Source organism: Manduca sexta, chromosome 27 (genome assembly GCF_014839805.1).
Source record: "Manduca sexta isolate Smith_Timp_Sample1 chromosome 27, JHU_Msex_v1.0, whole genome shotgun sequence".
NCBI classification, from domain to species: Eukaryota; Metazoa; Arthropoda; class Insecta; order Lepidoptera; family Sphingidae; genus Manduca; species Manduca sexta.
Window position 1 is genome coordinate 16,302,693 of NC_051141.1, and position 121,112 is coordinate 16,423,804.

Genomic DNA, 121,112 nt, shown 5'->3' on the forward strand with positions numbered 1-121,112 from the left:
TTAGAGAAAATTTATAGCGGCTTACTGTGTCGAGATTAAATATACATGTTTATTCTCAGTGCTAGCACCGTGTGAGAATAAACTACTATATATATTCATCAAATGTATATTAGATTATCCCGTGACTTACTATTTATTTCTATAACTAAATTAGAAGTTAGTGTGTCCATAGCTCTATGCTGGACAGATTTGATCAAAACTGCAACACAATCCATAACAAAGTAAACACGTAGCTACGTGTTGTTAGCTAACTAACTGACAAAAATGCAGTACCTTTTTTATTATTATCACAAATAATATTGGAAAATCCGGAAACAGCTAGCCATCGACACCGTCTACACGTTTCAAGACGGACACGACCTTCAGTGATGAAGAATACGATCAAGAAGAAGTATTATTGATATCTAAATTCTGCAAGCCTTGAACTTAGCTTAGCTTGTATCTCAAGACTCTAACAATTATTTAAATATTACCGTTGTTTTCTAGGTTGACATGTTATAGTTATGTGTATGTGTTTGGGTGTATGTGTGCATATGTATAATTATATTTTATTCACATAGTTTTCGGTTTCATGGTAAGACATGAAGAAAGAAGTATTTAGTGTTGAACAATTTTGCGACTTTATTTTATGTGCGTTGATGGGAAAAGGGACGGCTGGGGGGGTGGAAGTAATATTACACCTGGGACCATTGCCGAGAGATTGACGACGCCGACAGTTTCCGTATAACCATCGCGACAACCACGGCCACTGTGTCAAGACTGCCTAAGGATGACCATAGCATCAAAGATGACTATTGTAAATGAATTTTATATTTAACTAGCTGATCTGAGACGTTTTTCTGTCTTAACTATGTATGCGCGCGCGCATTCTGTCGATCGCTGACAGTTATTTCAAACAATTCACAGTTATATAAAATAAATATTTTCGTTAAATTTTCTAATTTTCCACGCATTTCTTTCTTTCATAAAATAAAATAAAATACTTTATTTATCACGTAGGCGAACAAAGTTGCACTTATGATACGTCAAAACAAAGAATAAGAATAATTATTATTTCTAAACAACTATTAAAATCACTTATATAACTATGGAGATTTTAAATTAGGGATAAAGTTTATACAAAAGACTAGGTACAAACCGAAGTAACCAGCTCGGGCTGGCAAGTAGGGGGGAAATAGAAGGGTAACGCGTCGCGATCCTCACCGGCGAGGACATGAGCCCTAACCTAGCTAACCTACCAGCCTTTCACTAGATACCTAAGTGATGACTACCCGAAGAAGAAAGGCAGAAAGAAACTCCGGGCTTTCTTTTTTGTCATCAATTGTTCAGTACTTCTTTTGTATTTTTTTCCAAGTGTTTCTTGTACATAGTCACAATAGTTATATAAGCTAATGCACGCACATCACCGTTAACATGGGATAAGATGAAATCCAATCGACTCAACCTGGGGCGGCATAAAATAAAATTATCGATAGCAAATAAAAGAGAACATAGATTCATACTTAAATAACGGCGTACAGCGTGCATTCGCCTACATTTACAATCATAGTTTTCAATCATGAGAAAAGAAAAAAAAATAGTGATATTGAACAGGCAAACACAACATGATCGGGTGGTCGTCTTTCAAAAATTACATTTCATTAAGATATGATATGATTATGTCAAATTAGAACTATAGAAATGTCATTATTATAAAAAAAAAAGCATGTGAGACATGTAACAAAGACATTTTAGGCAGTTAATTAATTACTAATGTGTGCTAACATGGTGGGTCATTGTGTGCAGGACAAACTTTCCAAACCGTCTTATCATTAAGGTAATCAGATACAGTATAGTATCCTTTACACATTAATTCACGCTTAACATAACACTTGAATTTTTGTTCGGTCAAATTGGTAATTTCGAAGGGAAGTTTATTATAGAACTTAATGCTATTAACTAAGAAAGATTTATTGGTTTTACAGAGCCTATGATTAGGGACAACCAATTTATTTTTATTTCTGGTATTTAGACTATGCAAGTCACTGTTTTTAATAAAAGTACTAAGGTTTTTACGTACGTACATTATATTCTGAAAAATATATTCGGCCGGCAAAGTCAGTATATTCACCTCCTTAAACATTTGCCTAAGGGAATCATGAGAGCGAAGGTTGTAAATAGCTCTAATCGCTCGTTTCTGCAAGATAAAAATGGTCTGCAGATCTGCAGCAGAGCCCCACAGAAGAATACAATAGGACATAATGCTGTGGAAGTATGCAAAATACACTAGCCTTGCCGTAGCCACGTCAGTTAATTGTCTAATCTTTCTAATAGCAAACACGGCAGAGCTCAGTTTACTAGAATTTTTTTGAATATGGGGGCCCCATTGCAATTTACTATCGATTGAAACCCCGAGGAAGACCGTTGAGGGAACTAATTCTAATTTATCCCCATCTAAATCAATATTTAGTTCCTTTTTTTTTATTCAGTAACGAAAATCTGACACATTTCGTTTTTGCGGCATTTAAAAGTAAATTATTAGAAGAGAACCAGTCAGAAATCAAACTAAGTACTTTATGTGGCTCACCGAGATTTTCATCCCTTCTATTTAACTTAAAAATAATCGAAGTGTCGTCAGCGAACAATACTACATCTGCCATATTATCAACCATGTAAGGCAGGTCATTTATGTAAACTAAGAATAGGAATGGACCCAATATGGAACCCTGGGGAACCCCAATTCTAACTGCGGACCCGGCAGAAGAACCTTCTCCTGACAATAACAAACACAACAACCTGACAATAACAAATTTGTGAAATCGGTCCAGCCTTTCAGCGTGATGGCGTGTCCAAGGAAAATAGAGATTCATTTATACACATATATATATATATAGAGATAAATTACCGCGAGAATTATAAGCTTGATTATTTCAAACAGAAATATGAAGCAGTTAATCCAGCGACAAATTACAGATAATATGGAGGCATATTTGCCGTGCACTCTTAATTAAATATCCCCCTGAGATCCGTTCTACTTTCCCAGATAAAATAGTCGTGTGACGATAAAGTTGCAAGTGAGTTTAAATTTAGTGAGGGAGTAAAGGTCTTTGAAATTGAACTAGTCTTTTTCTTACGTGTGCATGGCAATGTGACCCACTGTACTTGATGGTAAATAGAGTGAGGTCTAATAGAATGTCGAGTGACGAGAGGTGATTATCCCTCGACAGTCGGCATAATTGTGTCGGCCTTTTTGAACCGGATATACACAGGCTGATCCCGAAAAGCGACTTACGTGGGCCACTATAACGGGCTTCGACACCTTTTGTACGGTGGTTATATCCTACCACCAGAAAAACTTAATCGCCATTTATCTGAAGTAATATTTAGGAAAAGTAATTGGACCGAGTTATGCCAAAATGTTACATACTTACTACTTTTAAACAACGTTTGTGTTTTGTTATATTTTACAGCAAAATGATTGTACTTATAAAAGTTCGTGGATTGGTGCACACGTACTTTTTGGGATAAAAATAGATCTTGAAGTGTTTTGTTGAACATTGAAGTATCACATTTAGATTAATTGTGTGTTACTATTTTTCGGATAATTTGTGGATTAGTACATTTTAGCATAACTGGGTTCAATTGTTTATATCGAACAATTTAAGAGCCAATATCATTGACAAGATAAGTGGTAAGCCTTGCGACTTAGCCCGTAATTTATGAGACCTGATGATGACTATTTTACTACAGAACAAATATATAGAATGACTAAAGTAGTCCAACAGTAACAATAACGGTATAGTGTAATAAATAATGATGCTCTCACTTCGTATCCGCCGATTAAATATTTGTTAACAATATGTTGACATTTTATAGTACAATATACCGCTATCGCTAATAGTTTGTAAGGCCCTCTCTCGAGCAAACGGCCATGAGAATTCGTTCCATACATTTACGGTGCACGGGCTACGGGTGGGAATATGCAAAAAAATACGAATAACTTGTTAAATCTTTAAAATTAAATTATTTTTCGAATTTTATCACGATTTTAATATTTAGTTTTCTCCCGCTGTTTCGAAGACTGCAGCCTTCGTGGTCAGGGGATCTTTTTGAAAGTTTTGAACTACGCAAATATTTCTTGATATTGTGGGTTGCAAATTAAAATGATGTGTACTTTGGGAAGAGATGCACGGAATCAACAATTTTGTGGTATTTCACTGTGAAATTAATGAAACAATATCGATACTACAAAAAAATAACCAAAATGAAGATTTTATTGTAATTTTTTTTTTCTATGTGATAAACGATAGATAGGTTAGCGCGTCGTTTAGCTGGGGGTAGGGCTTCAAAGCAGCGATAGTTTAGTTAGGAATGGAACTGCGGAGATAAGGGAACGCAGGTTCAAATCCCAAGACACACTGTCTTCCCGAAGAAACCCGTGAACTAATTGGTAATTTTTCGCACCCACACTATATAGTTTATGTGCATCATGCCATTAATACTTAAGTTTTAATTTTTACAAATGTTTTTTTATAGCGAAATCCAGTTGTTATGCTCTTCGCCACATTCCAACGTCTTTTAGCCTTATGCAAGCTAAAATAGTTCATAGAATTTCGATCCAACGATACTAATAATACACAAAATTATTTTTAAAATTCCTGTTAACTAAATAAATTGCTTTAATTACGAAGGTGTCGCCTTGTTAAAACACAAACAACATTACGCATTTATCTCCATTGAGGTGTGCAGAGGCTCAACCAGGACACCCACTTTTCGCCAAGTGTGTTTCGCCCTATTTTGTGATAGGGGCCGAGCCTATAGCCATCATCATTACAGCCGGGAATCGTCCACTGCTGGATATAGGCCTCCTCCATTGAGCGCCATAGGGACCGGTTCTAATCCATCGGATTCCGGCAACCCTCACCAGGTCGCCGTCCATCTTGTGGCGGGCCTGTCTATTGCCATATCGGGCACAAATTAAGTCGCCTGATTATATAATATAATAATATCAGCCCTGTATTATATACTTGCCCACTGCTGAGCACGGGCCTCCTCTACTACTGAGAGGGATTAGGCCTTAGTCCACCACGCTGGCCTAGTGCGGATTGGTAGACTTCACACACCTTCGAAATTCCTATAGAAAACTTCTCAGATGTGCAGGTTTCCTCATGATGTTTTCCTTCGCCGTTGAAGCGAACGATAAATTCACACAGAATACACACATGATTTTTAGAAAAGTCAGAGGTGTGTGCCCTAGGGATCTGAACCTGTGGACATTCGTCTTGGCAGTTCGTTCCACACCCAACTAGGCTATCGCCGCTTGAGTATTGTTAAATCTTACATAATGAATTGATAGTAAAATGATTAATTTCCACCAGGATGCTCTTTATGAATGCGTCTGCCGGAACCTGTCGTAATTACCAGCAGTGAGCGACAACTCAATATGTATTGTGAGTGATGAGCATTGCGATTGTGTCCATACTAAATGGTTGCAATGATATTTTTAATCGGTGAACCTGCATTGATGGGACTGCAGTTTCGTAATGACGTGTAGGTGGTGTGACCGCAGTTTTACCAGAAAATGGTGGAACCTCGGTTTAATATATAGCCTGCTGAAATGTTTAGATCTCATAGGTAGGTTACCTGCTGTCAATTGATCTCCAGCGGCCACGAACAAAATACCCTAAAATCACTAAATACGGCTATGGCGGAAAGGAATACGGGTCTGAGGGGAAGGGGGTTTTCATACAGGACGGCATAATTGTCTCGACTGGCGAGGGGTAATCATCTCTCGTCCCTCGACACTATTTGTATCTTACTCTTCTATCAGATAAAGTGAGGTTAGAATGCCGTGGCCGCATAAAAAAAATTGCGATCTCTCCCACTCGCCAATTCTGAGAAGTGCCATCTATTTTTTATCCATTAAGAATAAAAATCAACACTATTACTACGAAACATTTATTTTAAATAAACATCAAGTGAACTATTTTGTAGTATATAATCGATAATAATTATGATTTATTTATAACGGCTTTACCAAACTAGTGCGCTTACAATACGGCAAAAAAAAATTATTGTGATTGGTTGGGAGTGATCACGTGACTGACGCTTTGTTCTCTCGACCAATCACAAACATCAAAATTACTCATCGGCTTACGAGCTGAACCTGTATGGTGTAATTTTTGCGTCTGTCACATTATTGACAAACGTACTTACAAAATAATGTAAGACACTGATTAACAATGTACTTTGTAAGGGAACACATCACAATTATTGGCTTTATGGCATAAGTCCGAGATAAACCACAGACCGCACATTTCAAACTATAGATTAAAAACAAATACATAAAACTATATAATTACAGACTGGACATCAGGGCCAAACTTTCGGTGCAAAAGTGATTACCAAATGGTAATAAGTAACTGTCTTGTTTAAAATGTCCGTATGATTAGATGTCAGAGCGACCTTAGATATAAATATAAAAATAATATATTTACAGAAATAAAGCTAATATTAACATTAAAAACGTGCAAATCATGATAGGATTTTTTTTTAAGTAAGTTACATTATTGTTTTGCTTTTTCACTGTAGATTGGACCTTACATAAGCGCAAAATTATTGTATATTAATCTTCCCCATGCCTTCTATATAATCTTAGATCTCTTTGAGTAAACTCAATAGAAGTTTCTATGAAAATTATTGCGAGCAACGCGTTTGCAGTAGCCGTGTCATGCACTTTGCGGAGCAGGCCCGCATGTTGCCGATCGCAGCACCAGTAAAATCTTAAATAAAAGTAAGAAAACATATATTTATATAGAGTAACTACAGTTTGTGCAATTGCAGTCCATCTCGGAATAGAAATGCTGGCTACTATGCAGTCGACTGCCGTCTGCAGCTCGTTTCGGATTTATCTCTTACCTTAACTATTTATATAAATATTAATGTACACTGTATAAATACATATATAAATTAGTTAAAGAAACATTGGTTATCTTATTAAATAGTACAGAAATTGTCGATCATTGGGAGTCGAGTATAATCTGTAAATTAATTAAATTAAAATGTCTGTGGCGCCAAAATAATGGTTTTACTTAATTTTACAATATGGACATCTGGTAGTAATCACTACGTAAACACATGATTCATTTAATATTGTCCGGCCACCAGTTTGTATTAGTCTTCAAAAGGACTAAACCGCTTTTAATCAGGATATTCCTTAGGCTACATTTTTAGAACAGGAGTTTAGGCAATTTGAGCTGCTATTGTGAAAAATGTCATATGGTTACATTACATAATAAAAATATAGATACTACACACTAAAAATTAATTTCATAATCTACTATCTATGCCTCCCAACAACAGTAGTTTGGGAGTCTAAATATACCATAATATATCAATATAGAATTATAATTAAGTACTATAAATAATCAATCCAATAAATCGTTCATTCCAAAAATACCGACACATCTCTATATGTACCAGCCGAAAAACATAGCGGCAGAATAAATGGTCACTTTACCACACTTACAACTGCCAAAAATAAAAACTCTTCCAAATTCAAAATATTGTATACCAACCGAAACATATATTTAAAATAAGAATTTCTGTAAATAACATCGCTAAAACATAAACGAACGTTTTTTTAAACATTTTAAAAATGGAACACGTCATCACAATAGTGACGTCACAATATATTACTGATGGAGTCGGATAAATTCGAGTATGATACAATTCCGCTACAGCGATGGGATGCAGTCATCAATTCTACCAATGGCATCGCAGATTACATTACATTGTACACAAATAGCAATGGACGAGATCGGCCGTATCCAATCTACGCGACGTAGACGTGATTTGAGATGAAATTACAATTCCTTACTTTGTCAAGGTTTTATTAGTACTAGACTTGCTAGGGCATTATGTTTGAATAGGAACAGAGTTTTGAATTGAATTTGACTGTTGAAACATTTTTATGCCGTATTAATGTTTGAAAAAGTACAGGTAAATAATATAATTGTATGCTTAACATTGGATTTAATAGACAGATCAATTATTGCAATCAATATTCGTTAGTCTAGAAAATATTTCAAACAAATAACATTAGAGGTGCCACATAAATGACACAGGTGGTATTATTCTCCTAAATTCCTATAGGAATTCCTGAAAATTCCTTCTCAGGTTTGCAGGTTTTCTCACGATGTTTTCCTTCACCGTTAAAGTAAGCGATAATTCACAAAGAATACACATAATTTTTTAGTAAAGTCAGAGGTGTGTGCCCTTCGCATTTGAACCTGCGGACATTCGTCTCGGCAGTCCGTTCCACAACCAACTAGGCTATCGCCGCTTGCATAAAAATTGCATTGCAAAATATTCCATATTTCTGTAAAAGTCTCATACCACGGATTACAATAAAATGGTAACAATCAAAGTTTTATAACTAGTACTGGTTGTAACAGGAAGCCGTATGGGTTTTAACTTTAAATAACTAGAGGTAACTCGTATGTAGTTTTTAATTAACTTTCTAAACGGAAATGTTATAATGAACGCGAACGCACACAATTTTTTTGGCATTCGGCATTCACGGGGCTTTGTGAAAAATAGTTTTAATAATTTCAATTCAAAGTTTAGATTGTAAATTGAATTTCAAACACTGCGGTTTCGGAACGCTTCGCTATGTACCGATTTATTGTGGTTGAATTGTAATTATTGCATTTAATTTACACTTTGTTTATAAATTAATTTAAATATAGTTATATGAAACAATTAATAATGTAAACAGAATGTCAAGTAGAATATACATAAGTACGAAATAATACCATAATTACTCAGCTCGTGATGATCCTTGTGATACTACATCTATACATTTCTAAACTTGTCCTCGGAAGTATATCGACTCCCACCCAAGATAGAGATTAAACTAAGTTCGAAAGCCAAGGGTCCTACCTGTAATGCTCAACATTTTATGTTCATTCTCTATTGTCCTAAAATCTGTAACCGTTGATTTATAATGATTTTTTATGATTACGCGAATGTTAGACATTAAAATTAAAATATTTTTCGGAAGTTTTCGCGGTTTCTATTTTTTAATTTTCTCCTGACGTTGCATCCTTCGTTGTCACGGGGTGGACTGAGTTGTCGATTACCTATTAATTATTAGTATTTTGCAAACTCAGTTACAATATCTACCTACATTTTACAATTTAACCGTTCATTTATATTTCTCTGAAAAAAATTATTAATAATTTTTAACTAATAACTGAATTAACTTTGGTATACACATTAATAAGTACGTTTCATCGTCTGGTACATTTCATCAAACATTCCTATAAAATTAAGTCTAGACTACGTTAAATGGTATACTTGTAAAATATATTAATAAAAATACACATTTAAATGCTAGGACATAAATGCCGATTTGATTAGATGAAGTAATAGTAAATGAAGAGTGAAGCTCTTCATTACTATAATATATTTTTGACTGTTTAAATTCATTGTTAAATTGTCTAGAGACAATTACATTTTACAACAAAAGTCTATCTTTATAAGACTAGAAATAAGTCAATTTCCAACTGACGCCATTTTCGTCATGAAAGTATGTCGTGTCAATATAATTATTCCATAATGAACCATTAAACCTCAGTAATGAAGTTCTTAATTGATCGTCACAGATTACGAAGCAAGAAAAGCGCTGACAGAATTTTTGTCATATCCGTGAATACAGTTTTATTTGCAATCGCCGTGTTTAATTAATTGAATAGTCCAGTAAAAATCGTATTCGTATTTCCTTTGTTTATCGTCAGGAGTTACATCAACTAATTTATTTGGGGTAAATTACTTATTCGATTAAAATAGTATAAAACCGATGTTTATATTTGGGGTAAGTTATTTATTATTAATAGCTGATTTACCCCAAATATAATAGTTTAAACTCGAAGTATCTTATTTGGGGTAAGTTATTTATTTATTAACAACTGATTTACCCCAAATAAAGCTTTTGTCTAAACAATAGCAATAAAATCGAATAATATTTTAGAACTAAATTAATCTATTTATTTTTTTGATTATTTTTTAAACGATTTTTAATACCTTAATTAATACTTAAACATTAAGAGATCTAATAATTTTATGTAAATATTAATAATATTTTAATGAATCTGTTAAAATGATTACTTATTAATATTGTGATATAAACATAATATAAAAATTATTAACTAAATAAATATCTAACCAATTTACTATTTATACTATTGTCAGTGAAATAAATGAAAAAAAAAAACGATTAAACTAATGCAAAGTATAAAAAGAGTTTACAGAGACATCTAGCGTATAACATTTAAATCACTTCCTACGGTGGGTAACAGAAATCTCTAAGTAACAAAATGGACTGTATTCACTTATTTTTCTAATTCTTACGACTAAATACAGACTTTCTAATTATTCATAGTCATACATACATAGTTTATTAATTTAAGGGTTATTTTTTTTTATCTGTATTGATTAATTCGGTATCTTAATAACAAGGGCTTTTAAACAAATATTTTAATAAGTGATTAACTTGTCAATGTCTTGTCTCTTTAAAACCTAATGTTTAAGAAAAAGTGACTAAACAATGACTAGTTAAAGCACTTAAGTATTAAAAACGTTTAGTGATAGATGACTTTAAATGGATTGAGGCTGAATGAATCCGCAACTAATTTAAATAAACGATACTAATGTATTATAGTATGTGCACTAGCCAGTGATATTGGTAATGGTGCTAAAATATAATTCCTTGCTAAGAACCTAGTTGTTACAGAAGAAAAAAAAACATTTTTCTGTTTATAAATAATAAATAATAACAAATAAAATGACGCGCCATGTTGCGCATCAGGTAACCACGAGTGTTAACAATGATCTTGTAAGCCTAGTTTTTATGTGGCTTTCCGTCCGCCGATATAACACTTAAATCAAAGATTCGCACTGAGATACACTGCATAAACACAATTTCTTCAACACACAACATTGTCTAATTATCCCGAGTCCATAGATATTGGGAAAGGAAATAGAAGCAATAAGAACATGAACACCCTTATTATGTACAGGTTTGTTAATGACAAGCAAAATAAAATCAGAATAAATAATTATTGAGATGTTTATGACGCATGGGCTCAGACTATTTAGAAAGGACGCGTCATGCGTATAATAACACGAAAAGAACTATCAGTTTCATTATCACATTGACACAAAGTCAAGATAATAAGGTTACACACAAATTTAAACCGTATTGTGTCGATATAAAATATAAAATATATAAATAAATAATCTTCAACGCTTATCCGTTTTGCACACACTAATATAATTCTATAATCGGGTGCATTGATCTTCTTACACATTTGGCAAAGGGAAAAATCATACAAGTCGCGTCCTTTACATATTGTCTAAGTGCATGGGTGTTCTAGGGAGAGGCGGGGAAGAGGGAATAGTAGATGGGACAGGAGACGAAAGGAAGGGAGAGGGGAGAGGTGAGGATTTTTCGGATGATGACCTTAGACCTGGCAGCAGACACGCGAGATATCTTAAGATCCTATGCAAACGACGATCATAAGCAGATATTATGTAACAATTCAAAATACACCGCAATGTGTTTGTCTTCGCAGATATTTACAGAGGCAGCTATTTAGGTTAGTGATCACTTGAAAGGCCTTCTTTTAGTACCGGGCCAGTGGTGGCAGGCTGATGTTATTACAGAACTAATATAGAAGTAGTACCACGGTTTACATTGCGAGCACTGTTCTTCAGGAAAAAAATGTTCATACCACTTCCTATGCTAACGAGAAATGTGACAGATTTGCACCTCCATAATCTGCTAGGACTGTTAAACTTACACTTCTCATTTACAAAGACCCAACGTTACTCCGATGAAAACACGATCTGCTTAGTAAAGTCGTTTAAATAGGCTCCAAAAAATATTCCCTTAATTGCGTTTTCGGGGATAGATCGAAGTCCCCTGGTACCGCCACGTGTCGGCCTTCCGGTCAAAGGAAAAGCACAGTTAGCCGCCTTTATTGACAGACTGGGCCGTGCGCAGGTTATTGCGTGTGCGGGGAGAGCTCCATCGAGGGACCACACGCGTGTCAGCCAGGGAGACGCCTTCATCAACGTCATCCGCCTCGGTCTTGATCTCCATTTTCTGTGAAAGGACGAAATTATGTTAGTCTTATGATTGTGTCTTAGTTTGACAAAGGCTTATGAAGAAAAATTTATATATTTTTTTTAGAAACGTAAATGTCTTCCACGTGTACACACACCCTCGAAATTCTTATAGACATTTAGACAAATTTTTGACATGCTTACAAATAATTTGTCTTGATTTATTCTTCCAATTAATAGGTACGCTGTAAGTGGATAAAGTTTCTTATAAATTGCCGTTAAAATATCTAAAATAAGTATTAGAAGGTTTGTTTACCTGCACAATCAAGCGCACCAGAGTATGTTGTTGCTCGAGTAATTGCGACATTTCGCGCAGACGACGCTTCTGTTTGTCAAGTTCAGCAGTTATGTAGTCCTCGTTGCTCTCCAGCACCAAGTCCAAGCCAACTGGTAAGTATGTGAATTTCTTAGAAATAATTGTGGACTACAAGTGGTAAACATTGTGCAATGTGCACATTCAGCTGGGGTTGTAAATATTGGTGACTAATTAAAGAAGTAGGTTCAAAATGTTAATCGTTAATTTATTCGCCATTTAGTTTGTTAGTTCAATGACATTTTCTTGTTCTCACACAAAATTTTGTATTAGTAGCTAATTCTGCATTTAGTAAATATTAACTTAACTTCTACTCAACATGTATTTATATACAAAATTATACAACATAGAATTATTACCGTCATCAGAGAATGGGTTGCAGAACCATTTCCTCAGGATTAAGTCGAGGAACCCGAGTTTGCAATTCTTGTTATTAGGGTATTCAATCAGTTCGTTTTTGTCTACTTTCTCGAGGATAAAAGCCGGAAGTTTCCTCTCCAGTTCAGTGTGCAGGACCACCTACAATAACAAATAATATCACAGAATAATTTTAGTAAAAACAAAGAATCAAATAGTTTTATGCTTAATATTTATTAAATGTAAAACAAACCTGCATAGCCAATCGTTTTAGTTGAGCATTTCTTCTCACACTCTCAATATCTCCAACCGCTAAACCGATAAGTAGGTTCATTAGCAGAATCGGCATCAACACCATGAACGTTCCAAGAATAAAGAAGGTTGTCACTGGGAACGGCAAAGTAGTATCGGAATCCGCCTTGTAGTAAGGCTGCACGTAAGTGCCAACGAAGTCCAGCTCTCCAAGCATCATGGCAAAGGTCCGCATTAGAGACAAAGGAATACTATTGAAAGACAAGTGGTAACCCTGGAAACGAGTGCAACAATAAACTTCAGGTTCCGTAAAAAATAATAACAATTCGCAAACGGCCATTCGCGGAGCAGCAATGATGCTTATCTATTATTAGTGCAGTATTATACTTTAGATGAAGGTTCATGACGTCATGACGCAAAGCGACTTCTATTGGTCTCCGTAAGAGTGTTGAAATACGAACATTCGTAAAAAATAAAAATAAGCAGAACATAAACATTGCACATAATGATTATTGATATCGGGTGATATAGACATCAAAGATACAAGCATTTACAAATTGTAGAATGTAATATTCTATACTCTCTAGTAAAATAGTTTTTGTATAATATACTTTACTAGCAAAATTATGAATATCTGTAATCATTATGGATACAAAAGGCTGTTTATTAAAAAAAATGCTTAAAGTATTATGGAGACCACGTCTTTTATCTACTAGTGATTGCAAATGTGTAAGTATACTCGACGTTACATTTTTTTGGGACTTTACTACACCCACTTTAGAAAGCAGAATGTAAAATGCCAGTCCAAATGCTATGATGAGGATGGAGAACACCATCAGCACTTTGATGAGGGTCTGCAGTATCTCCAGGAACATGACCACGTAGATTCCGACTTGGTCGAACCGCTGCAACAGGAGAAGCAGCTCGAACCAAGCCAAGAACACAGTGATAGCTGCAGCCGAGTACTGTAACAAAGGATTTTATTAACAGGTACTTAAAAAAACAATTATAATCAAGTGTAGGTATAGTGGATGTATTAGGGCCGTTGAAGACCGAGATATTTAACACTCACATGGGAAAGTTACATTCACTAGTGACTGATGATTGACTTACAGAACAGAATATTCTCGAAGTGTAAACTGACGGTCTAATTCATATCTTATGATTTGTGGTGACAAATTACAAGGATTCTGATTCCACATCACTACCACCGAGAACAATTTGCGACGCAGTAAGAATTTAAGAAGTGAATTATGCATTAGAAACGTGATTACAAATACAAAAAGTATCGGTATATAAACATATTAGGCAATGTAAGATTTAAATTGTAGTCTTAAAGTCAGTTTGCCATTCATAAAATTTTGCATAGTACTAACTTGGAGGTTGTCGTAGTTTCCGTAAATGGTCGGTAGGACAGTCAGCGTGGAGCTGATGTACAACGTCCAAGAGACGAGGTTGGACGGGTCCACGAGATAGTGCCACTTCTGCTGCTTCAGGTTGTAAGCCTCTCGCATTAGGCACAGCAGATTATAGACCAGTATGGCAACTGTGCTGGTGTACATCGCCACTTTAGATTCAAATTCTAAAATAAGTCATAAATGGATTTGCAGTATTTTTAATACACAAGCAGGATGATAGTATTACAGAAAAGTTGGATTAAACAGCTGAACGGCAGTAAATAGAGACAACATAATAATGTAAACATCCTTTGTCGTCATTATTAACTGTGATTGGTCTGTTAGCGGAGTTACATTTAATTGTTAGGGTAACAATGATACGACCTTTGGTATTTTATCATCACTAAAACTAGTACCTAGAAGAAAGCAAATAATCGTTTCTTACCAACATTCGCGGCAGTTATATTGGCGGTAATATTCCCAATAGATTCGTTAAATTCAGGTCCAAGAGTTGTAGGGTTCAAGTTGTTTTTTTGCTTTTTCGGCGTCATGACGGCTACGTCTACGCTCGTCATCAGCAAATAAGTGTAGACAGTAACGAAGATCAGGAATATGCAGTAGAACAGAAGATTTGCCAAATGGAAGTATTTGCCGTAAGAATTCCATTTCATCTGCAGATATTTTTGGCTAAGTGGATGTGCCAGTAACTCGACTCTGCCGTGTACTACCATAGCCTGTTAAAATTTTACAATTATAGCATGGAGTTTTTATTACTGAGGTAAAGTGCAGTTAATATTGCTGTTAGTGTATTTACAAATAAAAGTTGGACAGTAAGAAGCGGAGATATTATGCCACCACCAGTGAATAAAGCTTTGTTGTTTAATTGTTTTGTAGTGGTAATATTAAACATTGTTATTTATTCATAATTGTTGTTATCAGTCATGATTATTCTTTTACTAGTGTTTGCTCGCAGTTTTACTCGCTGGAATTAGTTTTCCAGGGTAAAAATCACTATATAGTTTCCTGGGATAAAAAGTGGCCTTTTAGTTCTCAAGGCGTCAATACCAAATCTCATCTAAATGCCTTGGGTTGTTTTTGGTTTATTGCGTTCTAACATACAGACAGTTGCGACGGAGGACCTTGTTTTATAATATTTTTTTAAGAGGAAGAATTTTATCGTACGTTTATGTTGCGTCACTTTAACCATTTACGCACTGCAGACAGCGGAAGCTTTCAAAAGCAATATTTTGTCCCGCTTTGCATCATTTTTCATTGATGCTTCGCTTCTATTGGTCATAGCGTGATGTTATATAGCCTATAGCCTTCCTCGATAAATGAGTTATCCTACACTAAAATATTTCTTGAATCGAACCAACAGTTCATGAGATTAGCGTGTTCAAACAAACAAACTCTTCAGCTTTATGTAATAGTAAAGATTAGAGAGAAATTAATATCACACTTTAATTATTAATTTACTTTAGATATTTATATCCAAACCCCATAACGGTACTAAATGATTAAAAGAGGACTAAATTTTAGTTTTCGTAACTTGTTGCTAAAAAAGTCTAAATTCACATCAAGTTTTGGTAACATCTATACTTTGAAGCCTTCCCCAAGCACAAGGTCTTGAGCATTCGTTCTATACTTTTATAAGGTGTCCTACGGGAAGGAATATGCAAACATTTACGGATAATAAAAAAATAATCAATTTTAAGTCATTTTTCAAATCGTATAGTAAAAATATTCTTTACTAGCTTCCGCCCGCAGCTTCGCCCGCGTGGATTTCGGGTTTCAAAAATGGAGAAGGTGCTCAATTTGTCAGGATGTTTTTTTTAATTTATGGTGGTATGCAGGTGGTCCGATTGTCCGGTCAGGGTCTGATGATGGGATCCTGGTGAAATCGAAGGAACTTTTAACCATTAAGGTTGCACACGAAATGACGGAAGCTTAAAAAAATGGAGTAACTTCTCCCGTTTTCCCAACATTTTCCATCACTGCTATGCTCCTATTAATTGTAGCGTGATGAAAAGTATACTATAACCAGCTCAGGAGTATGAAAAATAATTGTACCAAGTTAAGTTAAAATCCGTCGAGTAGTTTTTGTTTCTATAACGGTTATACAGACCGATAGACAAAAATTTTACTAATTGCATTTTTGGCATCAGTATCGATCCCTAATCACCCCCAGTTATTTTGGAAATATATTTCATGTACAGAATTGACCTCTCTACAGATTTATTATAAGTATAGATAGATTAACTAAGAGAAGGAGATTTTCAGTTTCAATTCTAATGTCTGTTTCTCCATTTATTATGTCTTTGCACTTTGCACTCGCACTATCATTCCAAATCTCCATCCAAAAAAAAACAAAAGAAATAATATCGTGAAGCCAACCAAATAACTAATGATATATTAAATTTTGTGACTGTTCAATTTAGTCGGGTCCGCCAGATCACTTTTGTTGAGTTTCAGAACGCGACATTACATTATTATATTCTGTGCTCCAACGCACACTGCTTTGATGTTAGGAACACACCTACATTGCTTAGACAACAGTGAACTTTATACAATAGTAATAAAGCTCAAATTGACTCTACGTATTAGTTAGAAAACGTTTGTATGGGAAATAGAAAAATGCTGTTTTGAGGATTTTCCCGGCAATTATTCGAATTTTTCTCACCTTTTAAACCTTCCCTAGACCTCCACGAATAATTCAAGACCAAGATAAGATAAATCCGTTCAGCCGTTCTCGAGTTTTAGCGAGACTAACGAACAGCAATTCATTTTTATATATATAGATTATATTCCCAATTTATTAGTGTTGGGCAATTTCTTTTTTCTGTTTATTTACAAGACTTTAAGTCATTTTTGACTATGTATACTTAATACAAACTGTATTGAATACTTAATATTTTAACTCTTAAGCAGTCTATGTACATGTACATAAATCAATTTAGCCGCTTCTGATGTTTGTGAAGATAAAATTGTTTGAAAACCACCCACATCAAAAGAGTACATTGAAACGTGCAATTACTTCTTGTCTCACGGGTGCGCTCCATGCACACTCCATTAAAGTTGGGCAATTAAAATAATAATAATGTGTACATTAGGAAAAGATGCACTGAATCAATAATTTTAATGGCTTTTTCATTATGAAATTAAATAAATAATATCTACATTGTAAACAATTATAAAAAATCAAAACTAAAGTAATAACACGTCGTAGAAACATTGCTTATATTTTTTTTCAATAAATTTTGAGTAGAAAAAGATTATAAAATTACAGTTAGAGCGCCGTTTTGCTGGGGTAGGGTATTAAGCTAGTATAAAAATAGCACGAATAAAATGTTAATTTTAAAGTATTTTATCAAGCGTGGCTTTATTTAGCAGTACTCGACTCACGTTGATAACACTCAACGGATCAGGGCGGTACGTGGGATCATTCTGCGCCTGTCTTAGTGCTTCTAGTTCAAGCTTCGAGTACTGGTAGTACATGAATGAGTATTTAATCTGTGGCAGGCAAAAAAAAGAAATTAAATGGGGGAATATAATGCAACTCACGTTCAGAGCTGGCAACGGTATTTTCTGCGATTGTGGAACATTGGCGCCGTCGTCGTCCTTCAATTGAGGACATAACGCGTCGAAGCTGTACTTGATCTAAATTTGGTAAACATGTCAGACATATAACGCATCAAGACTAACAACAATGAAATATAAAAAAGTATAAAGTATTTTAATACGTGAATTCAGCTCTATTGATACAGGAAAATTGAAAAGCAACTTCATATTTATTGTTTGTTTAATGCAAACAATAATATCGTTAAATATTTAACTAGAAAATAATGTGAGTTTATTTACAATAAAAATAGTTACAATATTATTGACTCTAGTTACTTACGTAGAAACTTTTTGAGTCCTTTTTACAGTTGGCCTTGGTGATGCATTTGTCCTGCACCGCTTCAAAGACCCGAGGCATATTGGCTATGAGAGCCAAAGTGACGCATGGGTAGCGGTCTGAACGAAGATTCATTACCTCTTGAGCTCTGAAAGCGGTAATATGAGTTCTAATACATGTACATTAAGTTACTTATTTGCCTGCTTGTCTGTTGGTACATCCAAATCAAATATAGAATTTATGTCTCTAATGAATACTCAATAGGATTTTCATAAACATAATCTCATTTTATTTTTGAAGGCTCATTCGCAACTAATTAATTCTCATTTCTCCGAGCTCACATCCTGATATGATTATTTATCATCATTGCTACTATTACAATGACATAGTTTAGATGTATTGATGATCGTGATAGATATTTTAAACCAAATGCCATCAAGTCATCCTAAATTCCCTTTCTTTCTATTACATCCATACATACATACATACATACATACATACATAACATCACGCATTTATCCCCGAAGGGGTATGCAGAGGCGCAACTAGGGCACCCACTTTTCGCCAAGTATGTTCCGTCCCATGATGTGATAGGGGGCGAGCCTATCGCCATATCGGGCACAAATTCCAGACTCCGGGCTGATACTGAGCAGAAAAACCCAAATATCACTTTGTCCGACCCGGGATTCGAACCCAGGACCTCAGAGCGCTATTGTACCGGACATGCAATACAACTACGCCACCGAGGCAGTCATAGTTATATTACATGACTTACCTTTGCTCATGCGTGACCATAGCCAGAGCTGACTCAGGGAACTTGTAGTAGATGGCATAATCGATCGCGCTCATATCTTGTTTGTTGTAGCGGAGACGGCATCCCATGGAAAGCAATAAAGCGATAGAGCTGGGCTTGTTCTCCATCGTGGCGAGGTGCAATGGTGTGTTCTAGAAAGCAATGATTATTCTGAGATCGGCAAGGCATCGATGATTGCTCTGTTTTGTTAATGATTTGAGTGACAATAATTATTCACAATCAGGTAATAACTTTGTATTTATCGCTTCAATAAAAAAAAATTCATACGTGTGCATTTATCATTGACCTAATGCATTCATTAAGTTAGTTTCTTGAACTTAAAGTTCGGTGTTTCTTTGCTTTGGTTCACGGCTTACATTTTAATTCATTGTTCAACAATTAATTTTCTTTATTAATCGGTGTAAAAACTTAACCTAAGATCATTGCATCCATTGAAAATCTTTTAATAACATTTATAAACCTCTTCTTGGTTACTTACACCATCCTTATCGACCTGGTCAAGCAAGTGTGAGTGCACTGAATGCAGCAGTTCAATGGTCTGAGTGTATCCACTCATAGCAGCAAGGTGCAGCGGGTTGCGTCCATTGTGGTCTCGGTGAAGCAGTGCCCCTCGGTTCAGTAGCAGGTGCACGACCCTTGTATGACCCTCACGAGAGGCAATGTGGAGCGGAGTGAGACCCTCCCCATCACTCTCGTTGATGATGAAAGTTCCTTTGTCCGAGTCCAAGAGTTGGCAGGCGGTGTTGTATCTGCCATACCTAGAAAAAACAAAGTATATGATTTGTCGGAGTGAAACTTTACTTGGTTATTTGTTTTACATGACCGGTAAAGTATCACCGGTCTATATTTATTCAGACAGTTATTGAAACACTTATTTACTTCAATAACAATTTACTGCATAGTAACACTAGCGGAATACACAATGTGCTCGGTTCGAGCGTGAAACAAGACTACTGAAGACTCCAACCAGACTCAACCAACACTCGTACAAGACTGAGCTCTCGTCGCTCGGCCGGTCCTTATATTGACAGCAGTCGACCTCCCTCCTTTTCTAATACTTCCTCGATGTAATAATAGATGGCGCCACTATCGCTCCGAAAATTCACCAGTGCTGCGGCATAGATAGATAGATTTTATACAGAGTGGATTTTCGAGTCGAGGCAGTAGGGCAGCTTTACATATTTTCCAAAATTTCTGAATACTATCTTAATATCTTAAAATATTATAGACATCCACTTGAGTTTTTTTTTAATCTTCTGCGATTAAGGTAGGTGCCCTAACTGATTCATCTCTTACATAAAATTTATACACAATAAAATCAACAAAAATTACTACGGTTTGAAATTTATCGACTTTTACAATCTAGTTCTAGAAAGGAAATAGAAAAAGGCACCAAAAATTAAGTATCATCGAAACAGATTGATCACGATAATTACAACTAAAATATTACAAACCTCGCAGCAAAGTGCAGTGGGCTCTCATTATTATTATTCTTCAGGTTGATGCAAGCGCCAAGCCGGATCAGATTCTCCAGAGATCTGATGTGACCCTCGCGACTCGCGTAGTGTAGTGGAGAGCAGCCGGTGTTATCCTTCTCGTTAAGAAGTTGAGCTAAACTCTTTTCACAGCGGTCCTGTTAATTGTGATAGAATTATTTTTCGTTGGTAAGTGTAATGTAACAAATATCTGAGTACCGAAGTCTTCGTTTTAGTGACGAAAACAGTAAAAAAAGATAAAGGTTCCATCATGCGGGGCAAAGAGTTCTAAAATTGTTAGAACAGACATAAGGACAATGTAATCAGTAAAAAAAGATAAATGGGCAAAGAGTTCTGAGATTATATAGAGCAGACATTGGGAAGCTAGTACAAAAGTTTTGCGCACCTGAGATGGTTACTCAATCTATTGTGAAATAGCAAAACACCAATGTAAAATAAAAAATACTTCATATATTTATTGAATATCATGACTCAATTTTTTAATGCGCATATTAGCATATTTCCTGTATTATTTATTAATATCTAATAACTCTGTGACATCCTATCTCACGCATATTTCAAACTAGAATAATGCCTTATTACAAATTAGTAATAACTTTTGGAGCACAACCTTGGTCCTAATCTTCGGTTTATAACTAACTAAAGGTACTATTTAATTTCTTTAATATAGAGGGCTTCGTTTAAATGATAAAAACATTGGGTGCAGAGGTAAAAGTTGTTTTTCAATATTTGTCAGCTAACCTTGCAGTTAGCGGCGAATTCTTCGAGACGTCCGCCATTTATCACGACCAAGTGCAAAACGTTGCGAGAATTTATGTCCTTAAGTTGTATGTCGGCTCCCAGGCGAATCTAGAAACGGGAAAAATAGATGCTGTTAGCAAAAATGTGTATATGAAGCACGAGCAGACATTTGTGATTTTAAATATTTGGTTTAGTATTTCGATACCTTCATTATAAAATTATTATTGCTTGATTATAAGGTAGAAGAAATTTTATGTAAAAAATGTAATGAATCCGATAATTTTTATTCACGGCAATCCGAATAAATGATTCCAAATGGTTAAGATACTATAACAAGTTAAATGATGAGGAATTCGTCTTTTTGACGACTGGCACATGGCTGGCATAGATAAATGATTAATTATATTATTTATCTTGTAAGTTTAAACTCTATTTTACCTTGAAAACAACTGAGAACACAATGACTATAATTGATGTAAAAAGATTGGTAGAAACATCTTGAGGTATAACTTGGTCGGTACAACATTTGAGTTCAGAATGTGTCCATGACGCAATACAAACTTGAGGCACTCATGTGTCGTCGCTTGACATCTCGGGTCTTAGAGGATGCCTTTCCACAATTGTTTTGACAATAAAAACATTGCAGTATTAATCTCTAACATTTCAAATTTATTTTCTACGCGATCACCCGTAAATTTTACACGTCTAAAAACAGGGTCCGTATCCAAGATGCTATTCTACAATCGTTTACGCCAAAACAAAAAAAAATTATAAGAATAACATATGAGAGCCATAGACTTATCTATCCGATATCACTTTTCAGCGACACGGATTTCTCTATACTTTCCATTCCTGCATAAGGCCTTTCACACCTGGCCATAAATCTATACTTTTCTTTGTCACACTGTTAGCAAGGCACAAGTTGTTTCAGACCTGGTTTCGCACTCAACGTGATACGGCATTCCCATACTTATTTTTGTTTTCTATGAGCATAAACGATTGTAGAAAGATGTCTTGGTTACAGCCCTTGTTTTTACACGTATTAATTTTAAGGGAGGTCGCGTAGAAAATAAAATTGATATGTTTAGGAGTAAATTATTACTACAATGTTTTTCATCATCGCACCCTAATCTAAACACGGTTTTGAAAACTTGAGAGACGTGATCAGTGGTAGACATCGTATCTCCGCTATCACAAAAGTCGTACGGAATTCAAAAGTATCAAAATACTTAGCATCATCATCATCATGAGCCCGTTGCAATCCACTGCTGGATATAGACCTCTCCCAAGGTACGTCACAGTGCCCGGTCTGTTGCTTTATCCCTAGCATATTAAACAAAAAAGATTAAGCTGCGAAGTCATCTGACTAACATTTCATTATTAATTACTAGATTTTGCCTGCTATTCCGCAGGTGAATATGAATTTCAGATTTCAAATATTTTTCGGACTGAAAAGTACCTTATAACACTCTGAAGTAATGTGGCTTCCTATTAGTGAATATTATAATTTCAAAATCCTTTTAATCCTGAGATTAATGCGGTGAAATAAACTGTTGAGATTTATATATTGGTAAAGATAAAGTATAATAATAATATTAGGTAAGTTTCCGCAATATTCCTACACATATGTATTACATATCGATGTTATGACATCTGAGATTTTGCGACTGACCCCGATATCCATTTCACGCATGTTTATCTTTGAATAAGTAAACTTGGGATTTTCCATGCGTACAGATGGATTTCTGTTAATTGACAAAGTTTTGCTTATTGCTGTATGATATTAACAAATTAAACTAAAACTATATGTAAACAAGAACAGATTTGGCAAACAGTAAAGTGTCATTACTAATTTTAACCTATATTATATACATAATTTGAACATAATGTTCAAATTATGTATATAATAATGTTGGGAACTTTTTTTGGAGTGTAAAATTACTATATAGCCAGTTTTTGCTCCATTGCTCAAAGCCTTCATAATTTATAACATATCCAAACATCTACTGTTCACCTGATTGCGGATTCCTGCATGGAATTTTGCCATAACCATACAATACACCTGGTCGCCCATTTCAGTTCGGATATCAGGTTTATTATTTCGTATTACATGGCAAACGAGACCTTAATATCGAAATTAATTAAGTATTTCAATGAATACAAAAAAGAAGGTGGTTCGTTAGTTGGTTCATTTATTTACATAATTTTGTGATGTATTCAGTTTTAGCGATGTTAAGGTTAACGCCACTGTAGAGGAACAGGTGGTTACATTCCTCTATGGAAGGGGAAGATTCCCAGTCCAGCAGATTCTATTCGGAGGTGATATATATGCAACGCGTTGCTCAAATTGTGCAAGCGTAATCCAGGACCGTCTGTCGCCATCTAACGTGATTGCTGTGTGTTATCACTACATTTGTGTCAACGCATCGATCATCTTGCAGTTCCGGCGATGTTGACGAGATGGCGGTGAGTATATTAATTGTACCGCCACAAGTTGTAAGCATGGTTACTTACCAAAGTATGCACTGTACGCCAACCAGCTCTTGACGCTGCTAGAAGCAATGGTGACCGTTTTTCCTTGTCCAGTGGGTTGATGTCAGAACCCTCAGAAATCAGATAGTTTACAATGTCCGGGTGATCAAACATGGCGGCGCAGTGGATAGGGGTCATCTTCTGCACGTCACATGACGTCAGGCACGCCATCTTCTCGCTCGGTTGCATGTTGAACATCAGTTTCACAATGTCCAGGGCACCCTAATGACAATATTAATTTAATATGAACTTGACAACTAAATTCAAAGCATGTTATGAGAAAAGTTTTGAAAAATATACTTTTCGTTTAATAGTAAATAAAAAACAAGACAAAAACTCAGTACCTTTAAGTAGCGGCGTTACTAAGTTAGAGATCCAATTTGGTCTTAGTTAATGTTTTAAAACTTTATATAATAAAAAATACCTAAGTTACCGATCTAGTTTGGAACCGAGATCAAGTTTGGTGGTTCAATTAACGGATTTAGAATGTTAAGTGGAAACTTTTAGGACGTTATTTGAGGTTGCTAATTATTATATAAGAATACTTACTTGAGCACAAGCGAGGTGAACAGGTGTTGACAGGTCATGCTGTTGTTTGGAAATCTTGGCTCCAGATCTGAGGCAAAGCTCGACAGCCTTTATATCCCCTCCATGGACAGCAGAGTGAAGAGGAACATTTCCCTCGTTGTCGTATAGGGAAATCATTGATTCTCTGGTACAACCCTTGGATTCACCCCATTGGAGGAACACCTCCATGGTCCTAGATGAGGCATTTTTGGCAGCCTCGTGGATGGGGTAGTACCCGTTGTTGCATGGTTTCTTCCATTCAGCTCCCAAATCGGTTATCTATGATTTGAAGAGAATGCTTAGCTGTACTAAATCTATTTTAGAATCCAAAATCTCGTCTTCTTTTAAAAATGATAATAATATTATATTTAAGTATCTAACATAACAGAACAAGAGAAAAGACAGTAAGAACGAAACTATACAGCACCTATTTATAGAACTAAACTACCATCATCTTTGACTACACCATCTGTTAGTATACTTGTAGTTGCAGATGTATCAAACAGGGTGGTAACTTTACCACCTTCACTATTAATTTTTAATAATATACATATAATGCTGCTCAATATAGGAAGAAAAGCTGTCCAAAATTTAAACCCGTTCAGCGGTGTTTTTAGCTAAGAAGAAAATAAAAAGAGGGAGCAGTGGCAAAGTATAAAGGTCTGTAACTATAAATTGTAAATGATTATAATAATGATGACTACCAGAATCTTAGCACAGATTTCGTGGTCGTGGATGGCCGCCAAGTGAAGGGCTGTGCGTCCGTGCTCTCCGCCAAGATTTACATTGAAGTCATTCTTGTACTTGGCAAAGATCTGCAGGACTTCCACCTGAATAGAATTATTAATGTACAATAACCCAAATACTTAGTAGTAGCTGAACAAATTCCAAACTTTAAAATCATCATCATCATGAGCCACATAAAGTCTACTGCTGAACATAGACCTTCGCTAAAGATTTTCAAACGGACCTGTTGAAAGCGGGCTGCATCCAGCGTGTAACTTTAAATCGCCTATACACTTTTGTGTTCTTACCAAACCTTTTTTCTTCAGAAATATAACGAAAAGTTAAAATTAAACCCAGGGTATACCGGTAATTTAAAGTTTTAAATTTAATGAGCTACTTATTTGGCTGACTGTACGAACAAATTTACAAGATTTTGATTATAAATACCTTAAAATATAATCTTGTTTCAACGCGTTACTTTTTTTAGAACTTAGAGAATCATAATAAAATCTAATTACAATATTTTCGCGAGACTTGATACAATTTTTATAAAGTTATTTACCTTGTTCAGTTCCGTCGCTAAATGTATAGGAGCTTGAGATTTTTCATTCAATAGGCCAGTTTCCACACGGCTGGAATATAATCATATATTAAATGAAAAAATAAATAAAATATTTGGTTTGCAAAAACAATATTACGTTTCTCTGCTCAGTATCGTAGTCACTTCCATTATTAATATATCCACGGGACCTAACTAAATAGAGAAAGTGACGTAAAATGGTGACTGTGGAACTGGTGGTAGTTGTATCATATCTCACGAGTCCGCCTGGGTAGGTCCTACCGCAATGTCTATTTCTGCCGCCAAACAGCAGTATGTAGTCACTATTGTGTTGAAGGACACTGTAGCTAGTGTAACTACTGAACATGATAAGACTTAACATCTCATGTCTCAGGATGGCGAGCGCAATAGAATATCAAACAATACTTTGTAATTCAAGGTATTGTATGGTGTTTCTGCTGTTTATGGGCGGTCGTATCGCTTACCATCAGGCGAACGGCAAGCTTGTCTCGTCATTTAAAGCAATAAAAAAACCCCTTGATATACTGTGATTTTTGAAAAGCCATTTTCAAAAATAACTTTTTCGATTTAAAACACAGCATGACAAAAGTTTCATCTGACTAAGGAATTAACACCTTCTATTTATTTGATTAGGTATTAAAACAATTTTTATTACTTTTAATATGTACTTGATTAATTTTTTAAGAAGTTGAGAAGTTCAATTTTAACTTTATTAGTTCCTATTACTTATATACTAACCTTTATTACTAATTCTTAAAACTAATTATTGCTGCGAAAGGTTGACTTTACAATGCTACCCAAAGAAGGTGATTATAATTTAACACATGACTGAAATGATTGGCTGATTTTAAGAAAAAAAAAATAATGTGATAGTATATAGCTGTACTGTTTTTATTCCGAAACAAAACGGATAGTATGCCAAATTACATGCATGTTTTATTTTCATTTTATATGTTGATATAATCAGAATGGATTTAATAACATTTGTATATGTTTTTCGTAAAATATACTCAATCTCGCAAGATTTCGTGTTTTACTGGATTCATGGTCTCGCGAAATCGGGGTTAGGTCTGAAATCTCATGAGATTGCATTCCCTAGCCGTAAGTCAAAACCCGCCATCTTGTCTTTTAATAAGTTTTAAACTAGGCAGCTGGTGATGTTTCTGACAGCTATTTAAGCAATTCTTAACCTCCTCTTAACGCTTAAACAAGTTTATAACAAGACCGAATATGCAATGCACGTCGTTATAAATCATGAAAATTGCAACGAAAATAGTGTTTTATTAAAAAATCTCACACACTTTGTACTCACAAAAGCCGACATGCGAATGCATGGGTGTAGTGGTGTAGTGTAACTATGTAGGATTTTATACTCTAAATTTGGTAATTATTTGTTTTTTTTTTATATGCGACTGATCAATTTCCATCGAAAAAACTAAAAATTAGGCAGTGTAGTAAAAAATATTCATAGGTTTTTAGCAATGTACACTGTTTCGGCTGTAGAATAAAATGAACCACATAAAATACATTTGGTCGAAGCAAACAAAACAAAAACAGCATAAAAATAATATAGGTGTGAAGTTCTACCGTAAACGCTTTATGGTGCAAAGCTAAGGCGTTCCTCACAATATTCTAGTAATTTATTAGTGGAAGTGGTGTGTATCTTTGTCAAAAATTTATCAGAAGAGTAAACAATGTTATTAACGCTTGACTGTTCGGGAACATTCTTTCGAATTTATAAACTGCTCTCTTTATAAAATGATCTTGTGCTTTTATGCTAGAAAAATAACCTCTTAATACGATACTCGGCTCTAGGCGATGGAGAGGTAATATCTCTTTCTAGTTCGAGGGTGCTGTTGGGCAAGAGGTTCGAATAAGAATTAAAAGTTTACCTAACGAGATTTGTCGGTATTTTTAGTTTAGTGGTACTACTTGGATTTTTTATACGAGCAAAGTGTAGTGATCCCATTGTACCTGATGATAAACTGGAGTTGGGTCCAGTAGAATGTTGACTGACGAGAGTTGATTACCCCTCGGCAGTCTATACAATTATGCTGGCCTGTTGGAATTTGATATACCCTGGCTGATCCCGCAACGCGACACACTTACGTAGACCACTGTGGTGGGTTTTAACACCTTGTGTACGGTGGTCGATATCCGAGCGGATATAAAACACATCCTACCAACAGCAAAATTTTGCTCGAGGTTTGGTTAATGTGACAAAACTTCAGATAAAGGACGACTAGTCAGACATCAGTAATAAAAAACTACAAACACATTACATGCGTAAAACATTGCAGCTTTGATCCGATTCATCGCCCTCATTTTAGATAATACAATAAGATGATTTTTTAAGTTTACGCACATGAGATATTCAAATAAAACTAGTTTTCGGATTTGATGGCGGTTTTTTATATTTTAATTTTCTCCCGACTTTTCGAAGACCGCTCCCTTCATGATCACGGGTTGGACTGAGGTGATGGTCGTCCAAAAGTCAACATTATGACATCTCCCTCCATGTTTAATTTTTATTAGTTCATTATTTTGAAGCGCGGACAGATTCGGCCAAATTAATTTACACACAACACAACACACATAAATATATATATAGTATGTATTCGAATATAAAATCTTTTCGGTGGGGGTAAAAGAAACTGTCAAATATTATTAAAAAAGAAGAATGACATTACTATTTATTGAAGAAAAAACTACTATCGGAGTCGGCAAAGAGAATTATAATTTATAAATCGGAACAAAAGGGGCTCCCCGGGAGCACATGCATAAAGAAAAGAAATTTGGGGGTGAGTTTATTTAATTATATATTAGTATGTATGTATAAGACCACACAGGATCGAGAAGTCCGCACGTTGGCCGAAGAAAAATTTATGTATTACCATCTATTACATAACATTTGGTCCTTCGAGCCGGATATACTGGTTTTTAGCGGCTTCCGCTGATGTGCGGGGTTCTCTTTCTGTACAAAGAAAACACTATCGGTTCCTTCTCGAAGTATTCTGGCGGTGTATGAATACTTTGATAAGGTAATATTTATTCGTGGTTATGCGGATCATAAACACGAATAATATATATATTGCGGATTTTGCGGATAATATTGTTTAAAGTCATATTTTTGCAGTGATAGCTGCCATTTCTCTTTTCACACTTCACAGAGAAACTCATAATATTGCGGTAGGGCTACACATATATTTATTTCGTTTCCCTTATTATAATATGACATACATTACGTATCCAAAAGATACATTGCACACTCACAACGAAATTGATTTGGTCTAGTCTGTGTACGTTTCTTTGTGGAAGAATTAATATTTGTGTAAGTGGTCTAATATACATATATTTTGTGCGGTTATGCGGTTTTTTTTTTTTTTTTTTTTTTTTTTTTTTTTTTTTTTTTTTTTTTGGTTCACAAAACTGGGTACAATATTAATTTTAAAACATATAAAGTAGTACATGCGATAATAGGGTACGTAGCAATAACATTGTGCCCTTCTAGATGTGAACACTACATGCGAAATGGGCTTGCGTTTACTTAAATAAGTCAGTCAAAATACTGATTAGATTTGTGATTAGTGATAGTATCACTGCTTAGACTCTAAAGTGCATATAATACACGTATTTTTTTAAATGAGGCTAAAGAATCAAGGCGGAACACATCTATATCACCGTGAATATTGTTACATGCAGAGATCATTCGGTAAATAGGGGAATGCTGGCCCAGGTTTGTTCTTGCGACAGGATGATAAAAACTTTTACGATTGCATAGACGACTGTTGGAACGGGGTACAGTAAATTTTATACGTTCTAGGAATTCGGGGAGGTCTACATGGTAATGTATAAGTTTATATAAAAACATTATATCTGCTATTTTTCGACGTGTAACTAAAGATTCCATTTAGTAATACGAAAGACGTTGGTCGTATGATTGAAATTGTGAGCATCTGTTGTCACTATACGCGAGTTGGTACAAAAAGCGTTTCTGTATGCGTTCAATCCTATTAATATGGACTTGATACACTGGATTCCATACATTGCTGCAGTATTCCACAATGCCACGAACTATTGTATTATAAATAAGGATTGTTAGGCTCGGTTGTCTAAAAATTTTCATTTGGCGATTGATAAAACCAGATAATTGAGAGCATTTGGCTGTAATATTATCTACGTGGAATCTAAAGCTCATAGCACTGTCGAGGATAACCCCAAGTCGCGTATAGTTTTTACTTCCAGTTAGTGGGATATTATTTATGTAATAAGTTGTCTGACTAGGATGTTTTTTTCGTGAAAATTTTATATGGTAACATTTATCTAAATTCAGAAACATATGATTTTCAGAACTCCACTTTTGTACATCATTTAAATCGGTTTGAAGAATAAGTTCGTCTGACTGAGTATGTATAGTGCGATATATTTTTAAATCATCAGCGTATAATTTAAATTTCGATCGTATTACATGCTTTATGTCATTTATGTACACAAGAAAAAATAAAGGACCCAGATGAGAGCCCTGAGGAACTCCTGATGGAACTGTACATACCCGAGATTTGAAACCACGTATACAAACCAATTGAGAACGATTACGTATATATGATTCGCACCACCTAAGTAATGACCCGTGAATGCCCATATCAGTTAATTTGCATAAAAGATAGTCATGATTGACTAAATCAAAGGCTTTTCTAAAGTCAGTGTATATCGCGTGTACTTCACCACCACTATCCATTTCATCTAAAATATCCGACACATAATCAACCAGGTTGGTATTAGTAGACCTACGAGGCAAAAAAACCATGTTGATTTGAGTCTAATAATGGCCGGAAGTGAGCAAGTAATTTTTTATTGACAATTGCTTCTAAGACTTTCCCAATTGCAGACAAAATGGATATTGGACGGTAATGGACAATATTATCCAGATTACCTCCTTTATGAATGGGAGTCAAATGTGCTATTTTCCACTGTACAGGAAAAAACTCCGGATCGCAATGAATGATTGAAAATTATCGTTAGAGGCTTACTTAAGTTACATGCACATTTTTTAAGAAAGATAGGTGGAATCGAATCGGGGCCTGGTCCTTTGTTCACATCCAGTTGAAGAAGTTGTTTTAATACCTCGTCTTCTCTAACTATACACATATTGTATGGAGTACCATGGAAGAAATTATTATAATGGGATGTACGATGATTAGTAAAATTTGAACTGCTGACGTTTAAATAAACACTTTGAAAATGCTTTGAAAATAACTCACAAATCCGTTGTCCTCCCTTTGCTTTTTCGTCATGCAAAGTCATTATGTTAGGTAAAGAGGCACTATTCTTAGAATTGTCTTTAAAAATGTTCCAAAAGTATTTGGGTCGAGTTTTTAAGTCACTGACTGCTTTCTTTTAAAATCATTGTAGCAACTTACTATTAATAAATCACAACGTTTTCTGGTAACATCGTATTGTAATTTGTCCATCATATTGCCATATTTTTAAAACGTGCATGATATTTAGCCTTATTTCTTAAAGCTTTCAATAAAGGCCTCGAGAACCAAGCCGGATAGCAATTATTGCGCGGTCTACGGAGTGGAGTATGTTGGTTAATTATAGGATTAAGAATGTCATAGAAACATTTGACATTATGATCAACAGGATGTGTACTGTGAAGTATTGCAGGCCAGTTCACTAATTTTAGGTCATTATTAACAGCCTCATAATTGGTTTTGTAGAAATTAAGTGACATATCTGACGAAGATTTAATTGTAGTATTGCATGAATTTTCAATAGTTATGTCAAGTGGTGGATGATGTAAATCAGGTGTTACAAAAAAGTTATCCGCGCGCTCGACTGTGATGTGAGGAGAGCCTTTGCTTAAAACTAAATCAAGTATTCTGTTATTAATGTTTAATAATAGTTTTAGGGATTATATTAATATAAAACGCAAATAATAATTTATTTTTATGGTGACATTTTTTATTTGCGTGTCTGACAATTGTATGTCAGAAAAGTATTTGAAAAGCGATTTTCTCTTGTCGCTTAGCGGTCTAGCGGTTGGTGCGGTATAATTTCATAGTGTGGTGTGATCTTGGACGCGGGTTCAAATCCACCTGAAGTATTTGTATTCCTTGCTTTTGTATAACAATATAGATATTTTATTGCGGGCCTCAAATTGTCTGAGGGAGTATTCTATTATTTTAATATTTAATAATTTTAAATTTCCTTAAAATGCCTCCTAAAATTCAACTAAGACTTTTGAAAGTGAAGTATGATACAGCGTTATTAAATTTAAACAAGCTTCACGAGATTTCACAGTCAGGGCTAGGTTCGGAGGGGGAAAGAAGTGAATTCAAAATAAGATATGCCGATTTGGAACACATTTACACGGAATTCACTTCTAGTCATATGGAGTACCTAGCTAACTTGGAGGATGAATTTGAAATAGAGGAGTTTACACAAAAATACATGGTATATAACCAAAAATATTATGATGTGAAACGGCAGTTTTTAGATTTATTTCCTGAGGGCAGCTTTCGGTCTTCTGAATATAGCACTGCTGCTTCTTCCACAGATAGGAAGAGGAACGAGCATGCCATTTTACCAAAAGTTCGGTTACAAACCTTTAACGGGAAATTAGAGGAATTTACATCTTTTATGGAATTATTTGAATCATTGGTTGGTAAAGATCCAAAATTGTCTGATACTGAGAAATTATATTACTTACTGGGGTCTCTTGATGACGAACCAAAGAGTCTTACTAAGCATTTGTCCGTCACAGGTGACAATTATTCCATAGCTTTGGATTTGTTGAAAAGACAATATGGTAACAAACGAGCATTAGCCGATAAATTGTTACATAATTTGTGGGCAACGACTAGGGTTATCAATAATTATTCTTCTTTGAAACAATTTCTTAACACTTTGGTTGTGAATACAAAAGGGTTAGAAAAATGAATTTCCCTGTATCGGAGTGGTCTTATCTTTTATTCTATATAAATTTTCAAAAACTTGACTCTAGTTTGAAATAACGTTTTGAAGCGAGGTTATCTAATAAGGAATTGCCTGATTTTTCTGATTTGATTCAGTTTTTGGAGAAGGAAGTTAGAATCTTAGAGTCTAGTGGCGATGGTCAAAGCAGTAAAAGTGGCTCTGTGAATTCTCGGACACACCATGCCACGTTTGTAGGTGAACCAATGATGGTTTGCAAGCTATGTAAGCAAGGAAGTCATCATTTATCAAAATGTGTGAAATTTTTAGCATTGAATCCACACCAGCGGAAGGAGCATGTAAAAGAATTTCGGCTTTGTTTTAGGTGTTTAGGGAAGCACAGTATTGATCTGTGCGTATCGAGTTGGTCATGTTACAAATGCAATTCTAATAAACACCACTACCTTATCCACTTTGATTTGCGGCCGGTGGTTACAGCAGGGGACGTGTCAGGGGTTCCACGATCGGGTGGTGGACCACGTTCACCAAGTGCTAATGAAAATCGGGTAGTTGCACACAAATTGGACACTAGTGGGGAAAAGGCTACTTGTACCACAGCTAGGGTAGGGGGACCTGTTAAGGATCATCATGGGGTAACTGCATCAGCAGTGGATGATGATATAGCTTTAACTGTCTCTAACATAAATAAAAACTATAGGCGGACAGTGCTACTAGCAACAGCTATAGTACGTGTCATGGACAGATATGGGGAGTATCATGAAGTTCGTGCGCTACTAGATGGGGGTAGTCAGACTACATTTATCACCGATACCGTTGTTAAAAGGCTTGGATTAAAACGATTTAAGTCCAATTCTATTTCGGTAACGGGTTTAGGGGGAGGACTTGTGAGTGATTGTAGAGGAGGTGTGAATCTGGTTATGTGTTCTAAATATTCGGAACAGCCTAGATTGGTAACAACGGCAATAGTATTAGGCACTATCACTCATAACCTGCCGACTCAAACTCTGTCTCAAAATTTTGCGGAATGGTATAGAGGTATCTATTTAGCTGATGACCAATTCTTTGTTACTCGACCGGTTGATATTTTAATAGGTGCCGATCTCATGGGTGAAATCATGATTGGTGATTGTGTGAAAGTTAATGATTATTTGCCACGCGCAATGAATACGGTGTTTGGTTACGTATTGATGGGTCCAGTAACCCATAAGATATCTCAATGTAATGAGCGGTCTCAAACATTTTCGCGGCATATGTTACCACAAACCAGATTTTGGAAAAATTCTGGGAAGTGGAAGATATACCGGATTCGGTTTTAGTTAATCCTGAAGATGCGGATTGCGAAAATAGGTTTTGTGAAACGCATCAACGGGATCAAACGGGGAGATATATAGTGCGGTTACCTTTTTTAGAAGATGAACCTGAATTGGGGATTCAATTTCGATAGCCAAGAAACGGTTCATGGCTATGGAAAGGCGGTTAATCTCGAATGAGGCATTGCGGGAAAAGTGTATTGCATTTATGCGAGATTATGAAAGATTAGGGCATACGTCTGTCTGTGATCGGCAACCAGAGGACTATGCAGAAGGTAAAGGGTACGTTATACCTTACCACGGTATTTTTATGACAAATTCGGATAAAATTCGTGTGGCTCGGCATGCCATTCGGAGTCGAATTTTTAAGCATATATCGCGTTTCAGGTATAAGGCTAGGCCGGATGAGCCAGTTATGTCTGCATTACCAAGTGACAGGGTAAACACAACTGGTATATTTCATACAGTGCAAACAGATTTTGCAGGACCTTTTTCAATTAGAGCCTCACGTCTTAGAAATGCAAAAATGTTGAAGGCATATTTGTGTGTTTTTGTCTGCTCTGCAACCAAAGCGGTGCATTTGGAGGTTGTTGGAGACTTGACAACAGAAGCGTTCGGAGCTGCGTTGACGCGTTTCACATCTCGGCGCGGACTCCCGAGTGTGATACGTTCTGATAATGGTACTAATTATGTAGGGACAAACAAACACCTCAACGAGGTTGACAAGTATCTTCGGAATAGGGAAGTTGAGAATAGCCTTAAGAATTTTGCAGCCAAGAGTAGTATTACTTGGTTATTCAATGTGCCTTCGGGACCTCACTTCGGGGGATTGTTTGACGCGGCTGTCAAATCTGCAAAAACCTTATTAAAGCGGATGATCGGGGAGCAGGTTTTGACTTATGAGGAATTGTCGACAGTGTGCACAAGAGTTGAAGCAGTATTCAACTCTCGCCCACTATGTCCTCTATCAAATGATCCTACGGATCTCGAAGTGTTGACCCCAGCACATTTCTTGGTCGGCAAGTCATTGCTTTCTGTGCCTGAGTATAATTTCGAACACGTAGTTAATACGCGGTTGGGACGTTTTAGATTAGTTCAGGCTATAGGTCAACGTTTCTGGAAACAATGGAGTGACCGTTACCTACACTGTCTCCAGAATCGTAACAAATGGACAACGACGGTTTATCCACCTAAAGTAGGGGACCTCGTTTTAATAAAAGAGGAGAATGTCCTTAAATGGAAGAGAGGGAGAGTTTTAGAACTTTTACCTGGGATTGATGGGGTTATCCGAATTGTCAGGTTAAAGACTGCCTCAGGGAATTTATTGAGGCCTGTAGTAAAATTGCGAAGTTGACGCTGGATTAGATTCCAGTGAAAAAGTTTGTTTTTTTTAATTACTTATTATATTTATATTGCGTGCTTATGTTTTAGAATGTTAGTATAACTTTCAATGAAAGGGGCTTGTTGTGTTATTTGATAAAGGCTTTTCACAGCCTTTCTCGGGCGGCGGGATGTTTAATTTTTATTAGTTCATTATTTTGAAGCGCGGACAGATTCGGCCAAATTAATTTACACACAACACAACACACATAAATATATATATAGTATGTATTCGAATATAAAATCTTTTCGGTGGGGGTAAAAGAAACTGTCAAATATTATTAAAAAAGAAGAATGACATTACTATTTATTGAAGAAAAAACTACTATCGGAGTCGGCAAAGAGAATTATAATTTATAAATCGGAACAAAAGGGGCTCCCGGGAGCACATGCATAAAGAAAAGAAATTTGGGGGTGAGTTTATTTAATTATATATTAGTATGTATGTATAAGACCACACAGGATCGAGAAGTCCGCACGTTGGCCGAAGAAAAATTTATGTATTAACTTCTATTACATAACACTCCATTTTACAATTAAGTTTTCCTATTCTGTTTTATTATACAAATATTAATGCAATATGATTGGAGGCCACTGGTCTATGAACATTGCCACTATAAAGAATAGCTCACTAACAAGGATGCCTGTAATAATTATGTTATCGATGGACCCTGCCTTTGAAACCGATGACTGAAACTAATGGAATTTCCTGACAAGGTGCTTGTTTGCATCGTGTAATATGATGAAATACCGGTTATGAAGTATAATAGCTGTCCCAATTATATTAAACGAGTATATGCAAACTTAAAGAGGATGCTTGAATGACCCTCGTCGCGTCATGTTAATACACAATTTTGTTGACAACTTTCATCTTTACACATGACTAGCTTGAAGCTGGTGTCTGAATGGTCTAACAGACATTTTCTAGAATTCTAATACATTCAATCCGAATCTAAGAATGAACCAATCAAACTAGACAAAAAAATACTTTGTTCTGATTGGTCAATTTTTGAGTTGATCGAAAAAAGCGATTCAAATCGTTTATTGAACATGGCGGCAGATATGTCTTCCATTGCCTTTTAATCTATGAAATTATTAAGTTTAGAGATAGCTGTACGTGGGTCACATACTTATTCCTGAAATTCTGTAGATATTTTCAAGAGTAAAGCTTATATTACCGAGATAACAAGTCTTAATCTTAGATATATTTAATTACTACACTAACAATGTACCTTAACTTAATAGTTGATGGTTTTAAAAATGCTTTCACGCACAAGTACTCTAAAACGCAGGTTTAATTTTAGTACACGCATTGTCTATTTCTTCCGGTAAGCAGCAGCGTGCATGCACTGTGTTCCGATTTGGAGGATGTTGCCAGTGGAAACAACCGGTTATTATAAGAATTAACCTCTTAGGTCTAAGGTTGACGAAAATATCGCAGTTCCACACAGTACTTTGTAATTCAAAGTTCTGTGTGGTGTTATTCTGTTCATGGGTGATTGTATCAGCTACCGTCAAGCGAACGGCATGCTTGTGTAGTAATTCAATGGTAATAAAAATAAAACGTAACGCAAAGATCATTGCTTTGTAAAACGGTAATGGTAGGCAAGAGCGACCATTAATGAATAGAGGACGTTCCAAACGCACCGACCTGGACCTAAACGCTCTGTAACAATTTTCGTCAATATTTTACAAAATTGAATGTTTTGTCGTTTCTTATAAACTATTCGGTATAACAGGCCTTTATTAAAAAATCAATATCTAAATCTTATAACTTAAGTAAGACATCGCAATGAAACGGTTTTTAATTTATAATTTATGTGTCCGCCCCGTGACAATGAAGGTTGCAAAGTCTTCGAAACGTCAAGAGAAAAATAAAATATAAAAAACTGCGATAATATCCGAAAAACAGTTTCATTTCGATATTTAACATCTGCGTAAATATAATAAATCATTCTCTCAAGACATTTAATGTATTGAACTATTTAATGAATCTAACTCAAGCTGACATTTAAAAGGTTGTTGGCAGCTTAGTCGGACCTGCTATATAAAAAAAACTCAACTGTCAAAACTCGTAACATACTGTGATTTACGATATTATTTAAGGCCATCGATATATACTACGTAATAGATTTGGCGTTCCGAACACTCATTGTGTTCGACTCAACTGTACTGCAATCCGTACACCTGACTTTAGTATGATTTCAACATTCACAGCGTGTAGTTGTACGGAGTAACACTCATAATATAAAAACTCGAGTATAAGTGTAAACCGGAATGTGAATAAAAAATATTAGTCAAGTAAAATTATTTGTTGTTCAAGTGAATAAATAGATAACTGTGACGTTTTGCTTGTCATTTTAGTTCAGATTTTGAACAAATAGTTTATATGGACGTTGGTGTCTATAGAATATACGTCAATGTTTAAGTCTGATGTTAATATGGGTATTAAACAGGGACTATCTTAACGTGCCGATTATTAAATTAGTTTTATTTAGTTTTGACGAGACGAAAGTTTGTAATTTTGACATGGGACTTGTAGCCTAGTGAGTTTAAAATTAGCATTTAATTTAACTTGTACTTACTTTTGTAACAAAAACTCGATTGCACCCAAAGCTTCATTTTCCACAGCAACGTGTAACGGAGTATTCTTGGAATTGTCTAGAGCATTCAGATCTGGAACAAATTAGCTTATTTAGTCATAATTTCATGAAGTTTATATGGTTTAGAATGAATTAGGTTACAAGTAATTGTTCAAGAATCTGATATCTAAAGGTCAGTTAATAACCATTAAAATGTGCTGTTTCAATAACATTTAAACGTAATAAAAATGTCTAGCTTTATCTAATATTACTGCAGAGTATTAACCTAATAAAAAATAATTATATTTTTATTTATTTGTTATAAAAAACATTACATATTTAATTTGTATTTCTTTCATTAAAACATGGATTTTCGTTAGCCTATAAAGTAATTAATAATTTAAATACATTGTGCCGGCCTAAAGTCGAAATTTCGGAAAATGTCAGAAGTTACCTAATATTGTATATTATCGTACCTAATAATAAAGACAAACATTGAATAAATAACGATTATTTTTGAAATAAACAAATGGTTACAAAAACTATAACCTATAGAAAAAAGCTAACTGAAAAGCGTGAAATAACAAAATATTCCTTTTGAAATCATGACCTAAAATAAGAAGGTTGATGTTCAGGGTACAACTGCAACAATGCAGTTGCATGAAGCTGTATTAAGAAAAACGAATATTAATCCGTTCATGATGTTTTATATGAATAAAGAGGTAGATGATTGAATTGCATGTAATAATACTTTTAATAAATAATCACATTGGTTAGTATATTTTCCATAGTTTGCGATCAGCACGTAAGTATGAAAAACATCTCTAACTGAGCTAAGCTAAATATAAGCATAAAGGTTGACGCTATACTGATAAACTAGAAAACCAATAATTAAATTATTAATATAATTATTAATTTCATTTGAACCGTGAAGATAGTTTCCATAGCAAAATATTTTTACCCAACCCGAATCACGTAATATTAAAGTAATTTAAATATAAATATATTAAACAATACATTTACCAATTACTTAATAAAAATACTTGAAGGACATTTTCTTATTATACTATACCTTGTATAATAAGAAAATGTCTTGTCTATGTCTTGATCTCACCTCCTCCATAATTTTTGATGTAGTGAAGGATATTCGTGTTGTTCTTGGCGGCGGCCTGATGGGTCGCAGTGCGCCCGCGCCCATCCCTCACGCCAAGCCGCCCAGGCTCGCTCAGGTATAGCCGCGTGAAGTCTTCTACATTGCCGGACTCGGCTGCCTGTGTGAAAATATATTTTAATTAAGTTCAGCTTGGCTGACAATGCTGTAATAAATAAAAATAACATTTTATAATAAGTTCCGAACAAATAAATATTCAGGAAAATATTATTTTTATATACTTTAATGACGCTTTTATTACAGGACGAGAATTTGTCGCGGCGCCACCATCATACTTTCAGTGAAGAATACGTATAACCCGTATTCGCAATAAAATACAAAAAATTTCAAAAATGTGAAATGTAAACATGATTTTTTTTACGAAAATATTCTTTAATCGTGGGTGATTATGGCATAATGTTAGCAGAGGTAAAGAAGAATATGTGGTTTCATTTAGTAACGCTATGTCAAACACCCTGTATAATTTATTCTCCCTCTTATTTGGAGGTATTCAGGGCACAGGGCGAAACTAAGTGCAATTAAAAAAATATCGTACAACCTGTTGGTAATACACAGGGTCATTGACATCGCGTTACTAAATAAAACCACATACTTATCTACTTGGAAATAACACTTTACAATAAGTTTCTTGAGCCGTAGATGTAAAATAAAAAAGTGTAAGTTTCGAACAAAATAAATATTAATAAAAAGTGTTTTTTATTTAACGCGCCCTAAAGCCACTACTGCTACTCTCAGAAAATTCGTTGCAGTGGCAAGCCCATACTTTCAGTCAGAAATACACCCACGCACACGCTGTACTCGCATTAAACTACAAAATAGTTAAAAAATCAGAAAACTAAAACCAGGATTTTTCGTGAAAATATTAGTTATTTATGAATAATTTTTGGTACAATGTGTGTTTTCGTTTAGGAACGCAATGTCAAAACGACCCAGGTCGAATATCTTTGGGGGAGGTCCATATTGAGTAGTAGAAATCCTTTGGCTAATGATGATGTTGGTAATGATAAAAATTTTAGTCAATACGGCAAGTGTTTAATATCGTTGTTTTTTTAGACGATTCTATGTTATTATTATCTGAATATAAAAGTATATATTAAAAGATTTTTAGGCTGTTAAAGCTTTAGGACATAATTAATGAAAAACAAAAATATTTTCTTAGACATAACAAACCTAGTCAAAACAAAATATCAATTTTGTTGTTTGATTTATTACGATGACAATAGTGTTTAACGCTGATCGGTTACCGAGTTTATTACCAATATAAAGTTATGCAATTATTATGTTTTCCCGATTTGACCTTGACAAATAAATCATTTTCTACAGTGTTGAACCTAAATACTATATTTTAATCTTAGGTTCCTAAATCGTAAACTAATCGAGGTAACGAAGACAATTAAATGAAGAGTTGAAACCTTTATTACTTTTATGGTTTAGGAGAAAAAAAAAATTAAGTAAAGACAAGACATACAAGCAAAGTTGCAAAACTTTTCCACGGACTCACACTGCAATAAATTTAATTTTGTAAAAATATTTCGCATACCAAAGCATAAATTTATAGACGAACTATATTATAGTATTATATATAACTCAATATGACATCTATCGCATCTTGAATAAAGATCAAAGAAAAGACATTGCAATCCTCGGATTAAAATTATTGCCCATTTGTCTTAAGATGAAAGCTAGCGGAAATCTTAAGCCTTTTATTAACTCAAGGGCCACGATAAGCTGTATCGATTAACGCAAAGATTGCAACGAAATAATATACTGTTGGTACGGACTACGGTTAAAGGGGGTATGGCTGTTAAGCCGATTTAATAATAATAATAATAATATCAGCCCTGTATTATATACTTATCCACTGCTGAGCACGGGCCTCCTGTACTACTGAGAAGGATTAGGCCTTAGTCCACCACGCTGGCCTAGTGCGGATTGGTAGACTTCACACACCTTCGAAATTCCTATAGAGAACTTCTCCGATGTGCAGGTTTCCTCACGATGTTTTCCTTCACCGTTAAAGCGAACGATAAATTCACAAAGAATACACACATGATTTTTTAGAAAAGTCAGAGGTGTGTGCCCTTGGGATTTGAACCTGTGGACATTCGTCTCGGCTGTCCGTTCCATACCCAACTAGGCTATCGCCGCTTAAGTCGATTTACCTATCTCATTATATGAAAAGCAACATCGAAGTGATTTGCCCAGGAAATTATTTACCACGCACTTCATATAACGGTTGATCTTATTCATAAATCTTTATTGGTCTTTGTTTTATTTATTTCACACCAAACAGGTTACAATCCGGTATATAAATCAAAGGCAAATCCGGTTGATATACAATATCAAATTGCTTAAAGTTTTTTGACATAATATTAATAGTATAGATGGTGATACGGTCGAGATATGATATTAAAATAAATATATATATCCTTATTAGTCTTTATTAACGGTGAATAAAGTTTTTTTATAACATTATTTTAAAGTCAATAACAGGAGCGGATATAAAAAAAGGTCGATACAGGGATTTTTATAATTCAATATCAAAGAAATTTATTCGCATCATAAGAAGTCACTGGTATTATGCACACACATCCGAATTTATCTGCGAAACGATAGGCAGAGGTTTCATTAGGGCACCTACCATGGTGATAGGAAACGAGCCTATCGCCACAACGGCTTCAAATTCGAGAGTCTGGGCTGATACTGAGCAGAAATATCGTTTTACCGGACCCTAGATATGAACCCGGGACCTCAGAACGGTTTCGTAACTGTACTGCGCACGCAATGCAATTACGTCACGCGGTATTAATCGCAGGTATTAGAGAAATTAAAATTACAAATAGTAAAGACATTAAACTATTGGGGTAAAGTAAAGGATTAGTATTCAGTAGATGACGAAGAAACCTTTGTTGCTTGGAGCAAGGATCTATAAAGTGGAATTAAGTGGGAACAAATCCAGCAGACATTACGTTACGTGACAGTTGTCGAGTGACACCAAGTAATACTTTGTATTCAATAGTCTAAGGACTTTGAACTACAGATATCACCGCGTTGTGATTGGTTAGAATGATCTTATTAAAGAAGAAAAGAAAATAGATACTCGGTGCTACATGAATACTATTGTATTAAACAAGCAAAAATGGTTTAAGTATCAAAAATGCAAAATTTTAGTGGTCTGATGTTGGTTGATTATCATCGGATTGAACGAGATATAGAAAACGTAACAGCAAACTTATCACTGATGCATAGATTAGTATATTTATGTAAGCACGTAGAATATAAGCGGCGATAGCCTAGTTGGGTGCGGAACGGTCTGCCAAGACGAATGTCCGCAGGTTCAAATCCCAAGGGCACACACCTCTGACTTTTCTAAAAAATCACGTGTGTATTCTTTGTGAATTTATCGTTCGCTTTAACGTTGAAGGAAAACATCGTGAGGAAACCTGCACATCTGAGAAGTTCTCTATAGGAATTTCGAAGGTGTGTGAAGTCTACCAATCCGCACTAGGCCAGCGTGGTGGACTAAAGCCTAATCCCTCTTAGTAGTAGAGGAGGCCCGTGCTCAGCAGTGGGCAAGTATATAATACAGGGCTGATGTTATTATTATTACGTAGAATATAAAACAACATTTCGTATAAACACTAGGTCTATGCTCTCTCAGCTATCTGTCTAAAATGGTTGTAACGTTGTATAAGCCTCAAAATATAGCAGCGATAGGCTAATTGGTTGCGGAACGGACTGCGGAGACGAATGTACGCAGGATCAAAACTCAAGGGCGCACACCTCTGACTTTTCTAAAATTATCTGCGTATTCTTTACCAATTGTCGGTTGCTTTAACAGTGAAAGAAAATCGTGAGGAAACTTGCATACCTGGGAAGTTCTCTATAGGAATTTTGAGGGAGTGTGAAGTCTACCAATCCGCACTAGTCCAGCGTGGTGGACTAAGGCCTAATCCCTCGTAGTAGTAAAGGAGGCCCGTGCCCAGCAATGGGACAGTAAATAATACAGGGGTGATATTATTTTTATATTATTAGCGTCAAAAATAATATCTGAAATGGTTTAAAGCATATCATAAAATAACAAGTGAAAAACATCTTGTTAAACGAATGGCTGCTATCTACCATCTAATTGAGATCGGGCACGAACACCCCCTTATGGCTATTGGGCCTGATGGGCCAATGTCACTCAAATTAATTGCTGACACGTGGTTTTATAAATTGTAATCGTCTGTTATTTGAGTGAATTTGTTAATAAATTGTTTGAAAGATTTTTTGTCTCCGATTTGAATAAACAAAAGTATTAAGAATACGAAATAAAAGTTTCTGTAAATTGGTATTTTGACTAGCCTTAATATAGTCGTATGTTTGTTAACTTTGATAGTTGCCATGGTACTATTTATATGTACTTTGTCTTATATGAAATTGCCTCCAAGTATATAACCGTATAATTAATTTCCAATATTAATTGTTACGTTCTTAAGCCCCGATCTATCTTTACGCTATTAAGTGAAAAATAATATGGTACAGAGCTAAGAAGATTAAAGTATTGGCGTCAAGATGGCTTGGAATGACACAATATATACTTGAAAAGAGTTAACAGACATTAGAGTTTTCAAGTTCCGTACATTTATGTTCAGCGGAAACATATAACTGAGATAAACAAGTATCTCTCGCTAGTCCTCATATTTATTTTAGTTTGCTTATTTGCTTTATAGAATCACTTAGGATTACAATTTTTAAAACAAATATTAAGCTTTTGATGCTGCATATACAAACATTAGAATACGATCCGGCATCTTAAAAGTTTTGGTTTAACGGATAACCTAAAATGTTTACAGAAGGAAAGAAATTTTTAGGTTTCCTTTTTTATTATTGCTTTGAATATGGACGCGCCTCGTTGTGGCTGATGACGACATTAGATATCTTTGCATGTTTTTTTGTTTGCTTTGAATGTCGAGCCGAGCTTGCCGTTAGCCTGATGGTAAGCGACACGACCGCCCATAAACAGTAGAAATACCATCCAACACCTTGAATTACAAAGTATTGTTTCGTATTCCACTGCACTCGCCATCGTGAGACGTGAGATGTTAAGTATTGTTATGTCCAGTAGTTACAATGTACACCGTATTTGTTATTAGTTTATTGATTTTCACGATTATTATTTTCTGTAAAACAGTTCCTCTATTTGATTTCAACAGTAAATGTAGTTTGTCCGCAAAAATTTTGTATACAAACAATCAAACATTAATTCGGATTTATAATTTTATACGGTTGTGGATGTACAAACAACACACAGTCTAATTAATTTGTTAACTTTGTAGATAACAAAAGGTAAGCCTAATGACCTTATTTGGGTTTTAGTGGCGCCCAAACTTGGTGCGTAGTATGTTGACATTTGCGACCTAATGCTAAGACCTTTATCTCAAGTCCGTAATAAATGGGATGTATGTAATAGAATATTTTCGTGTTAATTTGTCTTAACATTGAATTTAGGTATGTAAGTCATATTGGTGCCCAACATGGTTTTGAACTCTTGTTAATAAAAATGACTAATTGTTATGAGACATTCATTAAAATTATTGAATTTTAAATGATAAAATTATTACTTAATATTATATATTAACAAACATTATTCAATTTGCATAACAAGGGACTTAATAAAACAAAATGAATTAGTAACAAAATAAAAAAGAGAATTAAGTATTTTTAAACATTTAAAGTTGAGTAGGGTTTAGGAGCAAAGGCTCGTGTCCATGTGCTTGGGCGGGGTAGAGTTGTGCGGATTTTTGCATGCGTACACTATATTTATCGAGGACGGCTGCAGTGATAAATTTTAGCTTACGGCTTTGAATATCGCTCCTTTAAGCCGTTCTTTCGGCAAGTTTTAAAGGCTATGAAAGCAAATTTGGGTAGAAATATACTTTGGACTTCAGAATTATAATAAAAGTAATGAACATTCCATACAATTATTATAGCGAAACATATTGTATTTCATAATATTCAATAATAGAAGTTTTTTTGATCGCCATGTTTGAGGCGCAGAGGTCAGCTGTGATGAAGAATAATGATTTTATGTGTTTTATTGGACAAAGAAGAAAATTATATAATATGTAAGCACACGTTTTGGATAGCTCATTTAGATTATCTTAGCTAATTAGTCATCGAAATCGGACATGCACTTTTCGAGAAATTAATTACATAAAAACATATGTACAAGATTATGCGTTCAAAGAAGCACTTGGTTAATAATTAATGCATTAATAAAAAATAAACGCAGATTTCATACTGATTTTTGTTTAATTTTTACTCTGTTATAAAACCTTCAACTAGTTTTATTTAGATATATTAGGAGATTTTAGGTTACGTTAAAACTCTGATGGTATATGAGAATTTCTTCATTATGAGCCAAATTTTATAAGGAATATACTTTCTTAATTAACTTAACGATAATGTCAAACAATTGAGAAGAAAAATGCGAATTGTAAGGAAATAATCTCTAAAACTGCAACATTGAAGGCTGGCGGACTGTGTGATTCGCAGTGACTCAGTCCGATAGCCGCAGCGCTGCGGCCGGCCCCGGCAAGTGGACGCTTACCATAATTTTGTATTAACAAACATTATAAATGGAATTTAAGAATAATCCTTTAGCGATTTGAAAATTTCTCGAAGATTCGAGTCTCATTAAAATTCGATTCAGGAATATGAAATACTTGATGAAAAATGTTTATCCCTTATTCAAGCATTGTCATTATTAAGTAGTCCCTAAATTATAATTAAGTTTCTTGAGATGAGTTTTTAGGATCACTTCATCTTTTTTCAGAAATTGAATTTCGAATCGTCATTAAAATCTATTTTATTTGTTTATAAAAGTTACATCACGAATTGAATTCTATCAAGAATTTAAAGCGCCGATACCATATTATTGTAAAAGCACTATAATTTTTAATTAGTAAAACAGTTGTATAAATAAATATTATAATACATTTCTATTACGATTAATTTTATTCCCAAATTTAAAAAAGTCAAACACAAGTTAATTATTTTTTGAAAAAAACTAAATAATTTATTTTATATCGATAAAAAAGAAACATAAAACCCATAATAAATGGTGAAAATTTATTTTTATTTACCAAAAAAATTATTTAAAATCTCACAAAACCCGTATAATCAATTTTAAAAATTAATTGTCATTTAATTAGAAAATAAAATTAATAGTAGTTATAAATAATCACTTACTTTAAACATTTCTTCAATAAGTGTATTATCCACACTCGAGCGGCCCAACATTTTGGACCACGGACGTGCGAATTTCCACGCGCTCGATTTGTGACTAAGCATTATTCGGCCGTGCCGTTACTTTTATTGAAAACAATTCAATAGTACCAATTTAATCGAATACATCTGAATATATTTAAGCGCGTTGAGAATCGTGTGTCGCGCTTGACTGCATCTTCTCAACTGCGACAGATGGACGCTTGTATCTCTATGAAAATTCCGCCCTCTGACTTATTGCGACGGTAAATTACTGAACGTCCATTTCTCTATGTTACCTGTTGCAACTTTAATTTATAAGGTATTAAGATCTGCGCGTTGTTCGCGACGTGTTCGATGGGTTTAAAATTTTGGCAACGGGTATTAAAACAAAGAATGCATTATATGGCATTGCTAGTTTTGTTGTATTAATTATGATTATGAAAATGTTATTAAATTTTAATAGATGCGGAATGATTTTAGGTGTTTTAAAAAGTTCGGTACCGATGTTCAATAAGTAGCATATTAAGACCAAGAAGTAAAAGGACTAAATGAAATCTTATTATATGTATATTTATACGGATTTTCTAAATATATTTTTTTATTTTTCACAATATACGAGTACAGCGATTTAAAAGTAAGATTTAGATGACATAAAGACTATACGAAGCATTCTTCATTACTGATCAATTTTTAACTTCATTTATAATTTGTATTTCCAAGTAACCTAAATATTTTCTTCATAATTAAATGTATATTATTTTTCTTTTTGATTAGCGATTTGATTTGTGTTTGCTCAAATACCATTCGGATAGAAGTTATTATGGTCAAAAGTATTGAAGCTTTTACGGTAATAAAGTAATGACCATGTAATGGTCAAAATAATATATTATTATACATACAATTTATTTTTCTACACTACATTTCTATGTAAAGAAATTCATGCCAAATCCAACATTTCTTAGTGCGCGCAATGTTCTTAAAAATATAGAAATAAAAGAGAAATAATATCAACTTCTTCCTTCGATACCGGAATAAAAGTTGTATAATATCAATCTTATTAGTCTTGGATAATAGGTACAACGTTTATATGAGAATAAGGGGAACAATGAATACTTCATGGTTTCTTTAATTGGATTTTAATGTGTCTAACACATTGGGAACGTTAAATGTTTGCTTGGTTTAAAATACTTATTTCCACACTAGCTTCCGCCCGCAGCTTCGCCCGCGTGGATTTCGGACTTCAAAAATGGAGCCGGTCGCGAACGTTCGAGAATGTTCGTTTTACGAAGCTACTCGCTAGGTGATTCGCTAGCCTCTAGGTGCCAAGCAAGCCGCCTGCCTGTGCGTTCGCGACCTTATATATATACAAAAATAATCCTTATAGCATGATTCAGTATTCACGCGTGATGGCTTATTATTAGCGTATTTCATGTATAACATTGGTGTTTCTATATCGATTTCTATGAATCTTTTTTATGGAATTTTTAATGATGTTAACTTTTTTAATTAGGGATGACTGAGAGTGGTATAAACGTAAGAGTAGACAAATATAATGAGAAAGCTTCGAACTGCTAAGCTATCGGGAGTTACACGTGTTATTGTGAGTTAACCATAAAAGATAGACATATGCTGTCGTGGGATATGTTTTACATAATTTTAAGGAGAACATTTCCGTCATACATGATTTCTGTGTAGCTTTAACCATTAAGCTTGCACACGCGACGGAAGCTTAAAAAATGGAGTTACTTCTCCCGTTTTCCCAACATTTCCCTTCACTGCTCTGCTCCTATTAATTGTAACGTGATGAAAAGTATACTATAACCAGCACAGGAGTATGAAAAATAATTGTACCAAGTTTCGTTAAAATCCGTCGAGTAGTTTTTGTTTCTATAACGGTTATACAGACAGACAGACAGACAGACAAGAATTTTACTAATTGCATTTTTGGCATCAGTATCGATTTCTAATCACCCCCTGATAGTTATTTTGGAAATATATTTTATGTACAAAATTGACCTCTCTACAGATTTATTATAAGTGTAGAAGAAGAAGATATTGACTAAAGTATTTCAATATTTACGTGTCAACTCGGTCTTAGAATTTATGTTGAAAATGGCGTGTGTGGTTAAAGGTTGAAAGTCTCTAACAAGTCAGAAAGAAAATCCGTATGAGTTGGTGACTTTCCACAGGTTTCAAACTGATTATGAAAAGAGCAACACCAGTGTTCCTTACCCGTTCTTCTCTAGTGGGAACTGCTTTTCAAAACTGGTGGTAGAGTTAATATTGACGGAATCTAAATAATGTATAAAGTTTTACGGGTTCAAATAAATTGTGTCATTTCAGATGAGATTTCCAGTAGAATTTTCATTTTTTTCAAATTATAAAATGACTTGATATTCAGAATATGCTTTTAAATTACATTGACTATAGTTTCCGCATAAAGTTTGGGCCATTGCGTATTCATTCAATTTTGACAAATAATTTCAATTATCATAGTGATGTGACAAATTCTAGTTATCGATAATCTTGAGAAAATTATACCTTTTATTTAGGATTCTGAAAAGACGATATGTAAAAAATGTGTGGATACATCGCAATTCGCATTACAAAGTGCGCTTGGATACCAACAAAAATAATCACATTAAAATTTGTTTGAGACATTTTCATTTCGAAAGATTCATTTGTGTTCAATCAAAATCTAAAACTAAGAATATAGCACTGACTCAATGGATTTCAACAATGTACTAATAAACAAAAAATGTCATTAAAAGTGTATTATTATGAACCCACTACTTTAAGCAATTTGTTTTTTTTTATTTTTTATTTAAAGCTCATGTATATAGGTAAGTCTGAAATAAGGTTTTTGTTTATCGATATAAAGTTGAGTCATACACATCACTACAAAAAATAGCTTAAGATTTATGACCTTGTAAATTTCAAATGCACGGATGAGTATGCATCTCTATCTGACACCGAATTATAACCATAAGATAAAATAGTATCGATATATACATTAAATAGGTGTTTTAGCATAGTATCTCTCTTCTCAATTTGACTACAACCTTTACCTGCAAACAAATGAGCATACATGTGTGTTAAACTCCTGGTAGTGTGTGTATTGTTTTTTTTATTTTTATTAATTTATTTCTAATGCTCATTATATAAGAATATTTGCTTTCTACACTCCTTCTCCACATAAACTTTATTTTTCGTTAATTACTTTTTTATATTTCGTGCAAATTTGAAGGTATGAGGAGAAAAAAAAATGAACCTTTACTACAAAAATGCTGGAAAAATATATTTAAGTAATTAATACTGAATTATACGCGCAATGCAAAAAATATAGGTCATTTTAAGACCCACCAATGAGACATGTAACCTGGTAAACAGCACAGCACCTAAGATAATTAAAATGTGATCCTGGTAATTAAATTTCTGGGTCAGTGAGGATTTTATATTCATAATAAAAAGGATGGTAACATTCAAAATACAATACATAAGATCAATGGACTTGTTTCAAGAGCCGTAATAAATAAATAAAAAAATAATACATACAAATATCTAATCATATAAAAGAACAGGTTTTATAATAATACTTGATTATGCTCGCGGCTTCACCCGCGTGAAATTGGGATAAAAGTCTTGCCATATATTTTGCCGGGATAAAAAGTAGCCTAGGTCCTTCCCAGGATCCTAAACTATCTCCATACCAAATATCATCAAAATGGGTTTTGTAGGTATTGAATTTATCGCGCTCAAACATAATATCTAAGTACATCGAATAAAAAAGAACAAAAATTTAAATATTTAATACGTGTTATCAACTCTAAAACCTTTTTAACCATAAATATGCTATATTTCAAATATTATTTTTAATAAAGCTTTTAAAACAAATTTAACCAAGATCACAAGGTAACCCGTTCCTTTGACATATTATGATTCTGTAGAAGCTATTGACATGATGGTTAGGTAAAAGTAGCTGCTAATTTTCCTCTTGGCAAATCAAACGGTACCAACGTAGTAGTTGCATTTATATTTGAAAGAATCTGCTGCACTCATGTTATTTCTAATAATATTGGTAACATTATTGTCAAAGCCCTTAGTACATAATATACACATCCTAGATAATATGATGTCGATATCAATTTGTGAAAGCGCCTGGCTGCGCGTTATGGCAAATGTTCATGTTACTATAATTCGTTGTTTGAGTAGGCGTTTTTAAAAATATATAAATATATTTGTTACATATAACGGTATTTTAAAAATAATCGATATATATTAGAAAACTGAGTATAGTATTATTTCAGGGTATAGAAAAATCAAATTAATAAGACAGATATCGAATTGTTAACGATGTTAAATACTTACTATTACACAATTTTTGGCTGATATTAATTATTATTTTTTAAACACGGTTTCGTGTTTAATAAAAAATGACGCCACTGTGCGAAAGACTATAGGCCAAACTACTTAAATATTTCTTAGAAAATATTTAGGAAGACTGCCTATATAATTTTTTTCCTGATTCTCAAAATGGACTAAAAATTGAGTTTTACATATTTTAACCCCTTAAATATATTTTTTTTACAGTTTTTTATCATTTGCTTATAGAGAGGGGAGGGAGGCAGGTATTTCAAAATACCTTAATCAGACAGGTTCTCATGTGCGTGACTTTTATGTTTAACAATAATTTTCGCGCTATTATTTGCAATCGCTAATTAGTATTTCGTGTGGTACGTTCCAACAGCAACCAGTTCATCATACTACGCTCGCCAGAAAAATTCACCGCACTTTGAATTTTAGCCGAGATTAAAAATAAGACAGAATAAAATAAAAATTACGAAAATACAAACACAAAATACAAAACTGTAATTAAATGAGAAATCACTTTTTTAAGTAATAGTACGTACTTATACGCTTAAGGCTATGATATTGAATAGTCTTAAGTGTATAAGTACGTACTGAGTAGTAGTGAGTTGTCACTTAAGATCACGAGTTTGATTCTGAGAGCCGGTATAATGTGAAACGTTTACGATGAAGCGATGACCGAACGATAGGCTTATGGCAAAATGATATTGACGACCAAAATACATATTTATAATATTACGTTTAAAGTTGCAATTGCCTGTATCTATACGTCGCATTACGTGACGCGCTTGCAGACAAGCTTTGCGAAATTGGCACATTCCTTATAATCGAGGATTTGTTTTATACAACTACATGAAATAGAAATATCAAAACGAATTCCATTGTCCCAATTTTACACTTTTATGTTACCAAACTACTATTTTTTATTACTCACTGAGTGGTGCTCGCGGTTTTGCTCGCGTGATATATCTAACTCCTTACAAAAATCCCTACAACATTGTACGTTGGTTGATGCCACGGATTATTTAAAATCAAGTATTCCATAATTTACCATGGTAGCAAATTACTGGGGAACAAAGTATGTGTTAATCCACAACATGGTCAACCCTCCATGCCCTCGTGCCGAATTTCGGCCAACTCTATTTAGTTGATTCTGCGTTTCCATCTAACAAAAAACATGCAAACTTTTTCACAAACTCTCCAATAACATTAATCAGTAAGAAGTAAGATAGTATAACTTGTGCAGCAAGTCAAAAATACCGTCCTAAATCACCATCTAATACCATTAGCTGTTTAATTCTTACTGCTTTTTGACATCCTAAAGCTTTCAAGTTTGCAGTGATTTTTTCTCTTTCACTGTAGTTATACGTTGTTTAAGCATGTTCCTGAGCATATTTTAGGTTAACCTGAATCTAGTTCTTACCGGACAACTATACCTAGGTTAAAATTTTAAACACATAATCAAGAGTTCATATTATCATAAAATATAGATTTATATTTAAAATCTTTGTAATATGAATCAAATTATAGAGCCAAGTTTTATTGAGAAATAATTAAGCGAAAAGTGTTCCAACGTAGCGAGAATTTTTAGAAATTAATATTTGAAAGCGAACAACTGGATTCTTCTTACCACGCATTATCTTGACTCACTCGGTTCTCTAAAATATCCTCACAGTTTGTGATGCCGCTCTGGTATACAAGGATTCCCGGTATACGGGCAGATCGTCACTTCTATGTAATAAAAAACGTACTTGAAACAGCGTCTTCCGCGGGATTTGTATGTTCGGAGTCGTCTGAGATCGCCGGATCAGCCACATACTATGTCAATTCAATCTGTCATTGTATGACACGTGTGTTCGCGGACACGGATGGTTGGAATGACTTTTAGTATCAGAATTCGTTATACATGGAACTACCATTACCAGCTCATCTAATCTGAAGTGCGTGGAGGTGTGAAGTGCATGGGCGGCAGCGATCGCTGACGCTTGTGTGATTTGTAACGAATATTGGAGGAACATTTTCGGCTCAGTATATTTAGGTTTTAAAATATTGCTATTTTGCAAATAATAGATGATATTAAAAACTGTGATCTATGCTTACAATGTATTTAACGTATACTCGTAAATATATATATTTTTGAGGGTAAAAGAAAGTCGTATCCTAAATATTTCGTATTAATATAAATCGGGGGTTGTACTATAAGACTCAGAATCGATATTTTGTGACGCAAAGTTCTTTACTATTATTATAATATTATATTGATTGTAAAGGTATCACTGGTGAGCAGTAGCAACATAAGCGGCAGGGCTGCCGAGATGCATGTCCGCAGGTTTAAAGAAAGGGCACCTCTGACTTTTAAAATTAGATTTGTATTTTTTTTATCGCTTGCTTTAACGGTGAAGGAAATCATCGTGAGGATACTTACATACCCAAGAATTTCTCTATAAGAATTTTGAGGGGATATGTAGTCTATTAATCCGCTTTAGGCCAGAATGTTGGACTAAGACCAAATTCATCTCGATAGTAGAGCTAGTCCGTGCCCAGCATTGCGACGGTATATAATACAGTGTTAATATTATTATTATAATTTTGCAGAAAACAGGTTCGATGCCTATCAAGTCACGATCATTGTAAAAATCTTATGAATAATTTCGGCTCTCTTTACGGTCATGCTTTTGTGACTGAATATGACAATACTGGCTCTATCTCTTATTTCAACCAATATATTAGTTCAATTTACCATTAAATCTAATTATACCGTGTTTTAATTATTACCTATTTTAGTCAAATAAATATGTACTGAAAATTCGCGATCAAATCGAATATAGAACTTGATTCCTTTTTTGAAACTTTCGTTAATATAGTTTGCAGCTCGCTTGCCTTTCCAACATAATATCTTAACCTGTAACATTAATGTGTCAATATCAACAAACCAATCGACATTGGCACAATCAATTAAAATACAATACAATAATAATGTGAACTTGATTTTTTCAATGCCTCTTAACGCGTAGAACGGTCAAGTAATTTTTCACCTTACGAACAATAAAGCTCTGTTATTACAAAGCGATTTCGTCACGGAGCAATTTAAGATAATTTGACCGTTAAAATGTTGAACGTTTACTTGAATGGTACGTTCAATTATTTATTTTCGGACAAATATTATGTCTATATATTACGGTTAAAAACTCATTAAAGAAAATTGTTTTTTGAAATGTATACTTTAATTGAAGGCTACCAAACGAGTTAATGATTAATTATTTGTTAACAACCAACAATACTATTTAATCTTACTAGTTGTATTTTGTTATAAGTAAATGCAGAAACAGCTGAACGGATTTGGATGAAATTTGGCACACTGTTAGACCATATCCTGGCTTAACGCATATACTTTTTATCCCAGTACTTTTCCCTCATAATTAAATAATCTAATTTCTCTAATAGATGGTGCTAGCTTCGTTGTTTTACAACCTTCTGTATCAACATAGGCTATTCACGCGGCCGTAGCATCAAGCACCACCTACTAATTGAGATACATATTTGCAAATCATACATTTGTGTATGAACACAATATTACGCAAAAGTATTGAAATTTTCATCACACCATGTAAATCATGTGAATAATATGGTTGACCGTGATCAACCATTCGATTTACTAAATGGACACGCACTTAAGATAACTTTATACAGCATTATCGGTGAGTAATTTGCGATCAAACAAACCCTTATCATAAACACGCACTGGTTCATGAGCACGCTGTTCTGGAATGAATGGAAGCATTCATCTACAAGCTGGTAGAATATCAGTCCCTTTGGCACAAACGTGTGAGCTTGTATTATTTCCATTAATGTATTTTTATAAGGTGCAGTTCTATTGTTACAACAATTATAAAAAAAATATACATTACAATATACCTAAATCTAACGGTGAAGGTTTTCCTTTACCGTTAAATTTAGGTTTCAACGTTCACGTACATCGTGAGGAAACCTGCACACCTGAGAAGTTCTCTATAGGGATTTCGAAGGTGTGTGAAGTCTACCAATCCTCACTAGGCCAGCGTGGTGGACTAAGGCCTAATCCCTCTCAGTAGTAGAGGAGTGCTCAGCAGTGGGCAAGTATATAATACAAGGCTGACATTATTACCTAAATTTAATGATTAAATATCAGTTTCATAAGGAAATGTATGCATAAAATCGTAGCGTGTTATGTCAGAGCACGTTACTACGGAGCCGTATCGTAGCAACTCGCAACATACTTGTAGCGCTCGTAGCTTAATCTGCTTTCGTAGCAATTTGTAGCTTCTTAAGCAACGAAAAGTCTCTTCAATTGTAATAATTGAGACTGTTTTTTTTTCGACATTGTTATTTTTTACCGTAAATGCACTCAAAGTTTTTAATGGAAAATGATCGAGAATATTCTAAACATAGTCTAACACTTACCCTCAATATCCTAAAAGGGCTCTCCGCCAGCAGACATACGTCCCCAGAGTTGGTTCTATCCAGAGCCTGGGCCGGAAGCATGATCTGGAGTTCTCCGCCAGGGTCCGGGGACTTCTCGTCCACATGCCTGTTGCGGCCTGTTATCGATCTTATCCACTCCTGTAACAAAAACATTTGTATTGTAAATGTTGATTTCCGAAGCGTTTCTACACCTTCTAATACTATAGACAAATGTTTTAAGGTTTGTGCCCTTGTCGCGGGCCATACTATTTCTCAACATTATATCTGAGAACATAGATATATTACTTATCAACCTGCAGGAATACACATGCCCACAGGAGTTTTGATCATTTACATACCTACTTTGTCTATATAACACCTTTAGTACAGTCAGCCTCATTCGTGAGAATTCGTATGGGGATATAGGACGGCATGATTTCTTTCATTTTTAATGAACAGTATTTAAGCCCCCGCGAACAGTTTTGAAGGACATTATAGGGAGTGTAATTATTGGACAATGTCACATAACATCAACACATCCATTGTATTTTATGTACTTAATGAAATTCTACAAGTGCGCCGGTAAACATGTTTATCTACACCGTGACTTTATAGTGGTTTTGGCTCCAAAATGTCGTTAATTAGAACTGTTTGTAGGACCACAGAAAGGGTGAATTATTTGTACTGTTGATAAATATTGTTTTTGGTAATATTTTTCACTCATTCGAGTTGATAATGATAGTAACGTCGCGACAATTAATTCATAGTTATGAATAGCGCCGATCGTAGTAGTACGTGAGCTTTAGTTGCATTACCGCGAGTTCTAATTTATTGTTCGTAAACATTCATTTTAAAATAGCAGCGATAGCCTAGTTGGTTGTGGAACGGACTGCCGAGATGAATGTCCGCAGGTTCAAATCCCAAGGGCACCTCTGATTTTTCTAAAAATAAATGTGTGTATTCTTTGTGAATGATTGCTCGCTTTAACGACGAAGAAAAACATCGTGAGGAAACCTGCATTCCTGAAAAGTTCTCTATAGGAATTTCGAGGGTGTGTGAAGTCTTCCAATCCGCACTAGGCCAGCGTGGTGGACTAAGGCCTAATTCCTCTCAGTGGTAGAAGAGGCCCATGGCCAACAGTGCGACAGTATATAATACAGGGCTAATATTATTATTATTATTCAAACATTCATTTTATTGTTTATGAAAAAAAAAAAAAAATTACATTGTTATTTTTTTAAACTCTATTATTGATACAGAAATTATTATTTTCGGTTCCAAAACGACTATAAAATCACGGTGTATAGGTTTCCTATAAAACAAAGTTTCGAGATATCGCTTAATAAGCAAAGGTTACGTACGGTGTAAGAAAAAAGCCTTATCAATGGCAAAGAGCCCATAAAACCCGAAGCAAGGGATAAACATCCCTCCAGTTAGAACTATATACATAACATCACGCATTTTATCCCCGAAGGGGTATGCAGAGGCGCAACTAGGGCACCCACTTTTCGCCAAGTATGTTCCGACCCATGATGTGATAGGGGGCGAGCCTATCGCCATATCGGGCACAAATTCCAGACTCCGGGCTGATACTGAGCAGAAAAACCCAAATATCACTTTGCCCGACCCGGGATTCGAACCCAGGACCTCAGAGCGCTATTGTACCGGACATGCAATACAACTACGCCACCGAGGCAGTCTATATATAGTTATTATTACAGTCCATATATAGTTAGAACTATATATGGACTGTAATCCATGTACTATCAGTAGCAGTGGGGTCACTTTGGCGTCTGTGAAACCAATATTACCGTTCCACTCACACGATAACACGTATATACCCGCGAAAATAGTGTTACTTCGTCAGTACAAAATATCAGTCAAGCTAGCAAAATCTTTGTAGGCAATGTGCTGCGGTGAAGAGCTCCACCAATTGTATTCGCAGTTTTTGTATTATTTTATTTAAACGCCTATTTTGAAGTTCTTATTAAGAAATAATACTAACTTACTTATTCATAGACGTTATTTATCTAAGGACGGAGCATTGCTGTGATAACAAGTCTGTCACTCAGCTTTGTTTATCTGGCAGCTTGCTGTTTGTTCAGCTTTGTTTATCTGACAGCCAACTAGATTCAAGTTGTGTCTCAATATTAATCAATCACCACGGCCCTATGTCTACGCACTGCGAAGGCTGCCATGCCGACAGCACTGAGAAACGGACTTGTTATCACAGCAATGCTCCGTCCTTAGATAAATAACGTCTATGAATAAGGAGGTAATTCTATAAATACCAATAATAATCCACCTACGATCTGTTCATATTATTTTTCTACTAAGTATTTTTCTGACGACTACACGTGAGATTTTTCTTTACAGAAAGGGCATGTCACCGAATATAATGTATCATTTTCATTCTATTCTATAATTTAATGTAAACGTAGTCTATTATCTAGGGAACAATTTGTAAGCACAAAAACCGTGATGTCGTACAATGTTTCCGTAGAGGTCAATTAAAACACATTTTGGCAGCAATTATACGCAAAGTGGACATTTTATAACGAACTTACATGATTAATACCCACGCCCAGTACTATCAAATGTAAAAAAAGAGTTAAGCATGTGTAATAAAGATATGTGAGTAGGCACGAGAACATTACACGTACACCAGGTTTTCGACACCTGGTTTATGGGTACACCAGGTGCTTAACACCTGGTGTACTCCTAATAAACCCGTCATAGTGTCCCTGGTAAGTGTGGCGTTCCGGGATCAGCCTGTGTATATCCCGTACTAACAGGCCGGTATAATTGTGTCGACTGTCGAGGGGTAACCATCTCACGCCAGTCGACATTGTAGTGGAGTGCCACTTACCATCAGGTACAGAAGGGTCACTTTGCTCTGCCGAAAAAAAAATTAAAAGAACATGCAACCTCTTTTTAAAAATAAACTAGATATTCCTTGCGACTTCGGTCGCGTGAAAGTCTTACCGGCTACAATGACTGAACTGATCCACAGTACAATATGTACCACGCCATTCAATTTAAATCAATTATTTCCTACAGGAACAAATTTTAATTACCTAGATAAAAGTCTATGTTTTATTCCAGTATATGGTTTATCCGTGTGACAAATTTCATCCAAATCCTTTCATCTATTTCCGCGTTTACTTTTAACAAACATCCATACATTTTCACAAATTATCTTTTTTTTAGGAAAGATAAGATTTTGCTTGAGGTGAGTGTAAAGCTACGTAAATCGTCACAATAAATATGGAATTTCATCTCCCTTCATTGGAAAATAAATACTAATAAATATTATTATTGTTTATTCCAGGGTTTCCAAAGGTTATTTCTTTAATTACAACGATACAAGTCCTACGCTTGATGGGTGTATTGTTTTGCGTTACGGAGCTATCGGATATCGGTGTATCTATGTGAGGAGTTGGTTTGTTTTATTATTGTTCCATTAATTATTTATTACGCTGTGATATTAAAGAAGGTCATATAATTTTATAATATGTTATAACTTAATATTTTGTTTTGGCGACACGCGATGAAAGTTGATACTAACGTTATTGATTGCGAAATGTGGCGATAGGTTAATTTGGTATGCAAGATCACACAAAATCATATCGTGCATGAGGTTTCCCCAATTGACATTGCAACTGTGACATGCTGTGACAGCTTGTAATTAAAACAGCACTTCAGCAATTAAAATAAAAAAAAAACTATGTAAGGTGTATGTTTTGTTGGCTGTTCAAATAAATAAATAAATAAACTGTATTTATGATAAGCGCCATTTTTTTAAGACCTTTCCGTTCGCCTGATAAGTGATACGACCGCACATAAACAGTAGAAACACTATACAACAGTTTGAATAACTAAGTATTGTGTGGTTCCATTGGGCTCGCCATCCTGAGACATGAGATGTTAAGTCTTATTATGTCCAACACTGGCCACAATAACCTTTATAAATAACTAATTTGGCTCTTTAAAATGACTAACTCTACTTCATTAATTAGATTTCAGGTTAACTACTTACAATACGTCTCGCTTAATAACAAAAATTACCAAAAAAAGAAAATCTGACACTCGTCCTCCGAATGGGCGTCAAATTAGTCCGATACAAGGTGACAATTGCCAAATAACAGACAAGGTCGGAGCTTATGAGGCCTTGGCACCTGTTGCCAAGCACGTTTTCTGGGTTCAGTGAACCAAATTTTGATTGTCGTGTTCTCTTTAGCTCTGATAGGAAATTCATGGAAAATATTTAAGAAGTATACTAGGAAGAAGGTGGATTTGTATTGATATTGATATTTTCATCATTTGGTGGTGGTTATTCGTATTGATATTTCTGTGATGTGTTATAAGTAGTTTGTGTATGTTAGGTTAAAAATAAGGACTACAAATGTTGAATTTACTTAATTTACTTCAGTAAGGCTATTACTTTCGCTATAATTTACATCATGTCGAGTCTCAATTATAAAAATTCAAAATATATTATTATATATTTTATTTACGAAGAATACTAGGAACAAGGTGGATGTTTTTTTTATTCGTATTTATATTTTCTGTGACACTACGTATTATAAATAGTTTGTGTATGTTAGGTAAAAAAAATAACTACAAATGTTACGTTTATTCAATTTACTTTAAGGAGGCTTTTACTTTCGAGATTATTTACATCGAAGTGAGCTTCACAAAAGAAAGCCACAGATTTATCAGATCTACCTGCACATTGAGTTTAGACATGATACTATACTAACTCACTTCCTCCGACGTTGTGGATATTTATTAACTTGTATAAACATTATCAGGATATTTAATGGTTGTACACACACAGGAACGGTAAATGTCTTGTACGCGGTCATTTTTACAATTCCAGTGAAAAGGTTTAAAACTTTCCTCTCAAACATGTTCATTACTTTCAAAACGTTGTATATTTAAAAGCGACCTTAGCGAGCAGGATATAAAGCCTATTTTTACAATATTTTTTGACAGCCAGTGAGTAAACGAAATAATTTGAATATGACTTCACAGCTCAAAATTTTACGTCACCAACCGTTTTAGTACATTTCAAAGTAATGAAGAAGATATATTTTTATGTAATAAATACTGTTTTTAAGAAAAAATAATTACTAAGAGTAACAAAATAAACATTTCCAATTTGGAAAATACTTTTCAGAAAATTGCCTAATACCAAATTTATCTGAAGCTTTAATGTTGCTGTTATTTTTTTTTATTCACGATATGTGTCGTATTTATATAAGTTATTATTGTTCAACTATATTATTTTAAAGTAATTTTTATCTGTTGATGTAAAATAATCATGATGAAATAATAATTTATACCGATAATCTTTCAAGGAAAAAGGCGTGAACCTGAAAATCCACAGAGAAGTAAGATAATCTAATTCTAACATCGATATCAACAAATTAAATACTGATTTAATCATCTCTTGAAATTCGGTCAAAACAAAGCCGAGAATGCAGCTTCTATCGAAAATTTAATTATATTGTTCAGAAAAATAACGTTGTTACCAACTTATCATGTTAAACTTTTCTCTTCAAAATAATTTTAAGTACAATAAAGTATTTTGAAGAAGAAAATGTTAGGCGACCACTGTCCAGGCAATAGCAACACAAAATTTTGAAACAAATCACTACGTAACCGAGAAAGTCGGCCTCGAAATGCTGCTAAATTTGTATAAGTAAGACTGTAGATGTTAAAGAACTATTTCATAGGTTGCAAGTACTTGACAGTTATTTTAAACAGCTAATGGTATGTAATATAGTGGATTCCAACAGAATGTCGACTGACGAGAGATGTCTCAACAATCGATACAATTATGCCGGCCTGTCGGGAACCGTGTATACACAAGCTGATCCTGGAAGACACACTTACGAGGGCCACTATGACGGGTTTTAACACCTTATGGACGGTGGCTATCCATAAAATATAGCCTACCACCAACAAGATCGTACATATTTATTGTCAAGTGTGATATTTGTATTTCGTCGACTTATAAATTTATTTAACGTTGCTCAGATATTGTAAAAGAGGTCCAAAATATAATAACAATGCCAATTAGACTGACATTCGTACAAGAAGACAACATAAGAGTACACTGTTGTATGACGGCAAATCGGGTAATGCGACAGTACCAACTACCAACCCAACTCATGTATAAATTAAAAGTGAAAGCATATAAACTAAATTATTATAATTCACGGTTACTTTTCCTCTAAGAATAAGAAGTAACAAGAATTACAAACGTATCGATCGCTAAAACCTTCAAGTAGGTTCGTTATAATCATGCGGGTCGCAAACAAGAATCAAAATTGAAACCTTATACGATCCAGTGGCCTAATTATACACTGATGCTGTGTTTCGTAATAAGTAATATGATTTATAATATGAACTTTCGCATTACGAATAATAAAATATCATTTGAATTAATTATACTTAAAAATTAAATAGATAAAGTTTTGAATCACCTTTTCTGCCAAGTGGCAGCGTGGATGGAATATGGAACGGGAGGCCTCAGGTTCAATTTCCGGGTCGACCAAAATGATGTGTTGCAGGACTGGGTATCCTTACTAGGAGCAGCTCAGGCAGGGTTTGTTGTTGTTATTTGATGGCAAATGTTCATTCACTCATTTGTTGGAATAGTACCTACCTCTAGCAAGACTTATGCGTTATCGTATCGTTCGTGATTTGAACAGCCTCCCGTGAACGCATTGGAACTAAAATAGGTCAGCATGATCATTGCGCGCGTGTAAACTTCAAATAGTAAAACACGTTACCACGGCAACGGTGAACTTTAATCTCAGCTTAAATTGATTGATTCCTCCCTAACCGAATTGCGGCCTTGGCGGCCAATCTCAACGAAGGTCAGCCAAGTACGCAGGACATGCCGGGTAAGTAGATATAGCCTAGTTGGGAGTAGAACGCACTGCCGATGAGTGTCCGCAAGTTTGAAACCGAAGGGCACCACGCATGGCGCCTTTAACTGTTTTATAGTTATGTGAGTATTCTTTGTAAATTACCGCTTGCTTTAACGTTGAGGGAAAACATCGAGAGAGAACTTGCTCTTGTAGAAAGAATAGATTTAAATTCCTATAGAATTTCTCTATAAGAATTTTGAGGGTATGTGAAGTCTGTCAATCCATGATGCTTAACTCCTATCAGTAACAGAGGGGGCAAGCTGTTATTATTTACATGTTTATAATAATACAATAATAATATCAGCCCTGTATTAGATACTTGCCCATTGCTGAGCACGGGCCTCCTCTACTACTGAGAGGGATTAGGCCTTAGTCCACCACGCTGCCCTAGTGCGGATTGGTAGACTTCACACATCTTCGAAATTCCTATAGAGAACCTCTCAGATGTGCAGGTTCCTCACGATGTTTTCCTTCACCGTTAAAGCGAACGATAAATTCACACAGAATACACACATGATTTTTTAAAAAAGTCAGAGGTGTCTGCCCTTGGTATTTCGACCTGCGGACATTCGTCTTGGCAGTCCGTTCCACACCCAACTAGGCTATCGCCTGTTTACTGTAGTCTATTCATAGATCGTGGTGTAATAACACAATGAACTTGAAGAAGTATATCAAATAAAACTAATTTACGGATTTTATAGCGGTTTTTTATATTATTATTATCTCCCGATGTTTCGAGGACTTTGCAGTCTTCATGGTCACGAGGGGGACCATGAAGGCTGCATAATAATATAAAAAACCGTGATAAAAATCCGTAAAATAGTTTTATTTCAATGTCTAACATTCGCGTAAACATAAGAAATCAATGTATCAAATAAATTGGTAAGTAGGTGTCTGTCTCGGTGGCGCAGTATTCCAGTAAGCAGTGCCACTCTGGCATACAGAGTTATTGGGTTCGATCCCTTTGACGGGTAAAATGATTTTTTTCTGCTTAGTAACAGCGTGGAGCATAGAATTATTCCCGTGAATGGTAACCGGCTCATCGCCTGGTTCACGAGACTTAAGCTGATGAAATTGAGTCATAACACCTCTGCCTACTCCTCACAAAAACGGCGTGATGCCACATAATCATGTATTTAGTAAAACGGTAGATATCATTTACTTTCCTGAAAGTATCCTAGACCTAACATCAAATTTCGAAATTTTAAGATTTCGTTACCAAGGCCAGTTAATTAGATGTGTTGGGTAACTCGGACGAAGTCCCTAGACTCCTTGTTACGCAAGACATGTATCATATTGTTATTGAATAATATGCTTTATACAACATGTATTTTAGTCGAGAATCAATTTGAGCACGACGGTTCGTAGTTGCATGTAATTAATAAAAATATACGCTAAAAAATAATGATAAATGACATTAACCTGAAAAAAATGAAAAAGAGCTCCCATGGCATGGATTCTTTGTGCTGATTACCCGTTTGACCTATGTTATCGGTCATTATGAATATGATTAATTTTCCTTTCATTCTGCAAGCCTGGCTTGGAAGCCAAAATACCTATAATTTTAATTCGCGGACCTAAAAGTGTATAATTTTATATAAGGGTCTATATAAAATTATACACTTTTAGGTCCAGAATCGAACTCTGAATGACCTTAAATAGGTCCTTCAACAAAATTTAAACACAATATAGCGGGAGACACTATTGGATATTTTATTTGAATATTTGTATAAGTCTGGTAAAATTGTTATTTTGTTATAACGCGCTAGTCTGGCACTACCGCTTCCATTAAAAAAAAAGAATATGAAATTAATGACTGAATGAATGAAGAATCAATTAAGTTGAAACAACTGTAAATTTCCCGCTATTGACTAATAATTAAGCAATAATAATCGTATAAAAACGAAATACCGACAAGTTTACCGTCATATACATCAGTTGCAATTATCAACGTCTGCGCGGTGACTAGCTTTGATAAATCGAAGCCGTTCGTCATTCTCAAAAGGTTAACGTTACTTCCAAAAAAACGTCGCATACAGACGATCTACATAGAATTTTAATAACCCATATTCCTTTGTAAATAAAGGTTACTATAAGGACGGTAATATCTCCAAATGTCTCTACGTAAGATACAGACGTAACAAGTCTGGTAATATTGCTTCTAGCGAACATTACACTGAATTTTAAAACGTTTTGCTCTTACTTCTGAACGGTTTTTTATGTATAGAGCAAATGGTTGCACACGCGTTCGACTGGTTTTCGACTTACACCATCTATAGGTTATGTAGTTGCTGTAGTAGGGTATTTTACTATGTTCAATTTATCAATTATTCTGAAATAGCAAATACTAAGAAAAACATTTGTTTTAAGGCATTAACATTTGTTATAAAATGGTAGGTAGCAATTCATATTTTAAATATTGGAATGTCCAAAAACGGGCGTTTAGTTGTAATCGTTTTATCTCTTTCTTTCGCGCACATCCTACCTCATGACGTCACAAAGATATTGTTGTGTCTCTTTCGTTTTTTGACATCTAGCCCTTCCATAGATTTGATTTTAGAGATTAAAAGAATTATTTTTTGTTGAGTTTTAACTGGATTTTGAACGTGATTTTTAATTTAGATTTATTTAAATATGGATTTTAAATTACCGAAAACTTTTTATAAAAGCAATAAAAATATAACAAAAATAGCCTATTTTAATAATAATATTTGCCCTTTCAGATAGAAGGAAGGTATACAATGTAGTGCCACTTTTTTACTTACTTTTGTATCTATCCGATAGTTTTAAAATATCTTATCAATGACTGACCACAAAAGTAAGCCAATGTAAATAAAATAATAATAATATCAGGCCTGCATTAAATACAATCCGTCTGCTTGGCAAGGGCCTGTACAATTGAAAGGGATTAGACCTTATTCAAATGTCAATATTCCTATAAAGAACTTTTCAGGTATGCCGGTTTCCTCACGATATTTTTCTTTACCGTTAAAGCAAACGATAATTTACAAAGAATACACACATCATTTCAGAAAAATCAGAAGTGTGCGCCCTTGGGATTTGAACCTGCGGACATACATCTCGGCAGTACAAACAAATGATATTAGTCCGTAAAAATTATACCACAGACTAATACATTTTAAGTAAAAATTTGTACTTATTGTTAACCGCGGTTCCATCCACGTGAAGGTTCTTTACAAAAGTTCAACTATTTCCAAAATTATAAGTATCTGTTAATCGCAGGCATGGTATCTGTGTGCCAAATTTCCTTCAGCGATTTTTCATTTACTTCTAAATATCCAAATACCTCAGCAAAATTTCCGCATTATTAATATTATATTAGTGGTACTTACAAAAACCCTCCTTTCTCTGGTATTCTTGTAAGTTGTGGGTTGGCTGCCAATATTCTCTTCTGTAGTAAAGATACTGGGGTGCTGGCCGCGCTGGGCTGGTGCTCGTGCCCTGCCTAAGAACCACATGCCGGGCATCACATGGGAACCTGCAATGAAAATTTTAATTACTTTTACCAAATATGTATATCATCCAAAATTTTACAAAATACAGTTTTTTAAACCACGTTATCTCTATATTTCTCTCTATATCTATATATATAAAAATGAATCCCTATTACCCTTGGCCACGCCATCACGCGTGAACGGCTGGACCCATTTCACAATTCTTTTTTGTTGTGTTTGTTATTGTCAGGAGAAGGTTCTTATAAAAGAAAAAATTCAAAAAATTGCGCGGAAAATTAGAAAAATTAAGAAAACTTAACGAAAATATTAATTTTATATAACTGTCAATTGTTTGAAATAACTGTCAGCGATTGACAGAATGCACGCTGCAAATTCATAGTTAAGACAGGGGCCTTATTCTCTATCCCGCACGTTATTTTGACAGTGCGTAACAAGCACGTAACACAACGCATCATGTTTAGGACTATAGAAATTTGGCTTACAGAATACCATTCCACGCACATTTCTCGAAGATAACATGACACGGCCGCGTTACGCGTTTACACTATCATACAGAATAAAGGCCCTGGACAACGTCTGTCGGGTGACGGGTCAACTAGTACTGTATAAAAATGATTTCTATTCGTTAGTCGCGCTTATACTCGTAAATGGCTAGACTTTTATTGGCTTTTGTTCTATATAGATTAGGGGTGGTTTAAAGAAGAAAAATACTTAAGAAAAAGCCAAAAGAACCGTAAAAAAATCTAAATATTAAATGGTTAATATTGTTAGCAAATCTCCACTTTTGATAATTTTTTATCACATTTTATCCAATTATAGATCGATTTTGAAGTCTTTTGCGAAAATCAGATAGGATGATAATGATTTGAACTCGACATCCTTACGTAAGCTGCTATAACAAGATTAACAGTTTGTGTACGGTCACTATCTAGACGAAATAAGAACGCTACCTCCCATCAATTGGGACGACTTGCGAAAGAGTCAAAAAGTAATAGAGCATGACTTCTTTTTTACGTCTAGCTTGAACGATAACTGGGCCATTCTAATCTATTTGTAAATTAATTTGATGTCCAGTATCGGTTCAACGATCATTCATCAAGCTAATGGGACCACGCCTTACCAAAGCTTGACGTGTAAACTGTCAAACATACTTGATAATGCTGACAGGCCAAGTTCATATGGAAATTGAATGACTGCTGGATTGAGCCAGGTCATATGGTCTGAAGAAACTATTTTACCGATATTACCGCGAGATGGCGTTACAAGCGTAAACTATGTATTATATTTCTTGTTGGGGTATGTTCAACACTGTGGTTAATTAAAACGATATTAATTAATTCAATGCCAAATATATTACTGGGGTCAAATTATTTTCAAAACTAATGTCTCACGCATGCGAAGTAACAACACTGAACTTACGTCATTATTTATAAGTTACGGGTCGCCTATACAGGGTCATTTTGACATTGCGTTACTAAATGAAACCACATACTCGTCTTCACCTTTATTGACATGGTGCCAAAAATCATTCCTTAATAACTAATATTTTCGGGAAAAATCCCGGCTTTAGTTTTTTTTTTATTTTTGATCATTTTGTAGTTTAATGCGATAATGGCGTGCGCGTGGTGAAAGTATGAATTTGCCGCTGCGACGAATTGTCTTAGAGTAATAGTAGTCGCATTGGGGCGCGTAAAATTAAAATGACTTTTTATTAATATTTGTTATATTCGAAACTTATTTTTTTTTTTATTTTACATCTACGGCTCCAGTAACTTATTGTAAAATGTTATTAAGTAGATAACTATGTGGTTTCATTTAGTAACGCAATGTCAAAATGACCCTGTATAATATACGTATCTTTCGCGCAACTGAACTTCAGGGGCCTTATTCTCTATACCGCACGTTATTTAAACAGTGTGTAACAAGCACGTAACACAACGCATCATGTTTAGGACTATAGAAATTTGGCTTATAGAATACCATTCCACGCACATTTCTCGAAGATGACATGACACGGCCGCGTTACGCGTTTACACTATCATACAGAATAAGGGCCCAGGCCGTGACACGTAGTGACGAGCAATGTTATCTTTACGCTCCGCAGTTAGAAAATCAAATGGCTTGCATTCACAATGGTGATGGGATTGAATGCATTCGAGCCACACCTTATTTAAGTGTTTACTTGGATGTGAGTAGTAGTAACAGGTCTGGAAAGTTTAGGGGGAGACCTATGTTCTTCAGTGAGGGTGAAGATGACTCATTTGTGTACCTACATACATACATACATAACATCACGCATTTATCCCCGAAGGGGTATGCAGAGGCGCAACTAGGGCACCCACTTTTCGCCAAGTATGTTCCGTCCCATGATGTGACAGGGGGCGAGCCTATCGCCATATCGGGCACAAATTCCAGACTGCGGGCTGATACTGAGCAGAAAAACCTAAATATCACTTTGCCCGACCCGGGATTCGAACCCAGGACCTCAGAGCGCTATTGTACCGGACATGCAATACAACAACACCACCGAGGCAGTCAGTTTGTGTACCTAAATATAATAATTGGCTGATATTAAATAGAAAGACCTCCTTGCCCGCCCGGGGATTGAACCCGAAACCTTAGCAGTCGTACTTTAATACTACGCAGTGGCGAAGAGGAAAATTTTCCGAAACTGAAATCGACACAACATATAAGTACATATAATATGTACAAATGCAGTCTGCAGATCGTTCTAATGATAAGATTTTACATAAATTTATGAAATGGAAGTCGGCAGGAATCGGATTGCATGGACCCTTCGCCACTGCAAGTACACCGAGGCAGTCCATCTTATAAAAACCACCTTTATTACCGCTCGTCAAAATCTATTTTCGCACAAAGGATTGATAATTTTATTGGGGTCAGTAAACGGACTCAGCTCATTTTTTTATCTTTATTTAAAGATGTTCATTGTGGTCTCCGGCCATATAATATATCTTTTTCTTTTTGTGTATTCTTTATTTAAAGAGGTATTTTTACGACAATGTCGCTCTTACATCCGCTTTCATTGATGTTTACTCGTTTTAATGATTTTTTATATAACGCCCTTACCACTTTTGACGTAGGAGCCTAACAAACTATTTATATTACTTACAGTAATACCTAAAGTATAACGTACACTGTTACAGTTTTATTTCTAATTCAATGCCGTGACAGTTAGTTCAAAATTTAGCTCATAGAATGAATTCCCAAAAATCTTTAATACTTTAATGATGAAATAAGTTATAAAGATAATATATTCTAAGAAATCGATTAATTTTGGCAGAGCAGATAGAACGAATTCTGTATTTTTTATATTATTGATATACTCATCTCATATACAGGCGGAATTTTTCTCACGTCATAAAACATAGCTGCAAGAAAAATTTTGTTGTAAATTTATATTAAACCCAAATTTTTGTGGAAATCAAAACGGTTATCGCGTAAGAAATGAACAGTAAGACAAGATACTTTCGTTTACAGAAATCATGGAGGGAGTAGTGTTATGGCTTCGTCTATAATTAAACTCGTTCGATGACAAACGACTCCCAAGTCGTTCAACAAGGAATTCCGAAATTAGTTTTGTTGGATATGGTGAATCGAACCATTTATAGTTTACGCAACTTTGGACAACTTTGTTAACCGTATAGATAAAAGATGGTGAACGTGCTGTGGTAGGATATATTTTATATCGGATAGCGACCGTACACAAGATATTAAAACCCGCCATAGTGGCCAACGTAAGTGTGTAAGGTCGGCATAATTGTAACAAATTGTAACAAAACAAAGAAAGACTTGGAAAAAAAAATACAAAAGAAGTACTGAACAATTGATGACAAAAAAGAAAGCCCGCAGTTTCTTTCTGCCTTTCTTCTTCGGGTAGTCATCACTTAGGTAGCTAGTGAAAGGCTGGTAGGTTAGCTAGGTTAGGGCTCATGTCCTCGCCGGTGAGGATCGCGACGCGTTACCCTTCTATTTCCCCCTCCTTGCCAGTCCGAGCTGGTTACTTCGGTTTGTACCTTGTCTTTTGTATAAACTTTATCCCTAATTTAAAATCTCCATAGTTATATAAGTAATTTTAATAGTTGTATAGAAATAATAATTATTCTTAGATATTGTTTTGACGTATCATAAGTGCCACTTTGTTCGCCTACGTGATAAATAAAGTATTTTATTTTTTTTTTATTTTAACAAATGCCGAGGTGTAATCATCTCTTGTCAGTCAACATTCTATTGGGCCTCAATCAACTTATCATCAAGTACAGTGGGGTCACTTAGCCATAAACATTTAAAAAACTCTACCAAGCTGTACTTTGATTAGAAAGCCCGTTATTGCATAAATGCGGACATGCCCTGGAGACAGGATAGGACCCACTTTATACCCGATTTTTACCGACTAATAACTTTTTGGTCTTTGTCAGCATTAGAGGACCTTGAACTGAACACGCCAGTGTTTTTTTAGGTTATTGTACATCACTACAGTGATTTTTGTAGTGGAAAAGATTTCACGCGGGCGAAACTGCGGTAAAACCTAGCTAATAATATCAAAACTTATTACTTATCCCCATGGACTCCGTCACTCGTTTACACATGTTAATAATTATCTAGTGATTAAGTTAATTGATGTAAACAATCTCTTTAATGAGTATTCATATTTTGTCACTAATTAATTAACGAATGGAATTGAAGTATTTCTGGTAATTTCTGTGGTCAGAGCGGTTTAGACGTTTTAAATACAAAAATACCTAATAAGTTCTGATGTGTGTTGGAAGTGTTTTGGCATAAGCAAATTTTATTTTATTTAATTATTTTTATTAGGCTCCGTTAGGCATAAAGTTTTTTTTTTTTATAAATTATATTTAATCCACGACTTTATATAATGGCATTTGTTAGCGATTAAAATCCTCACTCGCTTTTCCATATATTTCAGCGCGTTAATATTGTGGTTTGGGAACAATCCTGGATTTTTAAATAGGTCGTATAGGCCGCAGCCTATGGGCGGCACTCACTAGGGTAAGTTGGGGTAAGACCATTTCAAGTTCAAATGACCCTCAAATTTAATTTCGCCCAATGCCACATCTACACATTTGTTACCGGGTAAGAAACACTGTTGCGCTTCATCACGTGGCTCTTAAGGGATTTCGAATAATTAAAACTAAAATATTGGTTTATTTTGGCCTAATTCACGTATCAGTTCAGTCCATCATTATTCTTTTCAATTAACTCAATATTGATGCTAATTTATTTGAAGAAGTATATGCATTGTAACTCAAGATATGTTAATTATTTTAGCTAAAAGAATCACATTACATAATATTGATAGATTCAATGCACTATTATGTTCAAATGGTAGAAAATAATAAGGTAAGCCAAGATTTCAAAGGTATATTAATATGGTATAAAAGCCATTTACGAAAAAATTTAAGCAGCGATAGCCTAGTTGAGATTGGAATGGAGTGCCGAGATGTATGTCCGCAGGTTCAAAACCCAACGGCACATACCTCTGCCTTGTATGTGTTTATTCTTTGTAAATTATCGCTTGCTTTAACGATGAAGAAAAACATTGTGAACATGCATACCTAGGAAGTTCTCTATAGGAATTCTGAGGGTGTGTGAAAGCTACCAAACCGCATAAGGCCAGTGTGGTGGGCTAAGGCCTAATCCCTCTCAGTAGTAGAGGACGCCCATGCCCAGCAGTGGGACAGTATATAACTCAGGGATGATATATAATATTATTGATGGCTAATATACCACTAGTAATGAAAATTTACTTAGAGATTTTCAAGTTTTACGATATTTTTCTTTATTTAATATTATCCTACATATCATAGGACGTAATCTGAAATTTTCTTAGTTGGAGCTGCTAGAACCTATTTGGGTCACATTTATGCGACCCAAGTAGTTTCTGGCAGGATTATTAGTGTCAATAATGAGGTGTCTTTGTTAAGGAGACAATTGATACATCGAATTTAAATTACATTTCTTATAAAATTTACTGTGAAAGTTTTTTTCCAATTTCTGGCGTTAATAGACCGCATAGCGAATTTCGCTTATTTTCTTGATGCCTGAGTTTTTATTTTTGGAAAATCTGTGAATGTAGATCTTAATGATTTGAAAAATGATGGCTTATAAAATGTATTATGTGCCACCATAGCGAATTCTGCTCGTCTTCTTTCTGTCTGATTTTTTTTTAATATCTGTAAATAAATAAATGTAAATCTTCGGGCCTTCAAAAATGATGTCCATTCCGCTAAGAAAGTTTTTTTGCAGATACAGTTAAGGTAACTCTGCCCTTACTGGCCCATCTCAATCAACTTTATACATAATATACAGTCCATAGAACCTGATTCCTACCGGCCTCCCTTTCGTAATTTATGTAAAATATAATTATAGTTAGAACGATTTATAGACCGCATTTATAAATATTAGTACCTATATCTACTATCATGTATGTCGGGTTACCCTTTGGAAAACTTAACACTTTATATAATAAACAATTGGAGTAATATGGACTTTTTTTTGGAAAGCAAATAATGTTTTGAACTTTTAGTAGTACCTAAATTATTAAAACAAAACCGAAACATCTCTTACTCTTTCCAGTAATTAGTAATATCATTGTGACAGTTTAACATCGAGTCCAAAAGACAAAAATCATAAACAAAGCGCATCTGATAACATTTTCCACGTGATAAGCCCGAAACGCAATCTCATGTTTATAGCTGATAAGAAATCAAATACTGTTAATAACATTACTACAACTACAACTAGCCTACCCATTATTTTTTAGTAGGCATGCAGTATCACTTCCTTTTTTAAAAAATGTAATCCTTACATTATAAAACATTAAACAAAGTCCCCCACCGCGTCTGTCTACCTCAACGTGACAAACTCAGAAACTAAAACAAAAAATAGACAATAGACAATTTTTTATTCCGGAAAAATATATGACTGATCTTTTGTCACGAAAACTCATTCACGCTGGCGAAGCCATGAGCAAAAGCTAGTAAGGTAAGACCTAATCCCTTCCAGTAGTAGAGGAGGCCCATGCCCAGCATTAGGGCAGTATACTGAGGTGAATTATCATTATAAGTGCCAGTGGGTTATGTCACTTACTGATGATGTAATTTGCAGTTTTATGATCACATTCAGGCCTTGTTGCGATTACTTTATTACACTCGTAGTAAGACTGCTAAGCCTTTGCATTCGTAAGCTTCAAGGCTTATGAAAGTAAACAAGATAATAGCACTACATTGATGACTGTATTTTTAGTAAAAATATTTAGTTTTACTTTTATTAGCCTTATGACTATATTGCTGAAATCTTTCGAGTTAATTTACCTACTCAGTAACGATTTGTAAATATTTATTTATCTATTTAATATCATAAAATTATTGATTTTACGAGTCTGTAATTTAAATATCATTCGAAATAAAAACAAGAAAATGCACAACCGTTTTTATTTGTTTGAAATACGACAAAATTACTCATTGGTTCCAAAATATAATTAGTGAAATTTTAATGCGTTGTTCTGCGTAATATACAGGGTAAGTCGGGGATAGATGGACACATGGGGACGACAGACCACGCGTGGTTTTTTGATTTAAGGAGGTGACTCGAGTGGGGTTTGAGATGGGCTGAGATGGACGTAAGTTCACTCAGACGACGTTATGGACATATACAATCATATCGTACCATACATGTACTAGGAAGTGTAAATTAAAATCATTTCAACAGTTTCTAGTATGCTCCTCAAGTTTAGATTCATTTGGTTTGTTTTAAATAGTCGCATAGTATTTCCTTTAACATTTTAATATTATGATTTTTAATATAATAATATTAATACTGTATAGTCAGAAAATATATATGAGTAATATTACGTACTTAAATCACGGTAATTATGCATTACAGATTACGACTTTATAAAAACAAATTATTATGATTTATCACATTATCAGATAAGTTTTAGATTATCGCGAAAGTATGTCAGGATAAGGTTGCATGTTCACGTGTGGTAGGCGATACCAGTACTGTTTCATTTGCCGCGCGATTTTATAATCTGTTGCGTTTATATAAAGGACAGTCAGTCGCAATAAATTGTGAATGAATTTTGAGCTTAGCAATATCTACTAAGTTTAATTGAAGTTAGAATATATATTTGAACTTTTATACTAATAAATAAGTGACCCGCGGGAGGACATGCGAACAATAATTAATATTCTGTAGACTACAACCATAAAAATAGCTTATTACTGGTATGCTTTATGGTTAAACTGAGTAAACTTAACACCACTTAACAGTGTAGGCGAATTGACGATGACTTAAAACAACGCATGAGAAATATGTGTCTAGAAGTGTGGCAGGCTTAAAAATAACGAACACGTGCTACGCGTGTGTCTTTTCCTCCGTGCGTCCATCTATCCCCATCTTACTCTAAGTGTTACATAGAATAAAGCTTCAAATTTTTCAGTTATTATATTTTGAATCCAATGAGTAATATTGGCAGGAGTCTTAAAGGAATAATTAAGGAATCAAACAGATAAAAGAAGTTGTATTTTGGACATTTATCTCTAATAATGTTTAATTTAGAGAAAGGGTAAATTAAGGATTTTATATTAGATAAATATTATAAACAAAAACAGTAAATCAAAGTTTCAACATTATATTCATAAGGAGCTCATAAAAGTAAAGCCAAGCATGAGGAAAATTAAAAGGTACGAGACTTAGGACTTCGGAGCCATCATTGATGAAAGCCAAAGAGGAAGTGTTTTTATGTATGCCAGGATTTCCTAGGGTTAAGGACTCGAAATATATGTATTAAAGTAGTGTCTATTTAAAAAAAAAATGTTTTTCGTGGGACGATAATAGCAAAGACGCAAGTCTTTTAAGAATAGCATAAAAATATCACGGAAAATGATAAAACGTGTAGCAATAAAATCGCATATATCAACAAAAACATTTATTTCGCAAAGCAAAAGCAAATATATGTTACATAAAATTTTAAAAACAGTGTTATCTGATATATAAAATAATCTTAACAACATATTAGGTTTTACAATATTTAAACAACACTTCCTGTGTTGGAGAAGATAGCAAGTATAATATGTGGCAGTATTGAAATATTATAACAGCCAATCTAACGTATTATAATATTTTAAATTATAACTTGTTAAAAAACCCTCTTGGTATGAGATTAACTATGACCCTAAGGGCTGATTAGCATTAAATAAAGGTTATCTTTACATGTTATAAAACAAAGTCTCCCACTGCCTTCTGAACACGATATATTCACAACTACCAAATGAAGTCGAAGAAGTTTGGTATGGACACAGTTTGAGATCTTGGGGTGTAAGCTCATAATTCCGAGAAAATATAAAACACAAGCAAAGCCATGGGCAAAAGCTGGTCTTTTATTGATTATTATCCAAATAGGTAACAGATGTATTATCATTGATTAATTAAATATGTGACAATGTTTATATTATATTTTAGGCTATAAATAATTTTCATTTGATGTTTTATAAATGAGCAACAATTAAAAATCTTTCTTGTTTTTTTTTGCCTGCATGGCTCATTGTAGTGTTGACCGTGTTTTAAGATACATTATTTTATTCTTAACATTACTACGTTGATTACGCTGAGCACATATTTGCATCAACATTTATACAGAAATGTAAAAAAAAATCTCCTAATATCATAATACCTCGATAGCTGCAACTATACAAAATTCGTTGACGTTTTAGCCTAAAATATTTATTTTAGGCTAAAACGTCAACGAATTTTAGTAAAGTTCAAACGCGTGGCATTTATAATATGAATATGTAATATAGACGAAGAATAAATACATAATATAATATAAATATATAATATTTCAATACAACTCAAAACATCTTTCCATAAAAATTACTATGAGACCACACACAACACCTAAATTTTGTAAATCTTCGCATCTAAGTATAGATAGAAATTCGAAAACATACATTAATGGAATTAAAATTACATTACCTTTATGTGTGTTACCTTTAAAGGATTTAAAGCTATACAGCTTAATATATTATAGCTGCCTGGTGTAATGACCTTTAGTGGACGCGATCCATAATAATCACTTGATAAACGCTACTGCTGTTCTATCAACATTATCCAAGATATCAGGAGCGGGTGATAAATCCGAGCTATTTTGTTGTCACGTCATTATCATAACAAAAATCTCGATAGACATCGTCGAATGTCCATATGTTTGGGGAAAACCAATATTAACACGTTTTCGGATATGGATTTAATTATTTTGACAATTGTTTCCTTGTAGAAATGTTTGTGTTGCCCCGGCGCAGTTGGAAAGATATAAAAGCAGGTGGATATAGAATTAGTATCCACACCAACAGATGCACGTGAAGAACGTCTTCTAATTTCTATAAAAACGATTTCACGGATCTCCTAAATGTGGATGATTTTGTCAAGCCAACTGTGCCAAAAAACTCTCAACTTCCTTTTGTATACAAGGCATATTCAATGAGTAACCCCTAGCTAGTCTTATCTTGATACTCCACACATTCAAAGATATTAGATAAAGTGGAATTATAATATTGTTTCCACCTATCACCTTCAGCATGAATTAAAGTGCTATCAATAAAAACTAATTACAACGATTCGAAGCAGAAAATAACAAATATCTTATAGTATACAATAATCACATAAAATGACCATGTAAGTAAAACTCTTAGGCTCCGCGTAGACGAATTCAATTTATTGGACCTGGCAAATGACAAAACGGCGGAAACGAACAACATCGTTTCGATTTCATAGAATTAGTAAGAAGAACCAAACTATAGCAGTTGTATCAACTAATAGCCACATAAATTATTTTTGATAAGAAATGGTAATGTAGAAGTGGAATGAATATAAACTATGGGGGAAGTGGAATATTGTGGTGTGTTGAACCAAAAATATTTGTCCTACAATGAACTGAGAAACAAAAACAATATAAATTAAAATTGTTTTTTATTATAATTTTTGGCGCAAAGCCCATTTGTGATCTTATGGCAAGCTTTTTTAAGAAATTCCAATACAAACAGACTGTCAAAATAATTCGATGCGTGGGATATAGATGACCAATTCGATATAAGTACATAGACAACTAAATTGGAATCGAAAAGATGGATCTAAATGTCGTTTTTTGACAATTAATCAACGTACAAGAAATCACCATTCCCTAAATAATATTTTATATTCATAGTATAATTATTCAAATTTTACAATAAAATATGAAGAAAGACTTATAACAATATGATATAGTCACTCTGATACTAACTCATTTCAAAAGAACTGTTAACATGTGCATTATCTAAACTTTTCTTTTTAATACAAGGCATGTCCCACATAACTTGGGACCTCATTAGTTCCTCTGCATCCTCGAAAGTTTGAGGCATTACCTTGTTTGCCGTTTCGGGCAGCGAGAAACAGAGTAACGCGGCAAAAATTGCCATACAACCTACCAATACCAAGGGTAGCCACGGCTGGATAGTATTTAAATATGGTACGTAAGGAGAAATCACCATGGCTGTAAACCCACAAATGTGAACGATTGAGGTAGCAGTCCCTCTAACCTGGGCCGGAAACATTTCCGCCGCCCACTGCATGCAAGCATTCATGACCATGTTCACTCCAAATCTAGCGACAACACTGCATAGCACGGATGCCAAGCCTCCGCCCACGAAAGGCGTTATTAAACTAAAAATACCACATACGAACATAGCTATAATTGTCAACCATTTTCTACCAAACCAATCTAAAATAAATGATAACAATACCAAAGAAGGTAACTCGGTGAACGATATAATTGTAAAAGAAAGAAAGAAATCAAACTCCAGCTGTCCTATGGTCCTAACTAGAGCATCATATACTATCATAGCACAAAAGAACTCTAAACTCATACAAAATAACATGCGACGGAGAAGAGGCCTCTTAAGTAGATCTATTATTGTATTATGTTGATCAGTTTGATTTTTTGACTTCATCACCGATAGCTTGAATTGCTCAATCAGTTTCATTGGAATTTCTTTTTTGTTAACTTTACTTATATTTTGTGCTTTTTTAATAGCATCGTCGTAACGTCCCTTGGACATCAGCCAACGTGGACTTTCAGGAGTGACAAATGGAGTAAGTACAGCTAAAGCAAGAGGGATGCTCGTGACTAATGAAGTTATTTGCCAATGATTGCAAGCCAGAGCTATCCAAGGCAGCGCACACACACCGAGGGTGAAGAAAATACTAAACGACAAGTTAGCCATAATCGTCCTATACTTTGGCGCTACATATTCGAGCACAAGTAAGTAAATCATCATCATGCAGTTATCGTAAGACATGCCCCATGAAGAAGCGGCATATAGTAAACACAAGGAAATTTTGGGCAAATGTACTGCCCACCCCCGCTACGCAACCAATTAAGTTACTGACCACTGCAGCAGGCAGTCTTCCAAAGCGATCTGCAATCCAACCCACTATAAAACCACCGATGATGGATCCAACAAAGAAGATTGACTGGGCGGTAGCTTGGTAGCTAGCTCTGTCACAAACCCACCCTAACTCACTCGATATTGTCGGATAAGGTATTTCAGTTTGATTAAACTCCCATCCATGCTGACATGACTGTGTTCCCCACGTGTCGTTGGGCTTGATTCCAGAGGCAAGTACTTCAGTCCAGTTGGCAACAAATTCAGTGCATCTTGAATATCCAAATATTGAGTTGTCCGTTGGGATTGCTAGTTCCCGTCTTTCGATTAGCGTTAAGTTTTCCAATTCCGGTATCCTGCACCAATGGTTAGGAGATACTTCCGTCAAGAAGAGTTGTGAAAAGTAACTGAACACTCCAAAAATGTAAAAGGGTCCCATCAAGAAGAATAAATAAACTTGATACCGGCCAAATTCACCGGCTGCTGAGAGTAGTTGATCATAATCGACATCTTTTACTAACTCCGTATCTTCTTTCGCTTCTGAGTTATCGACCCCGTTATTCTTCGATGTCTTGTCCTCCATTTCTTAAGTCTAGTAACTACAGCTTATTTGTTAACAATTGACGGAATTGTCCTGCGTACTACATAAATGCTCCTTGACAATTTCAATTGTATTTTTTTTAAAGGCGATTACATCTTGATTTCGTCCCGACTAATGTTTGACTGCAAAGTCTTAGTGGAAAGTACTTAATATAAGTGATTCCGCGGATGACGCAGAGATAAAATGTAATTGTTGATAAATATGTATAAGATTATGTGATAGTTATCATAATGAACACACTGTCCGTCTATGGCGTAACTTTAATTAGTTTTAAATGCTATACTTTACTTTCGTGTTATCAAATTTAATTTCTGGGTCTTAATGAAAATTCCTACAATTGTATGTTTAAAAAATCTGCTTTTATTGATGTAATTAAAGAAAGAGTTGCGTCATTCAGTTGTATATGGTAATTACTACGCATGAACGTCCATAAGATAATAAAGAAATGAACTTTAACCATTAAAGGAGAGGAATTTGGGCTACAGAAGCCTTGCAACTACCCTAACCACATAATAGAACCGCAGTCTTATATATAATAGTAAAAATAGGTCTACCAAGCAAAAGAGTACATGCAAGAGTTATAGAAGGCGATTAATAAAAATTGAAATTCATATTACTATTGTTAGCATCAATATTCGGTTTTGATGATGCAATCTACATTATTTTAGAAAATAACCTATTTTCCAAGCCTGTTGTGAAGCAAACCCATACTCGAAGAATTTATAAATCAGACGTGATCTGACTGGAAATCTCACAAATGGTTTACAGCGACGAGATGTTGTGAGGCAACCGTCTTAGCAATGATTATAATACTTTTATAATGTCACTTGGCAGATTTGAAATATATTACGTCATTTAGTTTTGTAGTGGCTTTAGTTATTCTGTGAGTAATTAACTTCCCATTAATAAATCTATTGTAATGTTACGTTAAATTATTTATATTACAGATGTTCTAAAGCTTCCAGTTTTCTAACTCAATCAGTATGAAGGAGATAAGTTTCAGTAATAATAATAAAATCAGGTTAGCCTCATATTTTATTTATACTGAGAAGGGCATCCACTTTTCGGCAAGTGTGTTCCGCCCTATGATGTGATAGGGGGCGATCCTGCCGCCATAACAGCACAAATTACAGATTCGAAGCTGATAGCGAGTAGAAAAACCAAGTTAATTTTTTGGCCCGACTCCGGATTCAAACCCGGGTCCTCAGAGCGGTGGTCTTATGACGCACGTAATACAACTACGCCCGGATGGCAGCCAGTCAAATAAAAGCTAAACTACTGAATGGATCTAATAAAATTTGGCACTATAAACAAATACTGTATTAATGTATCAGGAGTTTTTATTCTAGAAAATTCCATGTTGGGACATTCTTTACGTTAAATCGTGTATAATAAACGTCTTTGTCTTACTTTATATTAAGTGCATATCTGTTTGTCCACAAATCTTTTATGTGATTTTAATACAATCGACATCCCACGAAAGAACGCAAGGGAAGCCATAGGTGGGAAATATCCCGACTGACTGATCTCTTTAACTTTACATGCGTCCATCATTTATAGCAAGCCAGTCGGCACATAAACGACAAACCTACCGTTTTATCCATATGTTTTTTAAATCGATCTCCTCACTTTTATATTGTTGTGGAAATTGACGCCAGGACTTTTCGAAGTCCACTTAAACTGCCAATAGATCAAAATATAGGTGATATACGATATTAAACTGTCTTGATATGGTTTTATGGTTTAATATACGGTTGAATAACGTTAAGCCTGAATTTTAATGTAAACTACTAATACTTATTCGTTTAATTAACAAATAGATATGTGCTAAAGTTGCCCTCTTGTTAATCGTTATATGTATAACATGGGTCAAGTCGAGCAGTGATTGTACTTTGTCTCAGACATTAGTTTTAAATTAATAGATTGTTGTTTTGTTATATGTATACTTAGTTAATAGAATTTAAGAATTTTGAAGATTTTTCAACAGTTTTGTTTTTGAGCCCATGCTCAACAAAAATGATATTTCTTGCAATCAATTAGGCTTTATTTAAATTGATAGGTTATGTTAATGATATTTAATATGGTATTCTAAGTATAATAATAATTTAACATTGCAACATATTCATTAATTGCACTTTTTAATTTGTAATGCAGTTTAATATTTTATACTAAACAATGGTTTAAATTACGTAAGCACGCATTTTTTGTGTAATCAGCTCATGCTGAAATTATTATTAATTTCGTTAACAACTAAATGGAAATAAAGACAATCATAGTAATTGGTACCTACGGTTTATGACGTCACTAATTGACATAATAACGAGTGTCTAATCTCGTCAAATTAATATCTTTATTAATGTTTACGTATATAGGTTTAATTGTAGTTGTATAAGTAAATTATTTTGAGATAATAAGATATTATATAATATAAGGTACAGTATACAATAAAACCATGAATTAAACTGTTACTATTAGATATAATACAGTGACACTATAACATGTTGCACCGAAAATAAAATAAGATCGGCTTACCTTAGTCTTAACCGCAAATGTCACTTTCAAAAAAGGAACGCAAACTTTTTAAAAAGTTTGTATACAGACTAGTAGGGCACGGCCGCGGTAATGGTCATCGCGGCGCGAATGAATGGAGCCTCACATCGGCTAGCCATGTGTAGGCATGCGTGTTGCGGTCGGCACTTGGTACGTAAAAACGATACCGCACTGGCCGCAAGGATGCTACGGCCAATTACTTTTTTGTCTCATTTTATGAAATATTTTATTAATGTCAAACAAAATTAATATATACTTGTATTGTTTAAAAAAGGAACTATTTTTTTTAAAGAATCCTCATGCCTATTTATGAACGTTTACGCAATTAATAAGTTTGTTGCATAATGCAGTATGAAGTGTACGACTTGATTACATAAAAGCGGTCTTAAAGCATGAAATGAATATTATTTTTTAATACTAGCCAATAATAATGTGAAATATTAAAAAGTTATAGAACATTTATATATCTTGTCATATCCAATTTATTTTTGTCATGAAACAATTTCATGTAATTGAATATGTAGTTCGCACGAGTAAACAAAGCGATTTTTTTACAAACCGACATTTTTAATCATTTTAAGGTATTGTGACTAGTAAACCTATGTTGATTGTTGATATTCATAAAATACATTTTAGTCAAACTTGAGTTAAGGATAAAAAAAATGATGTTATCTATAACAAATAGGGGCTTCGCTGTAATGTTATTTTTCTAGCTTCCATTCCACAGATTTGGGTCCGTCAGCTGACGTCATCCCTCCTTGTTCTATAGACACAGAGGCCTGGTGGGGTAATTAGTTGTGTATCCTATGCCATAGGTTATTTTGAAAGTTCATAATAACCACGTAACGCACCTCATTGCGTTTATGAGAATTAAAAATAGCAAATATTACACACATTACACGTTTATTCCCGAAGGGGTAAGCAAAGGCGCAATCAGAGCACCCACTTAACGCCAAGTGAGTTCCGCCCCATGATGTGATGTTGGTCGAGCCTATCGCCATATCGAGCACAAATTCCAGACTCCGGGCTGAGCAGAAAAACCTAGATATCATTTTGCCCGCGCCGCGATGATCATTGTGGCGGCCGTGCTCCCCATTGTATACAAACTTCTTTAAAAATTTGCGTTCCTTTTTTGAAAGTGACGTTTTCAGTTAAGACTCAGGTAAGCCGATCTTTTTTATTTTCGGTGCATAATTTTATAGTGCCACTGTATTATAATATCAAGGTCCTATGACGACAATATATAAACGATTCACAAATAGTATTCCTTTTTCTAAGCGCCATCTGTTTTGTACAAAAGGAAATAGGTAACAACATGGACCACCAGGCTTTGTACTTTTAAAAGTAGTGTAGTGAAGTTAGAGATGGCGTTAAAACAAACAATACTGTTTCGTTCATCGAGATAATCTGTGGGAAATTTTACGTTATAATTTAAGTAAATTTTTGTATGGAAAGTTCTGTACCAGCATGAAAATCTTGTAAATTTCTATGTTATTTATATAGAAATTTTTACAGCACACTTAAAACACGACATCGAAACATTGGCCTCGTGGTTGTATGTAAATACCATTGACGTAAAATATAGAGACAAACGTCCATATAAACTATTTGTTTAAAATCTGGAGTTACAACTAAAGTTCACTGCAGCCCTAAAATATCAATCGTCGGCTAACCAAACTATTTAAACATGCAGTGCTAAAGCGCTTTAAATAGAGTATAATTAAAATGGAAAAGCAATAAAAAAATAAAAAATATCACTGGCAGCTTATTATAAGGTTGCATGTTACTTTTGATGTGATTATTGAATTATATGACACATGACTCTAAATCTTTTTTTAGGCAAAATTTCCAATAATCCCAAAAGATAATTAAAGGAGGTACCATGAATTACCAACAAATTTTTACCAACATAAAAATTTCGAATCCCATTTTTGCAACTAAGTAAAATGAACATAGACCTCTAACGTAGTGTTATATCCTCGTTGATAGGACCATTGACGTTTATTCTATAGACACGAACGTCCATATAAACTATTTGTTCAAAACCTGAAATAAAATGGCAACCAAAACGTCACTATTTTTGGTTATAACCTATTTATTCACTAAAACAACAAATAATTTTACTTATTTGACTAATATTTTTTATTCAAATCCAGGTTTACATTTAGACTCGAGTTCTTATATCATGAGCGTCACTCCGCATACAAGCACAAGCAACATTGACCACACTAAAGTCAATTTGAATGGATTGCAGTTCAACTGCGTTGAACACAGTGAATGTTCTGAACGCCAAATCTAGTACGTAGAACATAATCTCATATGGATGCATAGGACCTTGTAATAGTAAGATATAGTATTATCAAACAACTATAGAGAAATCATGTAATTGTTACTTCTCTCTTTCTACATAAAACTAGTGTTACGCGCCACTATCCTAGCCGATGACATCGGGTGTTTCCGGAAGTATTCGGCTGCGTGGGCAGGCTGGCAGAAGAGAAGATATGTCACGCGGCGACTATTCTATTATTCTCTCTGGTTGCACGTAGTAAAAAAAATGTCTTAAAGTGTATTCTGTAATTATTTTTGCTAAAATAATGTTTAATAATGTAAACAGAGCGTTTAACACATTTTTTTAGATTATATCGAGGTTTTTATATTTTAATTTTCTCCTGATGTTTCGAAGATTGTAGCATGGTCGCGGGACGGATTGAGGTGTTGGTCGTCCGAAAATTTACGTTATAAAATCTATCTATAATAAAAATATTTTAACTAAATCGTAACTTTTTAAAACATAAATAATTAAGAAATTTCTTCATTCAGAAATTAACATTATTTATTAGCTTTTGTCTATGAAAGCCGGACAATGTTATATATTAAAGTTTGTTAGTATAATGACTAAGATAGCTCTAGATAATTCAACACTTACTCCCAAGTTTCAAGAATATATTGAGCGGACATATGGAAAATTGTCATACAAAAATATTGTGCTTATGCGATGGTCCATCAATCTACCGTGAAATAGCGAAACACTAATGTAAAATACTGCATATTTTTTCATATCTTTTCTGCAAATTAAATATATTATTTTTGTATTCATATTGGACCTTGTGACATCTTGTCACACGCACATCACTACGTAGTATAAAACAAAGTCGCTTTCTCTGTCCCTATGTCCCTTTGTACGCTTAAATCTTTAAAACTACGCAACGGATTTCGATGCGGTTTTTTGAATAGATAGAGTGATTCAAGAGGAAGGTTTATATGTATAATAACATCCATTAAGTAGTGGTGAATTACTGTTATTTTGTTATGTTATACCCGTGCGAAGCCAGAGCGGGCCGCTAGTTTCAAATAAGACAATAACTTATTTCCAATTGGTAATAACTTGGATCACAAATTTGCTGCTGATGTTCGGTCTATAACTAAGTTTAATGTCTTTGGTTACTTCATAATATTATGCAAAAACTCTATTTTCTATAGCATAAATGACGTGCAAGTGGGCTTATATTTGGAGGCGCCCTTACAAAACGGCGGGAAAACATTGTTTTTACCAGCTATCTGTAAGAAATTTATGATAAAATTGAAAAAAGCAACATGATATCTATACAACATATTGTTATGTCTATTATAGTTGTTCCTATTTTTTGTTGTGAATATTGTTTCATTCATTTCATAATGAAAATGGTAGTAAAACTGTTGACTAAACTGTTGTACATCTTCTAACGTCTTCATTTAAATTTACAATCTATTAGATAGGCAATAAGGAACATTTTGGTCGTTTATAATTCTTATATGTAAAATTTTGTTTTTAAATAAGTTATTTATTAATCTTTGAATACTCCCACCTGTAGCTTATGCGCTATATACGTTTACAACGAAGTCTCAAAGCCGTTCAGACGATAGCCTGAATGATTATTGCTATACAAAAACTTTCAAATATAATAGAATCAAGGAATATTGGCATTAAAGAAACTATGATAAATATGTGAAGATTTGAGTTTGGATAGTCCCCCAAATTCTACATTTACGTTACATTTATCTGCGATATTTTGTTAGAAAGCCATTTCAATCGAACTCATTCATGCTTTCAGTATCACTATAGGTACATCTAGGTACTATCTGTAAGGGTTCCCTTATACTTCATCCCCGATTTCGTGATTTCCTTGGGCGACACAACTTGAGGGAATTACAACTTTACAGGTCTACCATTTAGGTCTATGTTGCTTTGAAATTTTCTAATTTTGATTTATCTGACTACGTAGTTCGACAGCTAAGCATTAGGTCTCGTGGTGTAATGGTAACACATTGGATACTAACGTATTCACAAGTACCGGGTTCGATTCCCGGCGAGGCCGACCTCACTATTACTGCGCTTCCTTTTGCTTTTTAAATATTTTATAATGGTTTCCGATTTTTTATGTGTTAATTGTATAGTTGCAGCATTTACATTTTATTCGTTTCTATTTATACGGCATTTCAATAATAAACGTAAAAAGTAGAAAACTGAAACGTAATTCTGTCTCGAAGATAACTTGACACTTTTACTTTTACTCGGTAGTAGCAATAATAGGTTGCACGCGCGTGAAAGTCCGTCTGGGTAAAATCTTTTTCCAGGCGACAATATTGAAAATAGTGTTTGAATAATATTTTAACGAGTTAGAAGGCATTGAAATATCACATCTAATATCTCGGAATGCTAAGGCGCAGACCACATTATAATTGGATTGTTCTAGAAGCGTCTCTCGTTGACTATAAACCGACGCGTCATTTCGTTGTACCGATATTTTCTTCCAAGTTCCATAATCTTTGACAATTACATTTTTCAAAGTATTATAAAAAAACACGTGTCACCAACCAACACATTTATTATAAATCCTTAACAAACAAAACACTTACAAAATAACTATGTAAATTGTCTCTTATGTATAAAAATAAAGGTGATACAATTTAAACAGCACAATACATCATAATTAAACGCTCAACCAACATTATTCAAAAATAAACGCATAGAATTGTCTAGGCATTTCAAAGTACCACACTATACCTAAAAGGGATATTATGATGATGGCTCCAATAATCAGATATTCTATGCTGCCGTGCCGAAACATGCTCTCTAGCGTCAAGATGGATTGTTCACCGCAACTGCTATCGTTGTATCTGAAAATTATTATGTAATAAAAGAAAATAGGATCAATTATATCTTGTAATATAGTGGCGATAGCCTAGTTGGTTGTGGAACGGACCGGCGAGACGAATGCACGCAGGTTCAAAACACAAGGGCACACACCTAACTTGGAATATTATGTGTATATTCTGTATTAATTAAATAGTAAAAGAAACATCGTGAGCAAATCGCATATCTGACGAATTTTGAGGGTGTGTGAAGTCTACCAATCCGCACTAGGCCAGCGTTGTGGACTGAGGCCTAATCCCTCTCAGTAGTACAGAGGCCCGTACTCAACAATGGGACAGTAATAATACATGGCTGATATTATTCTATCTTGTAATACTAGCGAGCTGCCCTGGCTTCGAACGGGTAGCATTAAATGTCTAGTCAGAAAACTTCTGGTGGTCTGTTGAAAAATTCACGGGATTACCCGCTAGACTAGTAGTAGTATTTGTACTAGTATTTGTACGATTGCATACACCAGACGTAATTGACAAACATTAGATCTTTTTTGTTCGCACTGTTTTAAATACATCTCATGACACGTAATGTGTATGTGGGCGTTCGGCAGTGGCAAAGGGTCTTTATAATACAATTCCTATCGGTTTCTCTTTATGTAGAATGTAATTATCATTAGAAGGATTTGCAGACTGCATCCATGCATACTAGTACCGATATGTTCGGTTCCCTTTTAAAAAATTTCAAATTCAGATAGTGGCGTAACATTTTTTTTCTTTGTAGGGTATACCGTATGCCGTATCTATAATTTTGATTGTTCAGTTGTTAGAATACTTTTGGCGGGCTCAGGACTCGTCACAATGTTTATCGACTGTTTCAATAAATGGCACGCAATAACAGGACAAGCCAACCAAATTAGTTGTTATAAACGTCTAAATAAATCATTCTGATTGCAAATAATCGAAAAAAGCTATAGGGATAGTTAAAGTGGCGGTTATTCGATCAAATTTTTAAATTAAATAGTCGCCATATTTATTCTGGTCTATTGGTATCAGATGCAACGCCAAATTGCGCCTAAATGATGAACAGCTAATTGAGCAAAATTAAAATAGAGGTAGTTTAGTAGGGTTTTTGCCAATACTCGCCACGCTTGGCAGGCGGGTTGGCGATCGCAGGGCGTAGCTTCTCGCACATATAATGTTACTGCCTATCATTATCCTTCGATATTTAGGTACGTAATAATTTGAGTGGATATCCCGCCATCGGTGCACCCACGAGGTGGACAGATGACCTCAAAAGTCGCAGGAAGTCGCTGGATGCGGTCCGCTTGCAAGGTCGATCTGGAAATCTTTGGGGAGAGGCCCAGGTTCAGCAGTGGACATCGTGCGGTTGATGGTGGTGATGATGATGAAAATAAAGATATATTTCATACCGCCAAGGCTCTGGTAGGGGCGATGGTGGATCTCTCCCGATGCCAACTGGAATTAACATCGCTTTGTCGGCTGGTAGTAATGTCAACTCCAATTCAATCATACCCTAAAATAATTATCAAAGGTACGTAGATTTTAAAACGCACACCTTTGGTGCTTAAGCCGTTACCCATTTCTCAATGCCATATTAGTTTTATTAAGAACCAACACATTTTAAATTATACCTACATTGGAGAGTTCTAGGTTAGTTTTTGCTCGAGGTTCCACCCGCCTTAGCATAATATTTACTCATTAAGTAAATGTCATTTTGACATTGCGTTCATAAATCAAACCATGTTTGTCTTTACCTCTGCTAAAATTATGCCAAAAATATTAATGAATTTCATCAAAAATCTCAGTTTTACTTTTCTGATTTGTATCATTTTATACGAATATGGCGTGTGCCATGCGCTTTCAATATTAGTATCGTTACGTTTCGTTTAACTCACAACAGCTATCTTCATTCCATTATCACGATCAGTAAAAGTCACTGGCCACCAAGAACGAATGGATCTTGATGCAAATAAATTCAATTTTCCAGACATTTCTGTTATGGTTGAAAAACAATTAGAAACTTGAAAACCTCTCGTCATCGAGTTCAGATCAAGAGTGAGCGTGCCTGTAATAGATTTGTTGAGAACTATCTCTAATGCTGAACAGCAGTTTGTGCTCTGTGTTCTTTTGTTTGAAGGATATGAACGTGATATTACTGGAAATCGAATGTGTCATGTAGCCGTAGTAGAATGACGCCTTGCTTTATTTAAAGTACAGGTGTTGCAAACGTTTAAAGCAACCGCTGTAACATGATTCGATCAATATTAACTTTACCACCAGTTCAGAAAGTAATCTTACTAGAGAAAGACGGGCGAGAAACTCTTGTGTTGCTATTTTCAAAATTAATATAAAGCACAGTACATTATACAGAGAAAAAAGACTACTAAAATTTTTATAATTGTTTAGAGAAGTTCATTCATATGTTTGCAAAATAGGTAATAAATGCCATACGAGTACATAAGCCTCTCAGGAATCATGAAATATAAAACTTGAGAAATATTTGAATAAAACTGCATACATATGGTAAAGATCAGGAGCTTCATTTTGACTATTATTTTTTGTGTCGCTGGCTTACAATACCAATATATATAATATTACCAAACAAAAAATCGTAGATCGATACTCAATAAAGCAGGCAAATATTTATACCAATAAAATCTTCTTTCGATGTCGCTTCGTTATCCAATACTTGAACAATTAGCATGGGCGGTACGCGCTCTTCGTACTCAGAGAAAGCAGCCTCTGATCTTGTGAACTAAAAAAAAACAGAATTAGATTACACACAAAAAAATCAGGTTCATAGAGAGCTGATTTAACAATCTTCGAATTAAAACTTTATAGTGGGTAGTAAGTTTATATTCTATAGTGAGATTATCTAACAGTAAGTATTAAGTTTTAATTCGATTGCTGTGAATTAGTTTCAACAGTTTTATCAAGTTTCCCTCCACTAATCCACGCAGAAACAAACTGTGTCGTCATAATGTGGCAAAAAAACAAACACGACTCCGTGTCATTTTATTTTGATTGGTTGAGAGACTAACTCGTGATTGAAGCATTGGTCTCTCGACTAATCACAAACATCGACTTACAAGTTGCGTTTTAGGAACATTTTAAGGTAGCTGATTATTTTTCTAAGGTCCTTAATTCCATAGTTAGTCATGCCTTCCTTTAGGTTTTCACTGGCAAATTAAACACAATTATACAATTTAATCAATGTTTATATTGCGTCATATATGGTCCGGAAATATTGACTTTTATCGCTGACGCAATTTATTATCCTAAGACTCGGGAAATTTCATTGTAGTTTGACTAGCTAAACCCGGTGGTTACGTGTTGATAAATGCTGTAAAACATTTTGATGGAATGCTGATAGTACTTGTTTTTTTATGGGTTCAGCATGGTGACGTCACTCCCCCTGATGGGTAGTGGAGTAGGATAGATAGAGTCGACTGACGGGAAATGATTACTTCTCGTCTTATTTATTATGCTGAGCTGTATGAAACCGCCACGGTGGCGTAGTCATAACCACGGCTCTGAGATCTCGGGTTAGAAATCAGCCCGGAGTCTGGAATTTGGGTCCGACATGACGATAGGCTCGCCCGTTAACACATGGGAGGAATGCGATTCGAACCCGGAATCTCAGACAAGTTTCGTACCGCACAAGCTAAACAATTAAAGCACCGAGGCAGTTCATGTATACTACATGGTAAATAACGAGATTTCCGAACCGTTATTTCATTATACTGATATTGAAAGTTAAATATCATGCGCCAGTTGAAAGCGGCTTCTCCAAATTCGCTTCGGTAATGAACGTCGGTATACTGCACTTGCTCGACATTACCAATCCAGCTGAAAATACATTTTACTTCATTATTCACCAGCATCATACCAGCAATAAAAATAAATAACGCCCCAGTTCATAAACAATACTATGACGAAGCACAGTGCACCCGAACGTGTCGTGTTGGCAATATCGCAGCTTTCTTTGGCTTTGTTTATCTGACATTTATTATCTATTGTCATCGTGTACTTTCCGAGATAAAAAATATCATATAGAATTTTTTATATCAGTATACCAAAATATAAGAATGTTTGCATTTTACTAATGTTTCGCTGTTAAGATGTTTTTAGAATCAACGTAGAAACATGCGAGAGATATTGGATGTTAGGGATACAGATGAAACATACCTAGGTTTAACATATGGGATACTATTACCCTGGAAATTTAGTAGAACTGTTTTAAAAAGGGTATTGGCGTGATCGAAGCTGTGAACAAATAGTTATAAAAGTAGGATAATTTAGAAATACTCACGCTTTCACATAGATGTTTGCGAATCCTTTTCCACAACACTCCTTTACCTTAAGCCCCTTTAAATTCCAAACCACAACTCTGAGCTCGTAATCTTCGGCTTTTTGAGGAGTTACGTCAACCGGTGGAGGGATGTACGTCGCGTTCAAAGGGTATATATCTACCCACAGTTGAATCTTGCCCTGTGAAGAAAATACGTTTTAAACTCAATGTAAACCGTATAGTTCATTGTCCAAGTTTGTGACCGAATAGTGAATGAAACAAAATTTCGGGACAGAGGTCTAGCCTTTATGTTGCAAATATTTTTTTTATTTTTCAGACTCTCAGTCAACACCTTCGAATGAAATACTGGAATCCTGCGTCTTAGCGACTGCAGGGACCTGAAGGAAGGTTGGGAGGGGATATCTGTGGAAGGGAAGTGTGGGGATGGAAATGGAACCCTCTTTGGATGGGCGGAGGGAAGGCCAAAAAATTTTCGCGAGGCCTCATAGGCCTCAAAGTGTAGTTACAACCATGGTACTTACACGGGACCATGTACCTAGGGCCCCTCGTGCATGAGCATGCATTTGGAGTGAAGACCGAGCGCACAAGAATTGCCTCGTTGCAAATAGATTAAGTTCCTATACAACGTATCAAAGTTTAGTGTAGCCTGTCGTTCGTACCTGCTCCACTGCAGATCTTTCAGGATTAAAAAGGGATCTCGTTTCAACATGTTCTGGGACCAGGTGGTAGCCACATACAGGTACCGCGTGCCACTTGTGTAACAAGCTTAAACATATATTCTGTCGACACTCTGATGGAGACCTGTAACTCTTTGCTATAAACAGACAAAAGATTTATATAACACTATTTGATGTTTGCAGTTTCGTCACTACGTATTCTTTCTCATTTTCGTATATTTAGAAGCTATCTACTCGAAATTTATAAAACATATATAAAAAAAATAAACATGTTTCTAAAATATGTTAACTTTAATTTGAATGTTTCAAAATATTCATTATGTGGGTATTGTTTAATTATTTTTTTTATTAAAATGCCACTAAAATTATTCATTCATTGCATCCCTTCAAAAACAAAAGCAAAACTACAAATCGCCTTTAAACTTTTGTATCCGTAGGAACAATCATTTTTTATTCACTGAAATAAAATTTAAAGCGTTTCTTTTATTTTGATAATGAAAAAATAATATTTCGTTTCAACTACTTTTGTTGCTGCCTGTACATGTTAAACCTACAGTAACATTGTAAAGTGAGTACATTAACAGGCTTACTTATAAACTTGTTTAGCGTTAAGACATGGTTAAGAATTGCTTAAATAGCTGTCAAAAACATTTCTAGACGCCATCTTCATCGAGTTTAAGATGGCGGCAAGATGGCGTCTTTTGACTTACAACTGATCGAGTAAATTTGTGTTTTAACTAAGCATAGCTTTGCGAATTTTTTATAAGTAAAACTGTATATGTTTATTACCTCTTTCATAGTCTTTATATTCAACACCGTTTAGGATAACAGTATTGGCGTCTGAATATACCGGTGGCGGGATATGATTCTTCAAACACAACTCTTCAAGAATAGCTGATGGTTTCATGCAATCTCTCCATTTTCCTGAACCGCTTCTGTGTAGGCACATGCATTGATAGAATTTACACCTACTACAATTATCACGTGGTCAGGCCAGCGGGTGGACTAAAGTCTAAGGCCTAAACCCTCTCAGTCGTAGAGGAGGCCCGTGCCCAACAGTAGGACAATATATAATACAGGGCTAATATTATTTATATCATTAATATTATATCGTAAAGGATCAATGTAACAGATACAATACATCACTACCCACAGAAATGTAATGTAGAGTCACACGTTGTTTCACATGGATACTTACATATTATATTCCTTTGGAATACCAACACGCGCCCTGTGTTTGCTATAAATTCTGTCTTCTAAATCGATTGTAGTTGATCCGATCAGCTCGTCTGGAGCTATTGTATCGTGGTCGTATAGCGAAACGGTAAGTAGATAATCCTCAGGTAATGTACACCGGAATTCATACATTCTGTAATGGTTATAGAATATAGGCAAATAAATATGAGTCATAGTATTCTATGGTACAACTGGCACTCTTTCATTTAATTTATACACGTGGTGCTTTATACGTAGCTTTTCTAATTGTAATATATCTTTAAGGTTGAAATGCCTCTTTAATTTATTATTCTACATTCCACTTTGCTATGTGGGGAAATGGAGAATTAACTTTTTCAATTCTTTTCTATCTTCCTAATTGATTAAGTTCGCTGCGGGATTATGAAGGATTAGTGTTCTGCGACTCGCCGAGCTTCACCGATTGGTGGCAAATAATGCGTGCCACTGCTGATCGTGGCTTAGAGGAATTTGTTGCGACGAATGTGAGGGTGGCTTAGTCTATACAGCTGGGAGCTTCGTCTATATTAACTACTAGCTTTTGCTGGCACCTTCGCCCGTACGATAGTTTGTCGGTAGAAAATTTTCGGTATATATTTTCCCGAGATAGATAGAAGTGTTAGTAGGAATTATGACCCTATGTCATTCACAGGGTCTCAAAATGTCTCCACGCCAAATTTCATAGAAATCTATTGGGTAGTTTTAAGTTCAAACAGGCAGATAGATGCGGAGGGAGACTGTTTTAAAATATATTTTAAGATCATTTTACGGGAACAATTAAGTCATACATGATTGTTGCGAAACTTTAATCATGCAAACGCAGTACATGCAACGAAAGCTTTCAAAAGGAATAAATTTTCACCGTTTTTCATTGACGCTTAGCCCCTATTGGTCACGGCGTGATGTTATATAACTAGAGACTTTGATGTTATATATTATACAGCCTTGCTCGGTAACTGGGTTATCTTAACACTGAGAGAATTTTTCAATTCGCATCAGTAGTTACTAAATAGGCGCGTTCAAACAAAGAAACAAACTCTTCAGATTTGTAAAAAGTATATATGTAAAGTTTCAAATTTAAAATCACAAGACAGTTAATGATTACAACATCAATGATAAAAATTTTATGCGAGCTACTATACATCAGCATTTGCGATATAATATTCATTTCACCGATTTCATATCAGTTCTGGGGCCTTATTCTCTATTCCGCACGTTATTTTAACAGTGTGTAACAAGCACGTAACACAAGGCATCATGTTTAGGACTATAGAAATTTGGCTTACAGAATACCATTCCACGCACATTTCTCGAAGATAACATGACACGGCCGCGTTACGCGTTTACACTATCATACAGACTAAGGGCCCTGACATTATGAATTATTATAGAACGTAGCTATAGCAACTTGCTGGTAGCAATAGATCGTACACATAAGTTTTAAAACCCGCCATAGTGGCCGACGAAAGTGTGTCACGTTCCAGAATCAGGCTGTATATATCCGGTTCCAACAGGCCGGCATAATTACGTCGACTGTCGAGGGGTAATCATCTTTCGCCGGTCTATTGGACCCACTCGACTTACCATCAGATGCAGCGGAATCACTGCCGTGCTTGTTTAAATATTGCATTATTTTTATACTTACTTGCCGAATACAGGATTGATACTATTATGTACATAAGTGTCCCTGTCCCCCAAATGTTTATCGCCGCAACCAATAACGACATACGGATCAGACTTGCCGGTGAATTCTTTAGCTATCAGATTTATTGCTTTGATGACGTATACTCTCACCATGTGCCTTGTGGAATCATTGGCGGGGTATTCATTGAAATATCTGTAGTAAATTAAAAGAGTTGATCTCTCTAGACCTTATTGTTAAACGTTGCATAATTCTCTGATAATTGTACAAAGGTTTGTCGTTGTTAGAGACATTAATAGTACAATTAGTTCAGGATCTAATTTGTGCTCCAAAAGTTAGTACCAATTGCTTATTAATAAGTCGTTGCTTATTTGAAATGTCCATGACACTAGGTATCACAGCGTCCTTATATTTACAGAAGAAATGCTAATATGCGCTTTAAGGTCGTGCAAATAACAACATAGAAAAAATAGCTTGTAGGGTATTTCATATTAGTATTTTGCTATTACACGGTGATTGAGTAAACATCGCATTTGCGCAATGTTTTTGTATGACAGTCTTCCCATTTTCTGCTCTATATAATCTTATAACTCGTAGTTTGTCGTCTTACATTAAACATTTCACATCATAACACAGAACGCTGTACAACTAAATACAGCATTTATTAGTTTGGGTTGAGGCGCAGGCAAAAAGCAATCTTGAAGCTAAACTCGATGGAGTATCAATTCTACGTAGTTTGCCACGGATTCAACTACTTGATCCAGAGGCCATTATGTGTATATAAATTTCATCACTCTAAATATAACGTCAGATAAGATTCAACACCGGAGTTAGTGATAAGACGTTCATAACATCTTATGAGTGCAATAATTATCATGTCTGTAATTTCTTTTGCACAGTATTGTTTACTTTATAAAGTTGTTCATTATACACCATATTTGCAATCATTACAAATAAATTCTAACCCTATTTTGTATTCATAAATCTCTCCTAACCAAAGGCCACGGCGTCCAATCTCAACGGAGATCCGCAAAGTACGCAGGAGATACTTATTATAATGCACAAGTGTGCGCGCAATACACAGGTGAACTCTCCGTACCTTTAATATCATAGTCCGGTGAGATGGCAATCCAAAATGACCAGAGAGAGACTAAGAGCAGGACCAACCGCTTCCCGTGCTATCCGAGGCACTAAGGTATCACACCGCCTAGTTTCTGACTCCGAGATACGACTGAGTAATGTTTTAAGATGAAAAAACCCAATCACAATTATTTTGGTCCGACCCGGGATTTGAACCCAGGACGCAGTAGTAGTCGTACTCATACCGTGTACAATTACAACTACGCCACTAAGGCAGTCATACATTTATATAGATACCCTTTAGCCAAGTCTACGCCTTGAGGACTAACAGCAATAGTTTTGGAAGCTGGCGGCCATTTGTATATAACAATACCAGCTTTCAAATAACCACAGCGTAATTGTTCATCCTTCTCTGGAATACCCGTCTTCTTCCCGTTGTAAAGTTTTAAAGTCGAACACCAATCCTTGAATTTCGAAAATTCTGGTTGCGCTTCTAATTCTATGTTGTATATCTGGAAATGTTGAAGTCTGATAATGCAATTGTTAAGTACCTAGGTATACGAATCATAACGAGATCCTTACATTTTAATTAGTACTTACAGTTATCGCACCAGATGTACCTTCACAATCATTAACATCATAATTCTGAAAATTAGTTACATTATAATAGAGAAGTCGGTAAGAATAATTATTATCATTTTATGCAATAGATTATTTGGATATTGTATGTGGCACTTTTTGTGTATACAACATGCAATTACAAATTATACGATGCCCCTAAGTGCCTAGGAATTACAGGGCCATTTTGACATTGCGTTTTATTTAACCACTTTTTATTTATTACTCTAACAGAATTCGTTGCAACGGTAACATCACATTTTAAGTCAGAAATACATTCACGCACACGCTGTATTCGCACTAAACTATAATATTATAAAAAAAGAAACAGATAAATAAAACTGGGATTTTCGATGACAATATTCGTTATTCATGAATGTTTTGATGATGTTATTTATATTGGAGTCTTAGATGTAAAATAAAAAAGCGAAAGTTTCCAACAAGATACATATTAATAAAAAGTAATTTTAATTTTACGCGCCCTAATGCCACTACTACTACTCTAAGAGAATTCGTCGCAGCAGCAACATCATACTTTTAGTCAGAAATACACTCACTCACGCCATACTCGCATTAAACTATAAAATGATAAAAAAAATCAGAAAACTAAAACCATGATTTTTGGTGAAAATATTCGTTATTAATGGATAATTTTTGGCTCAAACTCAACGAAGATGAAGACGAGTAGATGGTTTCCTTTATTAACGTAATATCAAAATGACCCTGCATACCTTCTGCGAGCAATAGTATCTCATCCACCAATCTTTATCTTCTCCATTTTTTGCCACTGCATCTACTGGCTTTGTCTTTTCCCGATCTTTAGTGAATATTGGTAGTAACGCGCGTTCTTCTTCATCGGGCTCCTTACTGCAGAATATTCTTCTCCAATTGGATACATTTTTGAAACTATTCTTCTTGATACTGTTTAGAGACTGATTGCTGACTTTGACAGATGTTTTATTAGTTTTCAAGTAAAGTATTGGGGTTACTGAAATAACAAAGAATCGTAAAGTGTCGGTTATCATAAAAAAATATTGTGATTGATTTTAAAGGTTTATGGAGAAATTTTCGGTTATCAGAAGATTTTTTAGCAGAAAGATTTCAAATTTTTAGAGTCTAGTGGTCTCGTAAATCATTTCATTGATTAAAATGTAATCATTTAAATATTAATTGTTACGATCGTAATCAGATGAGATAACATTATTCGTCTATCGAAGCCCCGACATGCAGCATTTAGATTAAAAAAAAAACATCAAAAATAGTTCTGCATTCCAAATCATACTTGGGAAAAAATTAGAAGATGTAATAGATATGCTTCTTAAAGATGAATCCCGTTGACTCTCAGGCAACCATTTCACCAAATACTTATATGGGTTTTTGACGACATTCGTGCCCAAAAACAATGTCCTTCCAAAAGTACTGTGATCACATAGCTTGATGGTTAGCGGAGGACGGTAGGAGTCTGATAATATGGCTTCAAACTTAAGACTCGTCCTCCCATTGGGGAAGTTGACGTTAGACTTTTTATTGATGATAATGTCTGATTTGATTGTGAGCTCATCGATTTGCAGGACCACGCAGGGTTTCCGCGTGACATTCACGTCTCTCAAACCCCACCAGTAAACGTCTACCCTGTAGAAATTAAATATTGATTTTACTATTTTTTTTACAAGTGCATACCTATTTGAATGTAAATATGGCACGTTATTAATTTGGAAATGGAATCTACTCTTGCTAACACTATAAACAAAGCAGAGCGGAATCTATTCTGAGGGTAATTATCCATGTTGTATTGGCACTAAAATTGTATATTTCATATTGTGTTTTATTTAAGAGAAAAAAATCACTTATAAGTTGAGGAATGTGGAACCAAATTGTTTGGGATCGGCTCCAGATGTTCCGAATCTTGGGTTATAATATCTTTTGTTCCAGACATGTAGTACGTCTCCTCTACAGGGCCGTAAGTTGTGGATTTCATCAATGTTTCTGGCACCTTTTAAAAATGCAAGTTTTTAATAAATTGTTTGTTTCAATAACAGCGCCATCTAGTACTCTTATTTTGAATAATAATAAGTTCTGCATAAAATACACCTTGTTCATAAAGAACGTGTACGACAAATCTCTGCTATCTAGTGGCGAAATCTGAATCTTTCACTCTACCAATACATTGTCTTGAAATACACATATTAAAAGAAATGAAACATAATAATTAAATTGTTGGTAAGGTATTACATTATTTGTTTTTTTTTCTTTAAATAAAAATAAGCAAATGATATTGCATTCCATGGCTATGTGATAGTGATACAAATTAATAAACGTTATAAAAAACGTAGGTATCTACATTAATATGAGCTTTAAAAGCATTTAGAATTGCCAAAGGCAAAAGCGCAGCTAGTGCTCTCACTTTCCGCTGAGTGTAGGCCCTCCCTGGATGTGGTGGTGGATCAAGCCTAGCGTCATATCGGGCACACATTCCAGACTCTGAATTGATGCTGAGTAGAAAGGCTTGATATCATTTTGTCGAGCCGGGGATCGAACCCAAAACCTCAGCACTGAAGTTGTACCGTAATACAATTACACCACCGATGCAGTCGTGACATGATGGTGGTAAATGTGTGTTATATTAAAAAAACATATAGAAGCAAACTATAGATCGGGAGAGTTTCTTTCTTTATCCACTCTGTTGCTCCATTGTCGGTTTTGAGTTGCTACTTATATATTCCTTGCACGTTTCTTATTAGGTTGGAGGATAAAAAATAAAGAGGTGCTAAAAATATTGAACAAAAATTTATTAGATTTGAGGATATCATGGAGTATTTTAAGGTAGTTTTTATAGATGTATCATTATATTGAGTTCACTATTTATCGTTTTAAAATCAACAGCATATAATGAAAAGGATTTATTTTATAGCGACATCTAGTAACTATAGTATGAGAATCTTAGCTTATTAACAAAACGCTCCTAGTACGCTGGGTTTGTGAAAACGCTAAATTGTTTTCACTAAAGCCAATAGATGGCACTAAAACAAAACCAATATAGGTTCAGTTTTAGTAATCGGATTATTTGGTTACCTCATCTTGTCTACTGTACGACTAAATATTAAAACCTTTATTATATAGTTATGCTTAATACTACAGTGTAACAGTCTAAGGGCAACGATAGATTATTTGCACCATAATGCTTGATTTTGTACATTATTCTATATGTAATGGCTTTTAATACGAAAAAGAAGCACGTCTGCGAAAACTGCATAAAAATTGATTAAAGAATGAGCGAGTAATTCATGTTTAAAATATTATAATGTGCAGAAGTGGGCGCGATGTGGGGATATCGCTTCATCTCTTTCTTTCACACGCGTCGTAATTCCCGATGACGTCATATGTGGGTATTTCGTCTCTTTTCTGTTTCTTGTTAATTACCCCTTCCATCGAAATTCAAAGATTTATAACTTGTTGATGTCGGGAGAAAATAAAATACTAGCACCGCGATAGAATCCGAAAATTAGTTTAATTTCAATGTCTAACATTCGCGTAAACATAAGAAATCATTATTGTTGATTTTTCACCGGATTTAATAATTTCTTCTGTATTATAATTTATATTATGTAAATATTTGATAATTGTTAAAAACAAAAATCAGTCCGGTACCCTATTCAGGGAATCCAACCTTACTCTTTACGTTAGTTTCTCTAATGCTATTAGACTAACTTTACGTTCGATTATTATAATATTTACGACGGTTAGGGAACTTATTCTTAGAGAAATATACGCTTTATTTACTTTTAATGCAATAGGTACTCAGCGGTCGCAGCTATTACCTGCAATAACTGTGCCGAAATTAGAAGTTGTCCCGTGCATTCAGATCCTCTGTGTATATCAAGCCATTGCAATTTTGGCGCATGTTCATAATCATGTCTATCATCCACAACGGGCTGGATGTCGCAACGTCCTATAAAATCCACGTTACCCTACAAAATTAAAAATATATGTAATAACTTCACGACACCTTACTTTTGGGTGCATTTTAATTCGAATACGAATACTTGTACAGACTTATAATAAAAAATATAAATTGTCGAAAAATAAACTAAAAACCCACAAAAGCACGAGTCGAAACATCCATAAATTTTATAAACGGTTATGAAAAATCGATTGCCATCGTCATCAATAATGTATAAATGCTAGTAAACGTTGGTCATGATTTAAAAAGTTGTTTACCGAATCATCAGTATCATAAACCTCAACAGTAGCTACGGTGGGATTGCTGGCCATCCTCTCTGGACTCGTGAACATCATTCGGTAAATCTTTAACAATTGATTCCATACTGGAGCTAGAGACTTCTGCATTAGCTGAAAAACCATAATAAATTAATTTGACTAAGGCCCAATTTTTCAATTGTCTATTAAATCTTATACGTTAATATGTGTAAGATTTTAGACTATAAATTCTAACATCACCAAATAAAAACTACATTTGTATAAAAGTTGTCAATTTCTCTCACATTATTATTTAGTCAGGTTATATTTTAATTGATGATTTGCTGAAGATTCAAAAATCAACTCTAAAAACTGTCTTAAATGTAATGTAATAGTATTTATTTTACAGCAGTTATACTATTCCGTTACTCCAGAAAACTGAGAGGCGGGTCGTGAAACAGATGGCCTCAATATAAAAACCGGGAACTCACTAGTTAATTAATCTGTGTTAAAATGATATTCTCCCGCGTTAACTGAAAAGTACGTTTTTCTTTTTTTGTAGAATACATCATCAACATCATCATCATCAGCCGCAGGATATCCAATGCTGAACATGGGCCTCCCCTAAAGAATTCCAGATCGCCCTATTGGAAGCGGACCGCATCCAGCGAACTCCTGCGACTTTTATGAAGTCATCTCTTCACCTCGTGAGTGGACATCCGTCGTCGCGCTTGCCAGTTAGTGGCCTCCACTCCAGAACGTTCTTGCCCCATTGGGCATTAGTTCTGCGATCTATGTGCCCTGCCCACTGCCACTTTAGCATGCTAATCCGATAGGCTATGTTTGTGACTTTCGTTCTTCTACGGATCTCCTCATTTCTAATGTAGAATACGATCTATTTTATTTATGAGAGATCAAGATTTAATTCCCGTGTGACAGACTCTCCAGAGATGCTGCGACGTAAATCTCTTATATAAAAATAGAAAGCCATTCTAAAATAAATTTATATTTACAAATAAATTATTTATACTTTCAGTTTAAAACGATAATTTAATATTTCAACACCTCATAGAATATTTTGCAACTTATACCGTAGTACCAATTAGTAATATACATTTACGCAAAACATTCTCGGGGTTAAACGCCAAATTAATAGGCAAGTAAAATACAATTTCACTTTAATTATCTGTTTAATTTTGCATTAAATACGCAACTATAAAACCAAATCCCTTTGAAAATAAATCGGAATTATAAGTGGCATGACATTTCAACAAATATGGTTTGTTTCGCAATTAAAATAATAAAAACACACTTTCCTAATGACGAAGCTTCTAGCAGTGAACAACAACGAGGCAGGCCAGATGTTTTCAGAATACGAATAAAGGAAAGCCTCGTGCAATTCCCTTTGACAAAATCAAAGTTGTTCTACTGTGAGCTGTTTAATTTGCGATCTTTGTCGTACATTCCTCGAAATTACTTTTTGACGTCGAAAACAGACAAATACTTGTTTTGGGCCTGTTATTAAAAGCATGTTTGAAGTATTCGACAGCTAATCGTATATAAATAGACAGAAAATTTGATTTTATAGCGTATATAGTGCTCCTAACTAAACTGACGTTTATGACAGAAATTATGTGAGTAAAAAAACTACAACGTTTTTTTATTGCTTTGAATGACGAGACGAGCTTACCGTTCGCCTGATGGTAAGCGATACGACCGCCCATAAACAGCAGAAACACCATGCAACACATTGAATTACAAAGTATTGTTTGGTATTCCACTACGTTTGCCATCCTGAGACACGAGATGTTAAGTCTTATTATGTCCAGCAGTTACACTGGCTACACTGGGCGATGGGTGACATTTTTCAAAAGGTAACCCGATGCAAAATACTTGGCCTTAGGTAACACGTTGCGGCCAATTTAACACAAAAAAAAACCAAGGACGGAAGTAAATAAACCTAAAAGGGAAGCCGGTAGGAATCGGGTTCTATGGACGCCTCGCCACTGCTGGCTACAATGTCCTTCAAATCGGAATACAACAGTGACTACACACTATTGCTTGGCGGCAGAAATAGACATTGCGGTGGTATCTACCCATGCGGAGTCTCACATATGAGAGACCTACTATTAGTACCGTGGTGTCTTATGTTGTGTATTATAATTGTCGTAACTAATTTGTTTTCGAACTCTATATAAAACTGAACTATCACAATTAGCGCGAAAGTTTATTGAGTATTCAATTAGCGTGGAAAAACACTCAAGGTATTGCATTACTATGAATCTTCAAACAGTCAAGTAATTTTGCGAGGTGCACTAACAAGTGATGCCGATTTTCATTTAAAATGGAATAAGAATAATAATAGAACTCTTTATTGCGCAACCAATAAAATATAGAAGATAACAAATAAAATATATGGTTACATAATGGGCGGTTTCATAGTTAAAACAGCAGTTTAAATACTAACCAAGAACTTACAACCAGCTAAACATTTCTTTTTCTAACCTCGAATGTGTCGAACTTCTATTATTTATATTCTTTTATAGCCTATTTTTCTAGGCGCGGCACAGTAATCTCACTGCACCTAATGAAGTAGGGCCCAAATAGAATGCCGACTAACCAGAGATCATCATTACTATTTGCCAATCGACATAATTATGTCGATCTGTTCGAACCGAATGTACACAGACTGATCTCGGGGCGTGACAAAGTTACTTGGGTAACATTTTAGGTTTTATCATAACAGTGAACACACCAAAATATATCCAGCCAGCAGCAATCCTTGGGCACATTATAAAAGAACTTATGTGCAAATACATCTTTTTAAAAAAGTCTTCTTAAGCCATAGACAGGGCCATTGTTTTATTAGGTATTTTTTTAAATTACGTTTTGGTTTTCGGAAAAACAATATGTTTGCTTCTATCAAACTATTTACCAGTTTTTAAAAACACAAGCGTGGCAAATGGAGCAGTAAAAGACCTGAAACGTGCACTTGTAATGTCATACATACGTACATAAATTCCTAATCACTATTCTGGTCTAATAATATAAACTAAATTTAGTGACAATGGAAGGTTGCCAGGGCCGTAGCTAGGGGGGCATTGTGGGGCAATGCCCTACCTTGAAATATGAACGCCCTACCTTAATAATCAACTAAATTATATATATCTCAATCAAAATATATGAAGCAGTGGGTTTTTTATTTCACAATTTGGAGATTGGTCCCATAGTAAGAATTATTCGTATTGATAGATGGAATAACCCCCTTTCGATATTTAAGGGAATTTAGTTACAATCTGTATATTACCCTCACAATTACGTAATATTAAACTGACTCATGTTCACAAGTCAAGAAAGCCAAAAATCGATTTACCAAATCAGATCTGTTGACATTGTTACTTCCGCTCTAGGTGTAACCACAGCTGCCCTACCTTAAATTCAAGTTTTCCTATTTAAGCACCAGCTACACGATAATATAGCCACTACTAGTACAATAATTTAGAGTAAACCATTATTTGTTACATTGTTCTTTGTACTTTGAGACAAATAAAAAATAAATTACTACCGTTTAACGCTAAAACAAGTTTATAAGTAAGACTGATTTTGTTTAGTATGTACATATAAAATAGACTTGATTTTGTCTGTGTATTATCTGCTTACGCAAAAATGAGAAGTGATGTAAAGTAAAATAAATGGCATTTTGTTTGTAGTTTACTTTAAAAGTTCGTGTGCATATCACGCCAAATGTACTAACTGAGTTTAAAATGTAACAGAAAAACATTAAACTGTTTGTTCCATCAATATCAAATAGATTTTTTAAATAATGCATGAAAAAATATATTCAGCGGTTTTATTTTTGCATCCACGTTTTTATTTTCATGTATTAATCATCCGTAATACATATTATATCAAAGTATACAATTTCATACTACTCAATTAATGAACCAACAAGAACAATTTGGGAAATATTCTAATTCCATTTTTTTTTATTTGAATCGTCATAGTTATTCATATTGACCCTTATGCTATTTATTAATGTAATCCTGTTATGATGTGGTAAAACAAAAGATATCGTATTGCACAACAATAAGAGGCCTATTATCAAATGTCTCCTTTGAGTAAAAACTCAAGTAAACATTAATATTGAACTATTTAACAAACGGATCGAACGTTGCAATTAGAACCGTTAATTAAATTGATAAATGATTTGAGTTCGGCGAAATGATATTAAACTATAATAATATATCCATTTTCTGAATTCTGTGACACCTTGAATTACCAGCGATTGACTTGGCTTAAATTTTTGTTTGTACTGGGACGGCAGAATGACCAACTATAGCTTATAGTTAGAGGAGTACAGGTCAGATAGAATCGAATGAAAAGATTATTGACACAATTATGCAATTTTGAAAACAGCTAACTGGCTCATCTCGAAATACGACATACGCGAGCCACTTTGATGGATTCTAGGTCTTTTGTGAGAAGATCGCTATCTGGATACCATAGTCACCACAACCTTAACCAATTCAAATGACGGTATACTAACTTTGGTTTCTTTAACAGCATTCATAACACTAATTCTGACAAAAGTGTGGGTAAACATGTTATCGACGCAGCTCGACAACTTCGCTTGGTACACAAACAGACGGCACTCCAGCATCTGCAAATCATTATGACCCACATAAAGGCCACTACTGAATACGGTCTTACCTAAGCATTTCTAGACGTTAACAGAACATCTTATACGTTTTGTATAAGCATCACGCCTTAAACTCGAAGTGGTAGGCAGAGGTGCACCCAATGCAACAACTATTGGCTTGTGTCTTCCGTTTCATGACATAATAAAGGGCGAGCTATGGCCATATATAGCACAAATTCCTGACTCGGCTAATATTGAGAAGCGAATATAGCTCAACAAAGCCCGACCCGGGATTCGAACCCGAGACTTCAGAGCAGTGTCGTACCGCGCACGTAATACAACTATAGCCTGGAGTCAGGAATTTGTGTCTTATTAGAGATTAAAATTTAGGACCTGCACCTCCTACTTGTTTTCTTCGTCTAACATTAATATTTAATAAGTGCACTTGTAACTTTCGTATCGTTAAAAATGCCTCAGCTACTTCCAACATAAAAGAAAACTTAACACAAGAAGAAGGCGACAACTTAAACAACTTTTAATGAATATGGGGATTTACACTTTAAATCTTCGACGACATCGTTAAAAATATCACCGTGTTGAATGAATAAACAAATTCAGTATATTCACTGAGATTTACAACGGTACGCAAACTTTAAAGAGCTGCATTACATCAGTTGCCATACGCTTTCGATAAAGTCTTAGACCTTTGGTATTTTTAAAAGTTATAATTAGAGGAAATCTCGATAGATTTTAGAAATTGTCTTTGCCGTTGCAAAACTTGAGATAAATTTCTTAGTAGACAATAGACAGATAAAATAGGTACACGACCGATATGTACACATTTTTCTTTATTTAAACTTTGTACTAATTTGGTAGGCAGGTGAAGATAATAGCAGAGTATATGAAATATGCTCTAATTAATTTTAGAACTCCTCATTATTTCCTACAATTTTTGTAGAGAATTTTATATAAAACTAAATTACACCCCTGCAATTATGTCATGTTTAAATTATTTCACTGTAGATTATAAAATTTTATAGACCTTTCAAATTGTTTGAGGCCCCATATATCCGTAGGACTTTCCTGTTCAGTTATAAATGGTATATACTAACCACTGTGGTCGCCTTTAGGCACATTTCATTTTCCTTAACTTTAATCTTATATCCAGTAGGAACATACGTTTCGAAAGCTGATATCTGTTTGTACAGACCCATCCAGAGTAACAGCTCGATTTTACCAGCAGAACAAAAGCAACTGGTATTGAGGCTATTACTATGTTTCGGACATTTTAACGGCTGAAAGTTGACAGTTTTTCAGTTCAGTTTAGCAAAATTTTTCCATTCTCGGGTAAATTGGGTTACAAAAATTCTAGTGTACTCGGCCTGAGGATTTCAACTGAAGACCTACTGGTTCACAGCTCACCAGAGCAGCGACAAAAGAATAGTTGGACACGTCATTCAGTTCTAATAAATACAAATAGTGAGACCAAGAGAAAAGTTGGACATGTTATTGAGTACTCATAAATACAAATAGTGTCACCTTCATATAAATAGTTTGCAGACGACCACAAAATCGACCACGTTGTTTGGGTATGTCTGAGAATATGATATCCGACGCCGGTATCTTGGTGTAAGCCACTCTGGATCCACCATTCAGCAACCATACTACAATATCGGCTGATCCATCAGATACCTATTAAGTAATAACAGTTTCGATAACTTTTATTTCTTCTGGCCTTATTTCCTTTCATCATATTACAAAAATACATAGCATAATAGACGTGTGAAGTCTATTCCTTATAATATTATTACCTTAAAAATAAAACGCTTCAGATCTTGTGCTAAAGACTTGGTTCGAGACAATAACACCTTGACTCTTTTTCTAGGACTGAGAGAGCAAATTCTTTTATATTTGAATGTATTTAAATTATCATCATTATCGGTAAATTCACATATATTTCTGCAAGTAATTTGTCGGTATACCTTTTCCTAAAATAATAAATAATTAAATTTTAAATACATAAGGAACAAAATTAAGTAAAATCTTAATATAAACCTGTGCCATGTTTTATTAAGAAAAGTTGTTGTGACAAATTGAAGATTTAGATGATGTCTTGAGCCTTATTTTATTATTGTACATATGATGTTATACAATAAAGTGATCTAAAATGTGTAGTGGTACCCACTGCTCCAGGTTTGTAGAAAGATTTTACTGTTAGACAAGCTTAGATTAAGACGAATAACTATATTCAACTATTCAGTAGCTTGAAGAACGGAATGAAGATTTTTTTTAATTCTATATCTTTTCAAGCAATGTTAAAATTTTTATAATGACAACTGTGGGTACTGTAAATTACATTTGTTCCTAAATAATATTATATTGCATAAAATAAATACAATAATAAAATTCTTACAGCTTACCATCTCTTCTTTTTGTAAAGCCATTTGTTTTTGATCTAGTTCAGTGCATGTCCTGTTTAGGTCATAACTACTAGAAGCATGTATATGGTCTTGTATTATATCTAAATATTTCACTATATTGTCCGCTGCATCATCCAAGGCTTTGTTAAGTGCGATAATAAGATCATTGGGTGTGCTGTAATCGGAATTCTTAAGCCGACGCTCTATATCTTCCAGAGCCACTTCCTGAATTATATAAAATAGGTTAAGGCACCGCGCACATGTCATTCTTTACCGAATACGGTGGTAGGTCTCTCATAGTCTCTCATGTGAGAGCCCGCCTGAGTAGGTGCCACCGTAATGTCTATTTCTACCGCCAAGCAGCAGTGTGTAGTCATAGTTTGAAGAACATTGTAGCCAGTATAACTACTGGACACAATAACCCTTCAGATTTCATATCTCAGGATGGCGAGCGCAGTTGAATACCATACAATACTTTGTAATTTAAGGAGTTGGACGGTGTTTCTACTGGGGCCTTATTCTCTACTCCGCACGTTATTTTAACAGTGCGTAACAAGCACGTAACACAACGCGTCATGTTTAGGACTATAGAAATTTGGCTTACAGAATACCATTCCACGCACATTTCTCGGAGATAACATGACACGGCCGCGTTACGCGTTTACACTATCATACAGAATAAGGGCCCTGTTTATGCGCGGTCGTAATATGAGGTATAAAGGCAAGCGCGTCTCGTCATTCAAAACAATAAAAAAAACTTAAATAAAACGATAAGTGCTGAAACTGTCGAAACTGTCTGTTGCATAGAAGATTAGTGTTTCACCAAAAAAAAATTACACTAAGTGAGTCGCATCCAAACATTGTATTAAAAGGAACAAAAGTATAAAAAAAATAGGCCACAATAATTATAATGAAATGGTTTCTTCAAATAAAATATTAAAGCCATTTACCAAATCAGTGACAATGCCGTGCACCATATTGTTTCTGAACATCCGGAACCTCAGGTCGGGGAGACGCGTCGCCTGCTGCAGCACTGGATACGAATTCGTGAAATCCAAATACCCATAAGCTGGTCGACATTTAAGCACATCGATGGAACCAGTGTAGTGTAGTTTTCGAGAACCTGCACATATGGCATTTTTTAATTTAGGGCCTTAAGTAAACATAAAAGAGTTAGTTTCTCCAGTTCAATGTAAGCATTAAGATATTGAAGTACTTACTTATTTCATGAACCATTGAAAGGAATTCTGAAAACAAAAAATAATTATAAGGAAGAGTTTTTTTAAGAAATACTAAAATACATTTATAACTCAGTAGAACTAATGTATAATGCTATTTGCACATAGTGAGCTAAAATTCGTCGACTGTATTTGATACCCAGAATAAACTAAGCCGGTGGAAGCAGGTTCCTGAAATGCCAATATTAATATTAATAATTTAAGTCTCCTTCATTTGGGAAGCGTATTCTCTGTAGAAAGCTGGAATTCCCGGTACATGAGATCTTTGTTTCACCGAAGCACGTATATCATTTCAGCTTGATTTTAAACATTTCATTACGAGTTAGAATTCTTGAACGATTAATTGATCTCAAACAAAAGAATTATAAAATATGATATTAATACTTTACCTTCATCCTCGATATCATCACTAGCTATCTGTCCTATAGTAATGGCAACGCCACACAATTTGCCAACAATAGCGCGGTCTAACATAGACACTTCTAAAATAGGACAAAATATGCAAAAGTCTTCCCAAGTCCATAAACAATCCTGTAAGAAAATAAATACTTTGCTACGTATTTTTTATTCTTATAAAAATTTAAACAAAGCAATACACTATGAAACTAAAGATGCGAAAATGTCAATATTTAATCCGAAATCACTAGTACAATATAACCCTATATTATGATGATGAATTTGGAGCTTTAATGACATAGGTATCAAAAGTTACTTTCTTTAAATTCTTCTTCTGCTAGTGTGTTTAGATTTCTCATTTTACATGTAATCACTTACACATAAGTCTTGGTGATAAATAATATTAATTAAGTAAAGATTCTTATGCTGTATCTTTCCTACGGGTAATCAGGGCACGAAGGTCGGTCCCTTTGCAAGGCTTGCTATTTGGTTCCAATACGTAGATGCCTCTTTAAGTTACATTACTCTAGTGGGGATGAGTAGACCATAAAGTACTCTCTTTGTATTTCCTTATGAAGAAAATAGAACCAAAGGCAGGGCTCGAAGGTAAAAGGACTATTGTAGAGAAGATATTATTATCTTACTTAAAAAAAAATATATTTGTACAATTACATTTTTTATCGGAGCAACTGGTTCGACGCTAGTACTCCTAATGGCTTGTTGATAGTACGGCACTTCAGTTTTAAGGGTAACGAGTAATGATCCCTTATAACAGGCACCAGGATCACCACCTTGGTTCCCGGGGCCGTACATTTGGAGGAGAGATGGGCCAAAAGTCGGAAGGAATCCTATAAACCATCCCACTGTCTTACAATCACGAGTTTTATTCCCGCAGGCGTAGGTAGAGGCCATGTTTAACACATTACATAACATCACATTGTAAGTGAATTTTCCGGAACATCTTCACTCAGGAAAACGTGTATTATTGAACAAATATCTGAATTTACAGTTGAAACTATGCTTTTATTAATTATAATTGCTTTTTATAATCACTGCCGATCGCATCAATAACTGCAAACTAAGTAATTATTATTTGTACATGCTTATCATACGAAGTTATAACCATCAATAATTAAAATAGAACTTAAATGTGCTCATGAAATAAATTTTATCAAGCAAATAATTTAGTAATTTAGAAATTTAAGAGAACCTATTGGGACAACACTCATCGATTGGTTCGCTAATTATTTATTCATCCATTATTCCAAAACCGCATCTATACAACCTTAATCAGTTTCCAAAGGCGTTCTTATTTTCATTTCCAAACAAAGGCACTCACCATTCTCCCCATCGTGAGATATTTCCTCGAGGCTGAGTCGCGTGCTTCCGAGAACTCTGCTCATGCCATCTCCAGAACACACGTCGATATTAATGAGATGAGTCATGTTTGGAAACATCTCAACCATAGATATCTGCTCGTTGTACATTGGATTACATGTGCGTGGCTGTACTGCTGTTTTGGCCTAAGAAGTGATTGATAAATTTCATTTATTGGCCGTATTTTGCTAAGAAATTTTAGACAAAGAAATCTGGTCACTGACATTTTTGGTTATCTATAGTTATTTCTCAGACTATTCTAACGAACCCATCTCGGTGTTTATGCATACTTCACAGATTTGTATATGAACAATATTCCGCACCTAGAACGAGCCTCCTCTATTGCTGGAGTTCGTATTTAAATATTAATTCATAAAATATTCATTTTATCAATTTTTTCCATCATCATTCGAAATTCTTTTGATCAGTCATGGGTCTAATACAACTACTTTGAAAGGGCCGTCGTTTATATCAAGAGCAATTTGATCATTAATTAATAAATAAAATCTATGATGCCAGAGAAATTACCATAAGTCCACAGAAAGTGACCCTTGCGAATGTGCTGGGCAGTTTGCCGTGTTTCTCGCCCGCACCACGCGGCATCCCAAACGCTCCGTGTATTGTAATCATGTAATTGGCGCGCTGTTGTTCAGACCCCGAAGGTAACAGGAGGTTTCTGAGAAATTCATTATTATCACTTTTATCCTAGCTGACCTGACAGACGTTAATATTGAATTACCAACCGATCCATCTGTGTTAAACGATATTTGCAGCGCGCATTCTGTCAATTGCTTACAGTTATTTCGAACAAGTGACAGTTATGTAAAATTAATATTGTCGTTAAGTTTTCTTTAATTTTCTGATGTTTCGCTCAACTCCCTTATTTTTTTCTTTCATAAGAACCTTCTCCTGACAAGAATTAACACAACAAAAAAAGAATTAGCGAAATTGTTCCATCCGTTCCCGGGTGATGCAATGACCAAAGGAAATAGGGATTCTTTTATATATTATACTAGCTGACCCGACAGACGTTGTCCTCTCTTTACTATGTATTCGAGCGCGCATTCTGTCTATCGCTGACAGTTATTTCAAACCACTGACAGTTATGTAAAATTAATATTGTCCTTAAGTTTTCTTTACTTTTCTAAGTGTCCGCGCAAGTTTTTGAATTTTTTCTTTCATAAGAACCTTCTCCTGACAATAACAAACACAAAAAAATAGTGAAATCGGTCTAGCCGTTCACGCGTGATAGCGTGACCAAGGGAAGTAGGGATTGATTTATATATATATATATATATATAGATTAGTATATATGGTTAAGTAAGTATATACATTTAAGTATTAGGTAATATATAAGTTTTGGCTAAAAAATGGAACGAGGGACTTGCAAAAATAAATCCAAGCCTTTCACTGCTAAAATGTTTATTTTGCAGAGAAAAAAAGAAAACTTACTTCGCTGCAATTTAATAAATTTCAACACTCCAAGTTGTGCCCTAAAATTTCAATTGCTTTTAAAATACTGTAACTTGGGAAGAAACCCCATCCGGAAACTGTATTAAAACTTTCACAATATGATTATAAACTAAATCAAGATAAAATTGCGCCATAACTTGTGTAATAGTTACGATTATTTGTAAGATTTTATGCACTATATTTTTTTTTAAACTTTGATTTCAATAATACAGCTTCATAACTGTGGTATTTCATAACTATTATTTTTATGAATGTACCCCTTGGTTTAAAATACTAACTCTTCCATATTGTCTTCGTTCATAACTGGCATCATGCGAACATCTCCACGGAATACTATGGAAATATCAACCTTCAGAAACCCGACCACTCCCGCCGCAGGGTCTCGGGGTACGCTCAACTGCGCCCATTTGTGGAACACTTGGTGATCTTAAAAGTAACATCATAAAGCTAAGTTAAGCCTAGCAAGTTCTTGCAGCAATATATGAGTCTTATAGCAAGTCTTGAAAACTTCAAAATTCGCAGGAGTTAGCTAGCCGTAATAGGGGACCGGCCTATGCTTGATTTTGTGCATTATTCTGTATGTAATGGCTTTTAATACGAAAAAGAAGCACGTCTGCGAAAACAGCATAAAAATTGGTTAAAAAATGAGCGAGTAATTCATATTTAAAATATTGTAACGTGCAGAAGTGGGCACGATGTGGGGATATCGCTTCATCTCTTTCTTTCGCACGCGTCGTAATTCCCGATGACGTCACATATGGATATTTTGTCTCTTCTGTTTCTTGTTAACTACCCTTTCCACCGAAATTTAAAGACTTATAACTTGTTGATTTTTTACCGGATTTTAATAATTCCTTTTGTGTTATAATTTATATAACGTAAATATTTGATAATAGTAAAGAACAAAAATGAGTCCGGTACCCTATTGTTTACGCAGTAAAAAATCTTGCTTCTGCAATTTTTCATGGTAATCTAAACCTAGCTTTTTTCAATGCAGATTTCTCAATCTCTATCTTTATTTACGGCCCGATCTCCGAATATACCGATCAAAGTAAAGTTGGACTATAATTAATAATAAACATAATATTTTTTTATTTTGTCAATAAGCCAGTTATTAAAAACAACAAATAACATATTTGCGAGGAATAGCCAAATAGGCATGGCGGTGGGATACTAGAAATACATAGGACTTACTTATTTACATACGAACTATCAATTCACTGCGTAGCAGTTAGGTTTCTTTATTAATGTTGGTCGATCATACCTCGATAATATCGTTACTGTAATGTGCAAGCACTTTTAACAGTTTAGTAGATGGAGTTATCCATGAGTATAATTAAATTAGATATTTACGATCTCAATAATAGGTTTTGTATTCGTTTGTCGTGCATCATAAGCATTTTTCTTTCCTTTCTCGGGCGTTAAATATCACTTAAAGTGGATAAAACATTGCACAACTATAATGGGTGTGGACAATGTTTGGGAATGAGACGGTTACTTAATTAATAAAATAGGTATGTGGATCCATATTTTAATGCGCCTTACAGAAAACGCATAGCAATCATCAAAACACGTAGTAATTGCTATAAAAATATGAAACCTCATAACAATGCCCAAAACAGATTATTGAAAATAAAATAACTGTGTCACCAAATACATTTTAATTTATTAAAATAATTTCCCTCCGGGTCCACACAGTATAACTAATTCCAATACGATTTCAATACGCGGTGGGAAATACGACACGCGATAGTAAACATTTGTATAAAATATAAACTATTGCTATTAAAAATACATAGTACTACTGTCCTAAAATATAAGAGATTGAAACTTCTATAATCATATAATAAGATTTTGTAATAAAATATACTTATATTTACGACTCGACTATGGAAAGTTCCAAATTAATAAGTACGAAATCTAAAATAGTAAATATTCGGCAGTATAGATCTATTGTAAATTATTTATTGTAACATATCATAGTTTGTAAGATAATGATTGATGCCAAAATAATAAAAGAAAAGTTAACTACTAACTCAATTAATTGCTCGATTAAGCTAGATATTATGTTCTAGTATTATCATTCAGCTGGCAGAAAGAATAACGATTATGCATCGCTATAACTAGCCTTAAGTTCACCTCGGATTAAAAATTCTAGACCGATCCGGGGTTGTAGCTAATATGCTTTTCTACAATCGTTAACGCTAACTTTATAAATGGGAATAACATTTCCCTAGAACTCGTGGAAAACGGAAAATAGTTTTTAGAGTTTGTTCACTTGTAATCATTAAAAACAAAACATTATACAAAGAAATACCTACCCCAGTGCTACTACAGTTTTCTATAGATTTATCGATAGGATATATGATTCGTATATATTTTTTCTGTGTTCTATCAGCTTCAACGATTTTAGAAATGTATCTTCGCTACGTCCCCAGTTATAATATATTAAAACAAAGTCGAAGGTTGCTGGTGGACTCACGAGGCTGTTTCCACACAGTACCGAGGTCAATGTTGGCCTCGCCTACCATCCGCGGCGGCGCGCAGCATCGCGGCTCCATCACTGCCAACCAGATGCTCTGCTCTTGCACATTCTTGATGCTTTCGTATAACTCGAATAAGAAGTACTGTTGGATTAAGGAATTGTGGATAAAAGAAGTTGAAGTTACTCTATCTGACTCTATTACAACCTAATGAAGGTGCGATGCAATCTACAGTCCGAGCAAATTTCAGAAATTATTCGTTTTTACGACCGGCTGACAGACTGCTATTAACTTCTTCTAAACGTTGTATACTAAAGTAAGTCACGTTCGAAGAAACGTTACTTTACCTGGGAATCGAACCCAAGAAATCCCTTTCATTAGGTCATAAACTAGCGACTAAAATAATAAAAATAGGTCAAATCCAGTACGTACTCCTTTTTACATAAGATAACAAAAGTGAACAGACCTCTTTATAAAATGGTTCCAACATATGTTTTCTAACGCCAGTTCTCTGCTTTTTCTTTCCTATCACAACTATGACGTAGGAGTTTGCTGAATGAGGATTTGTCCAGGACAATTTTCGTGCTTCGAGAACGTTTACTGTGACCTAAAAATTAGGATTAAGTGACAAGTCACAAATTTAAGGTGATCATAGACTAGTCCACTTGTAGAAGAACATCGAGCATTCAACGTTTTAAAATTTCATCGAACCGCACTTTGAGCCACGCTTGATGTTTTGTTACAAATCTACGAGCGTATTCGTGTAATATAAGACCGAGCAGATCCAGGAACGTGGGCGACGAGAAGTGAGGTACACAAACAAAGAGATGCTAGATACTGAATTGCCTTGAGCATTACGTCAAACTTTCGCAGGAATGGTACTATATGGAAATACTTTTGGAAACTGAGTTTTTGCCTGTATTGTATCACTAATAAGAACGTTCCATAACATTGTATAGCAATAGTAAATGCTCTAGTCTTTACTCATTTCTAGACAAACAGCATTCCTCTTTTCTTATTTCAAGTATTTGTTTTTTATTGCTTTGCATGATGAGACGAGATTGCCGCTCGCCTGATGGTAAGCGACCTTACCGCCCATAAACAATAGAAACACCATCCAACACCTTGAATTATAAAATTTTGTTTGCTTAGCAGCAGAAATAGACATTGCGGTGATACCTACCCAGGCGGACTCTCACATTGAGAGACCTATCATCAGTAGAGATGTACATTGTACACCCATGTATGCCAAATACGTTAGGTCCTATAGCCATTTTCTGCAATATCTAAGTAAACTTATCGTTGAATACAGGGCGATCAAATATAAAAATGAAGCTCCCATTTATTATTTTTAATGGTAAACAAAATAATGCATTTAGCATTAACTATTTATACGTTAAGCGGCGAAAAAGTAAATAAGATTGTAAAACAGACCTACATAAAGTAGGACGAGCCTGTAGGCTTACTGGGCATAACTAAATGCCCATAGCATGGACTCGCTGCAAATACTGAACACAATAACCCTACCCAGCGACCTAATCCGAGTCTTCATAGTCTTCAATTCATACAAACAATACGTTGCCGACGTAATTAAAATAATAATCGGCTTGTTAATCTAATGGGACAGAAGTGATCTTTAAAAAATAATTTGTATTTCAACTGAATAATGCTCTTGATAATTATGTAAAAGTTGCTTAGAAAGAAATAAAAGCGCCTTCAAATTAGACGGGCAGATGCAGCGCGACTGTTGCGCGGCATAGGAAATTCATTGAATGATGAGAAAAGGTCGCCACGTGAAACTTAGCAACAAATTTAATTCGTTCTTAAGTCTTTACTTTTACGCCGTCTGTGTTGTGGCAATTCTAATGGATTAAACATTGTCGCGCGACTAATTTAAAGGCGCCCTAAAGATGATTCATGACACTTATAAAGCATATCATTGCACTGCGCTCGTCTGATGCTATTAGAGACCGAAACTCAAAAACAATTATTTTAATTTACCAATAAAATACCCACGTATTTTGGCAACATTAAACCAAAATCGAAACCTGGAATCAAGTCCAAACCATATTAAGCAAAGCAGGATGTCGAAACTCCAAACAAAAAGCGCTTGAAAATATTCTTTAAAATCAAAACCAGACTTGGCCGAGCAAGAACCCGACATCTGCCAATAATGGTTTATATAAATAATTCATAGTTACCTGAAAATACTGGCGAGCGGTTTCCGTGTTCGTTTCATTGGTTCCATAATGCAGTTGAACGGGTTTTTGTCTCGTAACATTTCTCATTGTATATAATGTAAAATACTGTATGTAATTTGTTGTGTAATGTCATCCATGATTGATTTTTATTATCGTTTCGTGTCTATGGGTATGTTTTATTTATGGCTGTATCCACGCGTATTTTTTTTTCATGAACTTTATTGTTTATCGTGTTATTATCATGTACCATCTGTACCACAATTTGAGGAATATATGTTAGGTTCAATACTCAAAATCTCTCAGCAAAATTCTAGCGTGTTAACAAGTCCCTACTTCGAAACTATGGATCTATAAAGAAGATTTACGTCAAAGAGAATTATAATATATATGGAAAATTTACGTGGCTAGTGCGGTTTATGATATAGAACGCCGAACGGTATTTCGCATTTTTTTATTATTTGAGTGATAAACAAGAAGGCGCATGACTATATATTATAATTCTCTTGGCGCTACTGTAATTTAGTGTTTCAGATTGTAGAGTACGTTGATTTTATCGGAGTTTGCATTTAACACTGTTAACAATACTATAAGCATCCTTTTTGTATAATTATAATAAAATTAAATTAAAGAAAAGAATTGTAGTTACACTAAACGCTACTCAGCAAAGAGAATTATAATGCTACTCAGCCATTGCGGCGTCGCGGGCCGTGGAGCGAACAGGTTGGCGGATAGCAGGGCTGATGGTAGGACAGGAAGCGGTTAACTATTGTACTGGAACATATTCCGTAGCTTCGTCCGTCTACGGAATGACTCTTTCCTATGACACCAGTACTGCAATGCTCTTTGGTGACACCTTTCATACGTCCCCATAGAATTATTTTTCCCACCAAACCCCCGCCACTCGTGCCGCCGCTCGTAGTCCAGCGGTATGTTTAATTCATTAGCTCGGGTCAATATTTCTATTTATGACTTTCTATTCTTATAGAATATTTTCTTTGTTACGACTAACTGCAGTTTTCTTTTTCAGTTACTTCAATCAGATTTGAAAAATGATTCATTAAAAATAAGTCATTTGTAAGCATTTAAAAAATCTGATTAATCTAGACGACGTAGATTAAAAAATCGTTTTTGGTTTTTTATTGAAATAAGCGTATATAATATATGATCAACGAACTGTAAATTTAAAAAAATAGTTTTATATTTTTGTTGATTTGCTGATAATAATAAACGCCGTTGATTTGCTAGTGGCACATTTCAAAAAACTTTTCTTTCGTCCGTAGACCTTTATCTTATTCTATTCTCAAAATATTATTTGCTATCTCTAGGCACCACTACATATATTGTGACGTGACATCATATAATATGTATGATTGTACACTATCTCGCTGCTTGGAATTGGTAGCCAATTAAATAAAATATAAACTCCAAATTCGGACAAGCCCTACACGCGGGTATGGGCCCACGGGGCGAGCTTTGCATACTTAAAGGTTTTCGGTTGTCATCCATAGAGCTCATTAGAATTGTGACCATATATAATAAATCGAAAGGAAATATTTTAACAAGACGATATTCTTGCGAATTTTATAACATCTCGTATGTTTTCATAACTTAAAAAACGTTTCAAAATTTATTTTAAATTATGTTAGTGTTTGTTGATCGTTGCTTCTCGGTATAAAGGCCGCTGCGTACATTTTCGTGATATGTCATATTCATTCAAGAACATTTGCAACAAACTTTTACCAAGCATTCAGGAGTTTCTTCGTCTCCCGCTCACAAACATCAAACATTTTTGCAAATTCGATAATTGAAAAGAGAGGGCATTATAAATAAAACCAATGTCGCCATATATTAATGTCAATATATTAAATCCATTTCATGTATAAATATTTTATATGTCTACGATTCTACATGTGGTAAGTATTTATCTATACTACAATCGTAATTTACTTTCGGCCTCTATACTCCCGCGTGGGGTCGACCCAACATCGTCATGCTGAAAGGATTTGGTTCTTACGATCGGCTATTTGACTGTAAAACCCTCTAAAGGATTCAGTCCAGGACAAGTAGTTACAGTAACGCAAAATTTTGCACGCGTCAGGAATCGAACCTAGTTGATACACGTTACTACTAAACCAGAGGTGATAATATTTCCGTACTTACTAATATAATCTATAGCTTACAACATACGCAATTCGGCAACTTATATTCCCAAATAGTCGATGTTAAGCGCAAATAATTGCGTAAAATACTCAAATGTATATTACAATTGACGAAAACTATATCTTATTATACGGACTTTAATGATTATTTTCAACTGCCAAGTTGTGAGTGAAATGTTATGTTCGGCCATCAAGTTGGTATGCACAATCCAGGAGTATTTCGAAAGAGATTCTTTACAGATGCTGTTAATTATTTCAGATCTCAACCAATTGTACCCAATCATTTTAAAATTCAAATTAACGTCTGTCTTTCGTACTTGACATTGGCAGAATAATCGTTAAAACTATACGCCCAATTACAGCAAATTGGAATTGGATTGGAACAACTATGTATGTATATGAATTATAGGGCGCATGTTTTCTAACCCCCTTATTCATAGACGTTTTTTATCTAAGGACGGAGTAATGCTGTGATAACAAGTCAGTTTCTAAGTTCCCAACGGCACTGAGAAACAGACATAGGCCCGTTGTGATTGGCTAATATTGACATACAACAATATTATTAGCCAATCACAACGGCCCTAGTCTACGCACTGCGAAGGCTGCCATGCTGTCAGCACTGAGAAACAGACTTGTTATCACAGCAATTCTCGGTCCTTAGATAAAAAAGACTATTAATAAGGGGATTGACTATATACTTTCACCATCCAATCTACTTAATGACTACGAAGATTATTATATATAGGATAAAAAAAGGTTACCACTATTATTTCCGACGCAAATGAAATTCTATACCAAGTAGACGCGAAACTAGACCAATATAATATTCGCCGCGTTTTAGTGGTTATGGCATCCCTAACTTAAACCGGATAAGTCGAATACTATACATTCAGATTAAACTTAAACCAATCGATACACGATTGACTTAGTCAGGACTAAACCGGTCCTGAAATGTGTAATCGGATATTATAATGGATAGGAATAAACACGTTTATATAGAATACTGGCTTCAAATTAAAATGTATGTAGTCTGTTTATTAAAGATATATAACAATAGTTCTTCATGTACAGGAAACCTAAAATACACCGTCCCCATAATAAAGGTTATAATAATAAAATATAAAATTTTACTAACTCAATTAAAATCAAGTTCAAGATGAATAAATAATAAATGTTTTCGAAGGGTTTGGGGACATATTGTGTTTTCTGTACATTCTACAACTACTAATACCGCACACGACGTTTCAACGAGCTGACGACGCATTCAAACGGCAAGAGACGTTGAATGATGCATCAAGAAACATAAACTTTTCAGATCGGAAAAAAATGTCGTGTACGTACGTACATATACGTAACATTAACGAATACTTAAACTAACCGTTACATACTAGATACTAACTTTTGACTAGTATCACTTTATATACAAAATCATGGATTATGGAATGTTTTTAATGTAAACAGATACAGACGTCTACGTAGATAACGTGCAATGTAACGTTAAAAATAACGTAAACTTGTATTTTTGGAAAATGTATTGAAAGGATAAGTGACAAAGATAGATAATATATGCCGTAAATAATATGCCAAAGGAAATAGGATGATTTGACCAAAAATATGAGTCTATTTATTACATACCATCATAATAATCTAAGTACTCAAGCGGTATACAAAATGTACATCGAAACATTAATCATGTAGAAGTTCAATACGTATTTGAGATATTTCTGTGAATTTCTGTTCTAATAAAATATATCCAAGTTTTCTGAATTAATGTTGAGCAGTCGTATGGACGAAAAGCGTCGATAGACTAGTTGGGTGTGGAAAAGTCTGACGAGACGAATGTCCGCAGGTTCAAATCCCAAGGGCACACACCTCTGACTTTTCTAAAATTATATGTGCATTCTTTGTGAACTATTGCTTGCTTTAACGGTAAAGGAAAACATCGTGAGAAAACCTGCATACCTGATAAGTTCTCTATAAGAATTTTGAAGGTGTGTGAAGTCTACCAATCCGAACTAGACCGGCGTGGTGGACTAAGGCCTAATCCCTCTCAGTAGTAGAGGAGGCCCGTGCAATGGGACATTATATAAAACAGGGCTGATATTATTTTTATAAAAGTATATAATATATTATATACTCGCATGGACCGCAACTGGACTGCCTCGGTGGCGTAGTTGTATTGCACGTCCGGTACAATAGCGCTCTGAGGTCCTGGGTTCGAATCCCGGGTCGGGCAAAGTGATATTTGGGTTTTTCTGCTCAGTATCAGCCCGGAGTCTGGAATTTGTGCCCGATATGGCGATAGGCTCGCCCCCTATAACATCATGGGACGGAACATACTTGGCGAAAAGTGGGTGCCCTAGTTGCGCCTCTGCATACCCCTTCGGGGATAAAATGCGTGAAGTTATGTATGTATGTATGGACCGCAACGGGCCACAAATATAAACAGATTTGTACGTGGTGTTTAGAGGTGGAAAACGTGTGCTGTGTGTCCTGTGCTGA

General features: G+C 34.8%; 3 protein-coding genes across 6 annotated transcripts; all 3 read right to left on the reverse strand.

The window, feature by feature from the left end:
- Nucleotides 1-5,921: 5,921 nt before the first annotated feature.
- LOC115439921 (transient receptor potential cation channel subfamily A member 1) lies at nt 5,922-81,459 on the reverse strand. Of its 2 annotated transcripts, none has more exons than XM_037443801.1 (22): nt 81,300-81,452; nt 65,580-65,725; nt 55,283-55,441; nt 39,164-39,320; nt 38,053-38,143; nt 25,821-25,890; nt 25,237-25,362; nt 24,515-24,811; nt 23,948-24,187; nt 21,434-21,541; nt 20,651-20,829; nt 19,675-19,954; nt 19,158-19,327; nt 18,386-18,530; nt 17,890-17,997; nt 14,933-15,221; nt 14,467-14,672; nt 13,867-14,055; nt 13,092-13,364; nt 12,841-13,000; nt 12,425-12,555; nt 5,922-12,148 (listed from the first exon to the last, which is right to left on the reverse strand). In XM_037443801.1, the coding sequence occupies exons 2-22, from the start codon at nt 65,712-65,714 to the stop codon at nt 12,011-12,013; spliced, it is 3,651 nt and encodes a 1,216-aa protein (XP_037299698.1). In that variant the 5' UTR covers nt 65,715-65,725; nt 81,300-81,452; the 3' UTR covers nt 5,922-12,010. The 2 variants fall into 2 exon arrangements, with proteins under 2 accessions (XP_037299698.1, XP_037299699.1); XM_037443802.1 differs by lacking the exon at nt 17,890-17,997 and adding an exon at nt 18,049-18,144 and having other exon boundaries at nt 12,011-12,148; nt 81,300-81,459.
- Nucleotides 77,828-78,889, reverse strand: LOC115439938 (carcinine transporter). Its single transcript, XM_030164020.2, has one exon. It carries the CDS (start codon nt 78,747-78,749, stop codon nt 78,066-78,068), a length of 684 nt encoding a protein of 227 aa, XP_030019880.2. The 5' UTR covers nt 78,750-78,889; the 3' UTR covers nt 77,828-78,065.
- Nucleotides 81,460-86,164: 4,705 nt separating the features above from the next.
- Nucleotides 86,165-116,818, reverse strand: LOC115439939 (otoferlin). Of its 3 annotated transcripts, none has more exons than XM_030164022.2 (32): nt 116,452-116,817; nt 114,717-114,857; nt 114,250-114,394; nt 112,046-112,193; nt 110,823-110,970; nt 110,257-110,440; nt 109,590-109,765; nt 108,911-109,052; nt 108,504-108,530; nt 108,234-108,406; nt 107,284-107,508; nt 106,675-106,851; nt 106,403-106,555; nt 105,976-106,158; nt 104,771-104,884; nt 100,246-100,377; nt 99,846-99,995; nt 97,875-98,020; nt 97,310-97,659; nt 96,759-97,015; nt 96,010-96,054; nt 95,707-95,921; nt 94,333-94,524; nt 92,653-92,823; nt 92,244-92,389; nt 91,437-91,591; nt 90,778-90,956; nt 90,194-90,314; nt 89,115-89,220; nt 88,361-88,458; nt 87,875-87,978; nt 86,165-86,474 (listed from the first exon to the last, which is right to left on the reverse strand). In XM_030164022.2, the coding sequence occupies exons 1-32, from the start codon at nt 116,536-116,538 to the stop codon at nt 86,306-86,308; spliced, it is 4,959 nt and encodes a 1,652-aa protein (XP_030019882.1). In that variant the 5' UTR covers nt 116,539-116,817; the 3' UTR covers nt 86,165-86,305. The 3 variants fall into 3 exon arrangements, with proteins under 3 accessions (XP_030019882.1, XP_030019881.1, XP_030019884.1); XM_030164021.2 differs by having other exon boundaries at nt 88,361-88,530; XM_030164024.2 differs by lacking the exon at nt 94,333-94,524 and having other exon boundaries at nt 88,361-88,530; nt 116,452-116,818.
- Between the last annotated feature and the right edge of the window lie 4,294 nt (nt 116,819-121,112).

Excerpts from the sequence above, each read along its gene's own strand:
- LOC115439939 (XM_030164021.2), bottom strand. The coding sequence starts at position 116,538 with ATGAGAAATGTTACGAGACAAAAACCCGTTCAACTGCATTATGGAACC. Across the intron at positions 99,996-100,245 it reads TTTATGATACTGATGATTCG|GGTAACGTGGATTTTATAGG; the intron begins GTAAACAACTTT and ends TTAATTTTGTAG. Across the intron at positions 89,221-90,193 it reads ATCAGTATAATGAAATAACG|TTCACAAGATCAGAGGCTGC; the intron begins GTTCGGAAATCT and ends GTTTTTTTTTAG.
- LOC115439938 (XM_030164020.2), bottom strand. The coding sequence starts at position 78,749 with ATGGAGGACAAGACATCGAAGAATAACGGGGTCGATAACTCAGAAGCG.
- LOC115439921 (XM_037443801.1), bottom strand. The coding sequence starts at position 65,714 with ATGCCCGGCATGTGGTTCTTAGGCAGGGCACGAGCACCAGCCCAGCGC. Across the intron at positions 20,830-21,433 it reads AATTCGCCGCTAACTGCAAG|GACCGCTGTGAAAAGAGTTT; the intron begins GTTAGCTGACAA and ends CACAATTAACAG. Across the intron at positions 18,531-19,157 it reads ATGGTCACGCATGAGCAAAG|AGCTCAAGAGGTAATGAATC; the intron begins GTAAGTCATGTA and ends TACCGCTTTCAG.